Here is a 144,179-nt window from a genome sequence, read left to right as displayed (position 1 = left end):
GGTTGTATTACAGACCCACCTACATTTACACAATTATTCCTACATAATTAGCTTGTGCAGTAGCTCACCTCATAGAGTGTTGGACTTTGGACTCAGAGGCCAGGGCTTAAACCCCACCAAGGACACCCAAACTTAAAGTGAAATTAAAATGAATGTGTCATAGAAGCAACACAATATGACATGCTTGCTTCAGGAAATGTGCTTTTCATGTAGCATTTGCATTTTAAAACATTATTGGTTAGGTTTAGTCATTGGTTAAAGGTAAGAATTTCTGTTTTGTTCACCTCTCATTTATCTTTTAGGACACTATTAATTAAAGTTCTAGGTTTGGGAGGTATGTTTTACCCATTAAAACATCCATCTAAAATTCACCTTAAAAACCTCGTCTGACTACAACATAATTTCTATCGATTTTGGCAACCCCTGCTTGACATTTCACTGAGAAACTGCAGTGAAACATGTAATGCAACATAATTTTGGTTTGCAAAAATGTTGCCATGGCCATGTAAATTTAATGAGATCAGGAGTTTGATTGGGTGCACAACCTTTTAGGATAAAAAAAAAAAAGAAAAAAAAAAGAATGGGAAGCATTTTTTTTCTCCCTTTTTAGAAGGTAATAAGCTGATTTATTTTGCTATCCTAACTGTGCACAATTATATGGTTAGTTTAATTTTATTATTTGCATTTAGCATTGTTTTCCTTGCTGTCCACGACTTTATCTTAGCAGTCCTGTGACCCATTTTTAGGCTGCAACCACCAGCTGAGAACCATTGGTTTAATAGACAAAATGTTTTTGCTGTGAGATCTTTGTGGTGTTATTGAAATAGCTCTATGTCTGTTCGCTGTTTCTAAATGACTTTGATGCCAAGCATGCTGTGGTTTGTTTTTCTGCCTGTTCTCATAATGGAGGAGATGTTTTATACAACTGGAGCAACCACACTGTGGCTTTAGTGGGCTGTTGCTGCCCAACAGATTTTGATGGGTATGTTCAAGCTCCCCAGGAGAAATATCATACCGGCTATAAAGTGAGCTACAAAATAAGGGAACCAGAGACAGAACCATTTCAAAAATGTTTTGATCCACTTCTTCCTCTTGGGGTTGTGTGCTGGTAATAAATGAAACAGAAAATCAATCTGACACAAAATACATAGTGCTCAACAAAGATGTATTTTCTTACTTTCACAGCAATGATTCGCAAAGGTATTTTGTTGGGAAATTACTGTTTTCCTCATCATATCTTTGAGCCTGAAATAATAATTCAACACAGCAGAGAGAGGAAGACAGTTGGCTACAGCACAAGCTGTTGACATGACCGAAATCTCCTCAAAAACAACAGCTTTCAATGCCCCTTCTCCCCTGATAATCATGAAAGCCATTGAAAGAGAAAGAGAAGGAGAGACAGAATAGAAGCAGTGGTCACTGAGAAAAGCAAGTGAAAATGAGCATGAGGAAAGGCAGCAGCTGGTTTGAATAGATTGCGTGTAGGATGAATTAAAAAGTTGAACCTTTCCCGAGCTGTATTCAGATGTCTGGCGCATGGTGATTAATCATGCCCGTCAGCATTCGCAATCCCCTTTTCAATGAAAAACAAATGCAGAGACAGTACGTTCCACACCTACCTTGTACAAGGGCCCTGTATCCTCCTGTTTACATGAACACAATACAGAAGCCACAGTGGACAGGAGGGTATGCTTCACAAATACAGTTGATTTCACCCTAAGGTTTGCATCTATTTATACATTAATTCAGAAATTATAAATATTTTATGAGTTTTATAGTTTAGGCTTTGCATCTGGGCATTCTTTTATTGAACTGAGGTAGCTTTTTAGTGGAAACAGTCTATTTTGTGAAATGGATGTTGACTGGCTGAAGGTGAGGAACAAGGAGCTCTGAGATGAAAAATATTTTGATTCAGATTTTAATTTAGATATGCGTACAGCACATCCATAGAATTTCAGTTTCAGTAAAATAACATAATTAAAGGGGTAGTTTAAACTTCCAAACCTGGATGACTTTCTATCTTCCATGGAACACAAAATGAGATGTTAGGCAGATGTTAAGGACTGACAGCCTCAGTTAACTTTTACTTTCATTTTAGGGATAAGTCATCATAAGTCTCATAAAAGTGGCATCACTATAGCGACTTTATGCCTACACCATCACATAACAGTCATGCAGTTCTCACCTCAGTTCAGAGGAGTCCTTCACAGACTTGGCAATCTTTGGATATTATTGTTTGTTTAACCGCAATATGTTTTATTATACATATAAATATATTAGTTTAGTTACACTAAATTGTCATATGTTGATGTTTTATGATATATTCAATCCCCTGACCCACCCTGCAACCAAACCACTTTTCAACTATGTAAAACATGTAAAAGGCAGATACATTTTAAGTCACATTAAGTTTAGTACATAACACTATTATATAGATATTTTTGACCACCTAACCCAACTCCTACACCTAAACATAACTGCTTCTCAACAATATAAAAGGCATAACAAGTAGATACAGTCAAAATAATTTATTCCAAAAGTAATAAATGTTTTCAAATGACTTACGCTGCATCTACGGTTTTCTGAATCCATACAATAGCTCTGTGTAAGGAAAAGAGTGAAACTGAAGATCTTCCTCTCCATGAATTCAGTCACACGTCTTTTAAAAATATATATCCATACATTAGCTTATTGCAATCAGTCACAAGACATGCAAGAGCCAATTGCATTTGACATCACTGATGTCAATGCTGTCGCAATGCTTTGTGAGGTGACAATTTTTTAATGTTTAAATGAGAGTGAGATTTGGTGGTTATGGTGATAGAACTAATGATCGTTGAATAAAAGCAAACATTTGGCTCTGTTCCACACATGAAGCTATGACATGGGAAGACCCAGAATACAGTGCATGAATAGAGGACTACATTTATGGTAATTTTGATGGTGCTTTTCTCATTTTTGTTAACACAGCTCGGACATTCTGAAAATGAGTAAATGTTGACAAAAAACTATATCCTTGGTGTCATGTGTATTTTGTTGATTCATGTTTTTCATGTCTTCTATTTTGAAAAGTTTATTTCCTGTTTCCCTAGTCAGGTGATGTCCTGTTTTCCCTCCATGTTCATGTGTCTTGTTTTCATTGGTTTATTATCTTGTTATCCTGTTATCAGTTCTGTTTGTTCATTGGATATCTTTGTCATGTGTTCTCCCATGTCCATGTATTTAAGCCCTCATGTTTTCCCATTGTGCTTTGTCAGGTATTGTAAATGTAATGTTGTCAGTTTATGTCAAGCCATGTTTATGTCTAGTCAAGTTTTAAGTCATGTTTTTGTTTCACCTTTGTAGTTAATTTTTTGGATATCACGTTTGTCAATAAAATTGCATTTGGGTTCTTTACGTCTTCGTCATTGCCAGCAGCCGCTAGTTACACTTGGGTTAAGTATTGAAGTCATCTCAAATGAGTTGAATATGGCATCAGATACTGATGCTATCGGAATGTATCGTTATGACAGTGTGTTGGGAAAAATTAAGTGCATTGTAAGAGCCACCTATTTTGTTCCACAGATGAAAGAAAGTCATACAGGTTTGGACATGAGGGTGAGAAAATGATGGCATTGAGTGAGTTCTCAGTCTCTCCCCATAAATATTTCCAAGGCTTAAAAAGTTACAGTAATATTCAGAGTTAAGTGTAGGCCTCCAAACCACACATATCTATAAACAAATCCTTCAATCTCTATTTCCAAGCATAATCAAGACACTTGCCATAATGTAAAAAGCAGTTCAGATTCATCCATTATACCACTGCCACTTTCTCCCCAAGGCCATTGTTTTTTTTGTTTTGTTTTTTCTTAATGAACAGCGTGTCACATTTCTGGAAGCTGTGGCAAAGAGCTGATCTAGTTTGAGAAGCGTTGAGAAAGTCAAGAGCCAGCAACATTGGGAGAGAGGAAAGAAAAGTGTGTCATCAGCATAAAAATAGAATCCTGCTAACGAATTCCTAATCATATCCCCGTTTCCTCAAGGGGACATGCTAAGGAGGTTAGCACACAGACTCTTAAATGAGAATTTCAGGCACATTAGCCTCAGATATTATTTCTTGCCATTTTAGGGGCTGTAAGCATTATTGATCACTGAACTCACCTCCATATTCTGAAACCATATTGGTCTATTGTGTAGAAGAGCCACTCGAGTATCAGGGCTTGGCAGTGATCAAATCTTAGGAAAGAAAAGATGATTAGAAATAGAGGAAATGATGTGGAGGATTTTGTCATTTCTACTGCTCAGTGTTAGAAGGTTTTTTTGGACATCATCCAACAAACTATGAGCCAGACCTTTAGCAGCACGAATCTCTATATTCAGATGCATTCATTTTAAGAAGTAGAGGATTGCTCTGACTGGTTTGATGTTGGATTAAAGTTATGACATAATCTAGGTGTACAATAAGGAATGTTTTGAAGACAGTATGGGTATAGACAATGGCACTGATTGGTAGTTCCTGTTGCTTAGCTGGTAGAGCATGGTGCTTGCATTGCAATGGCACGGTCATGGGTCTGATTCCCAAGGGAACACACAAATTGATCAAATGTATGCCTTGAGTGCACTAAATGCACTGCTGGTGCTCATCACAGGAGAACGAATTGCTAAGAGTATCTTTGAAAATTTGCCTAAGGACAGAAAAATGGGTGAGAACAAAACAAGTTAAGCTCAATCAACATCATATGTGGCATAATGTTGATTACCACAAAAATTTATTTAGACTTACCCTAATTAAAAAAAAAAGAAAAAAGAAGAAGCAAAAATCTGGTTTACAATGAGGCACTTACAATTGAAATGAATAGGGCCAATCTGTAAACGTTAATATACTCACTGTTTTTAAAGTATAGCCACAAGACTTAAACAATATGTGTATTAATGTGGTTTTGGTGTGATAAATTGCTTACTAACCTTTTATGTGTAAAGTTATATTATAACGCCATAAACCCTAAAACTATAAAATGACCGTAGAAATATGATTTAAGCAAGTTTACAGCTAAAATAATACACAAGTTTTAAAAGAAGAATAAATTAAAGTGTTTTTATAAAAGCTTCACATTTCTGCCTTTAAACCCTCCAAATTGTCCCCATTCACTTCCATTGTAAGTGCCTCAGAATCAGAATGAGCACTTTATTGCCAAGTATGCTTACACATACAAGGAATTTGTCTTGGTGACAGAAGCTTCCAGTATTTATATATATATATATATATATATATATATACATACACACACACACACACACACACACACACACATATTTTCAAATACAAATCTGTTATATACAGATGCAAGGGACTGCATGGCAGAAGAGGTAGGGTATGTTGGATAAATATAAATAGACTAAGCTGTGTATTGCACCTGTGTATTGTATTATTAGGGGTGTAAATCAGACGGTGCATCACAATATGATCTTGAATTGATTCTCTTGGCCTACGATCCGATATTTACCAATACTTCAAAGTCTGCCGTGATACGATTCAATTCAGGGGCTTGCGATTGATATTCTGATATTATGTGCCTATTTTACACAATCAATTAAAAATGTTTACCCTCAAATGCAACCAAAATATAATTTGATTATTTTATTCAGCTCTCTGTATACACACTGGGTCATCCACAACAAAATAAGGTACCTCAGATGTTGAAAAAATTATACAGATAAATAATATAAAAAATAAAGTCACACACAAGTGATCATCACTTGTTTGATGACAGCTAATTTTTCAGTTTAGTCCAATTCAAAATACTTACATACCTATGACTTGTTTCCAACTATCTGTGCTATCCGCGGTTTTCTTGGCTACAACTTCCACAGTTGTAAGGAAAAATTATGTTACAGTTAACTGGGATAAATTTTAGTAAGGGTGTTGATGTGTAAATGTGTAATGTCTTATAATGATGCTAGTACTGGGCAGCAGGTGATTTCTCTTACCCTCATTAGTGCTGTTCAGAATGTCGACATTGTCAAGATGTTTCACATGATGGTTGCACTTCTCCATGGTACTTTAAAATAGCACACGAGAGCTCACATTTTAAGGAGTGCCCGGTTGATGCGCTCGCACAGATCCTGTCAATGGAGTTCACATTTCACGGGAAGCCCGGTTGACACGTGCGCACACCACACGGATAGCAGAGTACAATTTGGCTTCAAAGACCACACATCCGTGTCCCACATGAAAAGCGTATTTAGCGCTCATAAAGTCAAATTAATGTAATAAATCTGCTTCATCGCCTGACGGAAATGCGTATGGACTTGGCTGACATGAGAGTATTAAAATAAAGGTACATCTTAAAAAAAATTCTATATCGATATTTACGCGTTGTATCGATAAAATTGGATCACTGGATCGATGCATCAATCCAGCTCAATGGATCATCACACCCCTAATTATTATTGCTCAATGGGGCAGTTTTAACTATTCATGAGATGGATAGCCTGAGGGAAAAAACTGTTCCTGTGCCTGACAGTTCTGGTGCTTAGTGCTCTGTAGCACCAGCCAGAAGGCAACAGTTCAAAAACCGAACCAAACCAGACAGTGACTGAACTGCAGAGGACAGACTCAATGACTGCTGAGTAGAACTGGATCAGCAGCGCCTGTGGCAGGTTGAACTTCCTCAGCTGGTGAAGGAAGTACAACCTCTGCTGGGCCTTTTTCACAATGGAGTCAATGTGGGTCTCCCACTTCAGGTCCTGTGAGATGGTAGTGCCCAGGAACCTGAATGACTCCACTGCTGCCACAGTGCTGTGAACTGATTTAGAATGGTGAGCGGGGTCAGCGTTGGGGTGTTCCTCCTAAAGTCCACTATCATCTGCACTGTTCTGGGCATGTTGAGCTCCAGCTTGTTATAACTGCACCAGTGAGCCAGCCATTCAACCTCCCTTCTGTATTCAGGCTCATTGTCATCTTGGATGAGGCCAATGACTGTAGTGTCGTCTGCAAATTTCAGGAGCTTGACAGAGGGGTCCTTGGTGCAGTCGTTGGTATACAGGGAGAAGAGTATTGGGGAGAGCACACGTCCCTGGGGGGCACCAGTGCTGATCGTACATGTGCTGGAAGTGAATTTCCCCAGTCTCACTAACTGCTGCCTGTCTGGCAGAAAGCTGGTGATCCACTGACAGATAGACGTGGGAACAGAGAGTTGGTGTAATTTAGTCCGGAGAATAGCAGGGATGATGGTGTTGAAAGCCAAACTGAAGTCCACAAAAGGAGCCTTGCATATGTCCCTGGTCTGTCCAGATGTTGCAGGATATGATGCAATCCCATATTGACTGCATCCTCCACAGACCTGTTTGCTCGAAAAGCAAATTGAAGGGGATCATAAAGATCCCCTTCAAAGGACTGTTGGGCCCTTGAGCAAGGCCCTTGACCCTATCTGCTCCAGGGGCGCCGTATCATGGCTGTCCCTGCACTATGACCCCAGCTTAGCTGGGATATGTGAAAAAAAAGAATTTCACTGTATATGTGCAAATGTATAATGTGTGATAAATAAATATAATTAATTAATTAATTAATTTAAAAAAGGGTCCAGTGATGTTCTTCAGGTGGGCCAACACCAGTCTCTCAATTGATTTCATGACCACAGACATCAGAGCAATGGGTCTGTAGTCATTAAGTCCTGTGATTTTGGGTTTCTTTGGGACAGGAATGATGGTGTAACCTTCACTGTAACCTCGATTTTTGCTTCTTTTAAAGAAAAGGAGGGACGAGTCTAAACATATTTTTTGGTAGTAATCAATATTATGCAAAAAATGCTGTCGATTGGGCTCAACTTTTTTGAACCTGGAAAATTCCTTTTATCATTCTTTAGAGACCCAGGACCTCTCACCCAGGATTTTTTGGAGTTGTGCCCACATCTCTTTAGTATTCCTTAATATATCTCTTATAAATAGAGTAACTAAAATTGTATAACAAAACTGCTAAATTTCACACACACACATACACACACACACGCACAAAAAAAAAAAAATAAAAAAAATAAAAAATAAAATTATAATCAAAAATTATATTGGTTTAAGTACCAAAAGTGTCTTTTTTTTGTTTTTTTTAATTTTCATAACTTATATTTTTTATGATTATTTCATATCTATATAAGTTTACTATCACATAATATATACTGTATTTCTTTGTTTATTACAAGAGAACTTTGTACTAATCTCATAGAAATAAATAATACAGGTGCATCTCAATAAATTAGAATGTCGTGGAAAAGTTCATTTATTTCAGTAATTCAACTCAAATTGTGAAACTCGTGTATTAAATCAATTCAATGCACACAGACTGAAGTAGTTTAAGTCTTTGGTTCTTTTAATTGTGATGATTTTGGCTCACATTTAACAAAAACCCACCAATTCACTATCTCAAAAAATTAGAATATTTTGACATGCCAATCAGCTAATCAACTCAAAACACCTGCAAAGGTTTCCTGAGCCTTCAAAATGGTCTCTCAGTTTGGTTCACTAGGCTACACAATCATGGGGAAGACTGCTGATCTGACAGTTGTCCAGAAGACAATCACTGACACGCTTCACAAGGAGGGTAAGCCACAAACATTCATTGCCAAAGAAGCTGGCTGTTCACAGAGTGCTGTATCCAAGCATGTTAACAGAAAGTTGAGTGGAAGGAAAAAGTGTGGAAGAAAAAGATGCACAACCAACCGAGAGAACCGCAGCCTTATGAGGATTGTCAAGCAAAATCGATTCAAGAATTTGGGTGAACTTCACAAGGAATGGACTGAGGCTGGGGTCAAGGCATCAAGAGCCACCACACACAGACGTGTCAAGGAATTTGGCTACAGTTGTCGTATTCCTCTTGTTAAGCCACTCCTGAACCACAGACAACGTCAGAGGCGTCTTACCTGGGCTAAGGAGAAGAACTGGACTGTTGCCCAGTGGTCCAAAGTCCTCTTTTCAGATGAGAGCAAGTTTTGTATTTCATTTGGAAACCAAGGTCCTAGAGTCTGGAGGAAGGGTGGAGAAGCTCATAGCCCAAGTTGCTTGAAGTCCAGTGTTAAGTTTCCACAGTCTGTGATGATTTGGGGTGCAATGTCATCTGCTGGTGTTGGTCCATTGTGTTTTTTGAAAACCAAAGTCACTGCACCCGTTTACCAAGAAATTTTGGAGCACTTCATGCTTCCTTCTGCTGACCAGCTTTTTAAAGATGCTGATTTCATTTTCCAGCAGGATTTGGCACCTGCCCACACTGCCAAAAGCACCAAAAGTTGGTTACATGACCATGGCGTTGGTGTGCTTGACTGGCCAGCAAACTCACCAGACCTGAACCCCATAGAGAATCTATGGGGTATTGTCAAGAGGAAAATGAGAGACAAGAGACCAAAAAAATGCAGATGAGCTGAAGGCCACTGTCAAAGAAACCTGGGCTTCCATACCACCTCGGCAGTGCCACAAACTGATCACCTCCATGCCACGCCGAATTGAGGCAGTAATTAAAGCAAAAGGAGCCCTTACCAAGTATTGAGTACATATACAGTAAATGAACATACTTTCCAGAAGGCCAACAATTCACTAAAAATGTTTTTTTTATTGGTCTTATGATGTATTCTAATTTTTTGAGATAGTGAATTGGTGGGTTTTTGTTAAATGTGAGCCAAAATCATCACAATTAAAAGAACCAAAGACTTAAACTACTTCAGTCTGTGTGCATTGAATTGATTTAATACACGAGTTTCACAATTTGAGTTGAATTACTGAAATAAATGAACTTTTCCATGACATTCTAATTTATTGAGATGCACCTGTATATCACGTTGACTTTCTGTATATATATATATACACATATTTATTTATTTTAATTTTTTTTACATTTTAGTGTGTAATGCCATCACAGTTTGTTTAATGCCATCACATTTATTTAACACATTTAACAACCATTTATAATGGTTTCATTTTGTTCTGTGTGAATTCTAAAAAATGCTCAGAACCATTGTAACCAGACTGATCTCTCTGAATTCAATGTAAAGATGTCGAAAGTTCTGCTGCTTAAATTAGTGTGCTTACCAAAATTCGAACCACTGCCTCCAGTGGCCAAAGCTGAAAGTGTTGATGACCAGTTTCCAAGTGAAATGTCCACAGGGGGGGCGCCAAAAGTGAGTTTTAGTTTTAGCTGTAAAGTCTATAATACAGTCAACAGGAATGCATAGTTCATTGACACTACTTGCTATCCCAAACCCCTACATTAAACCTAACCATCAGTGGAGTAAAAATGCAACCTCCAAATCACACTCACCATTGTTTGTGTGAGCACTATTACCTCATGGTTTCCATGGGACAAGAACCCATGTCTTGAAGATCACAGTAGTGTCACAGGGAAAAGATAAGCATTTGAAGTGATGCAAAAATGTCTAATGGAGGATGGCACTTGTCTATAATTCAGCAGAATGGATGTAAATTTTTTAGGGTACATAAACTTTCGTAAGCAGCATGTAAATTTTCTGTGTGATAATGTTGCTGTGAAAGCACCCACACAAGTCATTAAATGAGTGAAACACACATTGAATTTACACTATAACATCAACATGGGAGATGTTATGAGGTCCCTATGTGTAAGAGCAATCGCTATAAAAATTATTTTGTGCCAGTATCAATTAATATCTTAAACAGTAGTCTGCATTACAAAGGTGAAAGGTTGAATTGGAGTTTTTTATGCATTATTTATTTATTTTTTTGTGTGTATATTTTGTGAATATGTATTATTTACATATGTATGTATATTGCATAAAGTAAATGTATTTTTTTTATTTTTTTATTATTATATACTCTTTTTTTTTTAGTGTGTTACATAGATGTTGTTCTTGTGTATGGTGCATGTATGTTGTCGCAGCAGCTGAGTCCAAGAAAAATTTCTCCTGAAGGGACAATAAATTTCAACCTAACCTAACCTAATCTAACTTAACAGTGTTTTAATTATAAATTTGCCATTAAAAGGTCTTTCTCATACAAAGTTCCTTCATTCACTAATATATGAGAGTCCAATATCACACTCTCACGGCAAAATCCTCAGTATTCGTACGACTTTTCTAAATTTGTCTATTTCGTATAATATCGTGCAACTGCACTCGTTTGAATTCCTACGACTTTCACTACAGCCAATAACGTCACACACGACAGCTTCCAATCATGTTTACACACTATACTGATTGGTTAAGTTTAGATAAGGGATTTGGGTAAGGGCGTAATATTAATAAGTATGTCCTTAATGCCTCGTGCGTGGAACTCATGCTTACATCCGCATCAGACATCCGGGAATTTGCACGTGATGAAGATGAAGTACGAGTTTATGCGAACAACATCATGCGAGACCATACGAAAGAGCCAATTAATAAATTATGTGCGAATTTTCATGAGATCAGGTTGGGAGATTGTTTACCTCATGGCAGCTGCAGCAAGCTTTGTGCCCAACAGATCTCTAAGAGTATTTATTTACTGGCTTTGAACATCAACCAAAACACTTAGAGTTTAGAAATGTAAGGTACTCTATGCAAAATATGATCACATGCTGCTAGATTTCAAGCCGAAGAACTTGCCTAAAATGTTAAACTATGAATTTAGTCTTCACAAGATCCTTGCAATTTCATAAAAATGTCCTTAATGGAATTCATGGGCTTATGTATTGCCTATTCTGATAAAACAACTACAAGATTTTAGAGAAAATTATATTCTGAGCAGGAATGCCATGGGCATGTGGTTTAAAAAAAAATGCCTCTCATTTCACATCATCACCTAATGTGATGTTGAGCGCATAAACAGATGGATGCCTATCGCAGCACATCAGATTCAACATTCAACACTGGGATGTAGAATTTCATAGTGCTTAAATTGCATTGAAGCATCACTGCAATGCTGCTTTATGCATTTATAAATGCACTCAGGCCTGTACATTCAAAACAGCATTATCAAAATAATTTGCTTATCTTTCATTTCAACCTCAGTTCAACATATTGAAGAACACAGGGTGAATTCGATAAACAAACGGTGAACATGTAAAGATGAAAAGCATTTGATGTTTGCTTGCTTGCAATTTCTCAACTGTCTTTGTTGTGTTATGCGCTCATAACTCTGGAGAACAGACACGTATATGCTTTGGTACAGACAGCATATCTTGAGGTTTTATTTTAGTGCCTGCTGCCATATAGTGGCCGCACTTCAGTGTATGCTCAGAAGAGTTGAACTGAAATAAGGTTACTCTCACAGGCCAGGTTCATGAAATTGTATGAGGAGTCCAAACCCATGAATAGAGTAGTGTGCAAGCCCAGCATAAAGAATATCTCTGAAGCCCTAAGCTGAGAAAGACAGACAAGAGACATAGAGAAAACATAACAACGAAATATGAATAAACTTTGATTGTTGCTTTTTTGCGTAACAGCATGAATATGCCAATGTGCTAACTATGTGTTACCATGTTGTTCTTGGACCCCATCTTACCTATCTGGATATATTTCATTTCTGATACTATTTTAGATTTATTATAGTTTTCTATCATAGTAATTACTATATAATAATTATTTAATAACAACACTTTCCACAATTAAGGGACGTTTTTAGGCACAACATGAAGTACTTTTATTAAAACGGTGGCAACAGCAGAAGCGATAAAATATATCAATGCTTAGTAAATTTATTGTAATAATAATCAGAACACATAATTCTTCCACCAAGTAAAACAGTTTGTTAGCCTAACTGTAGAATGTTTATGGTTGTCAAGCAACCCAGCAACACACACATTAATATGGAAATCAATAAAGTGCAACAGTCTGGTTCCAAAAGTAAAAATTCCATTATTTCTTTTCCATAAGGGAAATTGATTATCGACAATAACTTATTAACCTTTAAAGACAGACCTATCATGAGCTCCGAGGTTGTCAATCGATGTTATTACACAGCTCTCTGGAATACTCAATTCTGATTAGTCAATGGTGCCATCTAGCGGTCTGATATTTCTGAGCAACAACTGGGATTAAGACATATCAGACTAGCCATTCGGGTATTGCAAGTCTTTCCTGCTTCTCAGATCATTGTGCAGTCTCTACAAGTAAGCTAATAATTTTTTTTTAACTCAAATCAATGTTTGATGTCCATTTATTTATTCATTTGGCAAGTAGTCTTGTAATAAACTGGATAATAAGCAGTCAGACTTTCATTTTTGCAAAATAAACACCAACAGAACTCTGATGTAAACAGGAGGTGGATATCAGCTTTTCAGCGATTTCTTTCTTTTCAAATAATTACATAATATTCAACGCAAATCAATATTTTATATCTATGCATTTATTTATTTGGTTAGTAGCTTTGTAAAAAGGGGTCCTTATCACCCTCTCAGGGTTTGTTTTGTGATAACAACCATCTGACAGTACATTATCCCATACCTATATGCTTCCGTTGAAGCTATCATCCATGCTATTTCAACATTCTTTAAAAAAAAAAAAAACATGTTTAATACTGGAATTTGTGCTGAATAACTACACTACCATTTAGAGAGCCAGAACTATCTGTATTATAAATTATACATAAGAGATATGTATCTTTGTCAAGTAAATAATTTTTGGTCTTAGTGATTAAAACATTAGGGCTTATTCTGTATGATGCACCTCCTCTTACCTCACTAATCCCAGTTAGGTGTCTTTGCACTCTTAAAGGGATAGTTCACCCAAAAATGAAAATTCTCTCATCATTTACTCAACCTCATGTCATTCCAGATGTGTATGACTTTCTTTCTTCAGCAGAACACAAAAGTTCTAGAAAAAAAGTTAGAGAAAAGATATAGAAAAATATCTCAGCTCTGTAGGTCCATACAATGCAAGTGAATGGTGATCAGACCTTTGTAGCTCCAAAAATAACATAAAGGAAACATACAAGTAATCCATATGTGTGGAGGCAGAGGCGTGGCCTAGCGCCATGCTGTGGAGAGTGAAGCAGGGGAGATGAGTGGTGAATGATTTCCACCTGTGCTTAACACCTATATTGTGTTTCAGTGAGGAGTGAAGCAGCAGTAGAGAGAGAGAGCCCAGCTGAGAAGCTACATGTGTGTTGGCCGCTGCCGTTTTCATTTATGTTGAAGCACCTTGAGTTGTGTGCGTATGAAACTGTACCATTGCGCTTTGAAGCAAACTAGTTTTCTGTTGAATAAAAGATTCCTGTGTTGGAATTCTCACCTCCCGCTTCCTCATTCCCTGAACTTCTGGATCTTGCTACAATATGATTCCAGTTTAAATCCACATCTTCAGAAGCGATATAATAGGTGTAGGTGAGACACAGAATAATTTAAAGTCCTTTTTTACTCTAAAACTTCAAACTTCCAAAATTTCAGATGTGAAAGTGAAACTAAACAGGCACCATATGGGACTTTCAGATGTAAAAGTGAAAGTGGAGATTTAGAGTAAAAAAGGACATAAATATTGATCTGTTTCTCACCCACACCTATTCTATTGCTTCTGAAGATTCAGATTTAAACACTGGAGTCATTTGGATTACTTTTATGTTTCCTTTATGTGATTTGTGGAGTTACAAAAGTCTGATGACCATTTACTTGCATTGTATGGACCTACAGAGCTGAAATATTCTTCTAAAAATCTTTGTTTGTGTTCTGCTGATGAAAGAAAGTCATACACATCTGGGCAGCCACGGCCCATGCATTTTAAATCTATGCCTTCAGTGCGATTCTTGCCATTAAGAAAACACAGTTTCACAATGAATAAGACACCATATGCCTATCATACATTACGTTGCAGCCAACTAATAATTTTTCCAAATGACATTTTAAAAACAGGTCCACGCACGAAAGCCAGAACCAAGGAGGTCTAATACCAAGAAAAATCTCTCTAATAATATTTGCGATTTAAATTTTGTTTGCAATAAATTTTGTTTCGTCTGGGTACACGGTTACTTTTCAAAACTTGATCTGACACTGAATGCTCAAGCACCCTAATTTACACTTAGAAAACTCCCGATGTTGCTATAACAATGCAAAAAGCACTTACCAATTAGCTTGAAGTGAAAATCAGTCCTCCTTTCCTGTTTAATTAGTTTTTAAATCCATAAGGATCTCTTTCTCAATGGTGATGAGGCAGTGATTATAGCCAACTCGTCAGCAAGATCTCGTGCTCTTCACTTTCAAATTACGTACATCACTTAAAGCATGATTGCGTCACTCAACGCCAGCTAGAAGGCCTGGACTGGGATATATCCTAAAGACCACACCCACCTAGAACAAATAAATAAATCTGATTGGCTGATGTATCTGACAGTCTGACTTTAGATGCCTATTCACTGCAGTGTTGAGGGATTCTGTGGAAATTTTGAAGGCCTGACGGGGTGGAGCTCAGACTCACACGCGGCTTCAGCTAAGGAGCTCGGCTTCGGGCATGCAATTTGTGAAACAGTTGTCACACTTGCTTGTCAGCATCGAGGAATAAATTCTGATTGGATAAACTTTTTGTTTTTTGCTCTTCGTTTGTAGATGAATTAGGAGCGGAAAGTGATTAAAAATACAGAAAAAGGTCAATGACAATGAAAGGATGAAAAGGTATGTATTCATTAGGCATGTTACACCAGCAGAGAAGGCTTTGCTGGCCCTGAGAATCGCCACTGCATCTGGGATGGCAAGAGAGTAAATGATGAGAGAATTTTAATTTTTGGGTGAACTATCCCTTTAACGAAGTGTTTAGTTATTTCTGCTCACAATACAGGGTCGAGTAACATGCAACAGTGGAACTATTTTAGAACCTAATACTGATTCATTTAGAGCCATGTTTATGAGCTCGCAAGGGTTCAGAGTTGGAGAAAATCTTCATTATAGGTGGCAGGTTCTTTTGCTATCTTTGAAATCCCTGGAGCAAAATGAACAGGGACAGCTACACTGCTTAATGCAACGTAGCCTAGCAACAGAAATTGCCGCGACTTCAGGAACACACTCTCATATTTATGTTTACATGAGAGAATGATTCGTATGTCAAGCTGATGGTTCATAATGTCAGTAACTCCCACAGGAAAGCTCCTTCACTTCCTCACTGTCTTTCTCCCTCTACACATCATTTTCTGCTTTCTCCTACCCTCCTTTTCTCATTCTTTTCTCCTCTGCTCCTATAAAGTCATTTTATAGAAACCCACTGTCTCATCATTGTCATTTTACTACAATTTATATGCTTGATCTTATAGCTCATAGCCTGAATACAAATAAGAGTTGCATTTAACATTGTAATGTCCTGATCCAGGTCTCCAGGTCAAAGATTTTTAAACCCTGGAAAGTACAAAAATACAAATTAAAAAATAAAATAAAATAAAATGTGACCTGGACACCCAATATATAGTAGGACCAGCATTTGTAAGCATGGCAATAACATTTTATGAGTACCTAGGAATACATTTAACTTAAAGTCCCTATTAATTGGCATGATTAATTAATTTCTTGATGGCATCAAATACATCAGTTTTCTAGCTGGCTTCAAAGCTAATAAACATTAACAAAAATCACAAAACTTTGATTTTGATTTCATGTTTTTTATTTATTTATTTATTTTTTAAGTTCACTAAAACACTCATATCCAACAATGGGTTATGCATTCCTTTGAACTGTGCTTTATGTAGCCATGCATACTTGTCACACACACAATTATCTTCCTACACATGAATCTCAAAATGGGTCTTTTAAGGATAAACTTTATGAACTGAATGCTGCCTGGCATTAGCACATTGAATTACATTTCTCTACCCATTGTTGATTACAACTTTCGAATGACCCGCAGGATAACAGCATTAGGCACTGTGCTTGAATAATAATGTTTTAAGATTGCACATCACTGATGATACAGCTTCCAAGGTCTAGATGAGAGACACACAAAGAGGATCTCAAACCCCATTGGAGGGTTTAGTCATCAACATTCAGTGTGGGTGAAAAAAGTTATTATGAGCCCATAAAATTTGATAAGTGAATTGTGATCTTAAATCGATCTTTGCCTGTGTATCATTTCATTTCTTCTTTGTCACACGCTCATTCTAGCTGTGTATAAAATATCCCCAATTCCTTTTACCGCATGCGAGACAATGGTGGGCCCTCTAGCCTTGTTGCCATAGTTACCAAGCATTTTAGGCAGACATGAATTGTGGGTGCTGACAGCAGTGAATCAACTGATACTCTAGTGACCTCCCCATTCCATCAGCAATCGCTGTTAATGGAATGTGTTAATGCGGCAGCTCTATGTACAGTGGTAAAACCCAGTAACACGTTAGCATGTGCTGAAGCACAGCATTTCTGTCCATGCATATTGACCATACACACTAACCCATCATCATCATGAGTTTTATAGGGATAGTTCACCCAGGAATTAAAATTTTCATGATTTACTCACCCTCATGTTGTTCCTAACTCTTATGACTTCCTTTGTTCCATGAAGCACAGAAATATATCTGTATGGAAAAAATGGCGTTTGGGTGAACTATCCCTTTAACACACTTTTGCCTTCACTAGTTTATTTTAAATGCTCCTTCAGTGTGACAAATACATTTTTAAAAGTCAAAATATTCTCTCAATTAATATGAGGTAATAAAAGTAACATGCATAATAATTATCTAAGAATGAACAAAATGCTGTTTAAAACTAATTTAGATGGAGTATATCATCTCACACTGCAGTACACATCAACTTCCCAAAAGCATTTCATGTCGATTACCCACATACAAAGCTATGCATCTATTTTTGTCCATGCAAAATCCATTGTTTCCTTTGTTAGAACCGATATGCTCTGTGTCAGATGGGATAGACTGCGAGCTATCCCATGAACAGATATGACTGCGCTCTAATGGTTTTATGAGAGCTAATCACTGCTGTGCTGTTAGCCACATGTTCGTCTCTGCGCTATGTTTCAGGGGTTAGCAAAACACTGGCGGAACACATGATGGCTCTTTACGAGGTGGAGGCCAGGAAGAGGGGGTCCGCAGACACCGCTAAAGAGACGATAATGACAGCCATTCACCGCAATCCAATTATGCAAAAGGGAGTCTAAACAATTCCATCATCCCCCAAATTAGATTGTCCTAACGAGATAAAGGCACCAATTAATCCTGAATTAATTTCTATTGCTCATTTTCCCAGAAAACACTCTAATATGCTAATGCAAATGAGAAGCAGAAAAGAGAAAGCCCTTCAGCAGGGGTTGCCCAGAGTTCAGGTCGTTTAGTTACGCAGAGTGTTCAGATAAGTGCTGAGGTGCAACATGAAATTTTTAACAAACACAAACCACAGGAGTGCTCTCTTTGACAAGTCGTTGGGTAGAAGCTTGTTGTTTTGCAGTCGAAACCCCTATGGGCTGCTGAAGCTAAACGAGAAATGTGGACATCTCTGTGATCAACAGGAGATCACTCCACAGACAAAGGGCTTATTTACAATCAATCATATCATGCGTCTTGATGGATCGAATTGCAATCCGACTGGGCATGTGCATTCCATTTACATTTGGCCACATAAATATGTTTCCGTAAAAAAAAAAAAAAAAAAAAAATGTGATCAAGTGTTCTTATGCACTGTGCAAATATAATGGAGTTCACTTCTGTGATGATGATAATGCCAGGCACTGAAATTTTGCCACACTTGATGTGGCCCATAAAAACGTCATGGTTACTGGTGTAACCTCCGTTCCCTGATGGAGGGAACGAGACGTTGTGTCGATGTAGTGACACTAGGGGTCACTCTTGGTCTTTGATAAAAGGCCAAAGAAAATTGCAGAGTGGTATTTGCATGCCACTCCCCCGGACATACGGGTATAAAAGGAGCTGGTATGCAACCACTCATTCAGGTTTTATGCTGAGGAGCCAATATAAGGTCCGGCCATTTCAGCGGGTAGTTCAGCGTTGTGGCAGGAGGGACACAATGTCTCGTTCCCTCTATCAGGGAACGGAGGTTACACCAGTAACCATGACGTTCCCTATCTGTCACTTACTCGACGTTGTGTCGATGTAGTGACACTAGGGGTCCCTATACAAAATGCCACAACTGGCTGAACTGTGTTACGTGAACTGGCGGTGTGTGGTGGGCAGACTGCTGTGTGCCTCATAGCCAGCGCACCAGGTCGACACGTAACCTCCCCCAACATAGTTATGAGTGTCGAACGGCCCTTTTTGGGGACAAGTCGACTACCCAAAGATAGAGACAGGCTTAACCCAGTCATGGCCTCTTTTCCCCTTCCCTTTTTCCACTCCCTAAAAAAGAAGGGGGATTATCCGACTGGTCCGCCAGGTCTAGTTGGGGGGTGTCCCTCCCAAGGGGAAGACAACGCGGAGACCACACCTCGCACAAAGAGAGGGGGGAATATTTAAGTGGAAGAATATGTCACACGGTCTTTCCAACCATGTGGAGAGCCTTCAAGTAGATCCTGCCCAATGGGGGAGGAGTTACTACAAACATGGAGACTGGGGCAGAGGGGCTCTGGGAAGACGCAGTTTGCCAGCAGGGAAATGAACTAGTCAACCAGGGAACAAAGCTTGTGAACACTACTGGGAATTAATGGTGCACGTCTTCAGCTCCAAGGGAGGTGGAAGGCGCTATATGCAAGTGATACACCCAGCCAGCTATCCCGGGCTTATCCGCTTGAGTTGCGTGCCACTACCTGGGACGAAGGTGTTGGGTGTTGCCCAGCCTGCTGCTCTACAAATGTCTGTTAGAGAGGCACCCCTGGCCAGGGCCCAGGGAGCTGCTACACCCCTGGTAGAATGGGCTGGTAGCCCTACCGGGGGCGGCATGTCCTAGGCGACATATGCCATAGTTATGGCGTCAATGAGCCAGTGGGCGATCCTCTGCTTGGAAACAGCGCTTCCTTTCTGCCGTGCACCAAAACAGACAAAGAGCTGCTCAGAGATTCTAAAGCTCTGCGTGCGATCCAAATAGATGCGTAAAGCGTGCACCGGACACAGCGACAATAGGGCTGGGTCTGCCTCCTCCTGGGGCAGTGCTTGCAGGTTCACCACCTGGTCCCTAAAGGGGTGGTGGGAACCTTGGGCACATAGCCCGGTCAGGGTCTCAGGTTCATGTGAGAGTAACCTGGACCGAACTCCAGGCACGTTTCGCTGACAGAGAACGCTTGCAGGTCACCTACCCTCTTGATGGAAGTGAGCGCAGTCAGGAGGGCAGTCTTCAAGGAGAGTGCCTTACGCTCGGCTGACTGCAAAGGCTCAAAGGGGGCTCTCTGTAGACCCTGAAGAACTACAGAGGTCCGATGAGGGAACGAGGTGCGGTCTGGAGGGATTCAGCATCCTGGTGCCTCTTAGGAACCTGATGATCAGGTCGTGCTTCCCTAACGACTTACCGTCGACTGCGTCGTGGTGTGCTGCTATGGCGGCAATGTACACCTTCAAGGTGGAAGGGGACAGCCTCCCTTCCAACCTCTCCTGCAGGAAGGAAAGCACTGATCTGACTGCGCATCTCTGGGGGTCTTCCTGATGGGAAAAACACCACTTAGCGAACAGACACCACTTAAAGGCATACATGCACCTCGTAAAGGGGGCCCTAGCCTGAGTGATCGTGTCCACCACCACAGATGGCAGACCGCTTAGGTCTTCCATGTCCCATCCAGGGGCCAGATATGGAGATTCCAGAGGTCTGGGTGCCAGATGGTGCCCCGTCCCTGAGAAAGAAGGTCCTTCCTCAGGGGAATTCGCCAGGGGGGAGCTGTCACAAGAAGCGTGAGGTCCGAGCACCACGTCTGGGCGGGCCAGTAGGGTGCTACCAGGACGACCTGCTCCTCGTCCTCCCTGACCTTGCACAGGGTCTGTGCAAGCAGGCTCACTGGGGGAAATGCATATTTGCACATGCCAGGGGGCCAGCTGTGTGCCAGCGCGTCTATACCGAGTGGGGCCTCAGTCAGGGTGTACCAGAGTGGGCAGTGGGGTGGATTCTTGGGAGGTGAACAGGTGCACCTGTGCCTGTCGAATCGACTCCAAATCAGCTGGACCACCTGAGGGTGGAGTCTTCACTCTCCCCTGAGGGTAACCTGTTGTGACAGCGCGTCCGCTGTAGTGTTGAGGTTGCCCGGGATGTGAGTGGCTTGCAGTGACTTGAAGTGCTGCTGACTCCAGAGGAGGAGACGGCGGGCGAGTTGTGACATACAACGAGAGCGCAAACCGCCTTGGCGGTTGATATATGCTACCGTTGTCGTGTTGTCTGTCTGAACTAACATGTGCTTGCCCTGGCTCAATGGCTGAAACCTCCGCAGGGTGAGCAGAATTGCCAACAACTCGAGGCAGTTGATGTGCCAATGCAGTCGCGGACCCGTCCAGAGGCCGGCAGCTGCGTGCCCATTGCAAACAGCGCCCCAGCCCATTTTGGAGGCATCTGTCATGACCACGACGCTCCTGGAGACCATTTCTAGAGGAACACCTGCCCGTAGAAACGAGAGGTCAGTCCAAGGGCTGAAAAGACGGTGACAGACCGGCGTGATGACCACGCGACGTGTCCCGTGGCACCATGCCCATCTCGGGACATGAGTCTGGAGCCAGTGCTGAAGCGGCCTCATATGCATCAACCCCAGCGGAGTGGCCACCGCTGAGGATGCCATATGCCCCAGGATCCTCTGAAAAAGTTTCAGTGGAACCGCTGTTTTCTGTTTGAATGCCTTCAAACAGGCCAGCACCGACTGGGCGCACTCATTCGTAAGGTGCGCCATCAAGGAGACTGAGTCCAATTCCAAACCGAGAAAAGAGATGCTCTGAACCGGGAGGAGCTTGCTCTTTTCCTATTTGACCCGAAGCCCTAGTCGGCTGAGGTGTGAGAGCACCAGGTCCCTGTGTGCGCACAACATATCTCGAGAATGAGCTAGGATTAGCCTGTCGTCGAGATAGTTGAGAACGCGAATGCCCACCTCCCTTAACGGGGCAAGGGCAGCCTCTGCAACCTCCATAAAGACTCGAGGAGACAGGTACAGGCCGAAAGGGAGGACTTTGTACTGATACGCCTGACTCTCGGACGCAAACCGCAGGAAGGGTCTGTGTCGAGGAAGGATCAAGACGTGAAGTACGCATCCTTCAGGTCTACCGCCGTGAACCAATCTTGATGCCGGACGCTCGCCAGAATGCGTTTTCGCGTCAGCATCTTGAACGGGAGTCTGTGTAAAGCCTAGTTCAGAACTCACAGGTCCAAGATTGGCCGCAACCCACCGCCTTTTTTGGTATGATGAAGTAGGGGCTGAAAAACCCCTTCTTCATCTCAGCTGGAGGGACAGGTTCTATCGCGCCCTTCCGTAGGAGGGTAGCGATCTCCGCGCAAGGTAGCAGCGTTTTCGTCTTTCACCAAGGTGAAGTGGACACCGCTGAACCTGGGCGGACGCCCGGCAAAGTGAATCGTGCAGCCGAGTCGGACAGTCCAGACCAGCCCTCGCGACAGATTGGAAAGCGCAAGCCATGCGTCCAAGTTCCGCGCAAGGGGGACCAAAGGGACAACGTCATCGGACGTATCGGCAGGTGGGGCCTCACGGCGGGGCTGAGCTCGAGGTGCCACACCACGTCGTGGCCGTGCTGAGTCTAAGGACATTGAAGCACTTACCTGGCTCCTTGTGACCACCCACGGAACAGCCTGGGACGGGGAGGAAGAGGCCTGTCCTCGTGACCTCTGGAGATTGTCACATCGGGGGCAGATTTGTGCCACAGCTGGGCGCTCAGGGGCGGGAGACCACCGCTGGAGCACCAAACCTGCCAAATAGAGTGGTGGACGTTGGTCGTGATGACGGCCGTGCACACCGGGTACGTGACCCAGGGAACAAGGAAACCGCTCTTGCTGAGCTCTTGTGTACTGCAGCCACTTGGGCATGCAGCGCAATTAAATGCAAAAGGTAACAAAAAGATGGAGATCTGCTTACCAGCTCCAGAGCAGCGGGTTTCATTGTCCCTGGGTCGCGCCGTCGGGTGGCGTCTGCTTCCCACGCTGGCCTCATACCCGTGGGTAAAAGGACCGAGGCAGGAGCCTCTGGGGTGGCTTGCTTTCTTACGAAGGCGAGCCGCAACCGCAACGTTGCCATGGACATATTCTCGCAATGAGAACATGACCATCCACGAACGCTGTCTCCGCGTGAGCAGTACCCAGACATGAAAGACAGTGATCACGACCGTTAGAAGGCGAGAGATAACGAGCGCAACCAGGAATAACACACAATCGGAAAAGCATCTTTAAAAAGACGCGTCTTTAAAAAGATGTTCCGTGTGTGCCGCTCTTTTAGAGAAATATGCTCTTTTAGAGAAATATACTCTTTTATTTCTGCCGAAGCACTCAGGGGCATTCTCTGCAGTGCACCAGTGCAGAGGGGGGGAGAAGCCGCTGAAATGTGCCGTCAGATCCAGCAGAGGTGAATGAACAGTAGTATTCAACTCAGTGAGCATGACCGTTCGACTCCGAAGAGAAAATCTGAATGAGTGGTTGCATACCAGCTCTTTTATACCCGTATGTCCGGGGGAGTGGCATGCAAATACCACTCGCCAATTTTCATATGTCTCGGGCTAGTGTCACTACATCGACACAACATCGAGTGAGTGACAGATAGGGAACTAAAAACATGAGGTAGCTATTGACTAAAATTGCTTTAATTATTTGTGTGTAAAGGCAAAAGTCATGTGGCACATTTTCTTTGTCATCTTACAAAACTTTCATATTTTAACATTATATATATATATATATATATACTTATATATGTGGCCTGAACAACTAGATGTATTTACTTTTGGCCAAGTTGCATTTTGTATGCATTTAAAACCATTCCCAGATATTGCTATCCATTTTAAATGCATCTTGGAGAGCATTTACACATGGTCTTTTCGTGATCGGATAGCTATCCGATCAGTAAAAATGCATGCAGTGTAAGTGTAAATGTGGTTCCTCCGGCTCTCGGTGGCCGGCAGCGACCCCTGCGTCCCCAGGCAGACGGCCACGGATGCTCCCCTGGCGGATGGCAGAAGCAAGGATTCCACGACAGCACATCACTCCTCCCTCCCGGGTTTTGGCACCACTGTAACAGTTCAAGGATGGGCAAGGAGGAGGCGGGAACAGGCTGGAGAGTAAACATAAAGTTTAGTAAAAATCTCAACATAAAACCTCCTCATCACAGCCCCCCTTTTTCAAACTTTTTGCATGGCCCCTGTTGCTAATAAGACTATTTGAAGAGCCCTCAGTTAGTCAGTTTACATTTTGTAGGCCTGTATCTGGATTTCTTTTTTTACTGTTTTTAGCATTGTTATGTTAGATTATAGTAATGTAATTTTAAATAAATGTAAGTTATTTTGCAGCCCCCTTGGAAGTTTGGTGAGGCCCCCTTGTTGAGAACCACTCTAAATCAATCTACAGCAAGGCTCCAAAATGTTCAATGGAACCAGTGCTAGATACTCTACAGTGGCCTCAATACTGGATCCATCCCTTTGAATGAGAGACAATAAAAATTGCATGATAACAATGAAATAAATTGCCTGATAACCCTACATAGCTCCCTGTCTGCCCCAACTCTCATTTACCATTGACAGTTTGATCCATACAAAGCCTTGTTGTAGGCCTGCAAGCCTGGGATCTCTGCAGAAATTCCTTTGCTTTGTTTTAAAAATTAAAGGCATTATAGATTCAGCTGAACATCATCATCATTATCATCCTCACAGTCCTAATTGTTTGCCTGCCAGCTGTCGGGTGGAGGGATAATTGAGTAATCTGACATTTTTGCAACAGCTCCCTGAAATAATCTCCCTATCAACACAGAATGCTTGTTTACCTAAATGAGGTGCTTATTTCAGAAAGAGGAAATAAAAAAGCTGCATTTGGAGAATTGGTAATATATAGCTTGCCCTTTGTTTGTCATGAATGAGCATTCTGGGAATAGCACCAAATATATGTGTAAGGCTGTTCTTGCTATTTTGTCTTGTTAAATAATATTTGGAGTGGTTTATAACATAATGTACAGAAAATGTCAAATTTGCTAACTAAAAGTCAAGAATACAATTGTATTGCACTTATTTATTTAAGCTGGCAAGTGTCTTTTTAATTTCTTATATAGTATGTAATTAAACCATAGAAGAACAAAAGCAAGAAGCAAGAAAATTAAAGCAGATTTGGCTTTAAAAACGATTTGGCTTATAAAATAGGGTGGACAGACATACCATTTTTCCCAGGACAGTCCCATATTTAAGCACTTTTTCTAGTGTCCCGAGTCCCGACTTATTCTGAAAAAAAAATCGTGTTTTGTCCCATACTTCCCCTCTCCTAAAATTTCTCAGTTGCCTATGTGGCTTTCTCAGTCATGTGAGTATTCTAATCAAAGGTAGCCAAGGATACAGCTTGTAAACCAATAAAATCACACCGTGTCATTTGAAGTACATGACTGGATTAAACTATCCAATCACAATCCCCTATCAATAGACATCCAGTTTGTGAACTGATTGAAGAGTCAGTTTTAAAGAGCACACAGATGAAATTGCGGCTGGAAAAATGTCAAGGAAGCATGCATGTATATTTAACGAGGATCTTCAAAAAGTGTTTACTTTTCTAAAAAAAGGAATCACAGACAGAGCCTAGTAAAGTGAGTTGTGAGATTTGTGGAAGTCGCTTTTCCATCGCCCATGGAGGCCGCACCAACATCGCGCAGCATGTTCATACAAAAAAGCATGTGGATGCTGCTAAAAGTAAGTGTGCCACACCAAGTGTTAGCCAAGTGAGATTTGTTTTGTGAAGCAAAGTTCAGAATCTGAAAAGGTGCATGCAAGTGAAGAACTTTTTGCTTATCATTCTGTTGTGCACGGCCATAGTTTTCGGTCAGCTGACTGCACTGAGAAATTAATCAAGAAATTGTATGATCCAAAATTTACTTCAGCCCGCAACAGATCTAAAGCTGTCATATGCAATGTACTCGCTTTTGTGCATCTGGACTATCAGAAATTACTGCAGCATGGCAACACACGTTTCCTCTCTCTTGGTCCAGCTCTTGAAAGAATACTATACATTTTCAATGGTCTGCGTGCATACTTTCTTTCTTAAGAAAAATGCCCAAAGTTTCTAAGAGACATTTTAAGAAATCCTTGCACTAAATTTTGGATTGGCTTTGCACTCAAGCAAACAGCCAATTTTAACTGTACACTGGAGATAGTAGAGCAAGACCACATATCAGCCACAGAAGTGGCTTTGCACATTCATGACCTGAGAAAGGTCTTGCAGACTGGAGGAAACATTCATACCCTCTGACATTAAAAAGCAGTTGGATACCCTGGTTGAAGCTGGTGACATGCGAGCGGATGATTTCTTTTGTGCAGTGAGAAACTTTTATTCAGCATCGGTGGATTACCTCCAAATTTGGAGCTGTTCATTGGAGAACACAGAAAAACTTGAGTTGGCCCTACAGAGAGACATCCCAGAGTGGAAAGACATTCAGAGCAGCCTCGAACACTTCTACTCCAGAATACTCGCTCTCAGTTTGATTGACGAAACCACGCTCTTTGATGAGTGGGCTTGTAGGAAAAACATTGTCACTCGTCGCATCAATGAGTGGAACAGGAACAAGATGGCCGTGTCTTAGAGACGGAAAGACGTTTTTCGTGAGCTGGAGAGCAAGACCATCAACTTTGGAGTCTTAGTCATGGTCGTGGAGTTTGTTTTATGCCTGCCTGGGACATCTGCATCTGTGGAGCGTGTGTTCTCATAAATGAATGCAGCATGGACACTGGATAAATCTTGACTCAGTGTAACAGTCATGAAGGCAATGCTTTTCATACGTCTTAATTTTGGACTGGACTGCTCTGCATTTTACGATAAACTCTTGAAAGACAAGTGCCCACTGAGAAAAATTACTGCCAGTGAAAAGTACAAGGTGACAGCAGTTACAGATGCGGATGCACCCTCTACTTCGCATTGATTGCAACTAGGTAAGGATATGTTAATTTCATTTTTGCTAGGAGGAGGCTGTCCTGTTTTCCACAAGCAGGAATCTGGTCATCCTATTATAGAATGATTTGCTAACAACTGCTGCCAGGTTAGAGTGGATAATTAACAGACAAAGAAACAAATCGACAGGTGCCAGGCATTGATTGTAAAAACACCTAAATTGAGCTTTTCAATAGTTAACGCTTTGTCTTTTGTTGAACAGCGTTTGAGTTTATTATTTATAAATGTGACAAACCCAAGTTATATCCAGAGAAATGTATTCGGTATATTTTCAGTAGCACTAACAACACACAGTAATATCATTTAAAGCTAAGTTTTTCCATCCATGCCTTTGTAAAGTGTTACTCATTAATATTCCATTATCTAGTTTGTTAATATCAGCACCATTTAATGAGGTTTTCACTCTTTTTCAACTATACATCTAGTAGCATGCCAGTTACATCATTTAAATGCTCAATTCAAAGACTCATTGCTCTTCAGAACAATAGCACACATCTCTTTAGTATGAGCAGGGGTGTGATTTTGTAAGATGAACAGATAACCACCAAGCTACTACTGTACTGTCAGAATGTGTGTTTATGCATAATGGCCCACCCTGTACCCTTCCCAATTCTCTCTTCCCTGGCTTATGTTTGAGTGCTTGCTGACAGACATAAAATGCCCCCTCCCACCACCATCTCCTCTTCCTCACTCAGATGCTCTCTCTCTCTCTCTCTCTCTCTCTCTCTCTCTCTCTTCCTCTCCTGCACTCCTGGAGTTATTTTTCATTATGGCGAGCCATTGCAGTAAATACGTCGCTCCTCAGACTGCGGACCTGGGCTGAACCGCTGACCCCTGCATCTCAAACGCCACTCTCAAGGTCCCTTGCCTCCAAGGCCTCCCTCTGTGCGGCTATGGCCGGAGTGCGGCCCCTGTAATTCACCCGCTTGCTAGATCGCCTGCCAGCGAGTATTGATTTTTGTTTCCCCAATCTCCAGGAGAGAGGGAAAGAAAAGATTAAAAACACTTTGTCAGTTTGGTGGGGAATAAGAATTCCATGCAGGGGATACCTTGCAGTGTGGAGGGTCAGGGCTGAGGTACATCTTTATGGCCTTAACTGCTTCCTGACTGAAGACGTTTTTTCTTCCTTGTTGTTGTATTGTTTGTGCACTGGAAGCTTCTGTCACCGATGCAAATCCCTTGTATGTGTAAGCATACTTGGTAATAAATCTCATTCTGATTCTGAATATCACTAGACTAACATATATGTAACATACAGTTGTGCTCAAAAGTTTGCATACCCTGGCAGAAATTGTGACATTTTGGCATTGATTTTGAAAATATGACTGATCATGCAAAAAAATTTAAGGATAGTGATCATATGAAGCTATTTATTGTCACATAGTTGGTTGGCTCCTTTTTAAATCATAATGATAACAGAAATCACCCAAATGGCCCTGATCAAAAGTTTACATACCCTTGAATGTTTGGCCTTGTTACAGACACACAAGGTGACACACACATGGCAATTAAAGGTTAATTTCCCACACCTGTGGCTTTTTAAATTGCAATTAGTGTCTGTGTATAAATAGTCAATGAATTTGTTAGCTCTCACGTGGATGCACTGAGCAGGCTAGATACTGAGCCATGGGGAGCAGAAAATAACTGTCAAAAGACCTGCGTTACAAGGTAATGGAACTTTATAAAGATGGAAAAGGATATAAAAAGATATCCAAAGCCCTGAAAATGCCAGTCAGTACTGTTCAATCACCTATTAAGAAGTGGAAAATTCAGGGATCTCTTGATACCAAGAAGGTCAGGTAGACCAAGAAAGATTTCAGCCACAACTGCCAGAAGAATTGTTCGGGATACAAAGAAAAACCCACAGGTAACCTCAGGAGAAATACAGGCTGCTCTGGAAAAAAGACGGTGTGGTTGTTTCAAGGAGCACAATACGATACTTGAACATAAATTAGCTGCATGGTCGAGTTGCCAGAAAGAAGCCTTTACTGCACCAATGCCACAAAAAAGCCTGGTTACAATATGCCCAACAACATTTTGACACACCTCACAGCTTCTGGCACACTGTAATTTGAAGTGACGAGACCAAAATAGATCTTTATGGTCACAACCATAAGCGTTATATTTGGAGAGGGGTCAACAAGGCGTATAGTGAAAAGAATACCATCCCCACTGTGAAGCATGGTAGTGGCTCACTGATGTTTTGGGGGTGTGTGAGCTCTAAAGGCAAGGGGAATCTTGTGAAAATTGATGGCAAGATGAATGCAGCATGTTATCAGAAAATACTGGCAGACAATTTGCATTCTTCTGCATGAAAGCTGCGCATGGGACGCTCTTGGACTTTCCAGCACGACAATGACCCTAAGCACAAGGCCAAGTTGACCCTCCAGTGGTTACAGCAGAAAAAGGTGAAGGTTCTGGAGTGGCCATCAGAGTCTCCTGACCTTAGTATCATCAAGCCACTCTGGAGAGATCTCAAACGTGCGGTTCATGCAAGACGACCAAAGACTTTGCATGACCTGGAGGCATTTTGCCAAGACGAATGGGCAGCTATACCACCTGCAAGAATTTGGGGCCTCATAGACAACTATTACAAAAGACTGCACGCTGTCATTGATGCTAAAGGGGGTAATACACAGTATTAAGAACTAAGGGTATGCAGACTTTTTTTCTTTGTTGCCACGTTTTGTTTTATGATTGTGCCATTCTGTTATAACCTACAGCTGAATATGAATCCCATAAGAAATAAAAGAAATGTGTTTTGCCTGCTCACTCATGTTTTCTTTAAAAATGGTACATATATTACCAATTCTCCAAGGGTATGCAAACTTTTGAGCACAACTGTATCTTAAGCTGGCGCCACACTAGCAGACTCCAAACAACTCGATTGCAGCCAAGGGTGTCACACATGTAGACTGTTTTGCTGAGATCTCGCTCTCTTCAGTCGGAGGTATAACTCACTTGCCGAGTAAGAATGGTGGAGGGGTGACAAACATATCAACTCACCGCAACCCTCTCTCTCTCTGATTCCCTGTCACCACCGAAATAACAAGAGTACCATGTGAGCATAAACAATTGTAATAGAGTGATTTAGGATGTGATTCATGGAGGAACTTTACCTTGTGAAAGTGTATGATTGTGTATTTATCCCCTCGAGACTTGCCATAGAATGCATTTGTCCATATGCAGCTTTCAGTGAGTAAACAAATTACATTCAATAAAAAACTGTTGTACCTGCGCTTTCTGATTTCAATATTAATTTGTCCAAAAACACATGAAAAACGCTTGGTGACAGAATCACTATGGATTACAGTCATAATTTGTGATGATATGCAGCTGAGTGCGATTGCAGGTGAAAATGTTCAGATCAGCTTGACAGCTTGATGTCTTGTCTGTTCTTCACTTAAAGAAGAAGCTTACTGGTCACTTGAAGAGAACACAAGACCCCGCCTAAGCGACAGATTGATCTTTTCAAGCAAGACTGATGTACTCAAGGGGGCGATAGAGTTACCTTCAAAAGTTTGTGCCATAAAAAGTTACTATTTAGATAATTTGCTGTAAATACATTGACATTAACTTACTTGCTCAGCAAATTTTTCTTCAAGCTTTTTCTCCACCATTCCAGAACTTGACTTGAAAGAGAAAACTCACTGTAGCAGAGAACAGTTATCAATTATGGTCTAACACAATTCGGAATGCCACGACTCATAAACTTGATCTAGCATAGCTAGAAGCACTCACATACTTGCATTAGGTCTGTTTTGGGCTTTAAAAGAATGTTCAGGATACAATACAAGTAAAGCTCATCTACTGTATTTGTGGCATAATGTTGATTACCACTGGAACTATTTTGAGAATGGGACCGCCTTATATATTGCTGAGCCCCTGGTCAGTGCCCTGACTTCTGAACTAGGGAGCACATTGAGAGACGCAACCCTTTGTCAACTAGCTTTTCACAAGACTCCATGATTATGTATTCTTTCCCTACAATATCCATACTCATTGCACCGCACATTTCCTTCCTTTATGAAATGATGCTTCTTGTTTTCATCTGACATTTCTTCAACATTTGATGGCTCATTCATCCCTGACTTTCCTCCCCCAGTGCATCTGTGTTTAGCTGCCGAGAACCTAGATGTTCTCTAGCCCTCACCTGAGGCTAAGACATTTTGTGATCTACCTTGCATCACTCCACGTAGTCCATTAGAACAAGAATCTTGTCCTCATAAGCCTCTACCCCTCAATCTAAACCAAACATGGTTGTGCATGATGGCCACAGCTGACAGACCCCATCTGGATCAAACCTTCCATCATTCCATGTACCTTGGAACTATGATCACTAGGGTCTAGTGTTCTAAACAAGGATGCATTGATATAAAAATTTGGGGGAGACTGATAGCTGATAATTATTGCATTGTTATGGCCGATAACAGATATGATGAATAATTTGCCTGTTTTTTTTTTTTCACACCAAAGCTCTGATTGGGAAATGTGCATGCTTCAAGTTAAATCAAACAGCAAACTTTTTTTATTTTTTATGTACAATAGGAAATATGGATATCTGTTTAGCACTTTTGCATAGAGTAAAAAAAAAACATAATCCCTTATATATCTACTTCCAATATATGCCAAATTAAATTGAAAATAATAATAATACAGGCCAATATATCACTGATATATTGTGTATACATAGTCCTATATGAGATAATTATACCTTTACATTTTTAATAGCGCGATACCACATGGCACAACACACAGTGAAGAATAAAATTTACATTTACTGCATATAGCATATAATTTTATCTGAAGCGACTTATGTATGTATTATATGCATGTATTGAATTCAAGGCATGCATTTTATCAACATGTTTGTTCCCTGTGATTCAAACCCCATAGCCTTGGTGTTGTAAGTACTATTATTCACCAGATAGGCTAGAAACTACATAAATATGCAATACAATTTTTTATGTGTATGCAGTATTGAATCTGTGGCATTTAAAAAAAAAAAAATTGTAGGGGTGCAGATGTTGGTAAAACTGTACATGAATTTAATGGATTGCGATTACAAATATCTAATCTTTTTTCCATTGCCCCAATCCTACAAGGATCCAGACGGCATGGCATTGAATGGTGTGATGACATTTATACTTGGCCAAGGGCTCTTTTTATATGACCATATTTGCTATTAGATTCAGCAGTATATTGTCTTCATATTCAGCGGTACCTTTGAAAATCCTCTGAGGGTGAACACACAGAATAAGTGCCCTGCTTAAAGGCATAACATTTTATTCTCTCATGCATATTCATTTGCTAAGCCTTTGAGCATAAAGATTTGTCATATTTAGACACGGAATCTCTTTCCATCAGCAGCTATATACCCTTTGCCCTGCAGACATGGATGTGTTTTTTCTTTCTTTCTTTCTTTCTTTCTTTTTTTCTTTCTTTCTTTCTTTCTTTCTATTATGGGAGCCATTGTTCCTTAGAGTCTTTATTCCTCTTTCCTGAGGCTGGCCAGGTGAGGTGTCCATGTGTGTGTCGTGGGGGACCGTGTGTGTGCATCCATGCCTGGACACGTGGCTTTGTCTTGTCCTGGCAGCCCTCTGCACACACCAGATGTTCACATACATTATCCTGCTCCTTTTGGGCCACAGATTCCAGGGGATGCTTTCACTTAGTGCGAAGCTCCCCATTGTTCCAGCCCCATTTACACCTATTTAACAATACAACTGTTTGGCTTTACTGATTTTAAAAGGACTCTGTTTTCCAGTCTAAAAGGTCATTAGTTACCACAATGACAGCAGTTCACTGCAATAAATCAATTCAGTTTATGAAAATTATTAAAACAGATATGTAGTCTTTTGTTTAATTTTATATGATATTGTTATGCTACACTGGTAAGATTTTTTACTTCATGTTATCTAAGTTATTTTGTACTTTTTTCACACAGTAGTCACTCATTTAAAGTGTGATTTCCCCTGCCTACACATTTCCATAGTATTCAACAACATGCATTATAATTAATGTATACTTAATTGGGTGAATCTGATATATTTTGACATATTTTATATTTCAGGACAATTAAGATTTTTGTGACATTATTTTCAAGACAATTAAGCACATTTCCCCCTAAATTCTCATTAATATAATGCATCCAGCTTTTTTAATAATTACTATTATTCTCCATGGAGCTTCTTATTAGATTCTAATTTCTGTAATACAGTATTCTTTTTTTTTTCTTTTTTTCTTTTTTTTTTTTTTTGCTCATTTTGCAGTGAGAATAGGGACAGCTTCATTTCCTTTTAGCACAATATAGTGTCTTTTTTCTTTCTTTTCATTTTAGGGTGAAGTATGACCCTGGTTTTGTGAGATTCACCCAATACAAGATATGTGGTCACACTTCTAGTTTTAGGGTTCTCAGTAGTAGGCTATAACGTCTTACCTTGTTGTTAAATTTTGCTACTTATTACTCAGCTGCCAACAAACCTGAATATGGTGAAATGACAAAACACCACCACTTTGTTAGGCTTCAACACTGGTGACTGTCATTACTGATGCTCTCTCCCTCTCACTCTCTCTTATGAAAACATACACAAACACAGTCTGGCATCTGACGGCCAGGTGGAATTACGGTTAGCTGTCTTCACTGTCCACCTCGGCCACTCATCGTATGCACACACTCCCTGGGAACGTAAACATGCGGCACACTCCTTACGGTGAGAGCAGGGAAATATTTTATTCAGATTTATTAATTCAAAACTGAAGTATGCTTGTCGACAGAGGGACAGTTCTTTTCAATCTGTCATCCTTGAATTCACGCATGCCTGACACCGCGATTCATTTGTCTTGTCGTCACTGACGGATATTCCCATTTTAGAGACGGCACGAAGAAAGGGAGGAGGAAGAAAAGACAACATACTGTGACAAGGAACAGCTATTTCATTAATGCAAATATGTCTTGAAAATGCTATGAACAGCTAGAACCCACAGAAAATCCTGCATTAGTTCAAAGTTTAAAAAATTTTTTTTTTATCTTCCTAACTTAAAAAGGGAAAGAAGAAAAAGAAGTCCAGAATGTCATGGTGTAAGAAGACCTGTTGTTCATATAAGTTTATTTTAACCAGACATATGAGGTGGATAATGCACTGTAATAAGTGGATATATGTAGTTGTTTCCACATGATATAACCTTTGAATTTTTGTTTTTGTTTTGTTGGTGTAACCTAATGAAGTCAGGTTGAATCAGTCACATTATAAACTTTTGACTAGAATACACAGAATTTTTTTTTTTTTTTTTTTTAAATATGCGTCATGTGGCAATCTAATATCTAAATTAACTGGTTTAATTCCAGTCAAAAATGTATTATTTAACATGCCTAAAGTCTTTAGGGTACACCAACAAAACTGATCATAAGGGTTAGATCAGGTGGAAATAGCTCCTTAAAAGAATATTCCGGGTTCAATAGAAGTTAAGCTCAATCGACAGCATTTGTGGCATAACTGTTAATTACCTCAAAAAGTAATTTCGACTCGTCCCTTCTTTTCTTTAAAAAAGCAAAAATCGAGGTTACAATGAGGCACTTAAAAATGGAAGTGAATGGGGCCAATTTTTAGGAGCGTTTAAAAGCAGAAATGTGACGATTATAATTTTATAAAAATACATAATTATTTTGTTAAAACTTGTGTATTATTTGAGCTGTAAAGTTATTTAAATTGGAGTTTTTGTGGGGGACTGTTCTTGGTGGATTACAGGGTTTACGCATATGTCGTCATGGCAACAAAGTTTAAAATTGCATATAACTTTACACAGAAAAGGTTATTAATCAATTGTATGACACTAAATCATGTTAACTTGCATATTGTTTACATCTTGTGGCTATATTTTTGAAATATGAGTATTTCAGAGTTAACGTATTGGCCTCATTCTTTTCCATTGTAAGTGCCTCACTGGAACCTTTTTTTTAAAAAAAAAGAAAAAGAGGGACACATATTTTTTTGTGGTAGTAACAATTGCAGTTAATTGCAATTACTACTATCCACAGCATAAAACAAGTTGATTTATTTGTTACCACAGATGTACTGTCAAGGCTAAACATGTAGGTTGCTCTCTTAGTATTTTTCTACTTTCTTCATTTCTCTCGCTCTCTCCTTCAATGTCTTTCTCTCCCTGTTTCCCCCACCTCGGTCGCCCCAGCCTGCCCAACCCCTGCTATTTGTAAGTTTGATTTGGAGCGCTGGGTCAGCACATAAACTCAGCTGCTATCTGCCCACTGCTCTAAGTGGCCTTTTCACATGGGAGAGTGGGAGGTGCTGAGTGGCCTTCCAGTAGCATCTCTTGACATTTACAGTAGTGTTCTCTCTCTCTCTCTCTCTCTCTCTCTATTCCTCCAGGCATCCACCCTGCAGCCGTAAATGAGAATGCTTTATGACAGGTCCCGCTCCCTCTTTCCTGTGGTCAGGAGAAGCTGCATAGCGTGTGTCCTTACAATGGCCCAGGAAACTGACAGCCTTGTGGGGGGATGCTCGGGAGAAACATTCGAAAAGGGCGCATTTTGATGAGTTAAAGTTACCGAGTAACCAACATTTCAGCAGTTTACAATGGAAAACAGCATTTTGCAAATGAAATAACTGGACATAAAAGTGTACCTGCTTCAATCAAGTTCAAAACCAGTCAGGGGTTTGTGTTTTTGCTGTATTTATAACATTACTATTAGGTAATAAATGATAATAAAAAAGCACTTTTTGCTTACTGATGCAATGCAAAGTGAACAAGTATATTTCTTCTCATCTCTAGACTTTAGAAAAGAGCAAACTGCTGAATCAACTGCAGGCCTGTAACCCATAAAGCTCAATGAAAGTTTAATTCCTCTATCCCCATCTTAAGTCTACAATATGGAGAGGTTTTTCAGGTTTGCACTTGATGCGGACTCAAGCAGTGTCCTGGTCTCTCTATTTCACACTGCCTTTTATACATGCTTAGGGGATACTGCGCCCCAAACAACTGAATATTTCATCACAACCTCCCCCTGAGAGATGTACTTGAAGTTTGCAACAATGTCTTCTCAACCTGGTCCACACTCACCATGCAGCGGTGATCAATACACATGTCATGAGCTGCTTTACTCAGCCTCTGTTACACTGTGGCATGAGGAAGGTGATAAGAATCTAATATCTTACTTAATAATAATAAATGATTGATGCAGATCAACCCCCAAGTACTTCTTTTGAACACAAAACCCAGAGCTTCTGGAATGCTGTTCCCAATATAATGTACTGACACATTTTATAACATGCCAATAGTGCCGGCTCCCTTGTCATCGTATAGCCTCTTCTTCTTATGACACCATAACCTTAGGTCTCTCCCTTTCATCATCTTTTCTATCATCTGGCGTTGAAGATTGCCAATGGCAAGATTGAGAGGGCAAAGCAAAGTTCACTAATATTTAATTCCCTGAGAATTTATTTTGACTATTCAGGCCCACTTTGCTCAAAAAAAAAATTTAATGTTCCCATAGCTTTGAAAGAGATGAATGTGCTCGATATAAGTGGGAGTATGCAGATCAAACGTTATTAGAAAGGACAATTTAGATGAGCTGGCATAAATATGAATGAAACGAGTGAGCTAGAAAAGTGTTCAGCAACAGCACAATGTGCTTTTCTCACCATTGGGAATACAGAAGTGCTGATCGGTAGGGAAAACTGAACTACTCTAAATTCAAACCACAAGAGTTCAAGCATCTACAAGAGAATGTCAAATATCTGTAAGTGCGTTATTTGCTGCGTGATGCTCATTGTAAATTCAGACTGGACATCAGTTTTTTTAATGTGTGCGCAATTTCTGACATTGCTAGAATGACCGGCAAATGCTCAAATATGGCAAAAGGATTATATCCATGGCTGATCTAGCATTTTTCCTTATTAACATGAGATATCCATGCTGTTTATGCAGCAGTTTCATTTATGGGTTCCTCTACTAACATTTCCAGACATGTAGCTAACTGTTTGTTAATCAATACTTGCTGCAAAAAGCACTGTATTCTTTTCTTTTTCGCTGTAAAGATGTTTGACATTGAGCAGTGAGGCTATAGTGCTTGATGTTGTAGAGGCTGTTCTGGCTGTGGGCTATAGCTGTGAAGAGGTCAGACAATCATTGAGTCTGGTTCCACAGAGGAAGGTCACTTAGCCTATACATCTGTTCCAGCTCGGCAATCTTCAGATACTATCGCAGGAGCAGGGCCAATTCCTTGTATCATTAACTAGTTCCTTCTTTTCCTCATCTAATGAGAAATCTGATGGATCGATTTAACTTCTTCCTAGGTGTAAAAAATTTATTTTTGTACAGATTACATTTTTGTCATGATTCACCAAGGTGTTTCTATTGTTAGAGAATTTAATGGTCTGTCAATTCACTTAAAAAGATTTTACTTTACTTTTACTATTATTAAACTCTTTAGAATGAAATAAAAATTACATGTACAATCACATTTATGCTTAGGAAATTTAAATTTTGCACTTGTTATCTCAACTTTGGAAGTAAGGGGCTTTTTACTTAATGAAGCATTCATCATCTTCCAATCAAAACAGCATTTTTAAAACAGGCCTGAATTGAGTCAAAATGAGCTCTGAATAGTGTCTCTAGTCATAATACTTTGAAAGATTTCAACATTATCCTGCACATATCCGCTTGCTCTCAGAAATTGATTATTTTGTATCCAATAAAAAAGTTGTGATATTACCTGTATGATCACAGCATAAGTCAGAAGTTGCCTCCTAAGTAGGCCGGTTTAAAAAGTGGTGTCATTTCTCATAAGGAACATAATGGAAGGTGGCACACCTCATATGTCGAGCACAGCGATGAGACATCACTCCTGAAATATTTGCTCCATTGAAGGGTACTCAGACATCAGAAACGGCCTCTTTAACGCTCTCTTTATTGGTCCTTTTCCCGGCACCTGCAGCCAGAGCGTGACATTTCTGCCACATTCTGAGCTCCATGTCAATAGCCAGTGAATTTAATACAGTTAAATAGACCACATGACTGAGCAAACTGCCTGTCAGATACATTTTCCAAGATACATTGAGTGGCCGTGGTGTCTTTATCTACACATATACATTATACTTCAAAGTGACTCTTCTTCTTTATTAAAATTGAAAATCACACAGTATATATATATATATATATTTGAGTAGGATAATCATTCTAACATAAAAGCACAAAGAGGACGAAAATGTATTCCATTCTTTGTTACTAAGAAAATGAGCCTCACAAAAAAAGATCCTATCGACATTTTTAAAAAGTGCATAAAACATTACATGAATGAAATAAACATTAAATCTAACAGCAATGACAATGCATGGCCAAAGTTTATAATTCAAAACACTGAGACATCAAGTTAATTTTAAGTGCATAAATCATTAGCAACATTACGAACATTAATGACCATAAAATCAACATTAAAACAATCATAAAATGGAAAAAAAAAAAGAGAATGATTAGGATGATCAATCAATTATTAACAATTTACTGCCATTGCCTTGTTAATATATAATCATGTAATCTACAAAAAGTAACTGTAGTCTGCTTACATAATCCGATTACAAAAATAAAGTATTTGTAATTGGATTAAATAACATTTTTATTTACTTGTAATCAGCTACCACATACATACCGCACAGCTATCACGTACCAGCTGGCTGGCTCATGTTACACATATATATATAATGGGAGCCTGCCAGCTGGTACGTGATAGCTGTGCGGTATGTATAAACCTCAATTCCCTGGCCTCAAGAGGCGCACTAGTGACTGATGCAAGGGGCTGTAGCCTTTAGCCTCCTTGTTAGTGCACCCGCCTACTATGTCGTTTTGTTGCCAGTTTGAATCCCGCTCAGAGCAGGTCAAGCAGGACCGACTACATATATACAGCTCTGGAAAAAATTAAGAGACCACTGCAAAATTATCAGTTTCTCTGGATTTACTATTTATTGGTATGTGTTTGAGTAAAATGAAATTTTTTGTTTTAAACTACAAACTACTGACAACATTTCTCCCAAATTCCAAATAGAAACTGTCATTTAGTGCATTTATTTGCAGAAAATGACAACTGGTCAAAATAACAAAAAAGATGTAGTGTTTTTAGACCTCGAATAATGCAAAGAAAATGAGTTCATATTCATTTTTAAACAACACAATACTACAGTTTTAACTTACGTTGGTCCTCCATTCACACCTTGATTGACCTGGCTGTGTGGCATGGAGCATTGTCCTGCCACACAGGATCAGTGATGATCTGAGGTGCTTCAGCAAGGCTGGAATCGGGCAGATTTGTCTTTGTGAAGGTTGCATGAATCAAGCCACGCACAAGGTTATCCTGGACGAAAACTTGCTTCTTTCTGCTCTGACAATGTTCCCCAACTCTGAGGATTGGTTTTTCCAGCAGGACAATGCTCCATGCCACACAGTTAGGTCAATCAAGGTGTGGATGGAGGACCACCGGATCAAGACCCTGTCATGGCCAGCCCAATCTCCAGACCTGAACCCCACTGAAAACCTCTGGAATATGATCAAGAGGAAGATGGATGGCCACAAGCCATCAAACAAAGCTGAGCTGCTTGAATTTTTGCGCCAGGAGTGGCATACTGTCACCCAACAGCGATGTGAAAGACTGAAAGAGAGCATGACAAGACACATGAAAGTTCTGATTGAAAATCAGGGTTATTCCACCAAATATTGATTTCTGAACTCTTCCTAAGTTAAAACATTAGTATTGTGTTGTTTAAAAATGAATATGAACTTGTTTTCTTTGCATTACTCGTGGTCTGATAACACTGCATCTTTATTGTTATTTTGACAAGTTGTCATTTTCTGCAAATAACTGCTCTAAATGACAGTTTTTATTTGGAATTTGGGAGAAATGTTGTCAGTACTTTATAGAATAAAAAAAACATGTTCATTTTACTCAAACACACCTATAAATAGTCAGTCCAGAGAAACTGATAATTTTGCAGTGGAATCTTAATTTTTTTCCAGAGCATGTATGATTTTCATAAAAAAGAGAGTCACTTGACAGTATAATATTATAATATACCTAATATAATTTATGTACTGCTGGGACTTTAAATGATTCAGAAGTCGCTTTACAAGCCCAGTCAAACACATAAATGAACACAGGTAAATGAAAACCAAGTGATGCACATCTTAAATGACTTCATTCATTAACAGACTGAGATAAAACGGTGGTCCCGTCCTGGTTCGAAGTGGGGAAGAGCGGAGGCAGAGCCTTTGCTCCAAGCACCATTATTTATTTTCATGTTCAGCCTCTATCCATCATCATGTTACCACCCTGTCGAGTCCCAGCGCTAACGCCACATCTTAAAGCTTATTACGACGACCCACCTTCCTCTCTGGAAAATGATTGACGTATCGCGGAAGAACCGGGGCGGGAGCAACAGCGTGTTCTCCACCAATCACAGACAGGTGGGCGGAACCCCGTCATATAAATCAACGTTGGTGGGCGGGGCATTCTGTTGTGTATCAGTGTTGGTGGGCGGTGCCGCCTGTTATGTGTCAGTGTTGCCAGCAGACCTGTGCGAAACAAAAGCACTTCTCTCCCCACGTTTAACGCCCTCAAAGCACGTCTTAAACCTGTTTCAGTCGTAAAGCTGTCAAAGGGAACAAGGAGTTACGCGTAAATGTTGCAGATTACTCAGGATTAGAGCAGCCCGAGAAAGTTGGGTTCTGTCGTCTTGGCTTTGGTAACAAGAGTAGGAGTGGCTTGGTCCTAAAGCAGATCGCCAGATCAGATTTCACCCAAACCAGCTGTGCGTGTGTATCTCCCTGTGTGTGTGTGTGTGAGAGAGAGAGGGAGCGTTGCCTTTTCTCCCTACTCTCCCTCTCCGTGTTGTAAGCAAGCTCAACAGATCAAGAAAGAAAAGGAGGAGTGACGGAGAGAGTTCAAGGGGCTTTCTGAAGGAATTTTCCTTCTATTAGGCAAGAAGACAGAAAGTCTACTGAGTCCAGAGAACAACGGCAAGGATGGATGATCAGCCCCGGTTGATGCACTCCTCTCATGGGGTGGGCATGACCGGACACCCCGGCCTGGCGCAGCATATGCAGGATGGCACGGGAGGAGCGGACGGCGAGGGAAGAAAACAGGACATTGGAGACATATTACAACAAATCATGACCATAACCGACCAAAGTCTGGACGAAGCACAGGCGAGGTAGATATTTCAGAATGTATGCATGCCAATGTATGCCTTATTATTGTTAACTTCACACTGTACTGTACTGAAACACATCGGCAGTATTTAACAAGTCAGATGGTTAACATTTTCGAGTGTTTTATATTTACGCGCCGCGCAAAGCGCGCTGACACAATATTACAAACTTTCCCTTATGCGTCTTCTTTGAAACTTTTATTCATGCATAAACATATAACACTATATTTTTTTGCATTTAAAAAATATTGCAGCCACATCGAAGCGCCGCTGTGCACAATCCGATCTGTCTTCTTTCCAGATGCACCGTTTCGATTTCCAGTCGTTCTGGATCTCGCAGGTTACCAATGAGAAAACGCATTGATTCAGTGCCACATAGACTTACTGCATGTTGCGGATGGATCCGGTCCTAGTTTATTTATTGGACCGCAAGCCTTTTAAGCACTAAGCAAAGGGAATACTTGTTTCTGAGTGTGCATACTTAGAAATGTAAAGGTATATGTCGGGAAAGTCCATATGGCATAAACAATTCAAATGTGGCATGTACTGTATGATTTCTGTAGCCTACTTAGTTTCTTTGAGGAATATTGTTAAAAATTTTATTTTCACATTAATGTTTTTTTAACGTAGTAAAACACATGAACTGACAGTAAGTAGCAATAAGATATTACAAATTGCGTTGTCTGAGGTGTTGAAAACATGGACTTGACCCTTTTAGTCAAGTAATTCTGTTTACACAGGTGTTTCTAAAAGACTAGAATACAAGTAGTGTTTGCACATTGTAAAATCATTAGAAATAAATGCAAACATGTCCGATGTGAGACAAACAGGATTTAGTTGAATCAGAATTCAATTTAACCACTGTAAATGGACTGGAAAGCCTTTTCTAATAATTGCAATGTGGCTTGAAATACTTTTACACTAATCTGTCTTTAAAAAAAAATGGTTTTGGGATTTATTCACAATTTAGTTTAGCTAGTGTCTTTAAAGTAAGATTCCCATTCAACTTAAATAGAAGAGTATTTCATTGTAATTACACTTCACTATTTGCGTTTCGTGTTGCATGATGCAGATTTAATATTTATATTTTCTGATATAGTTTTCTTGCTTATTTCATGCACGTGCATCACTTCCAAAGAGTGATACACAATTTAGAACCACTTGTCAGTTGTCGGTTATAAATGCCATTTGTAAAACGCTTAAAAACACTTCTGCATCAAGCATAGCACACATTCCTTCTAAGCCTAAAGTCTGTATTTTGACAACTTTGACAGGTCACGCATAGTGATGGCTTGGTATTTATTTTCTGTTTGTATTTTTAGGAAACATGCACTGAATTGTCACAGAATGAAGCCGGCTCTTTTCAACGTCCTTTGTGAAATAAAAGAAAAAACAGGTGGGTTTGTGTTTTACATATAGAGGAGAAGAAAAAACTTGCAGATATGTACTCATACTCTCTTTGTTTAAATCCAGTTATTACATTAAGCTGAAAATTGAAACATGGATGTTTTGGTAGAGTACAGAGCTCTATAATAGAGTGATGTACTGTGTGTCTTATGAGAATGTGCATTATTAGAGATTTAGATAAAGAAGAATTCTCAATTAGAGTCAAAACTGCACAGTGTCAAAGTTTAAAAATATTTGATATCATAATAAAAACACTAAAATCCATGCAATTAAAATATCCAGCGATTTAGACAGAGTATTCCAATTCCTCAAATAGATAGCTATTATTATTTTGTGTGCTATGGTTATAATTTGCACAGCTGAGCAGAAGTGTATTTCTTAATACAGCATTCAACATTTCAGAGTATAAAGGATTGGGTTATGCTGCTCTGAGCATTATTGCTGTGGCTTTTTCAAGTTATTTTTTGTGTTTTCATAACTTTTAAAGCCTTTATCTTCAGCATATGAGAATATCAGTGGCTTCAGTTCGGAATATGTGATTTTATTATGTCATTGCACTCTTGGTTTTCTTCACACCAACATCTGAACGTTTAAAATGTTCTGCCTCATGGTTTTGATAATGCCCATCTTAGTTTTATAAACTCAACTCCTTGCGACATCCCGTTTTTCTGCGCTCTCTGGCAAGATACAGATGCTAAACTGTTAATGGATAAGTTTTAAAGTTTTTGGTTGCACAAAATGTAGCTATGAGCCTCCAGAAAGTAGACCAGGACCCCTATCCATTAAGTTGAAATGAACATGCTGTTTTGATTATGCGATCGTCCCAGAGCGAAGCTTTTCAGGCTTTTTAATGACAATCAGCAATAAATGACAAAGTAAAACGGCACCATATCTTCCTACTAATAAGCCCCAAAGTGTAATTTACAATGATTTTATTACTTGGAAGCTCAGGTTGGCTCTCTGCCACATTGTCTGAAAGGCGCTTCAGTGGAGAGGTTACCCCCATTCCGAGTGAAATTCTGACCGAATGAGGAGGGCTTAGATGAGCCACAAAGTCAAGGATCAGAGGGGTGTCATGGCACTAGGATAGCTTTGGTCTCTTTATTCCTGCTCTTGTTTAGCAAGGTTCTCCAAGGAGGGAAAGAGTTATGCCTGGCTCATTGAACTGCCTGGCGTCACCTTGGGTTCATTCAGAGTTCGTTTCTAAGATGAAGAACAAAGTGACTTGGACCTCTTCCTGGCTTTTTGCTCCTGCTTCTCTTCCCACAGTTCCTGGCAACCAGGAACCTGTAGGGCTTTTGACTGGAGAGAGGAACCCCGTTAGGCTCATGGCTTTCCAAACACTCTATTAAAAATGTTGGGTTTAGAAGATAACATAGAGAGCATCTGAAACTAACAGGCTTTTTTTTTTTTTTTTTTCGAATTACAGTTGTGAAGGCTTATTGGGATGTCACTTTCCTGTATGTGAATTAGTTGTTTGTTTGTTGTGGGGCTGTCTTTGTTTTGTCTATATTATCCTCTTCATACTCCAGTGCACAATGCTTCCCCCTACACCTCATGTAGAGCTTTTGTTTGTAATTGAATGCAGCCCTGGTGTTGTTTTTGTTGGAGGGGGAGATCAGCTCTGCTTCCTCAGTTGTGCCGCGGTTGTCTGTCTCTCTCAGGACTTCATTAGGAGCAATGGATCATCCAAATCAAACCTACTTGCATTTGATCAGTGTTTGTATACAAGTAATAACAAAAGCTGATTTCAATGTTTTTTTTTTTTTTTTTTTTTTTTTTTTTTTTTTGTAAGATTAAGTTCATAAACTTTCTAATTTCTAAAAAATAATTTTCTAGTTGTTGAAAATGAGAGGAAGGCAATTTTTAAGTGAAAAAGGAGGGCAAACACGTACAGTATTCTTTTCCAATAAATATACAAGGCTGTATTCATTAACATTAGTTAACTACATGGACTAACAAAGACTTTTACAGCACTTATTAATCTTAATGTTAATTTCAACAAATTAATACATTTTTGCAACCTTGTCTCATAGAATGAACATTACTATAACAACATTTTTGAAAAATGACTTTTACGCGCCACGTTCTACATTTTGCTGCAGTTTTCTTGGTGAAATTAACTCTAGAGAACTCATTTGAAAAATGACACATTTTAACGCTTGTATTACAGACTGACCTACATTTATACACTTATTCCAAAATTATTAGCTTCTGTGGTAGCTCACCTCAAAGAGTGTTGGACTTTGGATTTGGAAGTCTGTGGTTTGAGCCCAGCCAAACACGCAAGCTGACACGTGAGACAAAGTGTCAAAAAAGCAACACAAGATGACCTGGTTGCTTCAGAAAATGTGCTTTTCATTTTGAATTTTGTTTTTGGACACTATCGGTTAGGTTTTAGTGTTGGTTTAGGGTAAGGATGTCTGTTTTGTTTACCTCTCATTTGATTTTAGAACACTATTGGTAAGGTTTAGGTTAAAGTTTTAGGTTAGGGAGGTATGTTTTACTCATTAAAAACTTCCATCTAATCACCTTAAAAACCTTGTCTGATTATGACACCATTTCACTCGCTTTTGGCACCCCCTTACTGGACATTTCACTGGGAAACTGCAGCAAAACTTGTAAAAAGGCACGTAATTTCATTTTGCTAAAATGGTGCCACTGTCACGTAATGTTCAGGAGATCAGGCTGGTTTTTAAAATGTAAAGTTGTATATGTTATCATTAATTAATGCATTATGAACTAACGTGAAGTAACAATGAACAACTGTATTTAATTAAAGTAACATCAGCCAAGATCAATTAATTTTGTACAAAATATTTCATTGATACATAATGCATATTTTAATGATAACAAACTGAACCTTATTGTAAAGTGTTACCAATATATTTGTTTTATTTAAAGCGTCAAATATTCAGGCACAGCCCTTTGCAAACTATTGTTGGCTATTTTAGTAGATTTTTAAACCCTAGGCTTGGGAATTGAGTTCTGAAGCACACAACTTTCACGAAAAATAAGTGTTAGCTGCTTTTGATGCTTTAAAGGATGATGCTATTGACAGCTGACTGATTGTAACTAAAGAAACATAACTCCAAAAATAGAAAGAAAATAAATAGATTCCATGTCTTTGGGTGTCATTTTTTGCTTTTGAAATGCAGTTTTTAACTCTGGTGGGGTTTGGACAGATAATGTTTGTACTGCTTTAGGCAACATGGTTTAGCAAACACTGAAAATAAATTAACCCGAGCACTGATGGTTTGATTTGAAAGGTCCATGTACATTTGAAACCCACATGCTCTCTCTCCTTCAGAATTAGCCGTGAGCTGTACCTCAGTTCACTTCCGCCCCTTTTTAATGTGAGGGTGTAATTTCACACTGCGCAGACAGACAGCACTAAAAATCCGCCACCGCCACTGAGAAAAAACCTCAGTCGTGACATTTACTGCAAATATGCTGAGTGCAGAGCGCCCAAACGAGAGCAGCCACCATTTTTATCTGGCTCTTTTAAAAAAAAATGTTTTTAATAAAGAGTCAGCCTCTTTCATGGTTTTACATTGTTGAAGCCGTGGAGTCCCAGGTGAATTACAGAAAAAGCGAGGTTATTAAATCCGTAGCCGGTGTGTTTTGTTGAAATGGCATAGCGTGCTGTGGAACAGTGGTGTCTCAGCTTTTATAACAGACTGTGGAGGTCACCGAGCCGACTGAGGGCTAGTCTCAATGAAACAGTGGCTCCACATTTAAAAAAATGAACTTTTTCATCACACAGTAACCTTGATTTACAAGAACTATGGAGGTTTGGATCAACTGCTTTCAGCACAACTCATAATTCATATTCAGACACAACACAATTACTTCGACAGGAATAATAAATTCTCTTTGTGCTAATATATTTCAACATGCAGACGTGTTGGGGGACATGGCTCTTGTAATTTTTCTTAACCTATGGCCGTCTTGCTGAGATTGACATGGCTGCGAGTCGCCCGGCCTGAACCACGCGTTGCGCGGTGCAACGTTGGTGGTGTGTTAGTGGTGTTGGTGTGTTGACAGCAGTGCGAGAGGATGCAGTGGTGATGAGCCCTCCTCTGGCAAGCAGCTGACAAGCGAAGCAGTCCGGTGTGCCAGCAGCAGACAGAGCAGGCCTGAACTCCTGACCTCTTCGTGTATTTTTACACAGGGCCTGACTGAGCTAACACGGCACAGGCTGGCGTGCGAGTATAAACAAGCATGGCACTGTAATGCGGCTCATAGAACAGGACGTGATGCCGGGGTGGGGGCCTTTAAACAATACCCACGAGGAAAGATTATTTAAAGCAGTGGTTGTCAACTGGTGGGTCGTGACCCAAAAGTGGGTCACAAGTCTGTTGTAATAGGGTTGCAGACAGCAGGGAAAAAACAATGCTAAATATAAATAATCAATGCAACTAACCATGTAATTGTGCATAGTTCACTAAATAGTAAAAAAAAAAAAAAAATAGGCTTATCAACTTTTAAAAGGGAGGAAAAGAAGTTTCCCCATATCTTTTGGTGTTGCTGTTAAAGGATCTATATCCATTCAAACTTTTAAATTCAAAAATTCAAATTCACCAGTCACCAGTCGTTAATACTAATGTCTGATATTCTAATACAATATTTGGCCAAGTGTTTGTTCCATGTGTTATGGTGGTAAATCACATTTCTGTAGTTGTTTATGTGTTAACAAAATGGTCTATTTTCCTATTAAGCCTATATGTCATTTTTGCATATTTTAATATTATAAATAATGCAGAACATGGTAATATTAATACATTTCAATGTTTGATGTTAAGGACATTATTGTTTACTTTTGTATGATAAACAGTTTTGGCACTGTGTGGGGTCACCACTTGATGTCCAATGTAAATTCTGGGCTCTGAGTGTTTAGAAACGCTGATTTAAAGCGTTTGTGCATTTGTGTTTTTTGTGCATTATTGGAAATGTGCGGTCACTATGTGTGTGTGTGGGCGGGTTTGGGGGTATTATGCTATAAATGTGGTTTATGAGGACATTTCTAGTGTCCCCATAATTCAAATTGCTTAAAAAACATACTAAACAATGTTTTTTTTGAGGGTTAGGTTTAGGGGTAGAATTAGGGGATAGAATCTATATTTTGTACAGTATAAAAATCATTATGTCTATGGAGAGTCCTCATAAGGATAGCCGCACCAACGTGTGTGTGTGTGTGTGTGTGTGTGTGGGTGGGTTAACATTAACTTGGACGTTTTTGGGTATCAGATTTCAGACCGGTGGTCTGCTTTACCCTTGGGGCCTTCATCAGGCCTGTTTCACATGGACATACATCACTATACATTTCCCTATCATGAACAGAGCTTTAAAAAATAAACTTCACTTTAGAACTAAATTTAAACTTGGCATGAACTCACAGGGCCTTAAATCACTAGCCGGTGTTAAATGTGATTCCGAGTAGAAATGTTTCCTGTGTTTGGTGGCTCAGTTAAAGGCATGATATTAATCAAATGAATAAGAACAGTTCATTTAAGTTTGCCTTTCAAAATTAAATATTTTGTTAAGTCGAGGCCTCAATTTGAATTATTATTATTATTTTTTAATCAACATCAAGATTTTAGGTTAAAATTTATATGTATGTATAAGCAAAAGAGTGTACAGTACCTTAAGTTCTGTAACTAGTCACCATTTCTCTTAATTTTTTCAAAATTTTTAACACACTTTAGCCTTCACTAGCTCATTTTAAATGGTCCTGCTGTGTGCCAAATTAATTAATAAGAGTACACACATTCCATGTAGTCTCTCAATTATTGTAAAATGTTAATTTCTATAGTATGCTAAAATAAATATCATAAAATCTGCACACATAATAATGATAAAAGATTGGATTTAGATGGAGTATTGCATGTCACAACACAGGACATAAAGTACACATCCTAGCAGGATGTTATTGGACATATAGGGAGCTCTAGCTTCTATCATCTAACCTGACACGTGCAGACACTAACAACCATGTCCTTGCTCGCATCTCATGTCAAGTAAATGATAAAACCTCGTGTATCTCCACCCTTGTCTCAACCTTAGTGATTAATTGCCTTTAACAAGCCTCAACTGTGAAATTTCTGTCTGTCCTTGATATATTAATATTGCATTTACAAGATAAAGACACAAGTACAGAGAATACGTTTTGTAAGGGTGTATTTTGGTACATTGCTCTCGCACTGTAGGTTTAATATTTACATTTGCATTGCTGTAATTTTCCACTTTGTATTCGCAATTTTCTTTTACCTTTATTTGTTGTATTCATAGTGTTTGCAATGGCGTGCTTAATACAGTTTGGGTTGCTTCATTCCATAACTCATTTGTTCGGTGTGTGGCGCGTGATTTGTGATATGGCAAGATATCTAACGACTATCGCTGTGAATTGCGGAGAAATATTGTGTGTACTGCAGATACATGAGGGGAGTCTCTCTCCTCCTCCTGTTTTATTTAGAACGTGATTGCTAATCATACTTAGGGCCGTTGGAACGGACATACCTCAGTAGCAGCATAATGTTTCCTGTGTGTTTCTGTTATTATGCAGCTTTAAATCTAAACTCACTCACAATTAGAGCTCTTTATAAATTATGCAAATGATGACTGGCATAATTGAGACATGTTAATCATGTTTTAAGAGCCTAATTACAGAAATGTATAACGGATGTGGGAGTCTCTAATTAGCTCTGATAACAGGTTGCCCAGGTGAATAGTGGAGGAGTGCTTTTTGTGTGGGAGGCGCTTTCCTCCTGTGGACGGTCAATACTTACTACATTACTACATTTATATTTGCTACATTTTTCCTTAGCATGAGAGCAGGGCCATTTCTATCTATAAGTGGTATAAGCGACCGCTTTGGGCCCCTGAGCTACCAGTGGGCCCCGCAAAGAATGTTTGTTTTGTTTGTTTTTGTTTTTAATATACTAAAAGCCGCGAGTAAGACTCAGGCAGCTGTTATGGCTCAATAAGACAGTTGAAGGGGGCCCCCTTGTGGCCCAAGATGGAAGGGAGAAATTCTGTATGAAATTCAATAATGCACACCAGCTGTTCTGTTGGCTGTATGTTGAAAGTGCTATTTCCACTGTATATAGTTATTTATTGTCATTTATAGTAATTTATTCTTAATTTGTATAGTTATTTATTGTTAAATTTTTGTTAATTTATTGTAAATTTTTTGTTTATATACACATTTATTGAAGACTGTATTGTGGTGTCATTCTTCGGTGGGCCTGATTTAGCTTAGGGCCCCCATATACTGAGAAACGGCCCTTTCAGAACTTTTACGGTAAGGAGATACTTCTTCCAATGAGTAACTGCGTAGCGTGAATTTAATATTGTAATGCTTGTGTATCTTTGCAACCGAGTGTAATAGTTTAATAATCCAAAAAATGTGCTTGGGAAGTTGGGATGTCTCGTTACAAATTGGTTTGTTTGGATTGTTCAAAGAAAATATTCACCAATTCATTAGAATCTCTGTGCAGACCCACTCTTTGCAGTGATATACTAAATAATATTATTTATTACAATACTTTAACAAAAATTCAATATTTAGTTAAATGCTGCTGTTCATTGCTATGTTATATAATGGTATTTTCTAGTTTTATCTGTGGTATTTAGTGTCAGTTAAACTGTTCAAACACGGTCACTCTAATTGTGACAACTTGTAATCACATTCAGTCGCTAATTTTAAATAGTGTTGTAAATAGTGGTTTTATAAAATTGTTAAAATAATGTTTCAATGGTGTTAATATCTATTTCAGTAGTGTTCTAGTATGTGGGATGATGCTTATGTCTTCCTGATCCAAAATCTTTATTTCATTTGATCCAGTTTTCTAAACTTTTATTGCTCCCCTTGTCTCTGAGTGTGTTATTGTGAGTTTTGAAGGTCATCAAAACACATTAAATTAATCTTGCTGAGGACTCTAGATTGTGGCATCACAAATGTTATTCCTGGATTTTTGTATTTGTATGAATTGACTAAGAATATGGATTGTTTGTTTTATTGCAAAGGACAGTGATAGAAATGGCCATTTTATATTTCCTTACAGAAGATATGAATGCATCTAAAGTGCATAAAAGCATCACAGCACTGTCCAGTTTGGATATCTGCTGCATCAGTACCCAGCCATTCTGCAAATTGAGCTTTGTTCATAGTTGTCTGACAGATATCATATTCAGAGCCATTACAGCGAAAACATCTACTCACTTATTGGATTAAAAATTGCTTTAGAGAGGAAATTTGCTTGCAGTTGCGATGGAGCTCTTTTTCTCTCTGATATTAGTCCGTGGTGCAGTTTGTAGCCCAATGTAAAAAACTGAATTACAGCAAAAGGCTCTGCAGATGCTGTTATTGTCTCTGTGGAGTCAGACTCCAGCCCCTCAATGGCTGTGATCCATATAACAGCATTAGGGCTCAGACGGCTCGCTGCCATTTCCACCCAGTCAAAATCCTCATCGTTACAAACACATTTCAATTGATTCATTTCCTTACGTGCCTTAAGTGTAAAAGGCAGGGCCGTTTCCATCTACGGTTGCCATACCAACACCCCAGGAGTTCATTTAGTTTAATTCAAAGGCCGCAAATTGCCGTTCTCCCGTGTCCCGCTGTTTGATTTTGACGACAGCAGTGGCAGTGGCAGTGGCAGTTGTAGCGGCGCAATCCATAAAAGACGCCCCCCACCCCGTATCCCTCCCAGCCGTCAACCCCCCTCCCCCCCTTCCGCTGCTGTGAGCAGACAAACACGGACTGGCGAGCGCCCCTTCCCGACTCGACTTAGTAAAAATGACACAAATTAATATATGCTACTGAAACCAGACCAAGATTAATGTCCGCCTTTCACTGCAGCTTAGGAACACTGTCAGTCGACATGCGCTCATTGGATGGAATCAACACCGATCAACATTTATTCTCTGTTGGATCCTGTGTTCAGTGAAACGTAGAGGAACCCACACACACAGATTATCTTTGTAACCTAACACACTCTCTACATTAGATTCAGAGCCCAAAATAAAGCAATAAGCCACAAGAGACCATGTTATAGTGAGAGTACCACTGTCATCCTTACTCATGGTAAGATCACTGCCATGCACAGATTGAGTGACCAGTGTTCAATAAAGAGTTAAATTCATTTATTAAGTATTAACCATTCTTTTGCCAATTATATAGTTCATTATCCAAACGGGAGGCTGTTTGCGGTTTCCAAGCACTGTAGAGACTTGGAACATTAATAATATAGAATGAACAACAAAGGTGTGCATTTATTAGGGCTAATCAATTAATCGAAAAAATTGTGAAAAACATTTCATGAACATTGTGAATTACAGCATTCCATTTAGGTCTGCTCCTGTCGCATGGAAATTTTCTATTTGTAACGTTTTTTTGCAGGTTTTTTTTTTTTTTTTTTACATGCATGAAAGATATGCAGAATCAGCTATGTTTAGTAATGACAAGCAGTCTCAATGATACACAAATGTACATTTTATGTCTTACGTAATCACAAGTTCTCAGCTAGTTTTGGATGTGTAGCCTAAATAAAAAACTGGCATGCATTTGTCCCTCTAATATCTGTTATTCGAAATAATTACAATTAATATCAAGAGCAATAATTATACATTATGATTTTTGTCATAATCGAACTTTCCGTTTTATAAAATGTTAACACGTTTTCATTTCATAGATAGTAGGTATTAGAGTAATAAAATGACACAGATATCTTCTACCTTTGCTAGATTTCACCATACAATTTTAGTGTTGCCTCAACCATGTTTTAGTATTTTACTCGAGGCGATGTCTCAACAGGCAAGTGCATTTTCATATTCATTCCATACACTTAAACCAAATGCTGTGATATACAGAGTGTGCTCGGGAAGAGGCATGTTGGCTGAGTGGTTTATCATGTAATGAATGTTTCTAATGTAGATTAATGTAATGGTATTGGCATGTTGTGGCTGTGCTAAAGATCCCCTCCACTCTCTTTAATCAGTGGGGGGTTAGATGTTACAGCAGGCGAGGAGATGGTGTCAGAGGGTGCGGGAAGATGTGTGTTGTTATGTGAAGGTAACACATAGCTATGAGTCGCTCTTGACAAAATATTCTAATTTATGCTAATGAAGCTGGCACTGCCATGAGAAACAAAAGGGCTGGCTATGAGCCTGCATTACCCCCTCGGTGAACACATACACGAGTACACATATTTTCTCTCCTTGAGCTGAGCGAGAGAAATTATGAATTAAGCCACCGTCCTCAGTTGTGTGGTGTCTTCATCTGATTGGCAACACTACGGTATAAAACTGTTTTAGTTTTGAAATTGAATTTTGCAGGGAAATGATAAACAATGACTAAAAGACACTTATACTGTAGATTAATTGTTCCATTAAATTAAATTAAATTAAAAAAATTAAATACAATTTCAGCGATTTTATTGCTGTGCCTTACATTGCATTAATCACTTTTGAAGATACTTTCTAAGCTCCAGTGTGTAATTTGTGCCACTAGGTTCACCAAACGAAACTTCAAAAAATTATGACTCATCAAACATGTTTTTTGTCAAAAAATTTCTCAGCACTCATCCTACAATCATCCTACAACTGACTAATAGTAGTTGTCTATCCACATTAAGATAGATGAAGTATTTCAACATAAAAAATATAAAAAAATGACACACTTCAACTTAAAAGTCCCCTGCATTAGCATAGCAGATGGGCATTTGTGTTCAAATGCGACCGAATGCCGGCCTGGCTGCGGAGGATCAGAGCGTGCAGGCGGAGCACGAGTAGGTGGATTTGGATCACATCCGGACATGGTGGCCAGTGAGAGTGTAGGTAGCTTTTAGCACAGCAGGGTGAAGAGCAGGAGCTTTAGCAAGGGTCAGTGCTTACCACAGCCGCCTGACAACACCACACACACACTGAAGAACCATGACACGCTCTGCCCTGTACACTGAAGTAAGCTTAATTGAGTGGAAACACAGAACCCCTCATGTGGCCAGGAATTCAAGGACTTGCAATAGCTCAGTGGGCTTCCTCTTTACAAAAACTAGATGAATTATGAATTTTTTGCAAGGCAATATGGTGTGATTCTGATACTGTACTGCAACACAGTCACCTTGTGCAATTACGTGGGTGGTAATTATTTTCTGTACGCTAAACACCAAATATTTAATAGCGGCTGACCTTGAGGACGCAGGTCTCACATTGCACGTTTGCTATTATAGTTAGTTTATAAACTGAGAAGTGTTTGTACGGTGTGTGATAACTCTTATCTGAATACCCACATACACACTCCCAATACCTTCTGATTGCCAGCTCGCCTTTGGCAGTGTTAGTTATGGACAGTTAACTCCTGGAATCCTATTAATGACTGTCATTTTCCTTTCCTGCCTTTCGCATAATCAGCATTGTGCTCCATTGTCCTACATAACTACTTTTAGCTGTTCTTGTCTGGGTCTTCCATTGCTGAGAGCACAGGCACAAGGGTGGCAGGTATGTGTATGTGTGAGCATTTGGGGAGCTGGAAGGAAGAAGGCTGTTCTAGTGATATATTGCATTTCAAGCCTCCTGCCAGAAAAAGGAATAGTGAGATGTCAAGACATGTGCAGCAGAGTTTACCTCGACCTGACACCAAACCTCTGCCATTGAGTCCTTATTGAGTTGAAAACCCTTATTGGAGGCTTGTGTCATCAGGCCAGCTGGTGACATTGTGTACTTTACCCTGCTGACTATCTTTGTGGATTGTGGCTCAGTGCTCCACTACGAAAGGCTCAGATGTCCTTTCTTTACTTATGTGTGCTTTAATGGCAAGGCTACAGGAAGAAGATCCTTACTCAGTCATGAAATATCTGTAATAATTAGGACAATTGAATAAAAAATTTAATTCAATCCTTTCTGCAATTTTGTCATCTCTTCAGGGTAGACTGAAGCCTGGTTTATACTTTGGAAGAAGCCAAACTTTTTTCTTTTGGGTGAAAAAACGCACCCTTGGTGAACAAAGCTGGCATTTATACTTAAGCGTGACATCATTTTAAAATTTGTTGGTTGAGGGTGATGTCACAGTGTTTAACATACTCTTCCAGCCACGGAAGTAATGCCAATAATGTGGGTTTTTCTTTCCATGGATCTGTGCTTTTGGTGCTGCATCGCTTCTTTGCATTATTAAACTTGTCACAGAGCCCCTTCCGCTTATAAAAACTCCAGTCTCCCTCCATGCACGTGGGTTTTTGTGCTGCGAATCATATAAAAAGTATACTTATGTACAATATCTGTGTAACGCTGGGTCGTGGAGAGCAAGAGGGAGAGAGGAGACACAGGAGTAAATACTTTAAATCCTTTAATAACAATCACTGGAGTAGAACAAACACTGGAGTGGAAACAAATGCTGGAGTGGAACAAACAATAAAGCTCAACATGCAAACTTAACACAACATAACACTTCAAGGACAGAAAATGGATGAACAAAACTAGAGTGTATTTATACACAAGGAACTAAATGAGGGAATGGAATACAGGTGAAGATGATGTGGAGCAGATGGAAGTGATGAGGGAAGTGAACTATGGGAGATGTAGTCCAGGGGAAAACTTCAAAATAAGAGTCCTTGAAGAACATGAGGGAGACAGACTGTGATATTACCCCCCCCCCCCAAAAGGGCAACTCCTGGCGCCCAAAGATGGATGAGGAGGGTAGGGTGATGCAGAAGGTGAAGGAGGATCCAAGGAGGACGATCAGGAGGCCTGGGGGGCGGCTTCGGGGCTGGGAATGGATCCGGGGGCCTGGGGGGCAGCCACAGGGCAGGGACTGGGTCAGGAGTCCTGGGAGGCGGCCACAGGGCAAGGACTGGGTCAGGAGGTGGAACTGCTGGAGGAGGAGACTCTGGGGAAGCGGGCGGAGCCGTGGAAGACTCTGAGGGTGGAGCTAGGAGAGGCTCGTAGAAGGCAGGCAGAGCCATGTAAGGCTCTAAGGGTAGTCAGGGTGGGAACCAGGGCGGGGAGCAAGTCAAGGTCTATTAACTTGGTGAGAGCTGGCTTAGGGGCGGTCAAGGCAACAGGCATTGGCACTGGGATGGTCGAGGCTACAGGCACTGGCTCTGGGACGGTCGAGGCTACAGGCACTGGCTCTAGGACGGTCGAGGCTACAGGCACTGGCTCTGGGACGGTCGAGGCTACAGGCACTGGCTCTGGCTTGTTGACCGTGGGGGGCATGGGCGCTGGCTCATTGACCGTGGGCACTGGCTCGTTGACCATGGCAGACATTGGGGGAGGAGCCGTGGAAGGCGTAGTGCAAGGAGGATCCGAGGAAGGTGTAGAGCGAGGAGGAGCGAGGAAGGCGTAGAGCGAGGAGGAGCCGAGGAAGGCGCAGAGCGAGGAGGAGACGAGGAAGGTGCAGAACGAGGAGGAGCCGAGGATGGGGCAGAGCGAGGAGGAGCCGAGAAAGGTGTGGAGCAAGGAGGAGCCGAGGAAGGCGTGGAGCAAGGAGGTGGCACGGGGTTCCCGCCAAAACCCACAATGTGAGGGGAGAAAGCTGGGAGAGGAGTAACCGTGGCAATGGAAGATAGCGAGGGGTGATGGATGTTCAGTGTGGCAAGGTTATAATCCGCAAGGGAGAGAGTCTCTGCCTCCAGAAGCGCTGTTGTACGGTGATAGTTTAAATCCATACCGTAAATGGACTTGAGGTACATATCCGATATAGTGGTTGTTGCAGCGAGTTGGAAGAACTTGTGGGGAAGATCCTGCCTGAACAGTTCCATGAAAAACCCTGTTAGCTCCATGCTCAATGATGTGCTCGTCGAGGTCAGTGCTTCTGTAATGTTGGTTCAAGGAGTGGAAGAGGAAAAGAGGAGAGAGGAGACACGGGATTAAATACTTTAAATCCTTTAATAACAATTGCTGGAGTAGAACAAACGCTGGAGTGGAAACAAACGCTGGAGTGGAAACAAACAATAATGCTCAACATGCAAACTTAACACAATGTAACACTTCAAGGACTGACAATGGATGAACAAAACTAGAGGGCATTTATACACAAGGAACTAAATGAGGGAATGGAATATAGGTGAGGATGATGAGGAGCAGATGGAAGTGATGAGAGAAGTGAACTATGGGAGATGTAGTCCAGGGGAAAACTTCAAAATAAGAGTCTTTGAAGAACATGAGGGAGACAGACTGTGACACTCTGAGAGACGGGCTTCAAAGTTATCCATTTTAGTAACCTAGGTAACAACACCTAAGCTGGCATGCACTATTGTAAATAAAAAGCGTCATGTCCAAACTACACTCGCGGATAGTTTTAACCAATCATCAACACTCTTCGACCAGCCAAGTTGTCTTGGGTGAAGAGTTTCAGAGATGGAGAAATATCACCAAACGAACACCTTGGCAGAATAAAAACGGCACTGCATTTTGCCATCATTTGTAAGCGAACTAAGCGGTAAGTAAGTAAGTATAAATTAGCCTTGAGGTGCCATTCACACATTCTGCCTGGGCTAGTTTAAAATTGTTGGTCTACGTACAAATGCCTTAGACAGTCTTCGGTCATTTCGCCGGATCTTTTTTTGTTTTGTTTACAAAATGTTTTCAAGTGAAAAGTAGTTCAACTTTTTCAAAATTCCTTATTCGGGAATTGACTTAAGTTCATTTGTGTTAATTTTGTGTTAATGCTTAATTTCTGCATCACAGTGTTTTTTTTAATAATGAATTGTACCAAATAAACCCGTTCAGTTGACGGCCCTAGTAATAATATTTCACGCATTTTTTGCCTTTCAAAGACCCACACAGGAAAAGGGGACTTTACGTTAGATCCATGACCTTTGAGTGTGCTTTAAAACATTGAGCTGTGATGCTCATGTGGGCATCACAAGTTTGAATCTGGCTCGTAACATTTCCTGATGCTGCTCCCCATCTCTCTCTATATTATTTTCTGTCCTCTCTTTACTCTCTTCTAATAAAAGCAGAGGTAAAACAGCTGTCTGGCATCTCCTGTTGCCGTTGTCCAGTATTTGTCTCTTTAATATCCCCTGACAGCTCCATAAACAGATGCCTCCATATATCTGCATACACCTTGCTTTCATTTGATTTCCTATTACCAGACCTCATAGTGCGCGACTTTCGGAAATCCTACCCGATAAGGTGCTATTGATGAATTGATATGGGTGGAGGCGGCGAGGAGATAAAGCTGCACAGGTTAAGAGCTTTGTGGATAGTTTAACCTTGATATAACAGTTGTTTCAGCGAGGCTGATTTTCTCTCATCCATCTTCATCCATCAGGGCCTCACTGAAGTATGCAAATGAGCTCAGCGGATAGGCGTGTGCTGCCGTTAAATGGGCCGTTTCAAATGTGCAGTGTACCGCACTGACAGGGCGATACTCCTTACTGCCTAAATTTAGTGTGTCTTCACAGATCTTAGCCCCCCCTTCCCCCAACCTGATAGTACCCCAACCATACCCACTCACACACACTTGCCCTCATATTACTCTCAGTATAATGGTGAAAACATGCAGACTTATAAAATATGAATAACGGCTTTTTATGGTGCTACCACATTCTTTTTCACATTGAAATGTGTCTGTGTAAAGTATGAGGAGGAGTTCACACTCTGTGTGAAGTGGGAGCCAGATCAAAGAGCAGTCAGATTTTTGTGTGTGTACAATTTGAGAGGATGTTTGTGGAAATTAGGATAATCTGGGAAATGTTTTTGGCACTTTAAATTTCAGCAATTTACTAGAAATTTGTGCGTTCACATTCACAATTTTACTCTGATTATGTTTAATAACCCAGCAACATGTAAGGTCATGTAAATGTAAACGTTTTATTTTATTAGGTACAGGTTTCGAACTGTTAAAGCAAACCTGATAAGCACACCTTCATTTTTGACCCCTCGATTTTGCATGTAAATGCTTTTACCGGCATTTTGGCAGCTTATTTAGCCCAATGTGCACATGTGCAGTTTGTATATTTGCATTTTGATGTCAAAACCAGAGAAAATCTGATCATTTAAAGTCTTCTTATGTTTTCTACAGTTTTCTTATGTTTTCTTATGTTGTCGGATTTTTAGAATAAGGTGATTTTTGACAGCTATCAGCGTATATTTGAGCATGTAAACACACTCATTGGCAATGTTTACATGTACACCAATACTCTGATTATTGAAATAATCAGAGTATAAGGAATAATTCAAGATTAAGATGTTTACATGATTTGGGCAAACCTCTTCAAAACTGTTTACATACTACTTGCCATTACTCTGATTATTCGCAAAGAAATGTGATGTTTTAATACTTCATATTAAAAATTCATATTTATTACAAAAAACATCTTGTTGCAAATATGAATCTTTAAATACTTGGCATAGGAAAATGAGTCAGTCAGTATGTGAGTGTTTTTGAATGATTTATTAAAAGAACTGGTTCATAAGACTCGTTTCCGACTACACTGGATGCACTGTCTGTTTTTGATTCACTATAAAGAATCAGTTCATTAGAGTCTTTTGTTTGTCAGACTACACTGGTTGCTCTGTCTACTTTGATTCACAAAAAAGAATCAGTCATAAGAGTAATTTGTTTGTGAATCGGAATGAATGCGCTGGATGTTGTTGTGTTCCGCCCGCGAGGACAAACTCTTTCCTTGCCATTATTTTGCAATATATGTTCTTTTTATCTCACCAACATTCGATTCAGACTGCACATGGACATTCACAACTCAGGAAAATATGTTTTCTTTTGCCATGGGGCTGAAGATTCTGCAGCGGGGGAGCACCACTGCTGGAAAACAGTGCAAGAAACTACCATTTCACATGAAGCCGAGAAGTAAGTGCAACTTCTACTGTTTTGTGATGTTTACGAACCTGTGCTTGAGTGGAACATCATCCGTCTGCAGCACTGGCGCAGCTGCACTTTGGTCAGAGTGTAAGAAATGCCATAAAAGCATTTACATGCCAGTATAAAGCGATTAAAATAGGAATACTCCACATATCTTACTGCGATTATCATTACTCTGATTATAATACAATATCATAATCACAATATTCTGTTTACATGAACAACAGTTTAATTGCAGTATTGCCTTAATCACGTTGCAATCGCATTTAGAGGGTGCATGTAAACGTAGCCATTGTCACCTCAACACTTCAGACTAACAAATGAGACTTAGTATATGACAAACCAGTTAGAATATGGTAATTTTTATATGATTTGATTTTGATGTAGCAAGAAATGTACACATCAGCGTTTAGGTGTCCCACATACCCTAATTTACAGTACCTTCCTGAAAACAAATACAAGAACGTTTTACTTTGCACATTTACCACTGTCGACAAGAAATGCTGCTAGAGACAAAGACATGTGCTTGAGGAAACACGCCTGAAGTTAATTTGCGCTCTGACGCCAACGCACATGGCGCTACCGTGTCTTGTGGAACACGCGCACATTGTGAGTTCTCACTTTTTCCCCTCTGTCAGTCATCTTGCAGCAGTTTGTAAGAATAGAGTTGACTATGAGTACGCTGCATAGGATCTCAGACTATCTCAGGATGCATATTCGAATAACATGCAACAACATTGGGACTACAGCTGAATTGTCATGTGTGTCATAATTCAGTACAGCCCCAGAATTGGTTCTTGAACAAGTTTACTCTTAACCTCCATTTGTAATTTTGCAAAATTATCATTATGATAATAGTAATAGCCTATGGTAATATATGTTGTATTTTATATTCTAAAATATATAAATTAGTTTGATAAGTTAAAATGTAGATATTTATTTGTTGAATACAAATGGACATAATGCAGCCTTATACATGGGTTCCTTTGCACCACATAGTCACCTTGCTGAGACAATGCACTGACTGGTCGATTGATAGTTTTAAATTGGTAGTTTTGCGCATTCCTAACTTTTACCTGCAAATTATATATTACAGAGTGAAAATAATTGTTATTTCAGACAACTGTTCTTCAGTAGACATTTCTTTCTGAGAAAAAGGTGTTAAGAAAGTTTGTAAATCTTTTTAAGAAGTTTTTTTTATCAAAACATTAAATCGCAATACAGAATCGCAATATCGCAATATTGAATCGGCTAGGAAATATCGTTGTAATATGGAATCGGTAGGTCTATGGTAATTCCCAGCCCTGGTTGTTAGGAGTTTGAGTGTTAATAGCTGTTTGTGAAATATGGCTGTGTAAGTTAATTGGGGAGTGAGAAGATGCTATAATTATAATGATTAATATCCCAGAGTACCATGACCACAAGACCACTAGAAGGACACGAATGCAGAAAAGAAAGTGTGAAAAAACTGTGTTTTTATTGCATCTCTGACATTAACCTGACACATCTTGCTTCCTTGTAACTTGCAGTTTGTTAAAGGGAGTAATGAAAAACACCACATTAAATCAGTTATGTGTGAAACAAACTGCATAGTGAATAAGTTTAGAAGGATTAAACATTTAAAAGGAGTAAAATCACATAAAAAGTGATTTACTCAGATCAGGACTCAGGGTATTTCTCATATTTCTCAGCTTGCTTCTATTTTGATCATGTCCATAGTTGTATAATTAATTTTATAGGTTGCATCTTACATTTTACTCATTGTGCTTAGCCTGGCACTTTAAAAGTGAAAACAGCATTTTTCTGAATACTGCAGTGTCATTTTTGCAGCAAATTAAATTACAAAAATAATGATTGTTTTTTTGTTTTTTTTTTAAGACTTTTTCTACATAGGTTTCCCAAATACTTCTCCATCTTCCATTGTTCAACCAATCAATTAATCCATCCCCAAACTTACACCATCGGATGAGGCAATTCTGTTGGGCAATTCAAACAAAAAAGTTTTTAAACCTTTCAGGGAAATAAATCTGTAAATAGCTTTCCTGTAGCACATTATACTCTGACTCTTATAGAAGAAAGGATTTCACCATTTATGAGATAGCACACATGATCTTTATGAAAGTCTAAGGAAACACAGACAACTTGAATGAAGTTGTATGTGTTTTGACATTTGCACAGTAATGGCACTTGAATTTGATCCTAAAAAAGCCGCTGCCTTTATAATTGCTGTGCAGTCAGTAAGTGGGAGTAGATTTCTACTGTTTGTATTTTTGGTTTGACCTGAAATGTCACTATGATTTCTTTTTATAGGAGCTTATAGTTATAGCAGCTGTTACAGTTCATTCAACAAGCAGGCATTCAAAATAATGAATCTTCAAAATTGTTAGCATCTCCACTTCATGAGCTGTCAACCGTCCACTCACTATATGGCCCAAGGAGGACTGAAATAAGCCAGTGGGTGGATCCTAGTCAAGATTGATGGAACTGTATGCCAATCAGGGTACAGTGTGGAGGGAATCAATGTAACAAGCCTGGGAAACCTGCCATATAGACCTAACCACAACTGGCCTCCACTAAAAAATCCCATTAACATTAATGAAGGATGGTTTTTAAAACTTCTTCAGCAATCAAGTCCGATAGGATTTATGAAATGAATGGCCTGCCATTAAGAATCGTGATTATCATTAGCCAGGTCCACACGATTGATCAGTGCGAGATCACTCAAACACTTTGTATACTGTCCTCTCCTTTCCACTGCTCTGGTAGAGGCATCTGTATGAGGCGAAAAATTCCTTCCCTCCTTTCTAAGTGGAAAGTTTTTCTAGGCTTAAGAGTCACCGATTTAAAGACTTGTGTACTAAGCAACTAAGAGGAACTGAATTTTTACGCTTGCACAAACATTAAAGTTGGATTTAAATGCTGTTTCCTGTAACACAGCTCCCTATTATTGGTTTTTAGAGTCAATAATGTTTTAAGGGTTGAGTTAACCCCATAGCACAATAAAAACTTTTAACATTAACATTTAATCTGTGGCAAGGTTCTGCTAAATAATAAATCAATGCAAAATTATGAGTTTGGAACTTACAAACCATAATAGACCAACGTACATTATTTTTCATGCCTAATGGCATTGCCCCCCTAGATTTTCCTTGTGCCCGATCAGACAAAAAGAGCCCACCCTAAAGGTCAAAATGCCCTCCCAAAGATCACATCCTAGTACCGGCCCTGGTTCACACAAGACTGTCTAGATGTTTTTGCGTTCAAAGAGCCAGGTCATTAATGTACCACATTTAGAAATTATTTTTTAAATATATAGAATGTTTTTATATATCTTTTTAATTTTTAATTTAATGAAAATCCTGTATGTCTTTCTAAATCTGTCAATGGGACTGGACTTTCACTGGCCCCCAGGGATTTGCAGATGGTTGAAAACTCTGGTGTTATCTCAATATAAGCACAGTTGGCATTAGCAAAGCTTATTAGCTGTCACAACTTTTGGTTCAAAAGAGAAACCCTGCCAACCCAGCCCTCTCTCCATATTTTTCTCTCTTTCATTTTCTTTTTCTGCATGTTACTCTTTTGCCGTGTTTCTTTCATTCCCCCAATCCTCTGAAGTCATTACAGTGCTGTGGAGTTGTGTAATGGAGCCCGCGGTTATCAACTTAATGAATTCTGCCCAGTCGTCTCACTCATTGTGCCCCTTCTCCAATCCAAATTACGGTATGTTTATGTGCATCAAATATGCCTGCATATATGTGAGATATAAATCAACGGCCCACCCTATCCATGACATCCCTGTTGAAAAGACCAGCACTGCTGGACACCAGCATATGTTGTGTTTGATGCTGGTGTGCTGGGGCCGGTTGCACCAGCTATACATAAGTTACAACTTAGCCTAGTTGTGGCGTAAATGGGCACTAAGTCACAATTTACACACTACTAAATATTTGAGCACTGCACAATTAAACTTAGGTAGAACGTAACCTTACATATAAACTAAATATTTACGGAAGCCTCTGATCAGGCGTGACGGATGGAATAAAAAAGTAGACATTTTATGACATCAATGAGCTCATGTTTTGCGTGACAGGCAACAGTCATTTCGACATACAGTATGATGTTGACAGTTACACCAGTTTACATTTACGAGAGAGAAAAAAAAAACTTACTTTTAAGCAGCTCTTCAGCATGAAATCGATCTAACTGTGCAGTTTTCAGGGTGCGTCGCCCGGTGTCAAGTTTCAACACATTCAAAATATATATATGATATTAAAATAAATAAATGTCTATTTTTCCAGCCTGTTGTATTAGTATTTATTCATCACCCCTTATTTATTTTAGATACAGTTCCTATATATTGTTATTTACAAAGGGCAAATAGGCTATAGGCTACTATTTATCAAATCTACTTTTATTATGTATCGTATTTTAATGAGGATATCATTTATTTTAGCTGAAAGTTACGTGAGCAAACAATGTTTGAACATCAACTGTAACAAGATCAAATTGAAGTTCACAGCTTTTTAACACTTCTGTGCACAAATTTAAAGGCTGTTTATTGCATCAATACAGGCAAACATCATATTATGCGACTACGCATTACTTTAAAGAGAGCTTACCACCTACTAGTTAAGTCTTGCCTTAAGACCGGGTGGTGCAACCAAATTAAGCACTGACTTAGTTACAAACTAACTAGTAGTTACTAACCCGTTAGTGTGAACTTTATGTCCTAACTTACGTGAGAACTTGCACATAGCTGGTGCAACCCTACCCTGGTGTCCAAAACCAGCCTTCTTAACTAGCTCAAAGGAATATTCTGGGTTTAATACAAGTTTAGCTCAATCAACAGCGTTTGTGGCATAATGAAAAATTATTTCAACTTATCCCTCCTTTAAAAAAAAAAACTGTTATATTAAGACACTTACAATGGAAGGGATTGGGGCCAATCTGTAAACATTAAAATGCTCACAGTTTCAAAAATATAGCCACAAGACATAAGCAATGTGTGTGTTAACATGATTTTAGTGTGATAAAATCACTTACTAACATTTTCTGTGTAAAGTTATATCCAATTTTACAACTTTGTTGCCATGAGGATGTAACACATAAACCCTAAAACCCTAAAATAACCAAAAATGACTATTTAAACTTTACAGCTCCAAAAATGCACAAGTTTTAACAGCAGAATTAATGTAAGAGCTTTTATAAAATTATAAGCTTCACATTTCTGCCTTTAAAACCTCCAAAATTTGGCCCCATTCACTTCCATTGTAAGTGCCTCACTGTAACCTCCATTTTTGCTTTTTTAAAGAAAAGGAGGGATGAGTCGAAAATATATTTTTTGTTAATCAACATTATGTAATTGCCAAAAATGCTATCAATTGAGATTGAGTATTGAACCTGGAATATTCCTTTTACTGGAAAGACTTCCTTGGTCACCCAACTAGACTAGCACCAAACTAGCATAAGCCAGCCTGAACCTTCATGGAAATTTCTATGATGGTGTACGATGTTCTTTTCAGCAGGGATATGGAATGTTGTTACTGTCATTTATGGGTTTTCAGAAATCATTTTGCAAAATTGTAAATTCAAGAAATCAGTTGTATTGAAGTTGGATTTTAATTTAATTAAAACAATTGTGTATGTGTTGCTGTACTTCTCTAGTCTATTTAGGTGTCAGCCATTTCCTGTTGCAGTTGGTGTCCAGAACACTGTTGCTCTCTTCCTCCCTCCCTCCCTCCCTCACTCTCTCTCTCTCTCTCTCTCTCTCTCTGCTGTGGGTTTTCTTTGGCAGACTTGGACCACAGCTCGTTAGACTGAAAGAATGCACTACTTTAATTAATGATATGTAAATATCTTTCAGTGGGCTGCATTTGCATATTAAGAGAGATTTGAGGAATCTGTGGAGTAATATATTTTAATTAGGGATTAATTGAAAATAATGGGAATTTCATTTAGCCTGGCAGGTTGGTTTGTACTCCAGCATGTGCCTGGCACATTTGCCTGACTGAATACCGGGCTCCCTCATCCAGTCAGCTTTCCTTCTATCTGTAGGTCCTTTTTAAATCCCCTTTCTGTTATTCTTTTCCTATGCCTTATCTGCCTTCTCTCTCAAATAATTTTCTATTCAATTCTGTCTGTATCTTCGTATCTATCTTATCCAAACAGATCCTTTGTAAGGCTTCAAAACTAACTCTCACCTATCTGAACGAGACAGTAGATAATTATAATATGATAATGGAATGAAATGAAATGGTTCGCAGTATGACTCACCTTCAATTCCTCTATCTGTCTATTCCTCCTTTCTGTACTCTCCCTTTCCCCTTTCTCTCTCTCTTGCTCCTGAAGGATAGGGAATGACTCTCAGACACGGAACACTAGTTGTGTTGGCAATTATGTTAATGGCCTGCCATTAGGCTGTGGTGCTGTATGAGCAATCGGGGAGCCGAGCTGGCATGGTGATCACAGCCTCCGGGCCTCCTAGATACAGCTCCAGCACCCTCATCTGCATAGTTTAACCCCTCCCAATGGCAAAAGCATTGCTTCGTTTCCACGACGCGGAGAAGAATTCGCGCTGGCCAGGTGATGCTCTGCTACATGGCTTCGGCATGCATGCGGCAGGCGTCGGACATGATGTCTGCTCCAGTTGCCAGATGGGAGCGTAACCCGAAGCAGAGGCCTACTGAGAGAGCTTTATATGTCAGTTTATAAGATTTCTGAAACATCATCATAACGTTGGCATGGCGGCATAATGAGGACATAATGAGGTCTGTTATTACCAGAGGCCCGCTGATAATCCCTCCACACTCATTGTTCCCATTCGAGACTGAACCGTGGGCTGTAGCTGATACTTGGTAGTGTAGTGCATACAGTACGTGACACACACAAACAAGCATACTTACACTGGGACTGTGCTAATGCGATCATAAATCGCTATACCGCAATATTATTTCTCATAATATTACATTAATACTTTAGATCAGTGGTTCTCAACTGGTTGGTCGCAAACATTAGTCACAGGCCTGTTCTGATAGGGTTGTGAACAGCAGGAAAAAAATAGTGCTAATGCCAACATAGACAGGTTGTGTGACATGCCCTCTTTTTAGTAAACTATGGACAAAAATATGCAAGGTAAAAGAAGCAGGGTTCCCACATTTGTGAAATACCTGGAAATAGCAGGTAATTTTAAAATAGGGATTCCAGGCCTGGAAATGCCATGGAAATTAGATCAATCTACAAAGTTGTGGAAAAATCATGGAAGTGTTATAGTGAATATACAGTATATTTTTTTTAAATACTGCTCTGCTCTTAAATAATTCATTGGATAGAAATTGCTCTTTATGAGAATGATCCTTTTTTCAGCAAACTGAATGACTGAAAAAGTCATGGAAAGGTCATGGAAATATCATGGAAATTAATTGATCAAAAAGTGTGGGAACCCTGAAGAAGATAAAAGGCAACATTAAATACAATTTGGATAAACAAGGTTCGTGCTGACCACAATGTGTTTTGTGCAACAAATTATTGCCTGCCAAGACAAACCATTGAAGTTCAAGAGACATATAGAAACCAAATACAATTGCAAATTTATGGAATTACGAAATTGTTGACAATGCATTTCATTGTTATTATAAAATTTCAAGGCTTGATTTTGAGAGAATTGCTACTTCCATACGATAAATCATTTTGGTACAGTGTTGGGTCGCCACTTGATGTCCAGTGTAAAATCTGGGTCCTGAAGCAAAAGCTATTGAGAACCCTGCTTTAGATCCTAGTTAAAATTAAAAATTAAAAAATCAGCAAGTTTTTTGACGTGTGCATTCAAATAAATTTTTTCCTTTAGATGCAGGTCATGTAAATAAGTAGATACTCTGAAACAGAGTATCTACTTATTGTCCAACCAATAGAAAACAGGGGGAGTGTTTTGGAAACCTGTTTGAGAACAGTCATAATTTTTCCAACATAAATGTAATTTGGTGATATTACTGGCGAAGACTTGTTACTTGTTTCAGCTGTAAATGATAGTATTTTTTTATTTTTATTTGAGCAATAAAAATCACCATCCAGGTATGATATTGTGATGCGTTGCGATGTATTGAATCATGATATATATATTGTGTTATCATGGTTGGCAATACAGCCCTAACTCACTCTCTCACACACATCTGATATATACTATCTACATGTCTCCCTTTCTCTCTTTCTCGTGGAGCCCATCAGTGCTGACTGCTCATTTGGTCTCTCTCCGTCTCATCTCACTACTGCAGATAAGAGCACCCCGCCCCCACACCAGAGCACTTCAGCATGTGTGAGTGTGTGTGTCACACTGTCGCAAGCTGCCTGACTCTTTTTCCATCTCCTCCATACTCAACATTAAGCAGGGTTGTCTGCGCCTGCACTGAGGAAGTCACTATATCAAATCACACAACTTCTCAGTAGCAATTCTAATTTCAAAATTCCTGTTTCCTATCGTTTCTTTCAACAAACAGCCATCCAGTTCTTGAGCCTTATCTGTTTGGCTGGATGTGAGCAGACCCGCTCTCTCTGGCTCGCTCTTCTTTGTGTATGTATAAGGTAGAGTCAAAGTGCTGATATTATTGATCCCGGCCTTCAGAATTCATTACACTGCTGTGCCACATCTTTATTTATGCCCCTGGCCTGCGCTCTCCTCCTTTTCTCCTTTCACATTATTCTTTTATTATTTCTTTACCACCGCCTTATCTGCTGTATTTGGGCCTGGATGAGACCTGGCATCTTTAGGCACTGCTGGCGGATTTGATTCGAGAGATATCTCAGGCTTGGGGGGGGGTATTAAACAGACCCCCCCCCCCAACACAAGCCCCACCATCTGCAGCACTCCGTTCTGCCCCACCTCCTACCGGACCACACGACTTATCCGTCCAACCTCCCCAATTATCCCAGAGATCAGAGAGAATGCGGTTGTGAAATGGCACGACCTGGTTAGGTTGTGATACCGGGGACGTGACCGTTATGCTGATGGAGGCAGTGGATCAATAATTTAGGCCTTGGCCTAAATGGTAGCATTAAAAGCTCATACGTCTGGAGGTCTGGAGGCTAGGCTGCTTAAAGGTGCAGTGCAGAGCGAATGGACTTTGACGTGAAAAAAACCTCCATGACTGACAATTAATTGTCATTCAAAATCTTGTGATTAACAATTTAATTGTATATTTTGTTCATGTCACTTACAGTGTAAGCTTAATACACATTAAAGGGATAATTCCATTCCACATTTTTTCAATAAATAAATATGAATGGTGACTAAGGCTAATATTCTCCCCTGTCTTCACTGGACACAACCGCAATAGCTTGAAGCAAACGTTCTCAAAACATGATGTGCATGGACATCGGCTGTGAGCTGTAGCGGCAAGCACATCAGAAATTGAACGGGGTGTCCCTAAAATCTAGGCACGGCCCAACGCGATGCGACATGATGGTGTAGGGCTTTACTGGTTGTTTAGATCAGTGTTACTATCAGAAATAATTAATAATTATTTCTTTAGTTATTAATTAATATTTAAATTAATTAATAGAATCTAACTCGTTAAAACCTCATATGGGGCTCCAGTAAATGTAGTGCGCTGCGTTTAGGAGCGGGTTTGGTTATTTGCAATAATTAATAATTATCAAAGATAATTATTAATTATTAAAATCAATAGAACATTGATTTGAATCAATGTTAGCTTTTTAATCCTTTAAATCAACAATTATCAAAAATAATCGTTAACTGTTAACATCGATGAAACATTGATTAAAATTAACACTAGCTTATTGATCATTCAAATTCAACAATCATCAAAGATAATTATCAATTATCAAAAATCAATAGAATATTAATAAAGATTAATATTGCCTGGGCACCACCCTGGAATCAGGGACTAATAACCAGATAGTATAACAGTCTCAATATTAGATTGTTTTCTTAGGAAAATCGACATCCGAAGAATATCGATTTTCGGAAAAAAAAAAACAATGAATGAAGGCTTGAATCCGAGCACTGACATCCCGTCAGCATTGGACACAGGTGTATGCAAAACAAACCAAAACACTTCTCTTTGAAATATAACAAAGTTTATTTATGCAGTAATATCAATTAATAATTTTTTTTTTTTTTTTTTTTTGGGGGGGGGGGGGGGATTTTTCCCCTTTTTCTCCCAGTTTGGAATGCCCAATTCCCAATGCGCTCTAAGTCCTCGTGGTCGCATAGTGATTCGCCTGAGTCCAGGTGGCGGAGGACGAATCCCAGTGGCCTCCGCGTCTGAAACAGTCAACCTGCGCATCTTATCAAGTGGCTTGTTGAGCGCGTTGCCACGGAGACATAGCGCGTGTGGAGGCTTCACGCCATCCACTGCGGCAACCACGCTCAATTCACCATGCGCCCCACTGAGAACAAACCACATTATAGCAACCACAAGGAGGTTACCCCATGTGACTCTACCCTCCCTAGCAACCGGGCCAATTTGGTTGCTTAGGAGACCTGGCTGGAGTCACTCAGCACGCCCTGGGATTCGAACTAGCGAACTAGCGAACTCCGGGGGTGGTAGCCAGCGTATTTTACCACTGAGCTACCCAGGCCCTGTATCAATTAATAATTAATACAATGCAGTCAATAAACTTCCAACTTCCAACTACAAACTAAACAGTGATATGATTAGATATGGTAACCAAAATAATCCTATAACACATGAGGGTGTGTGTGTGTGTGTAAGGAGGGACATGCACAAAATGGCGGATGTGACTCTCGTGGAGAGTATGTCACGAGACTTCCGGCCAGAGAATATGGCCGCGAATGTGGGCGGAGAGAAACCAGTCAATGGGGTCTGCCAGTTTACCACGTGTATCCGCTTGTATGATAGCTTAGGGACAAAACTGAGCTTTATCACGAAGCTATCTACTAGCCAAAAATGTGTGCGAGAATGTTTGTGAGGGGTCGCGTGTGCGTGTTTGATTAGTACGAGAGAGAGAGAGAGAGAGAGAATAAAGTGACAGCACCAAAGCCGGTTTCACGATCGTGGGAGAGAAAGCAGCTGTTAGTTTATCACTCAGAGACGTGGTGGACGGCTCGTAAACTGTCCCGCGGTCTTTGATTCTTTAATGGATAAACTCAGTGTGCCGGTCTCACCCGCGATGGCAGAAATGAACAACAGATACACAAGAATAACACACTATAATATTCTATCTCTGCCCAGACGTAAACCTCTTACTTGAATCGCACGAGGATGCAGCTAGAATGTGTGTTCATCCATCGTTTGACTCCGACTCGGTTCCTCGAGGCTCGGGTGATGACGGGAGGCCGTTTCCTCACTCTGTCAGTGGGCGGTACGGCTGCTGATTCTCGGCGGGCTGGCAGAGAAATCAGCGACGTCGACTTGATTGAAGATGGAAGAGAAAACTTTTATCTCTTCACTTCTGCAGGCAAACGGATGAAGATGTGGATTGCTCAGCGGTCTCCTTCGTATCTGTTAGAGTGTTCGGTGGAACACAGAGTAATCTCAACTCGTCCAGCGAGATGGAGATTGTATGGCCACAGTTTCAAGTCGGACATTACTTCCGTGTGCCACGAGGCTACACCTGAGAGCTGCGTCTACACACAGCGAGCAAAGTTGCTGGAAGCAAATCCCAGAGGCATTTCAGAGGTATTTCTACTCCTGATGATGTCATGGTTGAGGGGCGTTCTGTTGTGTGCCTCATCCAATAGGAGTTGAGAGTTTGATCCTTTAGTGAGCAAGGCTTCATGGGATTTGTTGTCTGTTTTGGACTCCCTTTGTTTGATTTTGGCACGGTTTTTATCAGTAAGATTTATGACCTTGGGCCTCAGTCAGGCTTTACGACTGTTAGGCCTGCCTTTGTATTCTATCTGAATACATGAGGCCCAACAATGGTCTCATCCATTGTAGACTGCATCATTGTCTGTAATGGGAGCCATTTGTTTTTGATGCAATGCAACTTGTCGTGCAGCTCGTGTACGGTATTGATAAGGTGTAAGTTGCATAAATAAAAATAAAAATACAATTAAATAGTGTATGACAAATTCTTTACTTTTATTTTAATGTTAAAATAAAGTGAAATCGTGGCTTTTTGCATTCACGTCTTGTACTGTCACAGCTGTAACACAAAGTTAACAATAATCACCGTTGTCTTAACTAATAGCGATTGGATGAAACAATTACAGTCATTTTGAAACAATCACGACAGGTCTAGATGATATTTTCCTTTCAAACGCCTCTTTGAATGACTTGTTTATATTATTGACAGTGTTCATGCAAACCACGTCCTTCCAGATTTTTTTTACAATTCATCCGTTCATTTGGAGTGCTAACACAACACACTTGACATAAAAAATTATATATTTTTTTCTTTTGCATTTCTATTTTCGCTTAAAATTACCTTATTTGGATAGCAACATGTGATTGGAATACAGTATAAAGTACACAACAATTGTCACAAATTATCGCGATTAGATCAGTCGCGATCATGTGATTGTCAACGCACTTGACATAAAAATGCTAATTTTATGGCAATTGTTTTTTCGCTTCAAATTCTCTTATTTGGACAGCAGCATGTGATTGTAATTTAGAGTGCACGGTAATCACATTTGTCCTAAATAATCACGATTATATCAAACAGTTACGTTCAAGTGATTATGTAACAATCACTTCAGGTCTAGACGCTATTTTTATTTTCACAAATTGATTTGGACACCCTCTGAGGTGCATGATGCTATTGGTGTATTCAAATCCATGCACATATTATCATGTACGTCAGCAATGTTTTCTTGAACATGCTTGTACCGGGGAGTCTTTAACACGTTTACGCGAGCTTTGTTTTGCCGCTAATCCTTTTTAAGACCCGATCCATCTCTTGGTCTTATTGATTCTCACAAAGCCTTCTTCGTATCCACACAACCTATAAGAACAAAGAGGCCGGCAACGAATGTGCTTAATATGTCTTGTTCTCTCTCTGTGTCTGTCAGTCTTTCAGCCCTGTCTTTCTATCTCCGTCTTAGCCTTAAGGCTATACACACCACACACTCAGGATTTGGACATCCATTGATTTGATTCTGGGACATTAACGTCAAGGCCCTGTGCATCTTGCCAAATCCAAGATCCAAGCCAACCTTTCTATTCCCTAATGGCTGGATTGAAGCACCTCATCTACTCGACTCTAACCCCCCCCCCCCCCCCCCCCACACTATTCGTTCGTTCTCATCCTCTTGCACTCAGTCTCTCTCTATCCTTTCTCTCGCTATCCTATCTCCCCCCTTCCCTTCGGGGGTGGATATATTAGATATAACCAATTCAATTTTATGCAGCCAGGACAGACTCCCTGAGGACATAAATACACACATTTTTTAATACACTCCACACCAGGAAAGGCCCATCCGCAACAGCCGAGGGCTGCACTGGGTCCCCTCACACTCAATTATTAATGTAACGACTCTGCGACTTAATTAAATAATAAAGACAGTGTGGCCCTGCAAAGGAATGGAACACGGAAGGCTCATGTATAATGGAAAGCCACTAGAATAAAGAGAAGAGGATAAACAAATTAAAGGGTGTGGACTGACCTCATGTCTGAGCTGAAGGATTGTTAAACTGAAGAGCTGAATGATTTTTTTAAATAAATACATGCATAAGGTAGTAAATGGACATATGTCTGGTTGATATGCAGAGTGATATGAATGTGTTTAAGGGGTGTTATTGAGGTGAAACTGTCATTAAAGGGATAGTTTCATTTACTCACTATCATGTCTTTCCAAACCTGGATGACTTTCTTTCTACTGTTAAACACCATAGGAGAAGTTTAGCATAATGTCATAGCTGCCCTCTTCCATGCAATAAAAGTGGATGGGAACCAGGGGCTGTCAAGCTCGAAAAAGGCACCATGAAATTAATCCATGTGACTAATTCAAGTGTACTGAATCCAAACTATTGCTTCTTGTGGAGAACAGCCTGAAAATCTTATCTTGAAAATCTTGCTTGACAGACGTGGTCACTATTTACCTTCACTCTATGGAAAAGAGCAGCTTTGATATTCTGCTTCCTTTTGAGTTTTACAGAAGCAAGAAAGTCATACTGATTTGAAAACAACATGAGGGAACATGAGGTGACAGAATTTTCATTTTTGGCTTAACTTTTATTTTAATGTGTGCTGTTTGTACTTATGCAAATTGTGCATGGCAGCAAACAGATTTGTTTTTAAGAAATGGCTTGAAATTATTTTCTTGAACAGCTCACAAACATGGCTACAAAGGATTTTTCTAAAAGCCTTTGGCTGTCTATTATGTTTGATTTTGCGAGGGTGTGCATGCATGTATGTCTAAAGATGACTGCATTTATTGGATTTCCCATTGAGATTATGAATCACATCCTCATTTGAGTGTAGCCCTCATAATTGTGAGTTGACTGGTCTTTGATTTGACAGCTGGAGTACAGGTTACGACCTCAGGTCAAGAGTCAGCAAATAAACCACTGGATTGAAGGGGAGAACCAGCACTCCAGGCGAATTCATCCCTTTACGGTGAAATCACACATTTCTACCCATTATGGATGAGTGCCATCTCAAAAGAACGGTACAGGAGTTGACGTGATCCTATGCGACGTTATCTTTTACTTCCATTTCATTAAATTCGGCTGAGATTGCTATCCTCAAAGATTAGCTCTCAAATGAGAAATCCCTTTGGCCTCGGGGCTGCAAAAAATAGCTCAAATTCACCGCCTGAACCCTGAAGCTCTGTTACTGTTACTCGTGCCTGGTTTATCGTATAATTAATTATTCAAATTCATTCTTAAACAGAAGACACATTTGGAGAGGCTTATTCAAAGGCAGACGCCTTTTTAGCTAATGGCAGGCAAGCCCTACCATTAGCTTGAAAAATAGGGCCATTGTTGCTTTTGACTTGGTGGTGAACTGGGGATGAATAATGGTGACAAACTGAAGTGTTTCAAATGGGCAAATTTAAATGATTGGCTCCTAAGAACAGGAGCGGTTGACAGTATGTCCATGTTAATACTCCTGTGGAGCAAAACAAATGTTTGGGTTTTGAATGTGAAACACAGGAAGTGTGTGTACAGCTGGAATGATTGAATCAAGCTGAGGTAACTCTTCCCTGGTAGGCAACATTAAAAGTTGCAGGCGAAAACAAAAAACATAGCAAAAGTGTGTTGTCTAGTTTGAATGCGAGAATCATTCAAAAGGCTAGTGGTTAAACTATTTTTCTTCTGTTGATGTTTTGAATAGGGTATCAGAATAGGTTTTCGCATTTCAGGGGATTTTTATCATTGTAGTGAACCTTTGTGTAAACAACAATAGCTAAACCAGTCATTCGGTGAACTTCCATTGATTTATACAGCCATTCAATTTGTATTTAGTCACTTTCCCTAAAACTCACTTTCGGATCCTTCCTGTGTCGCTCTCTCAAGGACCTGCTTGACTCTGGATGCCAGATCTTGCCGAAACAAACTGAGTGACAAATTAATTATCCCATTTCATTTTGCCAGCATGCTCTAATCATTCATACAGGAAATGGAAAAGTCTATGAGGGCTAAAACTGCCCCTTTTCCAGCCTTCCTTTCTTTTCTTTTTTCCCCTCTCTGAAATGGACTGTGGCTGGCCGAGGGGGTTATTTATTTTCTTCAGTCTGCGCTCAGCTATCCTGGAGTTGGCAGAGTGATTTTGTAGAATTGAAACATTATAGACTGTTACTGTCAGAGTGTTAAATGTGATATATAGACCTGAGGGGTGTTGGAAGAGGTGTGTGTGTGCGCGTGTGGGGCAAGGGGGGTTGTTGTTGGGTTGTGTAACGGTCTGAAGCAGGGTGCTCATGGGAGAGGGAGGCCATCCAGCATATGAGCTGGCACGGCAATGTGGCAAGAGGTAATGGCTTAAAGCAGCCTGCTGGAACAGAATGTTTGAGCGCGCTTGTGGAGAAGAGCCTATGTTAACCCCTCAATGTCAGCGCGTACACTTTTCATGTGTGGCTGAAGATGCACAGACACCAGGAGTGTTTGTGTGCCAGCCAGCCAGAGCAGAAGCACATCGACAAGCGGGCGAGCAGGCAGGCGGGCTATCCCAACAGCAGGACTGATCTAATGAGGGCCTGGGAAGCTCTGAGATGTCTGCTCAGGCTAGTGTTGGGCGGTATATCCAAAATCTTGTATCACGGTTGGCGTAATTTACTGTATATATAACAACATTTTTGCTGAAAATTAAACTTTTTTTTTTTTTTTCTATTTTAATAACCACATGGTAATGTGTATTTATATATTTTTAGGGGTAATCCAGTGAATTAAATTTATTTAATGTGGAGCTTGATGGATGTGAAACCAAAACATAAGATTATTATTAATAATGAATGATAAGACTGGCATCAGTGCAAAAACAGCTTCACATTATGTAACAATTGAGTTAAAAAAATAATAATACTATAAAACAGATAATTACAAATCTAAATCCTGATTGGATGAACCACATTCAAATTTCATCGTATAAGAGCTGAAATATGCACACCAGTAAAATTCTATATAAATGCGGCAAGATGTAATGTTGCAAACTTAAGCAACTAAAATGTGCTTTGCATTCCATTTCTAGGTAATAGTTCTAATAATAACGAGTTCTAGTTTGAGTTTTATTTTGGACATATTCTGCTCTGAATTTTTCACATTACTTTTTTTTTCATTGCTCTCATGTGTAAATACCGTAAAGCATTCTCACCCACTGATAGCTGAATAAATATATCTACTGCAGTATAAACGTGAAATCTAGTAAAATATCTACAGGTTGATCTACATATCTACATTTCTGCAGTTGCATGGCATATACTGTCATACCACTCAGACTAACACTCCAACCTCGCCACAAAATGCTTGATACAATGACATTTTCGCAAACAAATGGATGCCTGTTGTGTCGGTAAATCACCAAATTATGTTTAAAATGTGAAAGAAGTGCACCGACATTTACTAAGCTATACTCTGTATTGGAACTCTACATGTTAGCAGTGAAGATATACAACAATACATGAGAAACAGCTGAATTTAGACCGGTATTAAATATATATAGAAGTCGAAATATGCCAGTGGAGTTTAATGCTGGTATTTGACCTGCCATGCTTAGTGATAATCCTGCATAATACCATGGGAACCTTTTTTTTACATCATGCCTGCATTTATATTCATTTTAATCTTGTCTTGCTTTAAGATGTCAGTACTGTTAGTCCACTAAACCTCACAATAAATATATTTACATTCAGTATGATTTACATTTAATTCTGAGTGACTCCTTTATTGTTTCCCTCCACTAGCCGAATTGAAGAAAGATTGACACAGCAAAAAAAGCCTGTTGGAAATATGATAATATTAATAAAATGTGTCAATTATTCCCCCGTTCACAACCTGCAAAACCATTTTTTATGGCCGATTGAAACATATAAAACTATATTGCTTTCGAGGAGGACTATGCCATTTTTGCATAGCCTTCCGAGCCCTGAGCCTTTTATGTGATCCTGGTTATTGCGCCTCTGTGACATTTTAAAGTTTATTGAACAAGACTTTTAAATCTATGGGTAGTATATAAAAATTTAGGAATTTATTGCTTTCTCCCGTGGATGACTTTCCCAGGCAGTGGCGGACAGACGCATTAGCACTGCACTTCTGTCAAACTGAGAGCCTTGCTAAACCCAGTGCTCAGGTAATTCATTCATAAATTTGCGTTCTAAACACTGGGATTATATGGCCAGTCAAATATAATGCTGTTTATTTTCATTGATTCGCCATGCTCTTGATGTCATGTAGCATTTTACTGCTGTGATAATGTTTCCATGGCTATCAAGGCCATTACCGCTCAATCTGGCTGTCCTCCATAATGGCTGAGAAAGCTATTATAAACCGTAGGCCAAACTCACTCAAAATAATCTATACCATTTTAGACTGACTTAATATCACCTCCGTTCCTTGGTTTTAGAATTTCCCGGAATGCATGGTTTTCTTTTCAATTATCACTGTATTATTTAAAAAGGTGTTTTATCTCATATGAAGTGGCCCATCATGTGAGCATTTATGTAGTCCTCTGTTATGTTTCTGAAAGGAATGAACTGCCTCCCAATGAATATTATTCACATTGCCGCTTTAAATGATCTTAGAAGTCTTTTAGATAATGTAGGTATTGAATATTGGAGCAGTGCACACAGATGCAAGACTAGGGACCAGATATAATTTTGAACAAAGATCAGTTAAGCTGAATAAATGCGATAGAAGCTAAACAAGGAAAATGAATAATGACCTTCAAAGACAACACACAAAGCCTCATCTTTAAACATGGTGTACATACATCGCAGACACAAGAAAGAACGGACACTGGAAAAAATATACTCCCCAATCTCCTCTTTTGTCATTTTTTGGGGGGAGAAATGTCCAAACCCTGTTTTCATTGCAAATAAAATGAGGTGTCCATCAGGGCCTATCTGTCTTTGTGTGGCCCCATATGTTTGGATGCTGATACAGTATGGATTACTCTGTTTGGGAGGCCTGATAACAGGCTGTTTATAACCTTGGTGCAGAGCAGGGGCTAATCTGGCTGGAGCACATTTCTCCTTAGCCTCTCTGATAAAGGCTAGCTGGCTCTGACAGAAGAGATGAAAAGCAAGAACAGCACACCTGCTGAAAAAGAAAACATATATATGCAATGGTTCTTTTATTATTTATTATTTTTGTTCATTATTTCATTTAACAACGTATTAATTCAAGATGCATACTTTTAGAATGCACTGACACATAATATTAAGTGACTTTAAGACAATGCATTTTTTGCTGCATTATTATGATTTACATTTTTATCTTTTTCGCTGGCTCTCTTCTTCACAAGCAGAGAGAAATTACAGCCAGTCCCAGGCACTGAGGTAAGTATCTGAGTCTCTAGAGGAAATTCCCAACTAGGTCAGACTCTTAATGTAATCCCACCATCTCTACTCTTAACCAGCTGTACATGAGGATGGAGAAGATGAGCGAAACCTCCCACTTCCCCAGCATCTTGCAGTTTCTCGCCTGCAGCGCTCATACAAAAATTCCTATTTCTATATTTCCAAGTGTCAAAATCGGCATTCATTATCATGCTAATGTCAGCGCAGGCCCAGATCATACCAAGTGCCACTGTGGCACGCTTTAATCATTTTGTCAAGTTTGCTGTTTGCATTTGTCGGAGATGGCTCAGGATTTGCATGCTTAATCATAAGTATACTGAAATGACTGGAGTCTTCATCTCATGAGTGTAATATATACAGTATGTAGACTGAACAGCCACAACATTAAAACCACTGACAGGTGAAGTGAATAACATTGATTATTGAAAAAAACATAAAACATAAATTCTGTTGCAGTTTATTTTGTTTTGAATACTATTATGATGCTAGTGATACTTTGTAATACAGCACTTTTCATACCACTGTCTCCTAAGATGATTCACTTATGTTTTCCATCTTTTGTAAGTGGCTTTGGATAAAAGCATCTGCCAAATGAATAAATGTAAATGTAAATGTTATCTCGGTACAATGGCATCTGTCAAGGGTTGGGATATATTAGGCAGCAAGTGAACAGTCAGTTCTTGAATTTCATGTGTTGGAAGCAGGAAAAATGGGCAAGTGTAAGGATCTTAGCGACTTTGACAAGGGCCAAACTGTGATGGCTAGACGACTGGGTCAGAGCATCTTTAAAATGGCAGGTCTTGTGGGGTGTTCCTGGTATGCAGTGGTTATTACCTATCAAAAGTGGTCCAAGGAAGGACAACTAGTGAACCGGAGACAGGGTCATGGGCACCCAAGGCTCACTGATGCACATGGGGAGCGAAGGCTAGCCCGTCGGGTCCGATCCCACTGAAGAGCTACTGTAGCACAAATTGCTGAAAAATTGAATGCTGGCCATGATAGAAAGGTGTCAGAACACACAGTGCATCGCAGCTTGCTGCGTATGGGGCTACATAGTTGCAGACTGGTCAGAGTGCCCATGCTGACCCCTGTCCACCACTGAAAGCACCTATAATGGGCACGTGAGCATCAGAACTGGACCATGAAGCAATGGAAGAAGGTGGCCTGGTCTGATGAATCACGTTTTCTTTTAGATCATGTGGATGGCTGGGTATGTGTGCATCGTTTACCTGGGGAAGAGATGGCAGCAGGATGCACCATGGGAAGAATGCAGGCCGGCAGAGTCAGTGTGATGCTTTGGGCAATGTTCTGCTGGGAAACCTTGGGTCCTGGCATTCATGTGAATGTTACTTTGACATGTACCACCTACCTAAAGATTTCTGCAGACCACGTACACCCCTTCATGGCAATGGTATTCCCTGATGGCAGTGGCCACTTTAAGCAGGATAATGTGCCCTGCCACACTGCAAAAATTGTTCAGGAATGGTTTGAGGAATATAACAAAGAGTTTAAGGTGTTGACTTGGCCTCCAAATTCCCCAGTTCTCAATCCGATTGAGCATCTATGGGATGTGCTGGACCAACAGTTCTGATCCATGGAGGCCTCACCTCGCAACTTACAGGAACTAATGGATCTGCTGCTTATTTTTTGGTGCCAAATACCACAGGACACCTTCAGAGATCTTGTGGAGTCCATGCCTCGACAGGTCAGAGCTGTTTTGGCGGCACGAGGGGGACCTACACGATATTAGACAGGTGGTGTTAATGTTGTGGCTGATCGGTGTATGTATTAGGGATGTGCACAAGTAATCCACTGATCAATTTAGCTTTTCGACTAGTAAAAAAATGCTTCTTATTACTCAATGCATTGTGTGGTGCTGTGGATATATGTCGTTTAAGAAATAGTTCACCCAAAAATGAAAATTATGTCCTTATTAAAAGTGATTATATTGATTTAGAAGACATGGAATGTATGAGACGTCTAAGATCATTTTAAGCTGCAGTGTGATTAATATTCATTGGGTGCATTTAATTCTGTTCAGAAACATAACAGAGGATTACGCAAATGCTCACTTGATGGGAAATTTCATGTGAGAAAAACACCTTTTTCTATATGTGAGTGCAAATATTTTTTGTCATTTTTTAATCTAGATGGCTAAATGGTTCACATGTTGTTGGACTTAGCTTTGAAATTGCTATAAGGGTGACATTTGTGAAAACCCCAGTTGGCAAAATCTTTTATGTGTGTCATTCACTTTATTTACTAACATAAATTCTAAATTTCAAGTAATCGATTGCTATTATTATGTGTTAGAGTATTAGATTACAGAATTACTCAAAATGCCCAGCTTTTATATACTGTATACACACTCATGAGATGATGACTCCTGTCATATCAGAAGCATAATAAAAAAATAAAATTAATTAATTAAAAAAAAAGGATTTTACATGCAGCTTAGAATAATGACACCCAAATACTACTCACTGTATCTCTTTAACCACCCCTGTTATTGAACAGTTTTGCTTTCAAAGTAAATTAATCATGACTGACTGCTAGTAGCACATTACTTCAGTGCCATTGGTAACTAAAAACGTTTACTTTTGTAGTTTGCTGCTCTCTTGTACTAGGTGTCCGTGTAAATCTAAGATGACTGCAATATCGGTCAGTGAAACATAAACAAAAAAATTTTGTACTGAGTACAACTTTAAGAAAGCATTCACAACAACCCCTCAATATAACGATGGTAGTGTCCACAGTCACAACGGCTTTTTGCCTCCCAAGCTGTTGCGAGTTATTAGTATTAGTATAGTATTAGGATTGGTATACAGAATATTAACTTAGTATTGTCAATTGAAGACGTCTTGACTGTAGCCTACAGTATATTTAAATGACCTTACAGAAAACAAATCTTCTTGTACCTGTACATTCACAATAAAGAGCTTGGCTTGATACGCAGGTGCAATCTCTTTGTACCTACACGTCCAATGGATGGATTGTCACGTAGAGCTTCAAAAACCAGGCTCTCATCTGGCTGGCGGTAGAGCCCAGAGACCAGCCTGTTCTTCATGCAAATGGCCTGATAAAACTTGATGAGTAAACAACATGTGTTTCCATTTACTGTACCTGCCTGCACCCAGAGGGGGGAAGCCCAAATTCGACTGAGAAAACACTCCCCGTAGGTGTGAAAATAAAAGTCAGGGCTAAAAATACAGTCAGCAGCTGGAAGTTATTTGAAATGGGTTGTGCGCGGAGGAGAGCGCGGCTATCCAGCTGGGGAGGCAGGTGTGGATGGGCTGACCGACAGAAAGCTGCCTATTTAGTCACACTGCAGTCCGTTAAAGCAGGTGTCGCGTAAACACGCCTAGCATTTGCTCAATTTCCTTTTGTGTTGACTCATGCATAGCTTATTTGCGGTGGGCATTTTGATGAGGGATGGGTGGAGGAAAAAGCTTCTGAGCTAGTAGGGTGAGGAGAATGACAAATGGAGAGAGAGAAAGAGAGAGGGAGAATGAGGATGTTTTTTGGGATCTTAGCACAATCGACCAGCCCCTGAGCCGAGACTACGATTTTCCTTGACAGTTATGTACTTCACTGGGTTTCACATTGAGAGATAAGGCATTTCTATACAAAACTGGATTGTCTATTCTTTTTTTATACAGTATGTTTATATTAGGGGTAGGTCACGATGGTCAACTAGGCATCCAACGATGACTTGGTTAGTGAGGTTGACTAGATCAACAAGATTTTATCGAATAGGTTTTTCTAGTTTTTATATTTTTAGCTATGGTGCTTTTTTAACATTGTTCTGTTTGTTTGACAGTTTGCATGATAAAGCGCTCTCAGAAAAGTTGCACTTTTAAATTCAACCTTTTTAAAGCTATGCTGATACAGCCATACACATTGCGTCCGCAATTTTTATGCGTCCTGCTATGAGAGTCCATTGCACTCTTTCTAGTTGTTTTTTAACACAAATATTCATCTTATGTAAATGTATCCTAAGAAATTAGTCAGATCAGGGTCAGGTGAACCCAAAATCAGCCTAATTGGATACAGTAGGACTTCCTTAAAAGTGCAGTATGTAAGATTCAGAAACCCTTGTTATTAATGACACCTGTGGCCTTTAAGTGAACTGCAGCCATCTACCTGTTGCTCGTACTCACTCTCGTGCACACACTCCATAGGGACACGAGTGAGCGAGCAGTGGCCAAAACAATGACGTAACGTACAAAGAGACTGAACGTGATTCACCGGCATCATGCTGAAAGATGAGGTAGCATAATTAAAATTACACAGTTATGATTGTTTTACTACAAACTTTGAGACTAAACTAGAACTACTTATCAGCTAACATAGCATACTGATACACACATACAGCTATATACTACCGAACTATACCAGACAGTTTACTGTTGCACTGCACTGTTATGTTGCACTATTGTATGTTTTGAATGTCATATGTTGTACTACGATCAAGAAACCAGCGTATTTGCTTAAATTTATTCTGTATACCTGACTTTTAGTATAAAGAGAAGATCATTGAAATTATTTGAAAGTTACGAAGCAAGGTAGCTTGCAATTCGTCAGCGTTAGCAGGCAAGATCAAGTGAACTAAAATTACACAGATCAATCCTTATGGCACTATATTTCACATGCTTTGCAGTTATGTGAGCTTACCTGTCCAATAAGAAGTACGCCAATTCAGGGTCGCAAAACCGAATGAAGTTCCCTCCAGGAATCAAATGCCCTGCCGATGTTCACTCTAGTTTTCACTCGACCACGATCACGTTCCTTCTTAGGCAGATGGGATTCAGTAGATAAATCTATTATTTTTTTTTGGCTTACTCTGAGTTGTGTAGGAGTCAATTTTGTGCTGGGATCCAGACGTTTGCTGGATTCCATTTCTAAGATAACTTTACCTAGTGTTGCAGTTTGTTGTCACTGTTGAATAGCGGAAGAGAAGCACTGAGGCAAGGCTCTCGGGAGCGCACATAAACGTCACATCCTTTGGATTCTCCTGGCAAAACCGACCCACTCCCTTCACATGAAAAATCAGTCTACAGGCTTTAATAGGCAACCAAGGAAGTCCGGGAAGGGCTAATTTTTTAAGATGCGTTACAAGCCGTTCACACATTGGCAAAAAAAGGGTGAATATTACATGAAAATTGTTACATACTGCACTTTTAAGTCTGATGAGTTGAGAAGTCCATTTTCAAAATATATACTGTAAATAATTTGCATACCTGTAGTTTGTATAACATGTTTTGTTTCCTGGATTTAAGCTCTGTCATCACATATCCGTTTAGCTGTAGTGTCAAAGACCACAATGGCTTTTCGGGTCAAGCGTGGCCCACTGCCTTCCAAGACTAGCCTCTCATTTTTCATACATATCGCCTCAAGGACAGAAGGAGATGTAAAAATGACCCCCCGCTACTTTCTCTAATGAGTTCATATACAAATGACCTCCCTCTCTCTACATTTGTCTCTTGATTGACAACAGGGGTTCCCTTTGACCCACATGTGCATCTGTTAAGCGACCCACATAAGCCAGTAAGATTGAGTGATTGAAACGTTGTGAACCTCGGGGCGCACTGGTTTTGTCCTGGCCGGCTTTTCTTCAAAGCTCAGTCCACGCAAGCCTCATTTGCATGTTCAGCCGCATTTGCTTCTTAACTCGTACAGTCTGCAGGAGTCCCCGTCTCACTGGGGAGTGAAGTGAGTAACGCTGTTAGCACTAATTAGCAAGATTAGCTGCGCCGCTAATCTCCAACCCAAAACAATCAGAACAGAAAATCCCATGCTGTGACAATTATCTTTGAATATGTGAAAAATTGGATCACATGTTTTTTTGGGTATATTTTGTTCTGTTTTCCCCCTTCTGCAGTGATATGAGGTTTGGGAAATCTAGGGGTACAAGGGATGTATATTTTTGAGAAAAGATTGTTTTGATTAGATTGTACTGGTTTTGGTTTGGTATTGCCTGAAATTAAAGGGCCTATAAAATCCAAAAAGAGTTTTGTGGATTTTAGTCTATGTCTGTTAGCTTTGAAGCTTCTAGTATACTCCACAAAGTAGACAAAATGATCTTTAAGCAGATACACACACAATCATCAGTCTTTTTCTTCTGGGTAAATTGATGGCTCATCTTGCACTACACAGATATGTGTCCAATCAAATGCTCTCATAAATGAGAGTAGTAATTAGTCATTACTAAAGATAAAAAAAAATAAATAAAAAAAATGTAAGGGGAATGAGACAATCAGTATTCTTCAAGAAAAAAGAAAAAAGAAAAAAATGATTATGCTTTTCTTTTAAACTCTCCTTCTGAAATTATTTTTTTTTCCCCAGACTATTTTTGCAACAGTGTGTCTGCTACTTAACTCAATGTTCTTGATTTGACAAGATTTCTCATTCTGAGTCTTGTCATGAAGAATTATGAATGGCAGGTTGAAACAAACAGCATCAGCGCTGAGTGCACACCTTTGTTCTCTGGGGCCCGCAGCTTACCACTCTCAACACTGGTCTCTAGTGGTCTGGTGTCTTGTGGATGGAAATCGTAATGAAGTTTGATGGCTCACATAGTTTTACTTTTAGTCACCTCACAAAGCCGTAGTAGCAAAGCCAACACAATACAGCTTGCGAATGGAAAATTCCAATGGGAGCCCACTTTAAACAGACAGATAACAATAACAAAATATGTGAAGGGCTGTAAAAAGTATGCAGCCAAATATTCTTTCTCAAGTATTGAAACTTTGGCAAGGTAACATAACATTATCCTCATCATATCAATGATGGTAATGGTTAAAAACCAGATAAAATCAAAATTGTATGTTTTGTGGCTTTGAGTCCATGTGTTTGCATTGAGGCCATCTATTTGCTAGTGTACTCATAAAAGTTGACAAAATTAACCCTTAGCAGATGTACATTTAAAATTTGCAGTGTCACTCTTCCAGGTCTTATCTTGCACTCAATCGAATGCTCTCTAGAGTCAGAATGTCCCTTCATCTGAAACCACCTGCAGTTGACTAGCAAATAGAAAATCATGATTCATGGCTATGATGTCACTAAAGCCTATTGGCTATTTAAAAATAAAAGGGACAATCCCTTCAATATGTCCTACCGTAACATCCTGTTTCAATAAGAAATACATCAACACAGAAAAGAAAACTGTGCTCGTGAAGCCATTTCATGAGGGTTTTAATGCTTCTTTTTAAGAAGTAAGATACAACTGAGATGCCTGTTTCCTCAAGACCTTTATAGTGTACAGGGAAACTATGCAAACCCGGAAAAATAGCTTATAGGCTATAGTCCAATTAGAGATTGTGCTTTTGTCAGTGTTGGCAGGTCCTCTCATTTTTCATGTTTACATAAGATGTGTCAAGTCCGGTTCACAGTGCGAGATCTACTCTCCAGCTCGCACTTGCAGTGAGATGACATTAGCTCTGTGTTAGGCTTACCTGTACAGTCATGCCTGGAACCTGTGGCTAATGCTTTATACCTTGCGGGCATTTACAATTCAGTCTCTTTGTGTCACGGCCAAAACTGGTTCCATGCGTGTGTGCTAATACACTTTCCTCGCCTTTTACCAGTGCTCTAATTTACACCTCGACAGCAAGCGATCTGCAGACCAATCCTGCAGAGACATGCAGACCATTTGTTTTGAAAAGTTGACTAGGGTGACTTGGAAAACACTCCTGATCACTCTTGAATCTCCTGATAATTAAAAAAAAAATAGTTCAGAAACAAAAATAAAAAATAAGAAAATTCTGTCATTATTTATAGCCATCAAGCTACAAAAAAGACATAAAACCCCCATAAAGTTGTCCATACAATTTGGGCGCAATATCGTACGATAGCTTTGTGTAGAAGCAAAGCGAAAATCGTTATTCATTGGTAATCTTCCCCTCCGTTGAAGCTTTGAAAACTCACTGTAGAAATGGACAGTTCACACTAATGTTCACACTATTGCGCCCCTTGCAGCAACGTTAAGAATGCAACACTAGGAGCCTGGGTAGCTCAGTGGTAAAAGACGCTGGCTACCACCCCTGGAGTTCGCTAGTTCGAATCCCAAGGTGTGCTGAGTGACTCCAGCCAGGTATCCTAAGCAACCAAATTGGCCCGGTTGCTAGGGAGGGTAGAGTCACAAGGGGTAACCTCCCCGTGGTCGCTATAATGTGGTTCATTCTCGGTGGGGCGTGTGGTGAGTTGAGCGTGGATGCCGCGGTGGATGGCATGAAGCCTCCACACGCACTATGTCTCCGTGGTGACGCGCTCAACAAGCCACGTGATAAGATGTGCGGGTTGATGGTCTCAGACGTGGAGGCAGCTGGGATTCGTCCTCCGCCACTCGGATTGAGGCGAATCACTGCGCGACCACAAGGACTTAAAAGCACATTCCAAATTGGGAGAAAAAAAAAAAAAGTATGCAACACTTACTGTACATTTTGTTATGAATAGCAGTCTGACACATTTTAGAACACAACAACTAATGAAATCGAGCATGCGAAGCTTGAAGCTTCTATGCTTGCATATGGTATGTTTCAGACTTTAGAGTCCAAATGGCGCACACTTGTTCAAATGTGCATGATTGAAATCAGATTTTAGAGCTGAGGTGAAGGGATGGTTTGTCACTCAGTAACGATCAAAATTTTGGTCTGTTTCTGACACAAAGCTATTGCATTTCTTTAAAATCATATGGCTTCTTTTATGGTGTGTTTTGGTCCTTTGTTGGAGCATGAAAGCCGTAGTTACTATGGGCTGTCTTTTTTTTTTTTTTTTGGACAAGAGCCTTGTGAACATTGTTTGAAAATTCTTCTTTGGTGTTTGATGAAAAAAATAACAGCATACGGGTTTGGAATGACAGTAAATGACAGAATACGCCTGGCGCTGAGTAGCCCAATCAGCGGAAGGCGTGCACCCTCACGGCCCGGCCACGGCCTCCTCATTGTCACAAACTATTCCTTAAAAGATCTCCTGTTCCTTCCTCCGGTGATCCATTTCTCTCTTGCTGTTTGCTCTACTTTTTAGACAATTTTGGGATAATTTCAGAGAGTTGTGATTGAATGTGGAACATTGGTATGATTGGAACCCACATGGCATGTTCTGCAGATAAGTGTTTATCTTGCAAATGTTGTGCCAGATTTGGAACTGTTGGATGGGGATGCAATGTAAAGCTTTAGGGTTTTTGTTGTTTAGTGGGAGGTTGTGAAGGCACATAGGGACATGGGCTGCCTACGGGTGTGGCAAATGGCCTAATCCCACTTTAATCTGCTCACACTCTGTGTAAATAACTGATTAGAGAGTGACACACACATGTCGAGCTTCCACAGACTCTTACAGCCCACAGCACTGGTTTTTTCTGCTTTGAAGTTTTTAGTACATTATATGCGTGCACCACTTAGGTCAGGTATTCCCAACCAGGCGTTGATGTACTTTAGCAGGTTCCAGGGGGTACTCTGAATGATTTGAATTTTGCTTTGTTAAACCTATAAAACAGAAGTTTTGACTTAAAATATTAGGGACAATATTAAAGGATTGTTCCTGGTTCAATAGAGTTATAGATATACTGTTTATAAAAAATTTATGATACCGGTCTTTCTACAGCATCGTTAATACCAAATGCCAAATTAATTCATTACCTCTGTCTCTCTTGTTGACGGCTGCTTTCCAGCACTCATGTGTATGTGAGCGCATGCAAGAGAAGCACCCGTGACTTATGATTAAGGCTGTGTGTGTCTTGGTGATGAATTGGAAAGTGTGTAGAGTTAGTCCATCCAGATGCAGTTAGTACCAAATATTTAGATAAAGCTACAACCCTGAAAACAAAGAGTAATATACAGATGTGCTCTAGGAATTTGCAAACTTTAAGTCACAAGCGAGGACATTTGAATTTTTATGCAAAACTCTTTAGACTCGATGCCTTGATCCTCGAAAACTTTGGCAAATCTAGCTACTATTTTTTCTCATAAGCACCTGTTTTAGCCTATTTACAGCCTGCTGTCTTCTGAAGTAACTTTAATGGCCGATAAATTAATAATCTGCAATAAAGTGTACGTTGAACTATGGAAAACCGAAAGGGACAAAACTGTTGTTTTTTAAATTGTGTTTTAAAGTAAATAGTGTTAAATCAGGCACACTTATGATCTTTGAGCATATCAGAGGCTGAGACAAAAGTTAGAGGGACCTTTTATTTTTATTAATATTTAAAGAATTACTCTATACAAATGACACTTCACAGATGAAACATTTAAACTTTTATTATAAAGTGTGTTATATTACAATTTCATCAAAGGATGGCCCCATATGTATCCACAGAGGTCTGGGCTAAACCCTGAATATCTTCTGACTCTAGAACCGCCCTAAATGTTGACAATTGAGTAATTGTAATAGACAATCTAGTAATAGATACAAATCTGATTAATCTCAGTTTTTCAGTTCCTTTTTTAAGGGAAGAAAACAAAATAATGATGGCTATGTATGCATCTTTTAAAAGTTTGTTTGTATGACATTCAATGCAGAATATTTTTACTACTTGATGAGGCTGCTTTTCACCCACAGTATTGATCGTACAAAAGTGACTGATAATATTAGCTAATGATTTAAATGGAACACATTTCTGGTTTGGGGTTAATGAAAGGTTACTGGAACCTTACCGATGAGGCTGGGGAATACAACAAAAAGAAGGCCAAAAAATAAATAAATAAATGTCAGGAAACACTAGTTGATAAAAACGCTCACATGTTTGCATTTAGCTATAGTGAGATTGAATGACTCAGGATAGCATAAAGATGGATTTATTCGATGCTGTCTGTGAGACCCCTGTGTCATATGTGAGATACAGACACACATGCTCCAGAGGAGCCAGACACCACAGGCAATTGTCTCTGTGTCTGTGAGTGGCCATATGTTGCACGTCCTTGTGTCGTAGCTTAAGGGAGATGCTCCGCTCCCCTAGAGATGAGAGGTTATTGTAGTTTGAAATTAATCCCTCATCCCTCCCCCTTGCCATCATGCTCCATCCCCCTCAGCTTTATTCTCATGGGATCAGGAGCAAAAAAACGCAGAAAACTTGATCATACAGGTACGTGCCACAAAATGCTGTCAGATGGCTTCGGTTTCACCCCCTGGTCCTCTAAAAAACAGTACAAAAAAGAGAAAACAGGCCGTTTCGGTTTCCGAGCCCCTTTCATCTGCCACCAGATGTGGTTTAATTTACTGCGACTTGGCTAATTATGGTAATTAAGGATTAATTACTGTTAATTACTTTCGCATAAACTCATCACCAGTCAAAGAGCGGAGCCTTATGAAATGTGCCACGCGTGCAAACACACACCATGGGGACCTTGGCAAGCAAGCAGGGGTCCCTTTACATGCTGTTGCTCGTATAGAGACCCTCTTTAGGGCCATAATGGAGCGGGGTTATTGCTCTCACATGCTGACCTCTGAGCTCTCAACACCACCTGTGCAGATGAACATCAAAGTACAGTCACATTCGGTACCGGTACTCTTTAAAGTAGGACTAAAATGAAATTACTTGTTGGGTGGAGTTTTATATCCTGTGTTGACTTATCATGTTGGGGCAGGATATATAAAAGAGCTCGCCCCTTTTTAAAATAGCCAATAGCTTTTAGTTTATGCCACAGCTATGAACATTTCAGGGTGAGGGACATTCTCATTCTAAAGGGCTTTTTTATTTATTTTTTATTTACAAAATAAGTGAGTGCAAGATGAGTCATCAATATTTTTGTTCCATTTTCCTCAAAGAAAAATGTAAAAAAAAAAAAAAAAAAATCCTGACTGTAAATTTAAACTAGTATATTTGCTAAAGGTTTATTTTGTCAACAAGAAACATCAGTTAACTCGCTCTTTTTGGGAATATTAGCTCTAAATGTTTTGCTATTTGCATTAAAGCTATCTTTTCTGCTTTTGTATGTTGCAGCCATCAAATGTTACTCTGCAAGTTTTTTATTCAAGAGAAAGATGACTTGATTTCCTTGGTGGTTGGTTGTTACAGAGACTTTCCACTCTAACATGCAATCCTCATAAGGAAGGCAATAAACAGCGAGCTGGCGGATTCCCTAAGGAGCAGAGATTAAGTCATATGCACCTCTCCCTTTAGTAAACAGGTGCCACACACATGCAAGGGATTACGGAGAGGAAACCATTCCGCTCCGGCTCGATTAGATTAGCAAAATTCACTTGGAGAGGAGGAGGGGGGAGAGACACAAGCGTGCATAATTAATTCTGACTTTGATCACTGTCGCTGTCTTTCAAAGGGATCATTTCCCATCTCCAGTCCTTTAAGAGATAGACATTAAGAGCAACTCTGGGAAAAATAATACATATCTGTTATTAGCCTATACAGAGTTTAAATATGGAGTATTTTTGATTTACACTTAGTAGCTGTGTGGTGTTTTTTGTTTTATAAGTTTAGTTGTTATTTTAATCACAGTAGGATTTGTCATGATGCCAAATTTTCTGTAGTCAATACCAGTGCCAGAGAAATTTCACAATTCTCGACGGCATTATTAATGTCACAGAAAAAACTAAAAAAACTAAAATGCAACTGAACCCATTACTTTTTTTTTTTGTTTTTAAGTGAAATTCATATAATTATATATATATATATATATATATATATATATATATATATATATATATATATATATATATATATAATTTATATTATATATATATATATATATATATATATATATATATATATATATATATATATATACACATACACACACACACACACACTGGCAGCCAAAAGTTTGGAATAATGTACAGATTTTGCTGTTTCAGGAGGAAATTGGTACTTTAATTCACTAAAGTGGCATTCAACTGATCACAAAGTATAGTCAGGACATTACTGATGTAAAACAAACAGCACCATAACTATTAACTAGGAAAAAAGTCATTTTGATCAAATCTTGACAGGCCCCATTTCCAGCAGCTATCACTCCAACACCTTAAGTAATCATGCTAAATTGCTAATTTGGTACTAGAAAATCACTTGCCATTATATCAAACACAGTTGAAAGCTATTTGGTTCGTAAAATGAAGCTTAACATTGTCTTTGTGCTTGTTTATGAGTTGCCACAGTATGCAATAGACGGGCATGTATTAAGGTCAATATTAGGTCAAAGATAGCAAAAAAGAAACAGCTTTCTCTAGAAACTTATCAGTCAATCACTGTTTTGTGGAATGAAGGCTATACAATGCTTGAAATTGCCAAAAAACTGAAGATTTCATACAAAGGTGTATACTACAGTCTTCAAAGACAAAGGACAACTGGCTCTAACAAGGACAGAAAGAGATGTGGAAGCCCAGATGTACAACTAAACAAGAGGATAAGTACATCAGAGTCTCTAGTTTGAGAAATAGATGCCTCACATATCCTCAGCTGACAGCTTCATTGAATTCTACCCGCTAAACACCAGTTTCATGTACAACAGTAAAGAGAAGACTCAGGGGTGCAGGCCTTATGTGAAGAATTGCCCAAAAAAAAAAAAAAAAAAAAAAAGCCACTTTTGAAACAGAAAACCAAAAATAAAAGGTTAGAGTGGGCAAAGAAACAAACATTGGACAACAGATAATTGAAAAAGAGTGTTATGGATCTTAAACCCATTGAGCTTTTGTGGGAGCAGCTAGACTGTAAGGTGCGTGAGTAGTGCCATATCTATGGCAAGTGCTATAGGAAGCGTGGGGTGAAATGTCACCTGAGTATCTGGACAAACTGACAGCTAGAATGCCAAGGATCTGCAAAGCTGTCATTGCTGCACATGGAGGATTTTTTTTATGAGAACTCTTTGCAGTAGTTTAAGCAGTTCTGAACACTTTTTTTTTTTTTTTTTTAAATTGCAATAGTAATTTTCCATGTTATTAATGTCCTGACTATACATTGTGATCAGTTGAATGCCACTTTGGTGAATAAAAGTACCAATTTCTTTCCAATAAGAGCAAAATCTGTACATTATTCCAAACTTTTGGCCGCCAGTGTGTATATACAGGTGCATCTCAATAAATTAGAATGTCGTGGAAAAGTTCATTTATTTCAGTAATGTAACTCAAATTGTGAAACTTGTGTATTAAATAAATTCAATGCACACAGACTGAAGTAGTTTAAGGCTTTGGTTCTTTTAATTGTGATGATTTTGGCTCACATTTAACAAAAACCCACCAATTCACTATCTCAAAAAATTAGAATACATCATAAGACCAATAAAAAACATTTTTAGTGAATTGTTGGCCTTCTGGAAAGTATGTTCATTTACTGTATATGTACTCAATACTTGGTAGGGGCTCCTTTTGCTTTAATTACTGCCTCAATTCGGTGTGGCATGGAGGTGATCAGTTTGTGGCACTGCTGAGGTGGTATGGAAGCCCAGGTTTCTTTGACAGTGGCCTTCAGCTCATCTGCATTTTTTGGTCTCTCGTTTCTCATTTTCCTCTTGACAATACCCCACAGATTCTCTATGGGGTTCAGGTCTGGCGAGTTTGCTGGCCAGTCAAGCACACCAACACCATGGTCATTTAACCAACTTTTGGTGCTTTTGGCAGTGTGGGCAGGTGCCAAATCCTGCTGGAAAATGAAATCAGCATCTTTAAAAAGCTGGTCAGCAGAAGGAAGCATGAAGTGCTCCAAAATTTCTTGGTAAACAGGTGCAGTGACTTTGGTTTTCAAAAAACACAATGGACCAACACCAGCAGATGACATTGCACCCCAAATCATCACAGACTGTGGAAACTTAACAGTGGACTTCAAGCAACTTGGGCTATGAGCTTCTCCACCCTTCCTCCAGACTCTAGGACCTTGGTTTCCAAATGAAATACAAAACTTGCTCTCATCTGAAAAGAGGACTTTGGACCACTGGGCAACAGTCCAGTTCTTCTCCTTAGCCCAGGTAAGACGCCTCTGACGTTGTCTGTGGTTCAGGAGTGGCTTAACAAGAGGAATACGACAACTGTAGCCAAATTCCTTGACGCGTCTGTGTGTGGTGGCTCTTGATGCCTTGACCCCAGCCTCAGTCTATTCCTTGTGAAGTTCACCCAAATTCTTGAATCGATTTTGCTTGACAATCATAAGGCTGCAGTTCTCTCGGTTGGTTGTGCATCTTTTTCTTCCACAATTATCCTTCCACTCAACTTTCTGTTAACATGCTTGGATACAGCACTCTGTGAACAGCCAGCTTCTTTGGCAATGAATGTTTGTGGCTTACCCTCCTTGTGAAGGGTGTCAACGATTGTCTTCTGGACAACTGTCAGATCAGCAGTCTTCCCCATGATTGTGTAGCCTAGTGAACCAAACTGAGAGACCATTTTGAAGGCTCAGGAAACCTTTGCAGGTGTTTTGAGTTGATTAGCTGATTGGCATGTCACCATATTCTAATTTTTTGAGATGGTGGGTTTTTGTTAAATGTGAGCCAAAATCATCACAATTAAAAGAACCAAAGACTTAAACTACTTCAGTCTGTGTGCATTGAATTGATTTAATACACGAGTTTCACAATTTGAGTTGAATTACTGAAATAAATGAACTTTTCCACGACATTCTAATTTATTGAGATGCACCTGTATATATATATATATATATATATATATATATATATATATATATATATATATATACAGTATATAAAGTTTACTTATAGTTTACTGTATATACTGGGTGAACAGGCTTATTTTAGTTTGCCTAAAAAATATTATGAAATGTACTGACGTTTTTGTTCAGCAATGATGTTTGTTTGGTGTTATTTCTTCTGCTTGCACACAACCCTGAAATTCTTGACCTTAGAGAACTCAGCTACTCAAAGAGCCTTGATGACTGGTTAAAACTAATCATGGGTGTGGTTTGGACATTTGTTCTTGTTAATATCATTGTTTGATCAATATTAATGACATAATAGACAGCAGCACCTCTACTAGTCATTTACTGCAATGCCAAGTGCACAGATCCGATATTTTGACAAATTTTTTTGGTTGTTGTCACATCTCTTTACATTCACTTAAGACATAATGTACTGTATTTACATTAATACCCTGTGAAGAAATGCATTTTTGAACCAAGAAATGCATTTTTGACCTTTCGTGCATAGAGCTACATCATGCATTCCACATGCAAGAGTTCTTGTTAACATTTTTTCTTTTAGTATCGACTTTGCACAAAGTACCACAACTTTTGACATCCCTAGTTTTATGTGTCATAATTGGTGAATTAAATGAGCCGCTCTCATTTCTCCTTGTCCTAGTGATCTGTCCTGGCAACACACCCAGGCAAAAGATATCTAATAGAGTCTAAAGGCTATTAAAACTCGCCTAGTTTAATGCGCCGAGTTTTAGTCTGATTAGATCTAGTGAGGTAAATTTTCCAAGGCACCTTAAAATACAAGGCTTTCATAGCCCGAAGCCACTTTGGGTTGCCTGTTTTGAATAACAAATTCTTTTAATGAAGGTCTTTAAGTGGAACTGTAGCTCTAAATTGTCTTGTGGTGTGCACCAGACTGCCTGGTGGAAGCTTGCTAATGATAATCACAGTTATTAGACATAGCTCAGGAGGCCAGTGGATCTCTCCAGACCTCGCACGCCCTCCTCCAGACCGCCTCGCTGACCAACCTCTTGAAAAGGGGGAAGGGGGGTGAGGGGTGCAAGAGAGGGAACAATGCGGGCCAAGGAGCCACCAAAACTGCGTAATGTAACACCTGTCATATCAGCTCCTACCAGCTGTCATCATGGCTATGTACTCTAGTTCATTTTTTTAATTGACACTGTACTTCACTATTCCATTTCAATTACATTCCTCTCCTCCTCTAGATCTTCAGCATTCATTCTGTCAGCCTCAAATTCCTTGAGCCTCTTTGTCATTTTGTTTGGAGAGACCCCCTATAAGAATTTATATGTGGCAGACGTAGGGAATGTTCGGGAAACTTGTTTGAAAACAGTCACTATTTTTGCAATGCTGTGTGTTGCCGCTAGTGGCGCAGAAAATACACACTTCACCTTTAAAGCAGATGCTCTGGTTTATGTTTAGTATTTTAAGTTCATATATTCACATTTTTGTGTCACCAAATAGTGTGTGAAATCCAAGCCTCCTTACTTGAATTTACACTTGCATAAGACTGTATTGTATTGTAACTCTACACCAAAACATGACTATGTATTTCATGCAAAACTGACAAAACATCATTTATTTGTGTACTGAGATGAGATGTTCAGTATGTGGCAGTAACATGGAATGCAGTAGATCAGCAAAACATCTTTAGTGTCATACAGCACAGACAAAGAGAACAGAGCAGTACTGAATGACTGTGCTTGTTATTTTGCAGCCTGTAACATAGATTGTCTCTCTGTCGCTCTCAGTATATTCAGGCTGTGTAAGCAGGCTGTGCATGTAATGAATGACAGCGATGTTACATTAGCATGTCGCTGTCCCTCTTTTGGTCTCACGGACGAGTTGGTGACAGGCCCACCATGACACAGACAAGTGAGAGAGCGGGAGAGAGAGACTGAAATAGAGAAAGAGCAACAGAATAGATGCCACCAGAGATATATAAAGCTTTGATGCTCTTTGCTTTGCAGCACACAATACTATCACTTTCAAACATAATACTTCAAAATTACCATAATTTGGTAAATATATAATATATGAAGTCATAATGGTAAAGTTACAATATAATAGCAAATCACATAACCAAAATACCATAAATACTACAGTAATTGTTGCTATGATAAAGTGGGGTAACTTGGAATAAGCCAACACTTCATCAATAAATACAAATCAATAAAGAAATGCATGTTCTTTACACTGTCACATATTAGGATTTTTGTTTATGGTTTTACAGTAGCAACAATAACTGTAATAACTAGGGATGCACAATATACCTGTGACAATATCATTATTGGCCAATATTAGTGTTTTTTATAATCAAAATTGGTCTTATTAGGCCTATATTGAAATCAGATAATATCAGGGGTTAATTTTTTCCTATTATTATATATTACAGTATTAGGGATGGGCATTTTGGTCATTTTGTCTACTCGTCGGGCAATGACATGTACATAACACTATATATAGTAACATGTCTGACAAACATCTTTGGCTGCTGCATTGCGTTGGTGTTCCAGTGTATCGTCTATTCATTATTATAGACTGTTATAAAATAATCTGTTACAAAATGTACAAAAGATTGCATAATCAAAAGATAATGCATCATGTTTTGTCATTATGTGAAGATTCGCTGCCCAACTCAATGAAACACACGTCTCTGTCTGTTCTTCCTTCGGGTTACAGTAATAATCTTAGTAAGTGGGCACCATTTTTTTTTAGTGACTGTCTGAACTGTCTGTTTTGAAATCGCGGTTGGCTTAACAGAGGACGCCATAACCATCGTGTTTTTAATATGCGTGTTAAGTTGAAGTTCAGTTTTGAAGATGCTGCATTCTGTTCCATTTAGTTGCACTCTGTCTAACTGTTTGAAACACTCACCTGCTGTATGTTGAGTTCACTGCCACATGCCTGGTGTGTGTCTCCCCAAGTGTTCGCTCCTGTGGGGAAAGCCATGGTGCTCTGTATTGTTGTTGCTGTGATGATTCATGAAGCATTCCATTCAACTCAGAGAGTTGGAATTTCCACCTTTCTGGGGAAAGTGCAATGGAATGACATTTTATATCGGACTTCTAAATTGGAAACTCGTGTGGGAATCTTCAACTCCCATTTCGTCGAGATGCAGGTGTGTGTTACGTCACGCAGGGCAGGGAGGTTTACAGTCAGTGACATACATTCACTTTTATTAAATAATATCCATTAACAAGTCAAAGTTTGTATATTAAATGATAATAAAACATGTTTAGCAAACATTTTGCAGAGACGGGTGTTCAAAACATGGTTAATTACTCTCTTTTTATTATCGTAACGATAGCATTGCAGCGTCGTATATCAGTTTGGTTGCTATGAGATGTCTCTGACAATCAATGTACCCCTCAAAATCACAACGTAATCGATCTCAAAATTAAAAATAAGCTCTCTCTTTGACACGTTTATGTTTAGTTGTCAGGTAATTGTCACTGAATTTAGAATTAAGTGAAAAGTCACATCATGCAGGATCGCCATCGATCATCGTATTCATGATCGATCATTGCTGCTATGTCCGAGTACCCAATTACTCGAGTGCTCATGCCCATCCCTATACAGTATACACATTTTAATTACCAGGTTTCCAAGTACTAAACAGTTATCTATCTTTTGTACTACACATTGAAATGTCGTTTGATTTAACTGTATTGCATCCAATATTCTCGAGTAGAGCTTTAGTGTGAGTATTGTTAAAAAAAACCCAGACAAATCAATATAGATTTATAGCATCATCCTTCATATCAGTTATTGTCCATAGTAAAATAATATTAAAAACTAAACATAGGTAATGTTTGTCAAGACAAACTTTGGTGTTGTTTTGGCAAAGTCTTGATTGAAAGTTTAAAAGTTTGGATTGTTTGACAATTGGAGTTTGAATTGTCTTGGCCGATTTGAACAATTAAAATTTTAGGGATTTTTGATCACACACGATGGGAAAACTTAAGTTCGATCAGTTCGAAAAGACATAGCACACTCATGCCATGCCAACATCATTGTCAGCTATCAGGTTTTGAGCAAAATGTTTATATTCTGCATCCATTGTAGTAACTATAGTATTTATAGTAACTATAGTCCATAATTCATGATGGCGCCACAGATGGCCGCCTCTGTGTGGAGCGCTCCTATTCTTTTGTTGTTTTTCTTTGTTTGTCCTGTGTTTAGTAATCTTTTTCCAGTCAGTTTTACCAGGGACATACTGCTGAACATTTGGCAGCATATACCAGACAATCTTTTCCCATTTTTTGAATATTCAGATGCTTTGCTGGACATTTTAGCCAGAGGCGCAGTTCTGCTGTTCAAGAGACGCAGGCGAGGGAGACGAGCAGGTGTGCTGGTCAAGCTCCGTCGGCGCGGCTTTCGAAAAGTGCTGCCGAGCATTCATCTAGCGAATCTCTGCTCTCTTCCTAACAAAACGGACAAACTACATCTCCTCACTGGTACAAACAAGGACTTTTCAAACTCTGCTGCCTTGTGCTTCACAGAAACCTGGCTGAGTGAAGCTATTCCGGACAGTGCATTACATCTGCTGGGCTTTCAGCTATTCAGAGCGGATTGCACCGCGGAGTTAACGGGGAAAACGAGAGGCAGTGGAACATGCTTTTTCATCAATGAAAGTTGGTGTACAGATGTAACAACATTAAAGAAGATGTGCTGTTCTAATTTGGAAGCACTCTTTATTAACTGTAAGCCGTTCTACTCACCATGGGAGTTTTCTTCGTTTATTCTGGTGAGTGTGTATATCAAGCCAAACGCGTGCGTGAGTGCCGCGCTGCAACAGCTGGCTGATCAGATCACAGACACGGAACAACAATACCCAGACTCAGTTATTATTATTCTTGGGGATTTTAACAAAGCAAATCTCACATGTGAACTGCCCAAATACAAACAGCACATTACATGTCCAACCAGAGACAGAAATACATTGGATCATTGCTACACAACAATAAAGGATGCATATCGCTCTGTCCCTAGAGCAGCTTTGGGACTCTCTGATCACTGTCTGGTTCATCTTCTTCCAACCTACAGACAGAAACTAAAATCTGCTAAGCCTGTAATAAGGACTGTAACACACTGAATAAGGAAATCAGAGTGGCTAAAAGAAGATATTCTGAGAAGCAGAAAAACAGGTTTTCAGCTAACGACCCTGCATCAGTGTGGAGTGGCATGAAACAATTTACAAATTACAGGACTCCTACCCCCAACCCTGTGGTGGACCAACAACTGGCTGACGACCTGAATGACCTTGAAAGGCCCAATCACACACCCACACCTGCCCTGACCTTCACTTCACACAAACACCAACACCTTCTGCAACCCCCCTCCTCCCCCCTCCTGCTACTCAAACTGCACTTAAGATCTGTGAAGAGGAGGTGTGCCATGTCTTTCGGAAACAAAAGACTAGGAAAGCTTCAGGCCTATATGGTGTTTCACCCGCGTGTCTTAGATCCTGTGCTAACCAGCTGGCCCCCATCTTCACACAGATCTTCAATAGATCACTGGAGCAGTGTGAAGTCCCATGCTCCTTCAAATGCTCAATTATCATTCCTGTCCCAAAGAAACCAAAAATCACAGGACTTAATGACTACAGACTTGTCGCTCTAACGCCTGTGGTCATGAAATCATTTGAGAGACTGGTGTTGGCCCACCTGAAGGACATCACTGGACCCTTTCTGGATCCCCTTCAATTTGCTTATCGAGCAAACAGGTCTGTGGAGGATGCAGTCAACCTGGGATTGCATCATATCCTGCAACATCTGGACAGACCAGGGACGTATGCAAGGATCCTTTTTGTGGACTTCAGTTTGGCTTTCAACACCATCATCCCAGCTATACTCCAGACTAAACTACACCAGCTCTCTGTTCTCACATCGATCTGTCAGTGGGTTGCCAGCTTTCTGACGGACAGGCAGCAGCTTGTGAGACGGGAAATTCACTTCCAGCACCTGTACAATCAGCACTGATGCCCCCCAGGGATGTGTACTCTCCCCACTACTCTTCTCCCTCTACACCAATGACTGCATTGCCAAGGACCCCTCTGTCAAGCTCCTGAAGTTTGCAGACGACACCACTGTCATCGGCCTCATCCGAGATGACGATGAGTCTGCATATAGAAGGGAGGTTAAACAGCTGGCTGTCTGGTGCAGTCAAAACAACCTGGAGCTGAACTTGCTCAAACGGTGGAGATGATTGTGGACTTTAGGAGGTAAACCCCGACACTGTACCCCTCACCATTCTAAACAGCACTGTTGCAGCAGTGGAGTCATTCAGGTTCTTGGGCACTACCATCTCACAGGACCTTAAGTCAGAGACCCACATTGACTCCACTGTGAAAAAGGCCTAGCAGAGGTTGAACTTCCTTCGTCTGCCACAGGCGCTGCTGATCCAGTTCTACTCAGCAGTCCTTGAGTCTGTCCTCTGCACTTCAATAACTGTCTGGTTTGGTTCAGCTACAAAATCAGATATCAGAAGACTACAAAGGACAGTTCGGACTGCTGAGAGCATTATTGGTTGCCCCCTGCCCTCCCTTCAAGAACTATACACTTCCAGAGTGAGGAAAAAGGCTGGAAAAATCACTCTGGACCCCACTCACCCTGCCCACTTGAACTGTTGCCTTCTGGCTGACACTTCAGAGCTCTGAGCATCAGAACCGTCAGTCACAGGAACAGTTTTTTTCGCTAAGTCTATCCATCTCATGAACAGTTAAAACTGCCCCATTGAGCAATAATTATGTGCAATCACAGTCTAGTCTTTTTATATTTATCCAACACATTCAACTTCTTCTGCCATTACATTCCCTTGCACTGTATATAACAGATTTGTATTTAGTTTTGCACTACGTTTATGTATGTGTGAATGTATGTATGTTTGTGTCTGTGTGTGTATATGTGAATATATGTATGTGTATGTATGTATGTATGTATATATGTATGTATATATATATATATATATATATATATATATATATATATATGTATGTATATGTATGTATGTACATGTATATATATGTATATATACTGCCTTATTGTGTATTCTATATATACTTGTTTCTATTCAATTTCAATTTGAATTTATTTATTTTTATTCAATTTTTAATATTTTTTTTTTATTATTATTGTCTATGTCTTGTTGCTGTTTTGTATTGTTGTGCACTGGAAGCTCCTGTCACCAAGACAAATTCCTTGTATGTATAAGCATACCTGGCAATAAAGCTGATTCTGATTTTGTTGGAAATCATGGTTACAATGATTTTTCATGGTATGTAATAACAATTCCCTGGAATTGATTGGACAGTAAATAATCTTTCAAATGCACTGAAATATCAGCCAAGACCATTTTTAGCAGGCTTACCATCATGTTTACTCTACGCTCTGTCCTGACTGGTGTGAAGCACTGGTAAAACCCTTTGGTCTTCTGCTGTTTAGCTAGGTGCATTAGATGCTTGTTGGCTGACTGCATGTGTCTGCCTGAGGATCTCATGTCTCGGGTTACTGTATTGACTGCATCTGGAGGGGCTCCAGGGCCCAGCGCTGGCTGCCAGTGCCAGTCCAGGAAGGCAAACTTTCATCATCCTTGTCAGGGCCATCACAAGCGCCTTGTTTGACCATACATCTTCCTAATTGTGACAGAATACTTCAACATCATTAATTAAACATGCTTTCATTTAAGGCACTCACAGGGAGTTGAGGCCAGGGAGGGGAACTGGGCAGTTTCACCATATGAAAAATAGTGCCGGCATGGTTTGTTTGCAGTTTCTGTTTTTTTTTTTTCTTTCTGTTTTTTATTTATTTATTTATTTATTTTTTGTCTGCCTGGCTTTTTGGTTTTGTCTCTCTGTCTAGTTTTTATGGGATCGCGGTTGTGTTAGTGTAAATGACAAGAGACAAAATTAAAGGGATAGTTCACACAAAAATGAACATTCTGTCATAATTTAATCACCTTCATGTTATTTTAAACCTATATGACTTTCTTCCCTGGAACACAAGAGGAGATGATAGGCAGAATGTTACTCAGTCGCTGAAAGATACAATGAATGAGACTAACATTCTGCCTAGTGTCTCCTTTTGTTTTCCAAGGAAGAGAGTCATACAGGTTTTAAACAACATCACACGTACCTTCACACAGCGGAATGCCGCGAGCAAAATACAGTCATCTCAATGGGAATCTGCACGATCATGAATTTCGCACAATGGATTTCCTGTGGTGAAGAATTTCCCCTCGCGGATTGTGCAGCATTAAAAAGAGGCTGCTTGGCAGTTATTTTGTATTTTTTTGCTTAGTTCCCCTTGTGCCGCCAAAACAGCGCCAACCCGCATCTCTCTCACCACAATTGTACAGAGCAGTTATTTGAGTTACTGTAGACTTTGTCAGTTGAACCAGTCTGGCCATTCTCTGTTGAGCTCTCTCATCAACAAGGCTTTTCCATCTACAGAACTGCCCCTCACTGGATATATTTTTGTTTTTGGCACCATTCAGAGTAAATTCTTGAGACTGTTGTGTGTGAAAATCCCAGGAGATCAGCAGTTAAAGAAATACTCAAACCAGCCCGTCTGGCACCAGCAATCATCCATGCGATTATCTAATCAGCCAATCGTGTGGCTGCAGTGCATAAAATAATGCAGATACAGGTCAGGAGCTTCAGTTAATGTTCACATCAACCATCAGAATGGGGAAAACATTTGATCTCAGTGATTTGGATGGTGGCATGATTGTTGGTGCCAGATGGGCTGGTTTGAGTATTTCTGTAACTGCTGATCTCCTAGGATTTTCATGCACAACAGTCTCTAGAATTTACTCCAAATGGTGCTAAAAACAAAAAAAAAAACATCCAGTGAGCAGCAGTTCTGTGGATGGAAATGCCTTGTTGATGAGAGAGGTCAACAGAGAATGGCCAGACTGGTTCGAACTGACTAAGTCTACGGTGACTCAGATAACTGATGTACAATTGTGTTGAGAAGAACAGCATCTCAGAATGCTATTCTGAGATGCGTGTTGGTGCTGTTTTGGCGGCACGAGGGGGACCTACATAATATTAGGCAGGTGGTTTTAATATTGTGGCTGATCGGTGTATTACAGTGTAGTGTATCTTGTATGTGTGGACATTCATTCCTGTGCTATTAACACAGTGTGATGTCATTGATAGGCCTTCTCCATCCACAGCTTAATTATAGATGAGTACAGAGAGAGGTGGGATTTGTCTCCTGTCACTGTTCAATTAAAACTTGCCGGAGAGGGACGATTACTCCATCTCTGGCTTTTTATAGCCATGCTAGCCACAGCACTGTAATTCTGACTTAGGAACAAAACAACTCACTTACTGTAAACTTACTTAAATATAAAATAGATAGCTAACATATTATTAACATGGATCAATATAAAACACAGTTCTGGTCCTGGATGCTGATTGGTCAATAAAATCCACAAAATAGCTATGCTAAATTCCACTATATAGTAGCTGTGCTAAAATACACAATATAGTAACAGCTAGGATGTGAAATACTTGAACACAGTATCACTGTGCAGTACCCAAATCAGATAGCTTAGCAAGGTCCTACATAGGTCTGGGATTTTATCTTGTATTTGCTTAATAAAGTGTTAATGAAAATGTTTGTGCTACAGTATATAATTGTATTAATTAGTAACCATTCTATAAAAACAGTAAGGCACTTGAAGTGGTGCTGCATTGTAAATATACTCATTGTCATAGTGTGACTCATAGCAATGCTGAGCATCTCTGCAAAAATGTTCTCACATTCTTTTTTAAGGAGTTGTTGAAGAAAACTAAAGAGCTGGGAGTCTACTGTGTGCCATATGTCTGTCTTTCAGATACAAAATCAGGCCAAATCCTCCTGTCTCAGCAGAAATCCATTTCACTCTTTGACTCCCAACTTAATTCACTGAAGTTGATACCAGCCTTGCTTTAGCCATTGAAAAGATAAACCTCCTTGACTAAACCTAGCTTGAAGCCCCTGACTGTGTTTGCACCACGTCTCGCCTAAACTAAAGCATTTTATTGCTCCAAAGGAGGATTACAAGGCTTATGGTCTACCACATGTTTAAAACAATTTCCAATTGAACAAACATGAATAAGATGTGAGTTTTCTCAAGAATATCACTGGGAATACCAGGCTTGCTCCATCAGAAGTGTAGAGAGTGAAATTAGGTCTTGCTAATAGTTGTGTGGGTTCTTGATTGGCAAATCAGCTATGAAAAGGGAAATGCACAGGAAAGCAACCCCTGAAGAGTGGAATTAAGACTTGTCCGAGGAGAAGGCACATCTGAAAAGAATCCAAAACGGAAAATGTCCATTAGAGACTTCCAAAAACTGCTGCAGTTCATGATGTTAAATAGCATACGCAAAAAGGAAAAATAATTGATGAGAAAGAGAGTAAGAAAGTGAGGGATGAAGCAAAGAGAAAATAATGAAAAGAGAGACCCTGCTGAAAAAAAAGATGGTTTGCTGGTCTTAGCTGGTTTAAGATGATTTAAGCTGGTCTGCCAGCTCTGCCAAGCTGGTCTTCTTCAGTTGGCTTAGCTGGTCTCCCAACCAGGCTAAGCTTGTCTTCAGCTAGTTTAGATTGTCTCTCAGCCTGGCCAAGCTGGCCTTCAACTGGTCTAGCTGGTCTCACAATCTGGCCAAGCTGGTCTTCAGATGGTCTAGCTGATCTCCCATCTTGTCCATGCTGGTTATAAGCTAGTGTAGCTGGTCTGCAAACCCCAAACCCCTCCATAACCAGCAACAGATCAGCCAACCTTTAGGCTTGTTTAAGCTGAGATGAGGGAGAGAGAAAGCGATAGAAGACAGAAAGAGAGAGTGATTTGCCCCTCGGAACACTGTTAATGTTTGTCTGTGGGTGGTTGAGTTCAGCTCAGTTCACATCAGCTGCATATTCGGCACGGACCACTCACACACACACACACACTCATCACGCATGCACACAGACCTGGCAGCATTGCAGCCTAATCGATTGCCATGCCATTACTGAATCAAAATAAATAAAGTGCATTACGTCGGTTTGGGGTAATTAAGCAACAGCAAAGTGAATTGTATGATTATCCGTATTCATTGTATTTATTTAATATATTTCATGCATTTAATTGTGCACTGGAGGATATGGCTTGAAAGAATAAATCATTATTTGCCTCATTAGATTTCCTCTCCAGATGAACATAGCCCTTTTCTGTGCCTGGGTTTTTATTTACCCATGCTGTACGCCAGTCACATACCACCATTGCTGTCTCTTTCTATTATAAAGGAAAAAAAGACTAGCTCTTTTTGCTTGTTGTTGTGGTAGTGATATACAGTTGTGCTTTTTTCTGTGAAATCGTTAGATTGGCAGACAATTCAAATTGGACAGTCAGGTTTAAAAAAAAAAAAAAAAGCAGAGCTACATTGGTTGAGAATAGGCTGAAGTCATTGTTGAAGAGTTGAAGCGAGGATCTCAAGATAATGATAGAGTCAAAATAATCACTTTACGAAACACACACACATCACACCGTGAAGGCTTGCTGAAGGACACACTAATGAAGCAGGATGTTTGCTGTACTGCTCGCGGTCTCTGGAGAAATCTGACCTCAGCGGTGATTCTCAACCCGTGCCCTGAACTCTTGACCTCAGGAGCCCTCTGACAGCCAATGACATTTGCCTTGAGAGTGGTCTGAGTGCTGGGCAGATTGGAAGCGGTTGGGGTGATTGGTTTTGGTGTGCTGAAATCAGCTTGTGATGCACTGGTTTCCTTAACCTCCACCATCACCATGCAATGGTGTCTAAGGAAGAGCATTGCAGTGCTTCTAATGAAATTTTTGCAGGTTTACACATGTAATAAGCTATGCACAGTAGTTGTACATTTTACAGTTATTATTGGTTTTGTTTGCATTAAAGGGATAGTTCAACCAAAAATGAAAATTATTTTTATTGTCTAGTCAGTTACACTGAGAAATGTACAAATGGTGGTCTGTGAATTCATTTGTAATTCAGTTTTTGTGTGCTGTCTGAAGTTCTTTGTTACTGCAGAATGGCTGGTGAAGGTGCTGTTGATCTGCCTTCCTTGAACAGAGCACAAGGAGAGACATCTAGTGGCACAGAAAAATAGAACAGATAATTATGTTCAAAAAGCACCTCACAAAGACAAGCCAAATCTCATCAAAGATTTTTTATGGAAATATTCTTTAGTGAAACTCAGATTAAGTCCAGAAAACCTCTGGTTTGTCACAAAAAGTGAATTTTCTGAAAATAATGGTTACAGAAAGGTTTGTCATTACACTATTCCTCTTGTTTTGGTACACTGTGACCCACTGCAAGTCCTCTTGATCAGGGTTTCCACGATCATGGAAAAGCTGGGAATTTCAGGGGATTTTAAAATTGTGATCTCCAGGCCTAGAAATGACAATGAAATGGATAAAACCTTAAAAGTTATGTAAATGTATATTTATGTGATATATTATTTATATATATTAGATATATTTATTTATTATATATTACAATATTTGACCAGCTAGAAATCTATTTTTGTGAGTGCAATTTTACAATCTTGCAATTTTAAAAATTCCTTATCCAGTATCACAAATGACTGGAAAAGTCATGAAAATTTATTTTGGGAACTCTAATTGAAGCATTCAGATGGACATTAAAATTTCAACATGTCCATTTGTATGTTATAAAGTGAAATATAGTTGTAGGAGTACCATACAAAGACCATATGAAGCCATTTACCGGTAGCTGTAGGAGGTTTTGTTATCATAGCTAACATGCATGAGAGCCCAGATAGGGCATGAACTGAATCTGGTGTAAAAGATCAAACTGTGGCCATGCAGTAACACAGAGTAAAACAGTAATACAGCAGGTGTGCTCTGTCCTGTCCTGCCAATCTTCCTTTCTGGATAGTTTAGGAGTAACTCTATTCAAACAGATTTGAACCAGGTCATCAAGGTACTGGTGTTTTAGAGCAGGGCTGTTTTATTTGCTGGCGTTTTAGAGCAGGGCTGTGTTATTTGCTGGAAAGTACCTAAGAACAGAATTGAGCACCTTTGCAGTAGAGCCATTATAAACTGTGATAAATAAAATAGCAGAGTTAAATGGTATATCAACTTAATCTATGTTTGGAAAAGGAAAGGTTTCCTTAGATTCTGACACTATGAAAATACTGCAGTGGACAGACAAGTATTCTTTTTTGGCATAGCTCTGGCTTTATTAAATCTTTATGATAATTTATTCATTCTTACATTTTTCTGCTTTTATGAGTGAAGATCACAATATGAAGAGCCTCAAAAATGAGCTCTGATGGAAGCAGATTTAACCGTTTATCCAAAATTATAACGCAAATCAATTAAATTATGGTTTTATTATCTCATGACCTGCCAAGATTGGTCTATAGTTCCACATTTTTATCACAAAGAAGATAACCATTAAAATGAAGAGCATATATCAAGTCTCAAGCTCTTTGAAGTCTCATAAGCAGAGAATGTGATGCTATAATGCTGATTTTAATTATTACATTTTGTTTCTAGTATTATTACTAGTAACTCTTATTAAAATTGTTAAAAACAGGGCCAAAGCCGGTTCAACTGTTGTGTGTCACAGAGCATTGCACAGGCTGACAGCTTTTTATTTTCTTTTTTCTGTCTCACAGTACTGAGTATCCGCGGAGCTCCGGAGGAGGAGCCACCAGATGCTCAACTCATGCGTTTGGACAACATGTTGCTAGCTGAGGGTGTGTCCGGACCTGAGAAAGGGGGTGGGTCTGTTGCGGCTGCGGCTGCAGCTGCTGCGGCGGGCGGGGCCGGGTCTGACAACTCGGCTGAACACTCAGACTACCGGGCCAAACTGTCCCAGATCCGTCAGATCTACCACACAGAACTGGAGAAGTACGAGCAGGTGAGAAAAAAGCTGCTGAGTCTGGACTACATCACAGTCACATCACAGTAAAAAAAACTGCTGTGTATTCTCGAACTGAACTGTGTAAACTAAAATGTTTAAAACTATAGACACAGGGTCCAAAATTAACTTTTTGCCACACCTGCCAATGGCAAGTGAATTGCGAAAAATGTAGGCCTACCAATCATTAAACCGCCTGTGAAATTGTACTTTGCATTACTTTTATTAAAGTATATGTATTAGCAGTTTTTCTTGTATAAAACATTTATGACAAACAATGCAGCTCATTTCTGTCACTAATAGCTCATAAATAAGATGAGACAATCTCTGTCTCTTTTTGAAACTGCACCTCACACAAAAGAGTGAAGACCAGTTGTGATTTGGTTTATCATATTTTCATTTTGGCATGATTCTTAATGCAAGAAATATTTAATATATTTATGTGGCCATATGGAATCCTGGAGAATATTATTTTTTTTATCCTAGCCAAACATCCGAATTATCCACAAAGGTAAAAGTCTTAAAAGATGTGCAAGTCACAGCAGTTGTTTTCTTTAGTAGACAGTTTGTATTGAATGTCTTTGATTTGAATCACGTTCACGTAACAGTACATCAGCGACTGTCATATTGGCATTCTCAATTCGACTTAAACCACACATTTTGCTACAGTTCCTAATAAAGTTACAGTCCACAATTGGTGAGCCAATTTTTTCTAGCATTTGGCACTTGGCAAGTGTTGATTTTGGACCCTGCCTTAGTGCTTAGCAGGAGAGCACCTCCTGTAGTTGTGTTTACATGCACAGAGATTGATCCATGTGCTGCCCCACTGTGCATGCTCAGGCGTGTAATGAGTTCACCACCCATGTGATGAACCTGCTGCGGGAGCAGTCTCGCACTCGGCCCATCTCCCCAAAAGAGATCGAGCGCATGGTGGGCATCATCCATCGCAAGTTCAGCTCCATCCAGATGCAGCTCAAGCAGAGCACCTGCGAGGCCGTCATGATCCTGCGCTCACGCTTCCTAGACGCCAGGTCTGTATGTGTGTGTGCATACAGTATTATATGTGTACAATGGGGTCCACAAGTCTGAGACTACTAGTGAAAATGCTTCTGTATTTAGCATTTCTTCTTAATTTTATGTCATAACTTTTCTGTGATTAATGGGATTTTAAATCCCAGATTTTCAGTGTGGTTTCTTGTCAGAAGGATTGTATGTTCTCATACAGAGAAAAGAAGAACTATTAGATTGTAAGAAAATAATATTTATTGGACTTTTTAAACACTGTGGCATCTGAATAAAGCCGGCTTTGTCCTTTCTCTTTCTTATTCCCTCTTTGTCCATCTCTATTTCTCTCTTTCACTCTGTTCTGTCATTTTCCATTAGACGAAAAAGGAGAAACTTCAATAAGCAGGCCACAGAGATCCTAAACGAATACTTCTACTCCCACCTCAGCAACCCATACCCCAGCGAGGAAGCGAAGGAGGAGCTGGCTAAGAAATGCTCCATTACAGTCTCACAGGTGAGTCACACCACCCTTCGCTAACACACTAGTGGTTCTGACTCCAAATCATGACACAGAATACATTTTGTGTTTATTTCAATATTCACGAACTCCTGAAAAACAAACCAAATGTCTCTTAAATTACTGCTGTTAAATTGGTATGAAATCTTTAAAGGGTTTTGTTTTTTATTGTACATTTCACAGCTTACATTTTTACTGATTTAGATATAAATGTTTGTCATCTCAGGTATCTAATTGGTTTGGAAACAAGAGGATCAGATACAAGAAAAACATTGGGAAATTCCAAGAAGAAGCTAACATGTACGCCGCCAGAACCGCAGCTAGCGCAACCAGCGTCTCCACCCACGGCAGCCAAGCCAACTCGCCTTCCACACCAAATTCAGCTGGTAAGTGCTGCAGTAAAGCTACACACAAACAACACAATGTGTATGTTGCTTCTTCATTTCAAACCAATTTTGGAATGTCTCACTTAGTTATAGCTTTTTCTGTCCTTCTCCAAAAGAGTAATTGCAGTGTAATTCTATTATAGTGAGCACACACAAACAACACAAATGGCAGTCATTGCAAATCACTCATGTTGTTCTAATTTGGAAGATGAGCAGTCATGACATGATGAATCAACTCATAATTGTGTGTTACTTCAGGCTTAAAGTGAATTGTGTAATATCTTCACCACTTGTCGCACCAAATGAAATTGCAAAAATAATGACTGTTTTCAAACAGCTATCCCCGAACACTTCCCTCATCTTTCATTGTTAAGATAAACAAATAGCCCTGCCCCAAACTCAGGCAATTGGTTGACCCAACATTGCCCAGTGTCTGGCTGCTCAAACAAATTGCAATTCTATTTGGTACTATAAGTGGCAGAGAAATTATACACTGTACCTTTAAAATAACCAGCTGAAATTCTGTAAGGCACAGTAAGTCACCAAGGTAATGTTTTGAATATTACACTTGTCTATTTAATGCACTCCCTTTAGTGTACCACTCAGTAAGAGACTATCTTAGATCAAATCTCCCGTGTTCTGCACTTGGCCTGCAACATAGCTCACTTAACAAAACTTTTATGCTTCTTTAACCATCAAAAACTCACCTCTTACTTATCATTAGTTCCTTGCTATCTGTAGACACTTTTCTTGGATTGCGCAATTCAACCAAACTATTCTTTAGCTAAAACTATGTTTCGCTGTTGCTGGTCTAAAATAGGGTTATGCAAAACTACACTTTTTCAAAATTGACTAGTAGTTGGGTTGGCGAAGGTATTCATGTATTATTAGGCTGGTTTCGGTTTCACCTGACCCCAACCGGAAGCACTCCTTAGGAACAGTTTACTTATTGTATAAGACACATTCTTGCATTGAAAAACAGCTAGCGTGTAACAGAATGAATTAGAACCCAGATGTCTTTTTAAATTTTTATGTTATTTTCATATAATAATTACTAGTTATTTTCAAACAGCGCAACACATGACGCAATGGCTAAAGACATTTATCCGCATTTGTATGGCTGTAGTAAAAGTATAAAATATATGTTCTGTGTAAGAAAAAAAATAGATAAACAAGTCAACCATACTAATAGACTCATGATTGTTGGGTTACTAGTCGACCATCACGACCCATCTCTTGTGTAAACACACCTAAGGTAACAGCCTGCTCGGCGGCATTTATCTGACTGACCTCCTGGATGTCATTATGATGAGATTGTCAAGCATTGTTGTAAAGCCTTGAAGTGATTAGAGGTCCATGTACATTTGATTAGTGTCCTGTGGCTTTTAAAGTGGAATTAAGTTATGCCCTGCTCTCTCTTAAATATCTAGGGAGCTCTCCTCCATTAAAGACAACTAGCATTATTTGATTCCTAATGTGACTCAATTAGCACATCCTAAATGACTTCTAGTGTAACTATTCTATCCATCTTAGATGTGACAGTATTATCAATAAAAGTCTGTTTCCTTTTCATCTGTTATTGTTCTTGAAACAACTATTAGCTAAACTAACACTTGATTTGTATGTTTGTGGCATTTAACTACACTAGAACTCTCTTCCAAAACCTAGTAAGCTGCCTTGGTGACAGCTGTTTACATAGGTGGCATCCTCACTGAAATGGGACCTCATAAGCAAGGCCACAAGTAATGCAGGGCCACAAGTAATGCTCGCCATTCACAAAGTTCTTCACACCCCCCACCCCTTGCGTGCTTGTTTATTAAATATTTTTAGTTGGCTAATCTAAAAATGCTTTTAGCTACGATTAAAGGCTATGGTATGCATCCTTTCTTCACATGTATCTACAGTACTGCGCAAAAGTTTTAGGCACTTTTGAAAAATGTTGCATAGTGAGGATGTCTTCAAAACTAATGCCAGAAATAGTTTGCATTGATCAATTAACATCATACAAATCCCAGTAAAAAAAAAAAGAAAAAAAAAGGCTAAATCAATATTTGGTGTGACCACCTTTGCCTTCAAAACAGCACCAATTCTCCTAGGTACACCTGGACACAGATTGTCTTGGTTGTTGGAAGATAGGGTGTTCCAAGCTTCTTGGAGAATTCGCCACAGTTCTTCTATCTATTTAAGCTATCTCAGTTGATTCTGTCTCTTCATGTAATCCCAGACTGACTCGATGTTCAGTGGGGGTCTCTGTGGGGGCCATGCCATCTGTTGCAGAGCTCCCTGTTCTTCTGTTCTATTCTGTTACAAAAAGAATGTTTGGGAGTCCAAAATGTATATTTCCTATTGACACTAAAGCTGAAGATATAAGTAACCATCTTAAGACAAATGTTTTTGTGAAACATTGTATGTGCCTAAAATTTTTGTACAGTACTGTACGTCTTGTGGACAGTTGAGGCTCTAGCCTTTGAAAGTATATTCTTTTGACCGTGAGCCCATTTGGAAGCGTTCGACGCATGCACACAACGATTGCTTTGTGATATTCTTTTAGTACAGTCAATTCCAGGTGCATGTGCATATGCGTAAGAAAGTCTGAAGATTCTGTGTGGGTGACTCAAGTGACTGATTATAATGATTTTTATAGGTAGCAGCTTCGAGCATGGAGTGTATGGTAGTTTCCCTTACAAGAAATCTAAAGTTCTGATAAACTTACCATAAATTTGCTGCAAACTTGCTGCATATATCCCACTCGTTATTTTCACATGCAAATGAGCTTGCAATTCGCTGCAAATGTTTACAAGAAGTTTGCAGCTCTTCACTGGTAGTGGTGAAACTTTGCAAACCTTTGGTGACAATGAAGAGCTAGCCGCAAAGCTTGTTTGCATGTGAAAGAACGAGTGTTGAATTTGCGGCAAATTTGCAGAAAGTTTGCCAGAACTCACGATTTTTGTAAGGGTTCGATTCACAATTGGCTACAATAGAGTTATACGTTAGCATGTTGCTATGCTAACAACGTGCTACTCTAACAAGCATAAACATTTTTGCTACTTATGATAAGCGCACTGTAGAATTGATTTACAGTTGATTCCAATAGAGTTTTATGTTAGCATGTTGCTATGATAACATCGTGATACTCTAATAAACATAAAAATTAGGTATCAAACAGAAATATTGGTTAAAACAGTCAAATGTAAATCGAAATTTTTTAGCGATACTTTTTGCTATTGAATGAAAGGTTAGTATATTTTTATAATATGTAATATATATGATTTCTCTTGACTCATCCAAGCTCGTTGTAGCATCCTGGCATTGCATTCTCTGTGAAGAAAACATGCGATGGTGTCTTAAAATTGGGCCTTAACGAGGTTACTTAGAAGGCAGCTTAATGTTGCTGACTTCCTTTTGGAATAGCCCTCCTGTTGGGAGCTTGCCTATGCTGCCTGTCTAGGTAGGCATCTCACTAGATTTTGGAACAGAGCTAATGACTTTTGCCTATATGGTTTTCAGTACATTACCCTCATATCTGCACTACTAACCTTTCCAACTTCAGTCTTGCTGTTGCATGACATTGTTTCTTGTCTTTATCTATCCTTATATCTGTCTTTCTTTCTTGCACTGCCGTTCTCTCTCTCCCTCTCTCTCTCTCGCTCTCTCTCTCTCTCTCTCGTTCTCTCTCTCTCTCTCTCCCTCTCCCTCCCTCCCTCTCTCTCTCTCTCTCTCTTATTCTTAGGTTCTGCTGGCTCTTTTAACATGAATTCCGGGGACTTGTTCATGAGTGTGCAGTCTCTGAATGGGGACTCATACCAGGGGGCCCAAGTGGGGGCCAACGTTCAGTCACAGGTAGGGAGTGCTGTGAGGAGAGAAGGCAGATGACCGTAACTAATTTCATTTAATTAAATCCAATCTCATCCCATCACACATTGTACTGTCATAATGGCAGTCCTGATTAGTCTACTCACAAAATTACATCTGGGTGACTGTGGTTTACCCAGTGGGCCTGCCTCTTTTATTTGTCAAATTCTTTTGTTATATTTATTGAATTTCAAAGAAAGGACCCTCAGAATTGTGTGTTAATCTCTTAGCGGCGTACTTTTGTTAATTGAGCTTTGCTTTTTGGCAACCCCCTCGGCAAGAAAGCACATGCAGATAAGAGAGTTATTTTGAGAAGAATATTATTTTGTGTGTGTGTTTTTAGTGTGTTTGGAAAAGAACTAAATGTCTGCACAATTATATTAATGTACCATAGGGAGCGGGGTGAAATTTGGTATTTGCTCAATAAAATGTTGCCGCATTAAATTCTGTTATCGTTTACTCACCCAGTTTTTCCAGACCCGTATGACTTTCTTTCTTTCATGGAACACAAAAGGAGATGTTTGGAAGAATGATAGCCTAAGTAACCATTCACTCTCATTGCATCTTTTTTTCATACAGTAAAAAGTGAGTGGTGACTGAGGCTAATATTCTGTTCCACGGAAGAAGGAAAGTCATACTGTACAGGTTTGGAACAACATGCTCAGTCATAACTGCTCAAATAGTCCATTTGTTATATATCATTCCCTTATTCTTGTCACAACAAAGTTCATCTCTCATTTCCATCCTGCTCTTCGAAGTGTCCAGCACATGTAGATCTCTGTTTAGATGTGGCTGACACATCAAGTCTTCTAACCTTGAGTAGGGACTGAGGTTACAGTTTGCCTCAAGCAGTTGAACACTGCTCTGTGGCCATTGTCAGCTTCCAAATGAATAGTCCATCAAAGACAGTCTTGGAAACAATACAGCTCTTGTCAGCAGGTTTGCGTATCTGTCATGCTGTCATGTCCGCCACCATGGCTGCATGACCTTGCCCAGCACGCTTGCATCCAAACACGGGGTGCCTCGGTTTGTCCCCTTTTGACGTCTATGATGTTTTTCTCCCATATGAATCAACTTTTCTAAAGGCTTGGGTTGCCTCATGAATATTCAGTGCTGGAGTTCCTTTGGAAATTTTCTGAAATTATTTGTTCATGTGGTGCAAGAATTACAGTGAGCTCCAAAAGTCTGAGACACATTGAAAATCATGGCATTTAAAATCCTATAAAACTGGAAATAAACAATATTTTTATGATTTTGAAAAACCTAAGAAAAAAAAGAAAAGTTAGATTGTAAAATGAATAAGAAAAATGCATGATTGTGGACTTTCTAGGTCACTGAAAATGAAAAATAAGATGCTCTCTGTAACATTCTTAGATCATGCTGGCATAGCATGAATCATCAGGTTTTTACACAAATAAATGGAATCAATGCCAGCTCAAGTGCATGTTGTCATTATAGCAAAGTGGGACTTTCCAGACACTTATTTATATATTTTTTTTTTACTCACATTGTTGTGCTGATAATGTAATTTGTTATAAGAAATTGTGAATAAATATAAAATGCAAAATAGAAGTATTTTAACTTGTAGTCTGAGACTGTATATGCAAGAGACTTTCTCCTACACAAATGTATTTAGTGTGTTTTGATAGTGCCATGGTCACTGTGAATGTGTAAACCCGATAATTGTATCGAGTCTTAGGAGGTTGTGCTTAATAATTTAAACTGACATTTTATTTAGTTCATAATTTTCATGGTTTGAATTATTCATTGCTTTCTTCATATTTGATTCATAAATCCTTCCATCTTCACAGCCATTTGTTAATAACACTGTAAACATTGGTTTGTTTCCTCAACAAATTGTGTCTTTTATTTGATATCTGCAACACAAATATCACATGAAACGGCTGATGCCCTTTCCAATTGCCAATACCCTTTTGATATCAGGGTGACCTTTTCTCAGCACAAACGTCTTTGTTTTGAATCAGGATTGTCTAACCTTGTCTTTTGTTTGTGTTGTGTTCTTTCTGTCTGCAGGTGGATACTCTTCGCCATGTTATCAGTCAGACAGGCGGATACAGTGAAAGCCTAGCTGCCAGTCAAATGTACAGTCCACAGGGCATTAATGTAAGTGCAAACCTGCATTTTGTCTCTAGCCTCTTCTGTCTTTTGTCTGCTCATGTACCCTAATCTCAAGACCAGTGCCATTAGCTTGACATTGCTGATTGGGCTAGTTTGGGAAGTCCCAACTTACTTGGTGCCCTTGGCAAGATTTTCACAATATAGAAGTTATTTGAAACATCAGGGATTTTTTATTTTATATATAAATACAGTTGAAGTCAGAAGTTTACATGCACGTAGGTTGAAGTCATTAAAACACATTTTTTAACCACTCCACAGATTTTATAATAGCAAACTATTGGTTTGGAAAGTTGTGTGCATGACACAAGTAATTTTTCCAACAATTGTTTACAGACAGATTGTTTCAATTTTAAGTGACTATATCACAATTCCAGTGGGTCAGAATTTACATACACTAAGTTAACTGTGCCTTTAAAGCAGCTTGGAAAATTCCAGAAAATGATGTCAAGCCTTTAGACAATTAGCAAATTAGCTTCTGATAGGAGGTGTACTGAATTTGGAGGTGTACCTGTGGATGTATTTTAAGGCCTACCTTCAAACTCAGTGCCTCTTTGCTTGACATCATGGGAAAATCAAAAGAAATCAGCCAAGACATCAGAAAACAAAATTGTGGACCTCCACATTCTGGTTCATCCTTGGGAGCAATTTCCAAATGCCAGAAGGTACCACGTTCATCTATACAAACAATAGTACGCAAGTATAAACACCATGGGACCACGCAACCATCATACCACTCAGGAAGGAGACACATTCTGTCTCCTAGAGATGAGCATAGTTTGGTGCGAAAAGTGCAAATCAATCCCAGAACAACAGCAAAGGACCTTGTGAAGATGCTGGAGGAAACAGGTAGACAAGTATCTATATCCACAGTAAAACAAGTCCTGTAACGACATAACCTGAAAGGCTGCTCAGCAAGGAAGAAGCCACTGCTCCAAAACCACCAAAAAAAAAAAAAAGACTACAGTTTGCAAGTGCACATGGGGACAAAGATCTTACTTTTTGGAGAAATGTCCTCTGGTCTAATGAAACAAAAATTGAACTGTTTGGCCATAATGATCATTATGTTTGGAGGAAAAAGGGTGAGGCTTGCAAGCTGAAGAACACCATCCCAACCGTGAAGCATGGTGGTGGCAGCATCATGTTGTGGGGGTGCTTTGCTGCAGGAGGGACTGGTGCACTTCTCAAAATAGATGGCATCATGAGGAAGGAAAATTAACGTGGATATATCAGCCAGGAAGTTAAAGCTTGTCACAAATGGGTCTTCCAAATGGACAATGACCCCAAGCATACCTCCAAAGTTGTGGCAAAATGGCTTAAGGAAAATGAAGTCAAGGTATTGAAGTGGCCATCATAAAGCCCTGACCTCAATCCGATAGAAAATTTGTGGGCAGAACTGAAAAAGCGTGTGTGAGCAAGGATGCATACAAACCTGACTCAGTTACACCAGTTCTGTCTGGAGGAATGGGTCAAAATTCCAGCAACTTAATGTGAGAAGCTTGTGGAAGGCTACCCAAAACGTTTGACCCAAGTTAAACAATTTGAAGGCAATGCTACCAAATACTAAAAAAATACTAAAGTGTGTGTAAACTTCTGACCCACTGGAAATGTAATGAAAGAAATAAAAGCTGAAATAAATACTCTCTACTATTATTCTGACATTTCACATTATTAAAATAAAGTAGTGATCCTAACTGACCTAAGACAGGGAATGTTTTCTACAATTAAATGTCAGGAATTGAGTTTAAATGTATTTGGCTAAGGTGTATGTAAATTTCTTCAACTATATATATATATATATATATATATACACACACCGATCAGCCACAACAGTAAAACCACCTGCCTAATATTGTGTAGGTCCCACTTGTGCCATCAAAACAGCGCCAACCCGCACCTCAGAAAAGCATTCTGAGATGCTATTCTTCTAACCACAATTGTATAGATTGGTTTTCTGAGTTACAGTAGACTTTGTCAGTTTGAACCAGTCTGGCCATTCTCTGTTGACCTCTCTCATCAACAAGGCATTTCTGTCCACAGAACTGTCACTCACTGGATGTTTTTTGTTTTTGGCACCATTCAGAGTAAATTCCAGCCCATCTGGCACCAACAATCATCCATGCGATTATCTAATCTGCCAATCATGTGGCAGCAGCGCAATTTATAAAATCATGCAGATATGAGTCAGGAGCTTCAATTAATGTTCACATCAACCATCAGAATGGGGAGAATATTTGATCTCAATGATTTGGACCGTGGCATGATTGTTGGTGTCAGACGGGCTGGTTTGAGTATTTCTGTAACTGCTGATCTCCTGGGATTTTCACACACAACAGTCTCTAGAATTTACAAAAACAAAAAACATCCAGTGAGCAGCAGTTCTGTGGATGGAAACACCTTGTTGATGAGAGAGGTCAACAGAGAATGGCCAGATTGGTTCGAACTGACAGTCTACAGTAACTAAGATAACCGCTCTGTACAATTGTGGTGAGAAGAATATAATCTCAATGTTTTTCTGAGATGCGGGTTGGCGCTGTTTTGGTGGCACAAGGGGGACCTACGCAATATTAGGCAGGTGGTTTTAATGTTGTGGCTGAAGATATACGTATATATACCCTTCCCAACAAATACATTTTTGTCTGGTGCTGGTGACCATTAGTGTGGATGATGTATACAGTATTTATTATTTTAATATTATATACTGTATATTAGGGTTGTCATTCGATTAAACATTTTAAAAAATCAAATTAATTACATTATGTGCCAATTAATTAATCGAATTAATTATTATCAAATAATTGTCTCTCGATATTTAGTGAGAAAGTATATGACTATATATGACAATTTAAATAATTATAACTATAATATATAATAAATGCTATAATGCCTATAATACATATACATTATGTCATATATATATTGTATATTGTGGCAGCAAACAAGTAAAGCATTTAGACAATAAAAAGTGTCTTCCGTAAGTGCTTTTTAAAATTGTTGGTGTATGTATTTATGCTTCAGCTGGGCGCTTTTGTAATGTCTCACTTTGGTTGCATTGCTTTTCAGCATCTCTAGTCACAATTGCTAAGTTTTTAGGATGTTATGTCAAGTTAAATGTAGTTTGAAACTTTTAAAAATGAAAATGTGTCTGGAGAGCCCTAGATTCTTGCAAATGAACTTGACAGCCAGTGATCACAAATTCACAATGCATTTTTGTTGTATAGAAGAGCAGCTAGGACATTTTTATAACTCATTTTGTGTGTGGAAAAAAAATTTTTGTTTGGAATTGGGAGTGATATGAGGGTTGGTTAGATTTTTTAGACAGAATTTTCAGTTCAAAATAAATTAAATAAATACATAAAGTAAATATAAAGATGGTGCTACTCAATTGGACCGACCACGTTTAGATATGTAAATGGGTGATTTCTGCCACATCATTTTAGACAATTTTTTTTTTACCTTCAATAATCATGCAACTTCATTATCAAAGATATAAATAATTTGAATGGAAGTTGCATTCAAAATCTACCTTGCTCCAAAATCTGAATAATGCTTCTGGTGTCAGCGGCAACAGTCACCCTGACTACGGTCATCTAGGCGTCCATACTGTAAATGTAACTGTTAGGTATTGTCAGCATTAGCCACATACACACCACACAAACACTAACAATTTCTAACAAGCCTCAACACTGGTATTATTTTCACTAGCTGAACTGTATTCCTCATAAAACACTCTATGATGGTCTCCCCCACCACATTTGAGTGCACATTAAAGCAAGTTCTGTTAACCAGAAGAGAGGAATAGCTTAAACCATCAGTTTTGTACTGGGGGAAGAGTGTTTAAGTGAGAGAATGATAGCACAAGCAGCAGAGACCAGTATGTAAAATCCACAGCGACAAGCCGTGTCATCAGCTAAGAAAATTGTTCAGACAGTCTCAAGGGAGGGCTGAGTAGAGATTTGGGACAGCAATCCAAGCGCATTGGTCATATCACACATCTGCCACCTTAACAGCACTGACAGCGAGCCAGCAAAGTGTGAGGAGTTAAAAAAAGGGAAAAGACAAACACATAAACACACCGTCTCTAAATAGATGCTCTGGAGCTCAGCTCAGTGTCCTGTAGAAGTGGCCCAGTGTTTTTGTGCCATCTATGGCTGATAGAGCTGTGTGTTTTTGTTGGGATCACTTACATTGATACGAGAAAAATCTTTACGGAAATGCATTCACATAGAACAAAATATTTCTGAATTAAATAAAATATGATCAAATATTTTATACAAAAGTGTCTTAAATTCACAGATATTTGTATATAATTGTTTGAATGAAACGTTACCACAAATTAAATGTAAGTGTTGCCACTTTACAAAAAGGTTGTATCCGTTAACTTGATGCATTGGGCATTATGAACTGACAATGAAAAATATATTTTTTTACAGCATTTATTAATCTTGGTTAATGTTAATTGTTCCATAGTGCATGTTAATGTATACAACTTGTAATGTTATTGTTAAAAATTTATTAATATATTTGAAAATGAACATTAACCAAAATTAATAAATGCTGTAAAAGTAATTGTCATTGTTAGTTCATGTTAACTATTATGTTAATATAAACATATATACAACCTTTTTGTTAAGTGTTACCATTTAAGATTTGAATGCTTTTTAGTTTCACAATTTCAACACACTTTTTGCAATCATTACAACATTGATTTATAAATTGATCTTAGATTATTTCATTTCATTAAGTCAGTAAATAATGTCAACAATATTTTATAGATTTTTTAGATAAGATAAAATTGATTCTCCTCTAACCATGCATCATAACGCTGTGATAATGTAGCCAGAGAAAGTATCTAAATTTTTCAACAAATTCACTGTCTTAAATAACATGATGTTTTTCCTTCTCCACCCAGATAAGTTATTGCTCTTTTTTCCAGTTGTGGATAATGACGGCCTGAGACATAAAGCATTTATGTGGGGGAGCTTTCCTCATGCGCTGTAATTACGCCTTTGAAATAGACATAGGGTGTCACCAAAGCTGAAGATTTGAAAAGTTTTTTTTTTTTTCCTTCCTCGCTTTGCTCTTTCTTTCCTGATTACAGACTGCCTCTATCTAAAATAACAGGCTGGGAAAATAAGAGGCTGCCAAAGACCATTTCTAGTCCTTTTTCTGATGGCATGGAAATTGCTATTAATGCCCCAAATGCTCTTTAGGCAACCTGTCTCCCGGACATGAAATAGTCCCCATTTTAGGTGCCAATTATACTTTCATTCCTTTAGCCAATGTGATAATTTGCAATAATTGATTCCTCCGTCATCTGTCTTTGAAAATGATCTCCTAGAAATTACTCTGTATGACTCGTAATATGCTGCATAATTTTGTTCTTTTTACTTCCTCACTTTGAATCACTTCTTGGAAAATCGTGTTTATATTGAGGTAATTCGTTATTGTCTCTATCATTTAGATTTCACATCAGGCTTTCTAGCTGGTCTATTACATATTAGCACTTAGAAGAGTATCAGGGCCATATCACTAAATGCAAAAATTCTGAAATATATTGTAGATGAAAAATTTTAGATGATTGCACTCAGGCATACTGGGGCTCGGGGCAAAAATACAAAATAAAAAAATATATATATATCAAAAGTGACAAAAAATGCCCTAGATACGCATAATGCTGGGGCAAATTTTTTTGTTATATCCACTATTTTATATATTTCATATAATGTTGATTTGATTTATTTATAGTTTAACTGTCAGATATGTGTAATCACTGTTTCAAAAACCAGTTGTTAAAGGTGTAAATGATATAAAGTGTTTTTTTATTTTATTTTATTATTATTATTATTATTATTATTGTTTAAAAAAAACAGCTCTGAAAACACAGTTAGACAGTAGAGAGCTGCATAATAAAAAATTGGGACTAGCAAATTATTTAAAATGCATTGTAGAATTGTGTTTACTGTGTTATGATATCTAGTGTATAATTGTATAGGTAAATTATAGGTAATAGTCCAAACTGTTCAGATTGAGAATTCAGATTGAGAAAATGGATTTCAAGGCACAAGTATTGCCCCTTAATACTAAATTTGAATTCTGACCCAGTATACACTCCATAGTGCTCATGCCCGTTGGCTTAGCACTTAGTCTTTTCTTTTTTCCTTAAAGGCAAATGGTGGCTGGCAAGACGCCCCCACACCCTCCTCAGTGCCCTCGCCTACAGAAGGACCTGGGAGTGTCCATTCTGACACCTCCAACTGATCAGCACCATCATCATCATCATCATCATCATCACAGACCACTGGATCTTCAGACTGCTCTCACTAAAGATCCACTACTGTCCACAGATCGGGATTAACATCCCACACAGTCATACACAATCATACTACACCTACTTACCACCGTGGAACATTTGGGATACTTTACAAGAGTTTAGAAAACAATTCTGAATAAATAAAAAAATAAAAATAAAAATAAAAAAAAGAACCATGTGTTTGTACAGTTTTCACAGTGTATTTTAGGTGGCACAGGATGACTAACAAACCTGTGACAGTTTCATTCTTATGAGGCTATTGTTAATGATGGAACAACCAGTTGATGTGTTTGAATTTTAATGCTTCATTCTACCTCTCAGCAAAAGAAAAAACAGAAAAAAGAATATGAAATGCGAAAGAGTAGTATTTGTTTTCTAAAAAAAAACAATTTTAATAACAGATACAACTTCATCATGTGTAGTGCTTGAGAGGAATCTCTCCTTATCGGTACGTTCAGTCATAATTTCCTCTCTTGTTTGCTCATCACTAGTGACAATGATTATTTTATTTTTTTTAAACCCAGGAAGTTACGTGAACATGATAAAATTTTTGCAATTAAAAATTTACGTGGTGTGTATCACATTTGACTGCAGGTTTCCAGTGAAATGTCCAGCTGGGGGCACCAAAAGTGAGTAAAAGGGTGTCGTATTCAGACGTGGTTTTAAGGTGTCTTTTAGATTTTTTAAAACATACCTCCTTAGCCTAAAACATTTGCCTGAACCTAACCAGTAGTGTTTTAAAATATAAACGAGACATTTAAAAAAGACAACCTTACCAAATCAACGCCTAAATCTAACCATTAGTGTTCTAAAATGCAGAAGCGTAATGAAAAAGCACCTTTTTTGAAGCAACCACCTCATTTGCTGCTGCTTCTATGACTCTGACTCATGGCGGGACTTGAACCGCAGTCCTCCGACTCAAAGTCCAACGTTAGGTGAGCTACCGCACAAGCTATCTGTGTTGGAATAAGTGTATATGTAACGGAGTTTTTCAAAGGATGTGTTTGAGTAAAAGTGTGTGGATATCATCAAATAGCAGGGTCTGAGTAACAGAGAGAAAAATAAGTATTAATATAAAGTCATCATCAGCCATTTAAGTCATGATTTGAGTGAAAGTGAATAAAACACACAGTTGTTGTAGCGCATCTAGTGTTCATTTCACCTGGAAACTGCAGGGAATTGTACCTGGAGACACGTTTAACAAGTTTTGCAAAAATGTATATAGAGTCATGTTTTCACAATGATCCTGGGTTGTTTTTGTTTTTTTATTATTATTTATTATTATTATTTTCTAAAGGCCCTCAGATTTTATTTTATTTAAAATTTTGCCCAATAATAACAGATTTTTCTACATTAAAGTCTACATTAAATCGGATGTGTGGAGGTTGCCTATACCATTTGAAAACTGATTACCTCATCATGTTTTCCCCACAAACACCATTACAAAAAGTGTCCATTAAATTCATAGTTAAAGGTACACCTTTATTTTCAGCTGAGAGTGCAAGTCCAAACACAACTCTGTCTTAGATTTTATTTGGAGTCATTTCCTCACTCTGTTTGTTTCTGAGGACACTGTCTGTGAGTCAATGAAAATATAACTGATTTCGGAAATGGAGGAAGCATCAAGTCATTATGGTCTATAATGACATTTCCTCCCTGCTTTCACTTCAGATCACTTTCAAATGCTCCCTTACTCCCTTATTCCCCTAAGTAAAGGAATTTGACATAAACAGCAATATGTTTTGTTTGTTTACAGTATACAGGCAGGTACCCTTTACTGCCCCAAGTTATGAAAAACAAGCACTAATGCTCTTTATTGTTTTGAAGAAGTGAAATTAGCTTTAGTATGTTCCCTTTTTAAGATTATGTTTAAGATATTGTTCTTTATTTTTAACAGCCTCTGTTAACTTTAGCAAAGACCTTTAGGATTTCACCATAAGGACATGAGATATTGTCTTATTGTTATTTTGCCAATAATTTAATGTAAGAGAGCCAACTGTGAGTGTACAGTTTTAGAAACATTACAGTCAAGTGTTGCTGTTAACCAAAATCCTTTGTATAAATGTTGTAAAAGGAGATGAAATATCATGCTCATACATGCTCAAACATAATGAGCTTGTCTCAGTTTTCTGTTGCATTTAAAAGGAAGTTGAAATTCATATGCAGGCTTGTATGTGCTAGAACTGCTTATGGTTAAGTACAAATCTCATCTAATTTCTTTTGAGCATTTTGTATTTCTGATGCCACTGTTTCGATTGGAAAATCATGACTAATGAAGCTATTCCACCTAATTGAAAAAAATGATGCTGAAAAATCCAATAGTTAACTAATTTTTGTTGAAAATATATCCCTGTCTGTCAGGGCTCCGGATAATGAAGTTTGTTTTGCAGTACATTGAATCAGAATCCATTTAAATGGGGAAGTCATTAAGTTAATGCGATTTGGACATTTCGACACTCACTCTTAGCAGTGTTGATGCAGGTAACACTATGTACAACTGTTCAGTCTGTATGGACCCATTGCTCCTGAACCCGGAAATCCAGCATGTTGGCTTCTGAAAAAGTTCCAAAAACTGACTGGAATTGAAGCCAGTGAATCATCACTGCTCCAATGTACTGTATATGTTTCAAATAAAAACAGTGTCTTATATCATATTATGTCCCCTTAATTTGTACTTTTACAAGTGTTTTGCCAAAAAACATATTCATGAACAGTTGCCAAAAAGGAAGGAGCTGCACCTGTTTAATGGATTTCGAGGGGAAATGTCTTGGAATGTTCATTACTATTCACTTTCAAAACCAAAAATGTAAAAACTGAAAGTTGCTTATGTACTGTATGCATAAGAATCGTAAATATGTGATAGGTATTTCATTGCCTTTGCCTTCAGTTGTTGTATTATTTCTTTTTTTATATCTTTTTTTTTTTTTTTTATCTTTTGGTTAGCTCTTATTTTCTCTTATTTTAGTATGACAGTTCATCTTGTTGTACAAGTAATTCTGAAACACCAGTTAATATATTATTATTATTATTATTATTGTTATTATTATTTAATAGTTTGAAGATAATCATGTTAACTCCATGTGAAAATACAAACATACATCATCTGTTATTTGAATAACATACATTTATGACACAAAATAACACACTCTAATTTACTGATGGTTGCCATTGTGAAAATGTATATAGTTTGTGAAATAGACTTGACCGCACTTGTTATAAATACATTATTAGATGACACAATTATGTACCATATGATGCATTGAAGTCCAAACTGTTGTTTGGGTTTCCCCTACAATTCCCACCAACACTGTCTTAAAATTGACATGATTATCATCAATAAATGTTGTATTGCTCACTGAACAGTATTGATACACTTCAGTATGTATTTTGTGTTAGTTTTTTATAAAGGTTTTACAGGCTTTAAGGTTTTTCTTGTTCTCCGTTTCATGTTTAGGGGACATTTTCAAAGTAATAAAGTCAAAGAAATAGTAGTAATATATATTACACCAACGTATTACATTTGTAAAAAATTTCAAAAAAATATGCCGATACTTCATATAGTCGAGATGACCGTTTTTTATGGACAGTGCCTCACCTGTGTAGATGACACAAAGAGATGGTCAGAGGTTAGTTACGTTGATATCATTAATTATTCATTTTTACACCAAGTAACACTTAAATGGTTGTTGTTCTCCTCTGGATCGCTCGTTTTGGCAGTTTCTCTTGGCGTCTTGTGACCAGAAATAGAAAAGCAGCAATTAGAATCATCATGGTGCCGTGCAGTGGTTGCTCAGGAAAACTGTGGATTACCATGGTCTGTTCTACTCTATTCTGATTGGCTGCAATGCACGCTGTTCAAACTGTTGAATGCACAGGTCGTTCCGGTCAGTTTTAATCACCGTTTGATAGTCATGCACTTTTTGTAACAATAGCAACATATCATTACAGTGCAAGCAAAGTGAGCAATAGCAACTGAAAACATTTCCTAACCACTTTCATCAGCATAGCTAATATAATGGAATTCAGCTTGTTTTGCACGGAGGGTGAAAGACTGAAATCAGGACCTCTTTCACTGTCCGACAAAGCGATGCAAGATAATTAATTTGTTGTGTATATTATTTTTTCAATAAACAATTTATGTGTTGTGTTGGTGTGCTGAAGTACCACCTATAGCCACACCACTTCGTGTTGGGTGGTTCTTCACCTCCACCTCATGCATTTAAAATAGTTTAACACACACCTAGCCATGGGTTATCCTGATTATACCATGGTCACTTGCCAGAACTGATTAGTTACAGCTGTTATATATATTTTTTGCAGCACAAATTTTGACAAATTTAATAGAGACAGTGCACAGTGTTCCTCACACAAACACAAAACACCATCAGGGTAACACATATGACACTAAAATAATGCCATAAACATTAAAGTCTTGTTTACTGTCGTGACCTCCGTTCTCTGATGGAGGGATGTAGTGACACTAGGGATTGCTCTTGAACACCTCTAAACTTTGAAAAAAGGCCAATGGGAATTGGAGAGTGGAATTTGCATGCCACGGGTATAAAAGGAGCTGGCTCGCAACCACTCATTCAGGTTTTGCGCTGAGGAGCCGAGACAGTGTCCCGGCCATTTCAGCAGGTAGCTCAGCTTTGTGGCAAGAGGGACACAAAGTCTTGTTCCCTCCATCAAGGAACGGAGGTTACGACAGTAACCAAGACATTCTCTATCTGTCACTCACTCGATGTTGTGTCGATGTAGTGACACTAGGCGTCCCTATACAAAACGCCACAACCAGCTGAACTGTGTTACGTGGACTGGCGATGCAGGTGCGGGCAGACCACTGCGTGCCTCATAGCAAGTGCATCCGGCCCCCACGTAACCTCCTCCAATGCCCCACGAGTGTCGTACAGCCCCTCGCACCCCGGGGACAAGACGAACTCATAGTGGGGACAGGCCACTGCGTCGTGGTTGCCGCTATAGCGGCCACATACACCTTCAAGGTAGAGGGGGACAGCTGCCCCTCCAACCTCTCCTGCAGGAAGGAAAGCACCGACCCGACTGCGCATCTCTGGGGGTCTTCACCTCGGGAAGAACACCAATTTGCGACAAACGCCACTTCAAGTCATACAGGCGCCTCATAGATGGAGCCCTGGCCTGAGTGATCGTGTCTACCACCACCGGTGGTAGGCCACTTAGGTCTTCCACGTCCCGTCCAGGGGCCAGACATGGAGATTCCAGAGATCTGGTCACGGGTGCCAGATGGTGCCCCGTCCCTGAGAGAGGAGGTCCTCCCTAAGGGGAACTTGCCATGGAGGGGATGTTACGAGGAGCGTGAGCTCCGAGAACCAATTCTGGGTGGGCAAGTGGGGCACCACCAGGATGACATGTTCCTCATCCTCCCTGACCTTGCACAAAGTTTGTGCAAGCAGACTCACTGGGGGAAACGCATACTTGTGCTGCTCCCGGGGCCGGCTGTGTGCCAGCGCGTCTGTGCTGAGGGGAGCCTTTGCCAGGGAGTACCAGAGCGGGCAGTGGGAGGATTCCCAGGGGCAGTGAGAGGATTCCTGGGAAGCAAACAGGTCTACCCGTGCTTCGCCGAATCAACTCCAAATCAGCTGGACCACCTGGGGGTGGAGTCTCCACTCTCCCCTGAGCATAACCTGCCATGACAGTGCGTCCGCTGCGCGGTTGAGGTCGCCCGGGATGTAAGTGGCCTGCAATGACTTCAGTCACTGCTGAATCCAGAGGAGGAGATGGCAGGCGAGTTGCAGCATGCAACGCGAGCGTAAGCCACGTTGGTGGTTTATATATGCTACTGTCGCCGTGTTGTCCATCCGGACCAACACATGGTTGCCCTGGATCAATGGCCGAAGCCTCCACAGGGCCAGCAAATCCAGCAGCAACTCAAGGCAGTTGATGTGCCAATGCAGTTGCAGCCCAGTCCAGGAGCCCGGGATTATGTGCCTGTTGCACACGGCACCCCAACCTAACTTGGAGGCATCTGTCATAACAACGACACGCCTGGACACTTGCACTAAGGGGACCCCTGCCCGCAGAAATGCAAGGTCCATCCAAGGGCTGACCATGTGGGGGCAGATCGGCGTGATGGCCACGCGATGCATGCCGCGGTGCCATGCCCATCTCGGGACTCGAGTCTGAAGCCAGTGCTGGAGCGGTCTCATATGCATCAACCCGAGTGCCGTGACCACTGCTGAGGATGCCATATGCCCCAGGAGCCTCTGTAACTGTTTCAGTGGGACCACCGTTCTCCACACGAACGACTTCAGGCAGTTCAGCACCGACTGCACGCGCTCGTTCGTGAAGGCGTGCTATCATAGAGACTGAGTCTAACTCCATCCTGAGAAAAGAGATGCTCCGAGAGCTTGCTCTTTTCCCAGTTGACTCGAAGCCCCAACCGCCTGAGGTGCCTGAGCAACAGGTCCCTGTACGCACACAACAGGTAGCACACAACAGACCGAAGGGGAGGAATTTGTACTGATATGCCCGGCCCTCAAAGGCAAACCGCAGAAAGGGTCTATGCTGAGGTAAAACCAGGATGTGGAAGTACGCGTCCTTCAGGTCTACCGCCGCGAACCAATCTTAATGCTGGACGCACGACAGAATGCGCTTCTGCATCAGGATCTTGAACGGGAGTCTGTGCAAGGCCCGGTTCAGCACTCGCAGGTTCAAGATTGGCTGCAACCCACTGCCTTCCTTTGGCACGATGAAGTAGGGGCTGTAGAACCCCTTCTTCATCTCGGCTGGAGGGACAGGCTCTATCGTGTCCTTCTGCAGAAGGATCACAATCTTCTCGCCCCTCACCGAGGTGAAGCGGACGCCGCTGAACCTGGGTGGGTGCCGGGTGAACTGAATCGCATAGCCGAGTCGGATCGTCCTGGCCAGCCAGCGCGATGGATTGTAGAGCACTAGCCATGCCTCCAAGCTCCGAGCGAGGGGCTCCAACGGGACAATCACGTCTGACGTACCTGCGGGTGGGGCCTCTCGGTGGGGCGGAGCAGGAGTTGCCACGTCGAGGAGCCTCAAGTCCCGAGCTCGTGGCTGTGATGAGAGAAAGGTCAGAGCACTTTCCTTGCTTCACGTGCCCACCACAGGACAGGTCAGCGACGGGGGAGGAGGGTGAGCGTCCTCATGACTCGTCACAACCGCCTGAGTGTGGGTGTGTGTGTGCCGCAGCTGGGTGCTAAGGCGGGGAACCTGCTTCCGTAGCGCCGTGCCTGCCGTGAACATTCGGTGTCTGGCTGTCATGATGACGACGGCCGTAAATGAGGAAACCGCTCTTTGAAATGTGGGTGCCGCAGCCCCTCAGGCATGCGGCGAAATCAAATTCAAAGGAAACAAAAGATTCTCCTCCCGGCCCTCCACCAGGGGACGGAGTGCTTTGTATACCAGCTCTGGGGTTCCAGTGGGCCTCTTCCTCCCTGGGTCGTCCATCTCAGGGGCGCTTGGAGGTCTTTCTGGGGCTCTTAGCGCTGGACCGTGAGACGGGGGGCTCTACGCTGGGCAGTCGGCACCGCAGGGGGATGCCCTTGGCAACAAGTTAATGATACTGTGAAATCACACTTTTTACATCTAAAAAAAAAAAAAAAATAACTTTTTTGAATATATTACCATAAAACTTTGTGTATTGTGTTGTTTAGAATATTATAATTTTTTACCGTATATGTTAAGGTAGCTACCCGTTAACCAGTTACCTTTTTTTATGAAGCTTCTTTTTTTTTTTTTTTTTTTTTTTTTTTTTTTTTTTACATCCTTTTACCGTTAAAATTACGGACATTTTTTACAGTGGAGTCATCATTATCTCAAAACACTTTGTGCTGAGGAGAGATATTAGCAGATGTTAAATAATCATGACTAGATCTTTTTTGACTGCATAATGGTTATGGAGATCCATCTTCTATTCCTGGGGTCAAAGAGTCAAAGAGACCTAAGTCTGAGCAGAAATAAATATGTGAGGAAAAAAACTTTCTGACTTTCCAAGCCAGTCTAAGCTGATCCAGGACCTTAAAATTCTGAATTTCATTTTTTAAAAGCTCAATATCACTGAGGTCACACTGTGCAGTTCAGTTAATGTCATTGTCATTGTGAGAGTGAAAGTGGGCCAAGGTCTGCAGTGGTTTGCAGAAGACCTCAACTTCACAGGTCTGTCAGGGTCTCTCCCTCTACACACAGAACAGCTTTGGGGTGCTTGGCCTCAGGAGCATGGCAGTTTGTTTTATATATACATATTCTGGCAGCCACTTCTCACTGTACCAGGGGAGTGTGGGGGACAAGGGTTTAACATGTCTCCACCTCCACAGGCCCATCTTGACCCAGTCTTCCATCTTCAAATCCCAAACTACCCCACATGCCTTTCACCACAACTAAACATCCTAAACATCCCGCTCACCCACATCCTTCTGTGGGATGGCGCTTGTCAACACATGAGAGAGATGTGAATGCTAACAGAAATGAAATGTGAAATTGTCCTCTGTAATGTCAGGTCTGATTTCAGTTTCACAGGGCAGAATATTGTTGCAGAAAAACACAGTGAGGATCACAAGATCTGACATTGATGCTGATGTAGATAAAAATCCTGATTATTTTGACGTTCTAATTAATAGAACACCATGCTGTGTGTAAAATATAATGCAAACAGCGCTAAATAAAATGTTGTCATTTTCAAATGTTTGAGTGTCTGATCAGGAGATTAGGAGTAATATCAGGAGTAATATAATATTTGTCTTCCTAGTAATGTACAATTTTCTATTTTAAAAAATGATTACATGATCAGAGATTCTTTATTTTTGGAGGTTTTTGCAAGAAGATGAATTATATTTATCTTTTAAATACAGTATAAATAATTTTCACAATTTTCTTAAATACATACTAAATACAACCCTTTTTAGAATCACCCTATCTTCTATTTAGTGGACAGCCCATTGTATTCAGAAAAAAAAAATAGAAAATTATTTATGATTTCTATTTATTAGACAATATAATTTATCTTCTTGCATATACTGTATACTGTATATATACACCTATCAGCCACAACATTAAAACCACCTGCCTAATATTGTGTAGGTCACCCTCATGCCACCAAAACCCACATCTCACAATAGCATTCTGAGATGATATTCTTCTCACCACAATTGTACAGAGTGACTCAGATAACCACTCTGTACAATTGTGGTGAGAAGAATATCATCTCAGAATGAAATTCAGAGTTGCTGGTTTGCACTGTTTTGGTGGCATGAGGGAGACCTACACAATATTAGGCAGGTGGTTTTAATGTTGTGGCTGATTGGTGTATGTATTGTATATGGACACCAAAATGATCACAATGGTTACAGTCTCGTTAAGAGGAGTGCATCACTTAACATTGAAGACATGGTAGTTCTGCTCAGTTTTCTGGAGTTTTTTTTTTTTTTTTTGAGAGAGAGAGAGAGAGAGCTGTAAAGCTATTTCTTACTGTGATATGCCATACCATTCTGTCAAGTAATGTTTTATTTTGTGACAAAGAAGACACTGAAGATACTTATTGTTTAGATCACACAAACTCACTCGCTTTTGGGTCAGTTGTATGGTTAACATTTCATGTATTCATGTATTTAAATAGTTTTGTGTTGAAAAGTTAAAACTACTTTCTACTGAAACAAATCCTGTTGACCACCATCATTGTGAGCTATTTTGTTTTCCTGCATCCATATGCTGTACCAGGAGAACACATTCAATGCCACTGACAGTAAATCCAGCACTGTGTACTGGGAAATTCTAAAGGGTGTTGGGCATGAGGAACATCTGTGGACTGTTCAGTTTAATTCTCTTTATCGGTTTGCAGCGGTAGGAGCCTCCCCAGTGCTTCTGTGTCATTTGGTATTCAATCTCACGACTGATCTTCTCAGGTTTGAAAGGAAAGGACAAATCCCAGAGATAGGCCGTCTGGACAAGACATGTGGGCTCTGCATATCAGCCACTCACAGGAGGGATGAGAAATCCCCTTCCTGACACTCGCAAAGGCTTCTTTGTGAAACCAGCTGAATTATCTGAGCCCTGCACACACTAAGCTTTGGTGCCTGTCAAATATTGAGCAGCTCCCAGCCAACTTTAAATGATATTGAGTTCACGTTCCCCCCGATGTAAGGACCTGTGCAGGAATGGCTCGCTGGAATGGCTCACTGTAATGGCTGCTTATTTTCACTAAAGGTTTTCTGCTGTATGTAGCTGGTGGGTTGTAAATAAACAACATGGATACATAAGTGTCTTTTGGGGGTTTATTCTGATGGCTGTTTCCAAAAAATAAAAAACAGCGGTCGATGGGGCTGTATATATATGTAAAAAAAGTAAAAAATACAAAAAGTAAAATACGGAAATGAAATACAGTACAACAAAATAATATGGTTCAACGGAATATGGAACCAGTCCTTACACTGTAAAAGATGTCTGTAATTTTAATGGTAAAAGACTGTAAAAATGCTACAGAAAAAAAAAGGTTAATTGATTAACGAGTATTAACTGTAAAATTTACAGTAACATTTTTAAATATATTTTAAAAGACAATGCAGTAGTTTTTACAATAAAATGTTGTAAAAATTACATTTTCTAAATGTAAAAAGTATGATTTTCCTGTATAATTAATGGTAAAAATGTGCATTATGTTTAACAAGAGAGTAAAAGTACTTTTTTACAGTAAATTTTTGTTAAAATTACAGTAAAAAAATAATCAGGCGTTCCCAGAATTCCCTGCGTGACCCATAATATTTCATTATATTTTATGGGAATAGTTATGTTTCTTCTTACTTTTAATATCAGTTACATACATTGGGGCGTTCTGTTTTATATTTAATGTAGTTTAGTTAACATTAACATCCGGCCTCTTTTTGTGCATGAGCTTGAAAACATACCCAAAATAAAACTCTTCCAGGTCTTGAACCCTTTGGTCTACAAACACAAACTTGGGCTCATTTGAAAGTAGACACTTAGACAATTGTTATTCAAGAGTAAAAATGTATCATTGTAGTATAAAAAAATTTGTTGAATGGTGACTGCAAATATTATTTATAACATATATATATATATATATATATATATATATATATATATATACACTACCGGTCAAAAGTTTTGAAACACTTACTCATTCTTTATTATAATTTGTTTTCCACATATTGGAATAATAGTAAAGTCATCAAAACTATGGAATAACATAAATGGAACAATGGGAATTATGTTGTGACTAAACAAAATCCAAAATAAATCAAAACTGTGTTTTATTTTAGCATCTTCAAAGTAGTCACCCTTTGCCTAGAATTTGCAGACGTGTACTCTTGACATTTTCTCAACCAACTTCTTGAGGTATCACCCTGGGATGCTTTATAAACAGTATTGAAGGAGTCCCATCTATGTTGGGCACTTATTGGCTGCTTTTCTTTATTATTTGGTCCAAGTCATCAATTTCAAAAACTTTTTTTTTAAATTAAATGTTAGTTTTATAATGAAATAAATTAATATGGTGGCACAATTATATTTTTGTCAACAAAACAAATTTAAAACATTTAAGCATATACCTTCAGATCAAAAGATTTTTAAGATCATGAGAAACATTTCAGTCAAGTGTTTCAAAACTTTATATTTTATATACAATGTGAAAAGAACATTACAATTTAAAATGTTGCAATGGAAATACATTTTTACTTACAATAAAGATGCTTCTGTTCATTTTTTCCCCATACAAATGTAAATGGACTTTTTCTCTGCTGTTCACCCAGGGTCTTTAGATACTGCCACTTCGATCACCGTCAGTGAAGCCTGGAGCACACCTGCTCCCAATGCAAACTGAACAAAAGTCAATGCACTGGGAGTACGTGTGCTCCGGGGTCTAACTCACAGTGAGCGAAGCCGGGGAGTTTGGCTCATCTCAGCTTGAATGACATGCAAGAGCCCCCTGGATGTGCAGTTGAACAGGGGGTTTGATGACAAAATGCAATCGGGAGGAGCGGTTCCTCCAGGCCCTCGGTGATGGTGACTGAAGCCGAGGAGGGTGGCACCTCCCGGCTTGAAGCAGAGGCTAAAGGCCTTGGGTGAACGGCAAAGAAAAATCAGTGAAAAAATGCACTGGTCAATGCACTGGGAGTGCGAGTGCTCCGGGGTCTAACTCATGGTGGTATTGGACTCTTGCAATGAAAAGCATACCGAAGTTTGGAGGAGTGTGCTCATCTGTGTTTGGCTGAAAGACAATAAAGGTCAGAACTTCCGGTTTCATTTTCCGTGTTTTGATTTTCACTCTTGACACGTTTAAAAAAATCTTATTATTGTAACTTTGCAATCATCAAAATCGCTTCAAAATATTCAAAAAATCTTGAGACCCAGATCTTTCAAATTGTATATTGGATGTCAATATTAGTTTACAATTTCACAGTTTAAACATGCATTAAACATAAATTAAATGTAAATAAATATGCAAGTGTGTCATTTTTGAACCACCCGTCGTTAAGAGGTTAATGTTTATTGCATTATTTAAATTTTACATGTGTTACCCTGATGATGTTTAGTGTTTGTGTGAGTGACACTGAGCACTGTCTCTACATGTTTATTGGCCATTGCTCATTGAAGAGCCACTGTTGGTGAACTTCATGTCATCATGTGCTCTTCTGAAATGTTTACAGTGATTTACAATACCTTATAAAGTAAAAAGCAGATTTTTACAGTTTCAGAAGGTTAATATCATTCAAATAATCAAATTAGTTTTTACAGTGTACATGTGCACCAAAACGTGATCAAACTCCACACATGTAATCCACATGCATCCCAAAGAATTCTCAACCTTTGAACAAAACCGGAAGCTCTCTTGCCCAACGTATGTTCTCACATTTCTAACACGAGTGAGTGCCGGAAAGCAGGTGTCGCAAAACTCCGGTTTTTAAAGAGGCCATGTCCAATTTAATATTAGAGTTAAATTACATAAAATTTCTCCACTTGGCTACAAGTATATCGTGCAGTTTTACTAAGTTCATTAAGTTTATTTGATGTTTTTTTTGTTTTGTTTTTTTGGTCCTACAAAGTTTTAATAATAAAATGTCTGAATTTAATAATAAAATGTATAGTTTGGGTCCTGGATGCTGATTGGTCAATACAGTGTTCAAGACATGCTAAAATGCACAATATGGCAACATCTAAGTAGCAAAACACCTGTTAACCTAGCTATTAAACATATTATAATATTAAACATATTATAATATTAAACATTATTATTATTATTATTATTATTATTATTATTATTATTATTATTATTATTGTTGTGTATTTCACTGTACAGCACCAATAGAGGCTGACTATTAACTTTTGCACTGTATGTTTATATAGGATGGTACCTCATGAATTTTCTTGATAAAATAACTTAAATTGAAAATGTATTATGTAGTACCTATTCTATAAAATGCAATAAGCCACTTACAGCTGTACTATTTTGTGAATATAGTCATGACAGAAGGCGTTGTAACACCCTGCCTTTAGCCAAGATTAAATTCACAATATAGCACACCCTCTCATACCATATTATAATTATATGCATTATACATACATTATATTGTTTAATTACTTTTAAATTTGAGCTCCTTAACTAATTTGTCTAGTTATATTCGCACATTATACTATATTGTTAAAAAGTAACTGTTAATGTAACTAATGATATGTGTACTAAATATTGACATTTACACAATGGATCTTTACTGTTCATTTGTGCAGAATGCACTTACCAGAGACCATTTAATGTCCTTGACATCCCATTAGGAAAAATGTCCCCAAGACCTACAGTTCAAGTTTTTCTTTGGAAATACTATTTAGACTTCACATTTAGTCACTCAAATGTCAATTTCCCATGAATGTTCATTCTACACGCTAGTGGTCACACTAGACAAGCAGTAGCTCAGTGTGGGGTCCTGGGCGCCTGGGTGACCGCCACTAAATTAGCCATCTGAGTGCACTGCGGTCGCATGAGGAGGGTCATGCAGAGTGGCAGCGGCCATGACTCCTGCTGATCTCATTACAGTGGCAGGGCTGAGACCTAGCTGGCCTGGCCCGGTAATGATCACACCCTGTCAGGCCTGATCAGCATCTCACCCTCACTCGCCCATCAGCTGGGTCACAAGCACACATCAATATACTCACACACGCTTACATGCTCACATACACTCCACTCTCACCAGCTCCGAAGAGCTGTTTACATATTATACTTCAATTTAGTTGGAAGCATGATTTGGTCCATGAATAATATTTGGTCCATAAAACTAAAGTTCATTAAGTAGAAAACTTGGATAACATTGTACTGAAATTATTGAAATTAAAGGGATATTCCAGGTTCAGGACAGGTTAAGCTCAATAGACAGCATTTGTGGCATAATGTTGATTATCACAAAATATAATTTTGACTTGTCCCTACTTTTCTTTAAAAAAAATCAAAATCTGGGTAACAGTAAGGCATTTACAATGGAAGTGAATGGGGCCAATGCACAAACATTAAAAAAAACTCATAGTTTCAAAAGTATAGCCACAAGACGAAAACAATATGTGTTAACATGATTTTAGTGTAATAAAATTACTAATAATCTTTCTGTGTAAAGTTATATCCAATTTTACCACATTGTTGCCATGACAATTTAACGACGTAAACCCTGAAACAATCTTAGAAATAACAAATTAACTTTGCAGCTCAAATATTACACAAGTTTTAATAATACACAGAAGAATTAATGTAATTGCTTTTATAAATGATAAGCATCACATTTCTGCCTTTAAACCCTCCAAAAATTGACCCCGTTCACTTCCATTATAAGTACTTTTTCTTTCTTTCTTTCTTTTCTTTCTTTTTTTTTTTTTTTTTTTTTTAAAGGAGGGACAAATCAAAAAAATAAATTTGTTTGTGGTAATCATCATTATGCCACAAATGCTTTCGATTAAGTTTAACTTGTATTGAACTTGTATAAAGCATTCTTTAATTTAAGAATGTTCCAAGCTAAGAAATTTGATCTTTTTTTTTTTTTTTTTACAGAGGAGTTAACATGGTCAATGTCACACATTTGCTTAACATTTATTCCTCTGACCTAGTAGTTGTGGATTTTGAAAAAAAATAAAAAATAAAAATAAATAAAATAAAAGTTTTTTTTAATTTTATTTATTTGTTTTGACAATAAATTGGTTACTTATCAAATGAGAAAATGTGTGACATTGTCAGTGTTAACTCATTTGTACAAAAGGTCAGATGCTCTTTGTAACATTCTCAAAGCAAATGGGGCACATACCAAATACTAAGAATTTTTTTTTATGATGACAGTATAATTTGTAATATTTTTATTTATTTATTTTGTTTATTTAATTTTAAGAATTGAGACATTTTTGTAACCTACATTATTTTTTCTATTTTTCAAATGTTTGCACACTACTGTATATATGTATTTATATACTAAGTTCCCATTTAAATTGATCAGACTGAAGTGACAACATTTGATTTTTTAATGCTGTTTATACAAGTACAATTACAATTAAAGACTTTGGGGAATGTTTTATTTTGGGAAAAGGATGGCCAATTTAGAAATAAAAATCATCGGGTAAAGATGGTTTGGCAGCAACATGGAATTTTATTTTGCTTCAGGAACTCACTGATAGAACATTCATTTGAGTGAGAACTTTTAGCCAGAGGCTACACTGTACTTTATATGAGTTAATTACACACTACAGAGACTAAACATACATAGAAATTTTGGAAGATCATTTGTTAGGACATGCATTTGTGCAGATGCACCTCCACATATTGCAGGATTACCCCTGTTTTCCTGCAGATGGAACCAAGATGGGTGATGGGATGGGGTGTGGCAGGCAGGAGTAACACGGCCTTGTACAATTATTTCCTGTAGGAATCATCACAGGGGTACATGGATTGACACATGACCCTCATATCATCTGCTGCCATTTTCTTACAGACATAAAGAGTGACTATGAGCAGGATCTCCTTCACAGCAGTGGAATCTGTGTGGCCTCACTTTGATGATGATGCTTTTGACTTGAAGATAGGCTAAATCAAAAGTGTCTAGAGAGAAAGTTTTCATTAATGAACCAGTTTTAGGATATCATTTATAATTTATAATAATTGTAATATTTATGAAGGCTATGCTCACAGACAACAAATTATGCTGGACATTCAGAAAAGTTCTCATGATGACAGAGGGTAAATGAGATCCTAATTGTATTATGGCATTATATGTTGACAGTTATATAGAATCATATTCTCAGGGAAGGACCGCAAGACCTTGAGCATTATTCTGCTTCCATCTTGACAGATCTATAGCATTTCGCCGATGATTCTCTCAGACGTCCATGAGTGTGTGTGAATGTGGTGGATGTTTTTTATATGTAGGTCAGTCAGCAGTGCATATCATCGGCTGTGGTCATTGTTCTACAGTGCGATATCCATACGAGACAGGCAGCGGAGTGGACAGGCCCTATCCCCCCGCATGTGGATCCTGTTTCCTGCTGCTAATGACTTTGACATTATTGGGCCGGACAGTGGCGTGTCTGGCCACATTACTCTCACCACTATTGCATATTCATAATCTACTAAATATAGTCAGCCAAAGCAAAGACTAGCAGGCAAAAAGGCTAGGGATGGACACTGCGGTTGGCCAGTGAACAATGGCGAAATGGCACCTGACCACTAACTGGCTGCAGGCTGATGGGTAAAGGGCCAACTCTTAACATGCAGGGAAATCAAAAGGATTCAACTTGAGGAGCTCTTCTCTTAGAGTTCCTCAGGGCTGAATGAGTGAACTGAAAAGACACAAAAGTGGACCCACAGATTTTACGTTTATAAACATTAAGTGACAGTGACAGTGTCATAGTTCAGTAACATTAGATGCACTGTCATTTGTGTCCCATCCCATTGTATAATGGTTAAACGTGTGTCTGTAAACATATTTCCTTTTCAAAAACACTCTCAGTTCTCCAGTGCTTTTGTCACAATATTCCAATGAATATTGCTGACAAGTAGCCTGATTATTCTTGCCTATATCAATATGTGTCTATGAAAATTTGCCATAGCAATTCAGTAAAAGTAAATATATTAATTAATAAAAACGAAATTACACGTTGAATAATGACACGTTGACACATATTTTATTCCATTTTTTTTTTATTATTATTCAAGGATTGCCTGATGCTAATAGTTCACAGTTATTTTTATATGTCATAAATATTCAAATATATGTATATATCAAAAACTGTAATCGCACAGAGTGAGTGTGCACTTCAGGTGATGGGGAGTTCGAGAGCAAAATGTTAACTTCAGGTAAATTTATGCTGTTTTATTATGCTATAATTGTTCGTATTGTTGTATATTTTTAGTATGATAATATTAGTATTTAAATACAACTCTTAAACAGTATCTACATTAAGTAGATTATACTGTTCATGCTTAATGTCATAATTTAAATCATACTGCAAAGTTTTTCCACGCTAATTTGTCAGAGCTTTGCCAAAGCTGTTAGCTGCTAGCACTCATATTTACTGGCCACTTTACTGTCAACTTTTGTCAGTTTGTCGATACCCTAATGGAACCTGGTGGGTCAAATAAGCAATATATAACTGTTTTTAAATTATTCAGAGAGAAGGCCTGAAAATGCTGGGATAGTTGCTTTATTTAGGTTAAGTTATATCTTATTATGCAAGCTGATCACCCAAAAGAAAAATCAAAATTTTTCTTTAAAAGTGATGTTCAGTCTTGAAAACTTATATAAACATGTTGGTTGTAATTGTACTTAAAATAAGAAGTAAACAGCTGATTGAGTTAAAAGAGTATATACAAAAGCCAATGTGTGAAAACTGCTGAAAAACATTATCTGTTTTGCAGGTCAGTAAAAAATTTTGTCCTCACCTGAGAACATGATGTTTATGATAAACAAAGTAAAAATGAAATTACATTTATTTATTTTTTTGTTTCTTACACACACAGGAGCAGGAGGAGGGTACACCCTTATGATATCCAGGCACAAGAGGAAGAAACTTTCAAAACAGGTGAATACACCATAGTGTTCCATTACATACAGGGCCATAGCAAGGTAATCTGGACCCCCTGACTTTATATTGCTCTGGGCCACTTTCCTATTAAAAAATACAGTTTAGAATTTGTTGTGGGGTCCCCTGTCCCTTTGGGCCCCTAGAATCATTACCACCTTTCACCCCAATAGCTACGGCCCTGATTATATATGTATGCTCTCACATTTTTTTTTCATGAGTTGCATGTGTAATTTTGGCAGTACCACTTCTAAACAAATAATTCCACACTTGGTTTTCAATTCCATTTGTTACACACACTGAACATGCTATGGACCCTTTTCACACTTCCTGGTTTTGGGACACGGAAGTAAACGATTGCAGTATATGTATATACATTTATATATTGATGTATTTATATAAATACATATATACAGTGTGTTATAAATTTACAGACAATAATTAAAAATTGCAAATATAAAAAAAGTTTTTTTTAATAGTTAGATTATAGTTATTGTTTTAGTTGCATTAAGATAAAGTACCTCAAATTGTAGTGTCTCTTGGCTGACATTAGTCACGTACAAGTAAGCCTTGTTTGTTTAGAATTACTATCACAGTATTAATTTTTATTTTTTTAAATGTGTTTATTTTTGTCTGCCATCATGCCCTTTCCCATTTCTCCTTAACCATTGCTGTTATTATCACCTGATTGTGCATGACATCAATCCAAGGCACAGTTTGAAATATTTGTGATAGCCAGCAGAGATTTAGAATCCTGCAAAATGAGCATATGTGAGGTTTATGTAATATGTCCTTCAGCCACAAGAGGGAGACTTTCACAATTAATACATGTATGTTTTTTGGATTTTTGCAGACCTCATGTGACATACAGTAGATTTGGTATGATTTTATATTATGCTACATGAGACTTTTGAGATTTTTTTTTTTTTTTTTTTTTTTTTTTTTTTGTGATTTGTTTTGAACACTTGTAGGTGGTTATCCACATTATTTTAAATGAACTTTAATTACAAAGATTTGTGTTTTCTTGCAACCCCTAAATGGTGGAAGCTCAACATGTATAACATGTAGAATCATTGTATGTAAATATAGTGTGCAAAAGACTAGTAGTCCAGACTTCCTCTCATGCTCGTGCAGGTTATTGGATGATTTTGAACTTGAATGCGAGTTTAACATCAGTGGGACATGCTAATGGTTTCTTTGTCATCCCCTTTCATCTATGCTTTTTTTTTTTATTGCTGCACAGTACCGTTGCATTTCTTCACTTGCAAGCTATGTCTTTCAAAGAAGCTGAGGTGATATGACTCTAAATCAGCATGTGGTGATTGGACCTTTTCTATTTCAGCTTTTGAGAGCATTCTATCACTCTCATGGAAAATAATGCTCTTGAACACAATAACATAACCACCAGAAATGGGGTCATCGGTCGACAAATGGCAAAATGGCAAAATGCCTCAATAGCTGTACCCCATCATCTTGGTGAGCATCACTAAAAGTGAAATAGTCTGTTATTGTCTGTGTGTTTCTGAATCACTGTACAGGGATAAACTATAAGGATGGCCATGGCCAGTGTTTAGAGAGATTCGGGCCAGTTGATGGAACTGTCTCTCTTGCTCTATGGGGCCTGTGCTGCAATGTCACAATGGGTCTTTCCTAATTAAAACCTAGTGAGCAACCCCCAGAGGCAGCATTTTGAGGCATCATAGGTGCGCTCCTGACATGTAGGCTGTTCCAAAATGTAGGTACTCTAATTATGCTGCCTCCTAAAATACCTCATTTTGGACAATTTCAAAAGAATTCCTTTCCTGGGAAGGCATTCCAGAATGCACTGTGATGAACTTAAAAAACAAAAAAAAGTACATCCAAGATGGCAGACAAAGGTAGAGAAATTGTTATTATAATTATACGAATATGAAAAGTATAAAAAAAATAAAAATAAAAACAGTTTAAAATAAATGAAAATTGACTATTTTACCAAAAATGTGTTTGCTATGTATATTTATTTGAGTGTCACGGCAGTGACGCAAGTCAAGTTTCCAATGTGCTGCGGGTGAGAAAAGTTGCATTGGAGCGTTTGAGTTGCTGCCTATGAAGGGTGTTACACATTGGTCACTTATGAGGCTTCATTTTAGTTAGTATGCTGCCATAGAATGCTGCTGTCTATGTATACAGAAGGTAGCGAGGCAGCACACAAGGTTTTGGAACAGACCCTACAAGTATATCTTAGGTTAATTGATTATGTGTTTTTATGGCTTGCAAGCAAAAAAGGTTTTCAGTGATAAATTGAACATTGTTGCCAATTCTGCTGATTTAAATATGTCACAAGGTAAATTGTCTAGCTAGCACTGATGGAAATTGCAAGAGTGATTGTTTTGGAAGCATCAGTTAGAAGGGGTTGAAAATGATAAATGAATCAATAATGTGATTGCACCATAAATCATTCTTTTCCATCAAAACCATGTCAAAGTCTTTCTAGCAAGTCCGTCCACTGTCGGCCATCTTTGGAATGCTCTCGGGAGGCTATTTCCAGTCATGACAGTGCAGCTCCTATCTACTTGAATGGGGAGAGACCGAAATCTCCAAAACAGTTGGTCAAGATTACGATCAAAGTACGTATTTCAAATAAGCAATAAAATTTGACAACACTGGAATAATAAATTGTGCTTCTTTACCTCAGATTATACTAGAAAACACATTTGCTGGCTAATGAACATGCACGATCTTGAGTTGGTCTGTATCTAAACGATGATTGGCTCTTTTAACTGTAAGGCGGGACTTACTGTTGGGTGCTTAGATCTCCTTGGTTGGGTGTTCCAGTTTCTCCCATTCATTTTAATTGAAGTGGCCCATCTCTGCTAAATAATCTCTGACCGTGTTTAGTATTTATAGCTGTCATACAGTTGCCTTATAGCATTACTTCTAACATTCAACATTCAATATGTAATTTTTTACACACATGAAAATACATTGCTATATATATATATATATATATATATATATATATATATATATATATATATATATATATATATACACTGGCGGCCAAAAGATTGGAATAATGTACAGATTTTGCTCTTATGGAAAGAAATTGGTACTTTTATTCACCAAAGTGGCATTCAACTGATCACAATGTATAGTCAGAACATTAATAATGTTAAAATTACTATTACAACTTGAAAAAATGTTCAGAACTTCTTAAACTACTTCAAAGAGATCTCATCAAAAAATCCTCCACATGCAGCAATGACAGCTTTGCAGATCCTTGGCATTCCAGCTGTCAGTTTGTCCAGATACTCAGGTGACATTTTACCCCACGCTTCCTGTAGCACTTGCCATAGATGTGTCTGTCATGTCGGGCACTTCTCACGCACCTTACAGTCTAGCTGATCCCACAAAACTCAATGGGGTTAAGATCCATAACACTCTTTTCCAATTATCTGTTGTCCAATATTTGTGTTTCTTTACCTACTCTAACCTTTTCTTTTTGGTTTTCTGTTTCAAAAGTGGCATTTTCTTTGCAATTCTTCCCATAAGGCCTGTACCCCTGAGTCTTCTCTTTACTATTGTACATGAAACTGGTGTTGAGCAGGTAGAATTCAATGAAACTGTCAGCTGAGGACATGTGAGGCATCTATTTCTCAAACTAGAGACTCTGATGTACTTATCCTCTTGTTTAGTTGTACATCTGGCCTCCCACATCTCTTTCTGTCCTTGTTAGAGCCAGTTGTCCTTTGTCTTTGAAGACTGTAGTGTACACCTTTGTATGAAATCTTCAATTTTTTGGCAATTTCAAACATTGTATAGCCTTCATTCCTCAAAACAATTATTGACTGATGAGTTTCTAGAAAAAGCTGTTTCTTTTTTGCCATTTTTGACCTAATATTGACCTTAAGACATGCCAGTCTATTGCATACTATGGCAACTCAAAAACAAACACAAAGACAATGTTAAGCTTCATTTAAAGAACCAAATAGCTTTCAACTGTGTATGATATAATGGCAAGTGATTTTCTAGTACCAAATTAGCAATTTAGCATGATTACTCAAGGATAAGGTGTTGGAGTGATGGCTACTGGAAATGGGGCCTGTCTAGATTTAATCAAAA

General features: G+C 39.2%; 1 protein-coding gene across 3 annotated transcripts; it reads left to right on the top strand.

Annotated features, from left to right (window-relative positions):
- The first annotated feature begins 40,487 nt into the window (after window positions 1-40,487).
- On the top strand, window positions 40,488-124,673 carry pbx1a (pre-B-cell leukemia homeobox 1a). Of its 3 annotated transcripts, none has more exons than XM_051698788.1 (9): window positions 40,488-41,148; window positions 42,468-42,541; window positions 107,568-107,812; window positions 108,653-108,843; window positions 109,205-109,331; window positions 109,561-109,720; window positions 113,451-113,560; window positions 115,607-115,696; window positions 121,877-124,673. In XM_051698788.1, exons 1-9 carry the CDS (start codon window positions 40,961-40,963, stop codon window positions 121,967-121,969), a joined length of 1,278 nt encoding a protein of 425 aa, XP_051554748.1. In that variant the 5' UTR covers window positions 40,488-40,960; the 3' UTR covers window positions 121,970-124,673. The 3 variants fall into 3 exon arrangements, with proteins under 3 accessions (XP_051554748.1, XP_051554747.1, XP_051554749.1); XM_051698787.1 differs by having other exon boundaries at window positions 40,491-41,148; window positions 109,196-109,331; XM_051698789.1 differs by lacking the exon at window positions 113,451-113,560 and having other exon boundaries at window positions 40,492-41,148; window positions 109,196-109,331.
- Window positions 124,674-144,179: the final 19,506 nt, after the last annotated feature.

Source organism: Myxocyprinus asiaticus, chromosome 5 (genome assembly GCF_019703515.2).
Source record: "Myxocyprinus asiaticus isolate MX2 ecotype Aquarium Trade chromosome 5, UBuf_Myxa_2, whole genome shotgun sequence".
Taxonomy (NCBI): Eukaryota; Metazoa; Chordata; class Actinopteri; order Cypriniformes; family Catostomidae; genus Myxocyprinus; species Myxocyprinus asiaticus.
The sequence above is the reverse complement of the archived record's forward strand: the minus strand, read 5'-3'. Positions and strand labels throughout refer to the sequence as shown.

What these genes read in the sequence shown, in the direction of transcription:
- pbx1a (XM_051698787.1), top strand. Translation starts at nt 40,961, where the DNA reads ATGGATGATCAGCCCCGGTTGATGCACTCCTCTCATGGGGTGGGCATG. An exon ending in GCTCCATTACAGTCTCACAG is followed by an intron (nt 109,332 to 109,560) that starts GTGAGTCACACC and finishes TTGTCATCTCAG; the next exon opens with GTATCTAATTGGTTTGGAAA. An exon ending in GGGCCAACGTTCAGTCACAG is followed by an intron (nt 113,561 to 115,606) that starts GTAGGGAGTGCT and finishes TTCTGTCTGCAG; the next exon opens with GTGGATACTCTTCGCCATGT.